Source organism: Syngnathus leptorhynchus, chromosome 14 (assembly GCF_054491065.1).
Source record: "Syngnathus leptorhynchus isolate UIUO chromosome 14, UIUO_Slep, whole genome shotgun sequence".
In the NCBI taxonomy this organism is placed as follows: domain Eukaryota; kingdom Metazoa; phylum Chordata; class Actinopteri; order Syngnathiformes; family Syngnathidae; genus Syngnathus; species Syngnathus leptorhynchus.
The window spans coordinates 10,497,040-10,637,486 of NC_141208.1; the positions used below are offsets into that span (position 1 = coordinate 10,497,040).

The following is a 140,447-nucleotide window of genomic DNA, read 5'->3' on the forward strand; positions in this document are numbered from 1 at the left end:
TATGTTGCTGTGATCGTGTGCGTCTTTGACACAAATTGAGTTGATACATTTCATTGTTACTACTGTCCACTGTTGTGCCGTTTGTCCGATCGCGGTTCGCTTCGTGTGTGCGCCGTTTGATTGACAGCTCTGGCACGCTCCTTTAAGTTTGCCTCGCATTTTACGAGTAGCCGTTACGCAGCGGTACGGCGGCTAACAGTCCCCAGCAAATGTATATTGTTGTCTCAATCGATGACTTATGTTTGGTGTGTTCCCGAGAGAATTATTTTTTTTTTGCTTTTTGCGAAAGCAATCAAAACTGAACCACGTCTTCCCTCCTGTGTTCTGACCGACACCCGGGGACGAAAAGACCGTAACCATCCGAGCCAACCCCCTATACAGTCCTCAGGCTCCCCAACAATAGCGGTAGCAGTTTGCATTATTTTATTGCAATGTTTTTCCTTATTCAGATTTGTTTCAAGACCACAGTTAGACTTCACTTTGATGGTTAATGCAGTTATTGCAATTGTTTTATCCGAGTAGAATGGTTTATTTACATCATAACATGCTTTTTCTCTCGAATATATTGTTATAATAATTTGTTTTAGATGTAATTATTTTCTGTATAAAAATTTAATTTAGTGTTCAAAAAGTCTTTTTTTCCAAACTTGAGTCTTGAAAAAGAGGGGGTCGTCTTATAATCGAGTGTGTCTTATATTCGGGCCAATACGGTAATTCACAAAGAAAGGGTTGGTTATTTGGGAGTCAAGTAGTTTTTAAAAACTCTTAAACAAAATATGGGTTTGTAAATGTCCCCACACAAATAAGTGTGTATGTATGTATGTATGTATGTGTATGTGGCTCTGTCGGAAGTTCATGGTAAGTGGAAAAATGTCCCTCGAACTTTGTCTCTCGTCACGTGTTATGGCAGAATATTTGCATATTTTAATTGAATAGCTTGAATTTAGAATGAATTACTCCCCAAGTTTATTGGGTAATTGCATGCCGGTTGTCCTTGACTTGGCAGCATCGCCCACCCATGAATATATTCATCATCGTCTTTTGATGGCAACAAAAGTTAGACTGACACTTGCAAACTTTGTCTCCTCCACTAAACCCTCAATTAGCCTCCTTTTCCTTCCGTTCTGACACCATAAATCACATCCTGTCACATTATCTGTCATCAGGTCTTCGTGACAAATTTATCACAGCGGCGCGCGGGAGGATTCAATGTGCATTGTCTGTGTACTGTGTACGTGTGTGTGTGTCTTGGGATTTCAAACTGGTCAGTGCTCGCACCAAAATCAACAGCCTGTTTGTCAAACCGGACATTAGCGACATCCAGTTTGTTTCCATGGTAGCATAATAGAAGTGAAGTAAATGTCTGCAATATCAGTTTCACAGTAGACAAATGATTATGTATCATCACAGAAATGCAGCAGAATAAATGCAGTTAAATAGCTGTATATTATGGGCATACAAAAATAATTGGCAGAATACATTTTCTGCAATATTAAATAAAATAAATAAATAAATAAATAATAATTAAATAAATAAATAGTACATGTAAAACCAAAGCAGGTGTTAATTATGACCTTGGAAGTACAACTGGTTGATCTGTATTCTGTGAGTATTCACTTAACACGTAAGATGAAGTCAAGGTAATTATTTGTGTATGATTTTCCCTGAACTTGTGTTTGACCTTGCAGGACACACGTTGTGCCTCCCCTTGCTGAGCTCTTTGTAATGCTAATCACTTCAGTGAATACAACCGAAAGGAACCATTAGCATGGAATTGGGTGAAGGAAGCGGACCTTCCCCTCTTGATAACGTTCTGCAACCATTTTCACAGTCGCATGAAGAGTGGGCACCCCAGAAGATACCAACCTGCTTCTTAGTAACCAAGATGGGGTAATTGGACCACTAATCATTCTGCAGCAATGGAAATTTTGACTGCACTAATGTCTGGATTGGAGGGAGATTAACCACCATGTAGGGGTGATGACTTTCCTCTTAGTTTTTTTTTGTCTGGGGATCTGCTTGCTGTACTTTATCGCTTTGCCTGTTTTTTTCAAGGCAGCTCGCAGCCATGATCAGCATCAGCATTATCTACACGAAAATCAAAGCCTTTGCAGAAGGAGAATCTGATTAGCGGTGGGGGTGGGCAACTCGCCCCTCCTAATTCACGCTAATATTCCATTGTTGCAATCAGTGGATGCAGAAAAGTGGATACACACTAAGGTGCCACAATTGTCATGGGTCTCTTTTCAACATTTCATCTGCAAGGCTTCCTTTTATCTCTGGGCCTTGAAAATGAGGATTAACTCTCGCCTCATAGGACCCAGCTGCTTGATTCCTCCCTCTACTGACACTGACCTCCTTTGTTTTATTTTTTGAGTTGATGCCTGCATTTACTTGTACGTGTGTTTGTGTGGCTGCAGGGGTGGCCGCTAAAGGCTTACGGAGGGAGGGGATTAGAACCAACACGGCAGCCCCCACTCGCCAGTAAACAAAAGTAAAAGGTAGTGTACTGTACGTGTGTGTAAATGAAATCATGCTGGTGACATTACACAAAAAGAGAAGACTGAGTCCATCTGCGAGCGCAGTGGGATTAAAGTTTTGCTCGAGCCAAGAGCTGCATGTCCATCATTAAGTGTTGGCACATGTACTTTACCGTATGTGTGTGTTTGTGTGTGTGTGTGTGTGTGTACATCTTTTGCTGTTCTGTGGGGGAAGGGAGGACCCCTAACAATGTTGTTTTCATTCGTAATCTGGTGAGAGGGAGAAAAAACAGCAATAAATCCGTCGCACTCAGTGGATGGAACACATGAAAAACCTAATAATATTTCTTTATTGCTCTTTCTTTCACAAAAGTGATTGAGAAATGACTGGAATTTTCATCTTCAATGTCCTAGAGCTTTTTGTTTTTTTTCCACGAATCTTCACTTTACCAGAACAATTTGAACAAATCTCAGTCCATGACTTGGGCTTGTTAAAGTCCCAATGAAAGTTAAAAAGTCCCAATGATCATCGTCACACACACATCTGGGTGTGGTGAAATTTGTCCTCTGCATTCAACCCATCCCCATTTGATTTTGATCCATCCCCTGCCCTGGGGGATCACACGTCAAAGTCAAATCACAAGTCAAAAGCGGATTTTTCTTTCAAAAAAGAAAAAAAATCTCCCATTGATTTTTTTTTGGGGGGGGAGAGGGGAGCAGTGAGCAGCAGCGGTGCCGCGCTTGGGAATCATTTAGTGATCTAACGCCCCAATTCCAACCTTTAATTCTGAGTGCCAAGCAGGGAGGCAATGGGTTCCATTTTATAGTCTTTGGTATGACCCGACCGGGGTTTGAACCCACAAATTTCCAGTCTCAGGGCGGACACTCTAATACTAGGCCACTGAGCTGCAATGCACAGGAACCAGCAGACATTTTAAACATGAAGTTATGTGACACTAATATATCATCCAAGTCTGGGGCCAAGCTTGATAAAGACATGAGTTTCGTGTGTAAGAACTTGACAGTCTTGACCTAAACCCCACCAATCGGATGCTCTAGGCTCTTTCATCCAACTTCAGATTTTCATACATTTCTGTACAAGCACTTCTACGATGGTGGGCTTCAGCATGGTGGGTGAGGATGAAGATGAACGTGGTGATGCTCACCAAGCTCTTGTATGCTTTGTTTTAGCATCTGAAACTGCCTTGCTCTCCTACACCTTTCACCCCGGCGGCTATAGGGGGGGAAACTGAAATCAATACTGCCTATGATGAGACGACTGGACTGCATGGGACAGCACGGAGGGGAGGGGGGGGGGGGGGGTGCTGAGGGGGAGTGTGGCGTGGTAACCTGACTTGATGGATGGCTGGTTTAAAAAAAGGGGGGTGATCAATTACCTTGATGGATTGCTTTTTGTAGATTTGAGAAATGAGATGTATGAACGTTAAAGACCGACCGAGGGAGAAATTGCGGATCAGAGGAGCAGCCCGCAGTTTGCATAACATGGAATCTTGTGACAAGTGGCAACTGGTACACCCCTCCCTCCCTCCCTTCCTCCCTCTCCAGTCCTTTTATTTTTCCAAAATGTTTAATCCCCCTCTCCCTATCCTAATGGAGACTCCTCTAGCGGTTCCCCTCTCTCTCTACATTATTCTCTATGCATTTTAATTTTTTTTCCCCACATTCCCCGCCCACTTGCACTCGTTTGAGCCTGAAACTAGAATAGTGAAGCCAAGAAATGGTTAATCTCTCCGGCTGCCGCTATGATTGGCCGCTGCACGCAGCGCCTCAGCCTCCCTGAATGAGAAACAGGGGTAACCAGGCAACTTCAGAGCTGCAAAGGGAGAGAGCGAGAGAGCGAGAGAGCCAGAGAGAAAAGAAGAAGGTAGAGCTTTACAGAAATTTAGATTTAGTTGTAGAACTTTGCGTTAATGTGATTCCACCTTGTGTGCCCGGCAAATGGAATTAACAAATGGATTCTCTTGCACACGCTCTCTGCATGCTCTTCTCTTGGCGCGCTCACATGAAGGGAACGCAGAAATGGATTAAAACGCATACATGGGACACTGGGCTGCATGGGAAAAGGTGAGTGACTTTCTACTTGCAAGAATTTTTCTTAAATGACTGTCATTGAGCTTGAGGATGCATGGCAGCTTCGCGCCGTGTCAAGATTTATGGACAGGACGTGCGTTGGTTTGCTGAATGAAAATGGGCTGCGAACCCGTCCTCCATTTAGAGTCAGAAATACTAAAACAAATTAAACAGAAACATAAATATATTATTTCTGATCGCCAACATTATTTCTTTTTTTCTTTAAAAGGCATATGGCCTATGCAGTTGTCCTGCATTCATTGCGTTACCCAGCTACTGTATGTCGTTTGATTTGGTCTGTAGCGTCACTGTGAAATAAATCCATCATGTTGATCAGACAAAAAGTTTAGATCATTTTTTAACCTCACGCTGTCCAAAAATGACACTGAATGGATGCGTCACAGTTTGTCGTGGGCATCATTTGCACGGTCAGTGGCTCTGACTGAATGTTGAAAAGTGGCAACTTGATACGTTTGGATAACTCGTGTGCGCACACGTAACATACGCACGTACGCACACAGATGAGAGGAGTTGTGTGGGTGGCTGCATGAATGGTTGGATACACGGAGCCCGTCGCCGTCGTGGTATGGTTTCTTCATCTTCAATGTCTGCACGGAACCGGGCAGCTGTCTTGGCTCCTGTTCTTCTCTGCATCGCATTCAGGGTCATGGGTCGTGAGCAGGATAGACACCCTAGTGTTGCGGAAGCGCGGTGGCGTGTAAATCAGGTCAGCGTGTCAGCTGGCGCTCATATTTGGACACACAACATTTATTTGTTCAAGATCGAGATTGATGTTCTGTTCGCTTCATGCGGTTTTAAGTTTGGCTGCTCGTGTGTGTGTGTGTGTGTGTGTGTGTGTGTGTGTGTGTGTGTGTGTGTGTGTGTGTGTGTGTGTGTGTGTGTGTGTGTGTATATATATATTACTTATACTCAGGAGCGACTTATATGTGATTTTTTTCCACAAATTTTCAAAATTCAAAAATCCGCGCTAAACGAACCGCGATGTAACAAGGGATTACTGTCATTTGAACTGCAAATGACGTCACTCATGCCGCGCAGCGGTTTTTTACATAAAGGGCAAAGGATTCGATCACAGGATGACAAAGTTGACGAAGGGCCCCATGTACTACCGGCATCATTAGCGGCTTTGTTTGTAAGTGATATGGAGGACGAAGAGTTTGAAGGATTTAATGATTTGGAGTGACACAGAAGGTTTGAAAAACTATTATGGCTTTTACGCACGCCCGGTCCTTCTCGACGGGAGCTCTCTTTCACCCCCGTGGACGGAAGTCGGGGGCCGGCGCTCGGCCAGGTGGCTGTCCGGGGACGGTGGATGGGGCTCGGACATGGCTTTTACGCACGCCCAGTCATACTCTACGGAGCTTTCTTTCACCTCCGTGGATTGAAGTCGGGGGCCGGCGCTCGGCCCGGTGGCTGTCCGGGGACGGTGGATGGGGCTCGGACATGGCTTTTACGCATGCACGGTCCTATTTAGGGAGCTCTCTTCCACCTCCGTGGCTGGAAGTTCAGTAGTTGTTGGCTCGTTGAACTCTTGTTTTGTTAAATAAAGAGCCGTTTACCAAACTGGTCTTTCCTGGTACTTTGTTAACACTACAATATAGTTATATACTAGATCTCTGCAGCGCACGCACGGCGTTGTTGACATAAAGAACGAGGAATTTGATCGATGGATTTAATGATTTGGAGTGACACAGATGGTTTGATAATATTGTTGTAATATGATAGTTATTTGAAATATACTTTATATATTGTTATATGGGTCTGTGGAATAATTAGAAATGCAACTTACAACGGGTCCGACGTCAGCATATGTTATGAATAACTCTGATTGTTACGTCAGGCCCGTTCTCAGCTCCTCGTTTGTGTATATGTCACGTTAGCATACCGTATCGTTTAGCCTGTTGTTGCTGGTTCATGTCTGTTTTTGGTGTTGGATTTTGACAAATAAATTTGCCCAAAAAGTGCGACTTATACTCCGGTGTGACTTATATATGTTTTTCTTTCACTTTGTTGTGCATTTTATGGCTGGTGCGACTTATAGTCCAAAATTTACGTTACATATATTTATATTTATATAGTCCAGCAAAAAGATCTGACGCATTTGTAGGTTTAAAAAGTGCAAATAAATTAAAGAAACAATTTTTTTTTTTTTTTATGGAAAGTACATATATATATAATGCCGTTTTGTTTTGCTCTATATTGTAGAGGATTGTTGATGGATGAAAGAGAATAACACTGACCTGACTGATGTTGGTGTAGTCATGGTTGTTAGTCTTTCATCCTCTTTAATTAACTTTGCCCCTGGGCTAAAATGCAATGAGTGACAGAATGACCAGTTGAAATGCATAATTCATAACTGGACCATGTGTCTATCAGAGAACTGTTTGTGCTTGAGAGCTCAGGGAAAGAGCAACATGGCCTTGGCATTTACTGTCGACACAGGAAGAAAATAGATAGCAAGCTGTAAAACAGATGACTGGAAATTTGTGGTCCACCATAGTATTGTTGCGGCTTGGTGCGATATAAAAGTAAGACAAGACAGGATTTGGTGCCAGAGTTCATTGGTGACCTCTGACAAACTACCCCAAGTAATCTCCTTAAAGAGGATGCTTTGCAACACATCTTAATCTGAACTCCCCAACTCGATTGTAAGACAATCGGGCGTTTGTACATCCCTCCCCACCCGTCGGCAAACAAACACACTCTCATATTTTACTGTTGTTGTCCAAGCTTGGTCTTTGCTGCATCGTGTAATTTGTGAAGCTTAAGACAGGTCCGAACAAAGCACCAGAGAACATCACTTTTCCAGTAAGAAGGACTTTGTCGGCTCTCCCAGTGGAAGCACGACTCTTAATTTAGCTGCTGACAGCAAAAGCTGTGAGTGGTTTAGGGAGCTACGTATATCTCAACCGATTAAGGCCATAATGCTTTTTCCACTTAGACGCAAGAATTAGAAACAGACTAGGCAAAGAGGTTTTGACATTTTCTTTTCATCACACACTTTTGGGCCACTTGGCCACTACACAAAAGGTGAACATGCAGGGAATATAAAGTACTATTGCAATCTTTCATGGAATATGTCAGAGTTTATCTGTCCATTAATTCACGAGAATAATTGGCAGGTCAAATGTTGCTGACAATTTGTAACTATAGTATTGACAGATGATGATGCACGATTTGTCTTCGGGGCCACATGAAATGATGTGGTGGGGCATATCTGTCCCCTGGGCCTTGACTTTAACACCTATGGTCTAAATCAACAAATAGTCCAGCATCTCGTTGATTTATTAATTGATGAAAAGGTGGCGCAATCTGCCATTATGTTAGGCCATGTTGTGCTGCTACTTTATTGTTTCCCCTCTGATCACAATTTTTGCATTCCCTCTACTTGAAGTGAGGTCCTCAAAGATAATGTGTCTGACTGATAAGGTTACACCGACGTGAGTGTTCATATTGGACACAGTTTCCTGAATCTTTTATAAAAGGGGCTTGAAGAACCTATTATTGTTGATATTGTGTCCGAGTTCTCATTCATTTATTTCTATCGATTTAATTCATGAATGAAGATATGGCCCCTGGCAGAGGCGGGGTCAGAGGTTATTGGGCTTTCCCCAGTTGAACAAAAAGGGGAGATTGCTCAGATAGCTGCGTATTGTGCGGCACTGAATGCTGCACATTCTGTAATGCACAGGACAGGTGCTTTGTCAGTTGTCAGGGTAGTAAAAGGCTCATTGAAAACCATCTGCTCAAGAAAACAAGCTACTTAACATGCAAGGTTGTATGTCGTGATGGAAATGACATTTTAATCGCGCTCAGGAGTGGCCTTGTAAAAAAAATGTAAAAAACATTCAAATACATTTTTCCTGTCTATGGCCTGACTCACTGATGAGTACGGCCATGAGCTATGAAAATCGAAAAAAAAAAATCATAAAAGCTGCCTTGCCTATTGCGGTAGTACAAAGCATACAGATGCAATTCTGGATGTAGCGTTACATAAGCGCGTGTGCCTCAGTTTGCTTCTTGCAACATTTGAATAACATGCATGCTCAGTTAATAAAGGAAGAAACTGGCCAAGGGTGTGTGTGAATGGTTGATTTGTCTACATTAGTCCTCTGATTGGCTGGCAAGGGATTAGCCCGCCTCTTGTGTAAAGCTACAGCTAACCTGTGAGCAGCATTCAAATGCCATGAAGTTTTTTTCACTGGTGACTGCGGCCAGCTCAAATTGAGTTGGCAATCCCAACTCTATGGCATTCTACATCAATCATACAAGAGCCAAATACCATCTCATCACACGATTACTTCCATTGTGTCGCGTGAGTGTCACTAATGGTCCTTGTCCCCTTTTCTGCAACGTCTGGTAGCTGAGTGAAGTATTTAGTTGGGAGGCCAACGGTGTCCGAACGTCAGGCATGTCAGGAGTTGCAACTCGATGCATCACCAGGGACAAGTAACATGCCAAACCAATGATTCATTAGGACTCAATTAGCTGGGAGGCATGAGTCACCTCGCCATATGCCTCGAGTGGCCCCCGTCGCTTTCCTCGTGCTGGCCTTGTTGTCTTTGTTCTATGAACACAAATCACTTTTGGACATTAAACCGTCCGTCTCCGGCCGCCTTGCCTCTGAGCCGGAAATGAGTCAAGATGACCTTCAGCTCAACTCACGTCGTGCCAGTTGGCACAACACACAAAGTAATCATCCATCGCTTGAAATATTAGGCTGGAGAGCTACAGATATTAAGGGGGTAAGAAAGACAGACCCCGCTCAGTATCGACTAAGCACAGCATGTGCTGTCAACAAAATCTAGCTAGCTGCCTTCAAATCTTCTTTGTCTTCTTATCTGTGCCAAGGTAAAAGGATCCTCTCACAGCATTCTCCCACCCTTCTTCAAGTCAGTCTTACACAAACTATTATAACTCCCAATTAGATCAGTGCTGAGGATAGATCAAGAAAAGCTAGCGTTTGCTTTCTTTGTTCTATCCTTTCCTTCTATCGTTCCTTGATCTCAGCTGACATCGAGGCATGCTGTACATGTTTTGTTTTTCTTTCGAAACGTGTATACATAAAGGTCAGCACCTTGACTACTACTTTTCAAATTGCTAACAACTAGTTGTAAATCAATGCTGACCCTACTAGCAGAGATGCTAACCTTGCACATTCAATCGTGCATTTTACTCTGAAATGGGTCCCACTCTGAACACAGCTAAAAATTCACACTTGGAAGACAGTAAAATATTTACGTTAAGCCATGCATGTTTGATTCATTCATGAAACAAAGAGCGTAAATATAACATAACATGCATAACACGGGACGGTCCCGCCGTGCGCTCACGCTATCCATTAACAAATGACCTAAATTCCGCTCTTTGTCGTAATCCGTGGTATTAACCCTTCTCATTACATTCTCAGGGTTAATATGAAGAGTGGCAGTTTACCTCCCAAAATGTGTCTTGATTGAATGTTTTGTGACTATACAATCAAAGAACTGGAGAATAATAATAAAAAAAAACCTTATTACACATGGAAGTCATGATCGCTATGGATTTAGTTGGACTTTTACACAGACACACAACAACACACTGTCATTTAATTTTGATAGGTTAGTGTTTTTGATCATCTTGAGAACAACACACAAGAGTTATGCCATTGTTTTGCTTCTCTGCAAAACATAAAAATAAGTAAATAGATAAATAGATAAATAGATAAACAAATAAATAAATAAATAAATAAATAAATAAATAATTGCTTCTCTGCAAAACATAAAAATAAGTAAATAGATAAATAGATAAATAGATAAATAGATGAATAAATGAATAAATGAATAAATGAATAAATAAATAAATAATACAGTAATCCCTCATTTATCGTGGATAATTGGTTTCAAAACCACCCCGGGATAAGTGAAATCCGCGAAGTTGGGTCACCCTCTCATCTGTACATTTTTCGTGTGTCGGTAAATGTATATGAAACCATTTAAGTGCATACGTTATTACTTGAACATTAAATAATAGTTTCAAACATGTAAATAACACATTAATAGTATGAATAACATACAAAAAATATTGTATAAATATTGAAAATATCAATATTATACGTGCGTGTGTGTGTGTGGGTGTGTGTAACACGTAGATGTGACGTTCTGTTGTTAACCTTTGTTAAACAGGGATCTCTAGTGGTCACAAGTTACCATAGCAGCGCCATGCGCATTTTAGCTAAAGTATACATTCTGTAAATATGATTTTAGGACTCTTTTATTATTATAACAAGGTACAATACTGTAAAATATGTTTTCAGAAGTCTTTTATGATAACTTCTTTTAAAACAAAGTACAACACTGCAAATATGTTTTTAGAACTCTTATTATTTTTTTTTTCCCCCCGCCTACTGCCCGATGACGGCTGGGATAGGCTCCAGCACGCCCGCGACCCCCGCGGGGACTAAGCGGTTCAGAAAATGGATGGATGGAACTCTTATTATATCAACTTGTTTTGGGCTGGAAAAAATCTACGATACAGTGAAGCCGCGATAAACAAACCGCGAAGTAGCGAGGGATCACTGTAATAATAATAATAATAATAATAATAATAATAATAATAATAATAGTGTGACAGCACCACTGGAATATGTTGGGAAAATTAGGGGGATTTTTTTTTTTTTTTATCCCAACTGAACCAGCTCATCTGACCAAGAGCCTCTTGCTTGCATGAACTGAAAAAGCACAGCCTTCCAAATCAAGTCGTGTAAGCGAAGCACTGCCCCAGTTGTCGACACAAGCAAGCAACCACCCAACTGCACTCCTTACCCCGAAACATGTGACCCAATTAATTCATCAGGCTCTCCTCCCCATTCATCTGCTCTCACAGATGCACTACACGAGCAGCACGGCATCCATCACCTTTGAGTGGTGAGGCTGTTGGCTTGCATCTGCTTGCCCCGTGCTCCAATCCCATTACCCACGGGCGGGACTGCAGTAGCAGCGGAAGCAGGCGCTCTGGCGGATGACACACTTTTTTGTTGTTGTGTGTTTTATGAAATATGTCATCAAATCCAAGCTCAACAGGAGTTTGTTTTCCGCTGACAGCCAATTTAAATATTAGCTCTGCGAGGCTGCTCTCACGGACAAGAAAATTTGATCACATTACCCCAATATTAGCCAATTTACATTGGCTCCCGGTCCATTTAAGATGTGACTTCAAAGTTCTTTTGTTAACCTATAAATCATTGCATGGCTTAGCGCCTTCATATCTCGTCGACTTAGTTGTTCCTTATGTTCCGTCTCGTAACCTTCGTTCGCAAAACGCTAGTTTTTTAGTGACACAGAGGGCCAAGAAAATGTCTGCAGGGGCTAGAGCATTTTCAATTCGGGCTCCAGAGCTCTGGAATGCCCTGCCAATGGATATTAGAACTGCTACCTCAGTAGAAACATTTAAGACACGTTTAAAGACGTATTTCTATGATGTGGCCTTTAACCTCTCCCCGACCCCACTCCCCCCACCCCTCCCCGGCTGGGGAGGTGGTTAGGTGACACCCATGCTGACGATGGCTATCTAGATTCTCGTGGACCAATTCACCATGAGGGAACTGCAGTGGAATACCCTCCTGGAGGACACTGCCAGGACAATCGAAGGCACCTCCGACAGCTCTTGGCTTTGGCCTGGGCATCCATTGGTTTCCATATGATGTATTTTAGGTGCCCTCTTTGCATCCATTGCAGCCTGGTGATCCTGAAAGGGGGATCCTTCCATCTGTGGTCCCTTCTCAAGGTTTCTCATTTTTCCCCTGGTCGGGGTTTTTTGAGTTTTTCCTTGCCCTTTTGGGAGCCTAAGATCAGGGGATGCTTTGAGAATTATTGTCAATTGATTGTCTGTGTGAAGCCCTTTGAGACTGCTTGTGATTTAGGGCTATACAAATAAACTTGACTTGACTTGTAGAGTCTTTTTCCTGCTATATTTTTCATCTTCACCCAGGAGGTAATTAATTGAGATGTTTATGCCTGGAAGAGTAATTCAACTCAATTCCTGTCATGTTTTCTTTTCCACTTTGAGCAAAGTATATCACTTCTCATTTGACTGTTTAAAGAGTTGATTCATTGAAAGCAAGGGAGATCATTTGTGTATATGTTGAAGGGAAAGTCTCTTTCAGTTTCAATTGACACAAAAACATCATTATGAACATGATCAGTATTGCAGAAATATGCAGTTTTTTTAATTCGACAGACCTTTGAATTTTTTAATTCAAGAGCCTTCCTGTATGGAGTTTGCATGTACTACCTGTGAGTTTCTGTCTGTGTGCCCTGTGAATGGCTGGCGACTATTTTGGGGTTTGTAAGTGACACAGAGGACGAAGAGTTTGAAGGATTTAATGATTTGGAGTGACACTAAAGGTTTGAAAAACTATTATGGCTTTTACGCACGCCCGATCCTTCTCGACGGGAGCTCTCTTTCACCTCCGTGGATGAAAGTCGGGCCCAGCGCTCGGCTGGTTGGGTGTCCGGGGACGGTGAATGGGGCTCGGACATGGCTTTTACGCACGCCCACTCCTATTCTACGGAGGTCTCTTCCACCTCCGTGGCTGGAAGTTCAGTAGTTGTTGGCTCGTTGAACTCTTGTTTTGTTAGATAAAGAGCCGTTTACCAAACCCACGTCTTTCCTGGTACTTTGTTAACTTTGTTTGTTATATACTAGATCTCTGCAGCGCATGCGCGACGTTGTTGACATAAAGAACGAGGAATTTGATCGATGGATTTAATGATTTGGAGTGACACAGGTGGTTTGATAATATTGTTGTAATATGATAGTTATTTGAAATATACTTTATATATCGTTATATGGGTCTGTGGAATAATTAGAAATGCAACTTACAACGGGTCCGACGTCAGCATATGCGGCGCATACGCGGCATTGTTTACATAAAGCAAGATCGATGGATTTAATGAATTGAAGTGACACAGATGCTTTGATAAACGTGTTATTTATGTAATACTTACTTGAATAGCTGAATGTTACGTCAGGCCCGTTCTCAGCTCCTCGTTTGTGTATACGTCACGTTAGCATACCGTATCGTTTAGCCTGTTGTTGCTGGTTCATGTCTGTTTTTGGTGTTGGGTTTTGACAAATAAATTTGCCCCAAAAGTGCGACTTAATACTCCGGTGCGACTTATATATGTTTTTTTTTTTTACACTTTATTTTGCATTTTATGGCTGGTGCGACTTATACTCCAGAGCAATTTATAGTCCGAAAATGACAGTAAATTGAGATGACATTTGTAGCGGCGCCTGTGGCGAACATGCTCTGCATTTCTCGCTGTGGCGTTGCAGCGAGCAGCTAGCATCGGCCATTGCTACAGCGGCCAGCATGACGTCACCTCACAATACCCTTTCGAGCATCACAGTTGGGGGAACCTCACTGACGTTTTGCTCTAATCAGCCATCAAGTGTCCTGACTTGGAGGTTTCACTCCAGCTCGTATCTGCTCTCTGTGACAAAATTGTTTCTACGACAAAATGACTGTGCGACGACTACCCCGATATATACCTTGCCGTTCTTTTGTAACTGTGAAATATTTCATTTATCATTAGCTGCATGATTAGCTGCCAATTATGCCGGGCATAATTGAATCCCCCCGGTATCGAGAGTGAGATAACATACGAGATGACAAGAGTTTCACAGCCAGTTTCACGCCTCCCATGGCTCTATACGTCGCTGCAGCCTGATTGCTCGAGTGAGATTCATGAGAGACGTTGAGGTGTGCTGGAAGACTCACAAATTATTTGCTGCGTTTTTTTAAATATTTGTTTTATTATACTAAATTATTATAAAGACAACTTGAAATATCAACGTGATATCTGCAAAAGCATATCCTTTTTATATTAATATTAATTATATAATTAGGTATATTGTTTTTTATTATATTATTAAATTTATTATAAAGACACAACTTGAAATATCGACCTGACATCTGCAAAAGCAGATCCCTTTTTATATTAACTATTTTATTTATTATTTATTATTATATTATTACATTTATTATAAAGACAGAACTTGAAATATCGATGTAACATCTGCAAATCCCGAGTTTGCTTTTTGCAAGACGATTATTGTGTTAAAAAACTGTTCTGCACCTTGAATGACCCTAATATATTTGGCTTTATATCGGAAACATACTTTTTAATGTAAGAACTTGTGAAAGGTCTTCTTAAACATACCAACTTTCCATCTTGTATGGTGTCAGTCACCCTTTTTTCTCTCGCAAGCTTTTTCTGCCAGAAGCCGCAATCTGGAAGTGAACCAAACTGAAGACGCTTATTAAATATGTTTCATAAAGGGAGGATTTGAAAGATCTATTTCTGTAGACATTTGATAAGTAAATGAGTCACAGCGAAGATAATCACTTTCACTTGCAGTCAAACATGTTTGGGACTTAAGGACTCTCAGAAATAATTGATGTCAGGAACGGTGCATGAAACCTTTTGATTCTTTTACAGTTCCATTAAAAATATCCAATGGAAACCAAATACTGTTTTCTCCTGATAATGCTCCAAAAGTCTTCCAATATTCTGTAAATATGGACTTCAAAAGTCAAGCCGAATTCCAGAGTTCGAGCTATGATTGGATGTAAAATACTGCATTGAGAAAATTGTGTTCATTTTATTTATTTATTTATTTATTTATTCAGACGTTTCTTTCCCATCAACATGACTTTTTACATCACAAATGACCCAAAAGCAGCAAACAGCACAACATGTATAAGCAATTATGTTCTGAAATTAATTGAGTTAATTTGACCCATGCAGGATTAAAGGGGACAATTTTAGACTGCTAAGCTCTATAGAAACGCTGACAGAATGAGAGAAAGAGAGAACATGGTGGAGGGGGGGGAACGTGCATTTCCCTCATTAATTGCTTTTAGTTAGGTTATGTAGCCACCACCTTTTGTAATTCATCAAAGAAAGAAAGAAAGATGCTCCACTTTGTTTTTCCACAAGCAGCCATTCTGTTGTTCTGTCTGCTGGAGAGCGAGAGAAAATGAGAGCAGAGGAGAACTGGATTGGGCAGGAGGCAAAAATATGAGGGGAGATAAAAAATGAAAGATGCTGGAGAGGAAAATAAAAAAAAAAAGATTCCAGTGATAATGAAACAGAGGGAAGCAAATGAGGGCTGGTGTGGTGTTTGTGCAGACCTTCTGGAGTCCATCCAGCTGTCCTCATCCCAGCAGGATAAATACACAGCAACAAACCTAATCAACACTGTACTAAAGATGGCTCAGGGAAGACACATCACATGAGGTGTTTTGGACAATTGGATAAAACATTTCATAGATGTGACAAGAGTCCAGTTGTTGTGTACTCATCGGCGCATTTCCAGACCTGCTGGAATCAAATTAGAAGCAGAAATAAATTTGAATGTTGTTTCCTTTTGCCATCTGCTTGTGAAACTTTGTTAGCCTCAATATGTATGATATAAAAGTTGTGTGCGGAATCTAAACACCTTTCAGTGGAACCTCTAGAGTCCAGCTAGACCAAAATTTTGGTTGGACGAGTTTTACAAGCCAAGTTAAAAAAAGAAGGAAAATACAGAATTTGCTTCAAATACGTATATGTCTTATACCTTATTGAATAGTAGAAATCGTAGTTTAGATTTCAGGACAGCTAGACTTTCCCCATTGTTTCCTATGGGAGGTGAGGGCTTGAGGTTAAATGTGAACTAATCAATCAGTGTCAATGGTCAGTGATTATGAACCAAAAATGTAAAAATGAAAAACATGTAAAAAAAAAAAAGTAAAAAAGTTATTCTTAATACAATTTTTAATGAATTGGATGATTAATCAAAGTTTTATCCTGCCTAATACTGAAATCAGTATCGGCAAAAAAAAAAAACAACGATCAGATTTTGTACCTTATAAAATAATCTGTCTCTCACTCCATCTAAATGGAAAATAATTTTGCAGTCCACGGGCAGCCAAGCCGGTTAACAGGATAATGGAGAAGTCAACACACAGGGCCGCAGTTGCTGGCCTTTCTGCTGCTGTGCCCTGATGGGCCCAACTCTGCACACAGCTTCAAGGCTCTCTGTGTGGCAACTGTGTGGCAATGTCTACTTAACTTTCCAGCTGTAGCTGCTCACCCTGAAGCAATGGGGCATCGTTCCTCAACACAAACTAAATGAACATCCAAACGTATATCTTTTTTTTTTTTTTTTTTGCCTTTGAGTTTTCCTCCTCGGCGCTTGACTGTAAGTAAGTAAGACGCCCACCTTCTTGTCAGAATTGAGTTGAGCTGTGGTTAAACACGGTGATGTTGGCAGTTCCTCCATCTTGGAAGGCAAGGAAAAGAAAGGACTGACGCGCCAGTATTTCTCTTTTGGGATGGATTTTAGTTTCTAGCTTCGTGCTATTGTTCCCTTCCCCATTTTTCTGCTTCCATTGTATTCAAATGTTCTGTTCTAACAAACAAACAAACAAACAAACAAACAAACAAACAGGCAGGGTTATTTTCTTTTCATTGCCATCCCTCCCTCAATTTTCATCCAATGTGCTCAGTCTAAACTGGAATATCGCAAAATTTGGACAGATTGCCATGAAATTTGGTACAACTAAGCAGACAATGTGCCTTCAGAATGAACACTAATCGCTTTGCTTGACTTCTCCCCCAGCGTAGCCATCTCATCAGATTGGTAATTAGTCCATGTTAATGAAGCAGAAAGATTTTTATGACATCTTTCTAAATTGTTGTTACACATGCTTCGAAGTTTTGCTTTATTTAAATTTTAAGTGCGCGCATGTCAAACTGTAATGATGTTACTAATTATGTGAGCGGCATACGTGGAAGGCATTTTAACGTTTTGCATGATTTGGACCCAAATACAAGGAAAACGGGAGTCTCAAAAAATATTTTTTAATAACATATTTTTCTACAATAGATTATGTAAACTGTAATAAGGCTCAATCTGTGTCCATCCATCCCACTTGTCCTCACGGGGGTTGCGGGAGCCTATCCCAGCAGTCATTGGGCAGTAGGCAGGGGACACCCTGGACTGGTTGCCAGCCGATCGCAGGGCACGCAGAGATGAACAACCACACTCGCACCAAGGGGCAATTTGGAGAGCTCAATCGGCATGTTTTTCTTGGGAGGAAACTGGAGTGCCTGGAGAAAACCCATGCGGCCACGGGGAAAACAAGCAAACTCCACACAGGGCGGGTCGGAGGTAGGATCGAACCGGCACCCTTCTAACTGTGAGGCGGATGAGCTAACCAGTGCTCTACCGAGCCGCCCTTCTGTAACCATTATAAACTTTTTTTTTTTATTATGCAAGTAATGTTCAAGTAACTGTTAGAAATGTAAGCTGACTTTTATCAACTCAAACTTGAAAAAAAAAATCACACACCTGTTGCTCATACTTAAGACTACAATCTAAAACAACCACTTCCCTTGCTTATCATATCGGAACATTTTGAGCCCAAGAGTCATTTGATTCCATTATTTATGTTTAAGTTGCCGTGACACACTTTTAAATTCACTTGGGAGCAAAAAAAACAAAAGATTTCTGTCATTTTAAAAAATGTAGTGTAATTCTCTTACCTTCTTTTAACATTGTCTCTGCTGTGATGCCATCTAAATATGTTTGCTTTAACCATTTGAATCACGCGTGACTAAATTCTCCTTTTCCACAAAAGTGGGTTTTCCACTACCTAAGTTAGGAATCTAATTAGTTCAACCCAGACAAATTAACCAAAATGTTCTCATAGCAGCTTGTAAGGCCACATGAGACTACCTGATTGTTAATTTTAAGGCTACGATAAGGACTAATTTGAAGGGGGGGAGGGGGAACGACGTCATAAGGCCTTGATATAACACTCGAGAACGGGCTTTTGACGTCACAAGGTCGCTCAGCGGGAAGAGCTGCTCGGCTCGGTTGTGACACATGTCCGCTCCATAAACTGGGAGGCATTTTTTAACAAAGATGGCCAGCGCAAGGTGCTAAACTCACGCTGTTGAACAAATGTTCCATTAGCCCTGGGCCACACTAAGCCTTAGCCTGAATGAAATAACGGCGTTCCGTACAAGTCGCACGCAAGCTACAGAGCACAGAAGGTGCCTCTCATTGTGGAGGCATAATTGACCCCAAGTTCATCTATTGCTTCTCCTTGAAGACAAGATCCACAGAGGCTTGTGTCTCAATATAACATCTTACTCTATAATGCAATCGTCTGTTCATTCTGAACCCCAGACAAATCAATGACATGCATGACTGATGACTGCCTAATTTAAGGATAAGGTTGGCCAGGTTTTCCTCACAGCATGCCCATTCCCGTTCAATAGTCAGGTTACGATGTATATAGGCAGGAAATAAACATCTCCAGAGGTGGTTTACAAAATGCGAGCAGACTGAGAAAGACAGCAGTGAGCAAATAATGAAATGCTGGCAGAAATCAACTTCCATCATTTTTTCCCCCCTCTTCACTAAAATGAGCAAAGATATAAATGAGATGGCTTTTGTCTGGGACTTTTGACATCCTGTAACAGTCGAGAGTAGCTGGAGGAACGAGCAATGCTCGTTAACTCTGACCCAAATCATACGAGGCAGTGGAAGATGTTAAAACACAGAGAACACGGTGGAGTGCGGGTGACCTAGATAGCATTGGTTTTGAAGGAAAGAACAAAAAAAAGCAGCTGTACATCACATTAAATCGGTTTCATCAAATACAATAAGGTATGTCTGCTCTCTCTCTCACTAGTAACGGCTTTCTGATAAGATTGTTTTTTGTGACAAGAAAAATACTTCCCTTATCATTCCACATCCTCGTCTGAGAACCATTTCTGCCTCGACCTGACAAACATTATCTATCTGAGCGTGCATGAAAGGAGGCACATGGTCGAGACGCATGAGAACTGGTGCTGATGAGGCAACGGCAACCAATGAGCTGTTGAAGGAAATAAGAGAAGAAAGGAAGGCAAGCAGGCTGCGCCGTGTCTCCATTTGTGCAGTCGTGTCCGCGAAGCTATGCGTATGTTGGCTGACGAATGGCTTGCACACTGTCACGGATCGGAATGGAGCAGGGCGACCAAATGCACCTTGGACCAGGGTTTATTGAGCAAAAGGGGAGTTGGAAGGGAAGATGAGGGGGAACAGACAAAGAGGAACTGGCAAACTAACATAACTTGACCGACCGACCGACCGACCGACTGGCTAACCGAAACATACTTAACAAAGACAGGAACCAAAAAGACATCAAGACGACAAGACAATGATCCCACGGGGCGTAAGGGGCAGACAGGACTTATATGCATGACAGGTAACAAGAGGCAGGTGAGAACAATCAAACTAATCATGGGCACACAGGACGGGAGGGGCGAGCACACAAACAGGAAACATGACAACAGACACAGTGGAACGGCTGGGGACAAGACGTGACACACTCCAGCGGCATGACATTTTCAAGAAATTCGAGAAGTGCGAGGTCTTAATGCATTCCTCTCATGATTGGCTGATCGAGTCACTGCCCTAGCGGTCTTGCATTTATACCTGCTTTGCCATCTATACTGATAGCAGTTGTAAACATATATTATGATGTTTACCTGGTACGGTTATGTGTTTAAATATGACAGTAAATATGAGTCCAGCAAGTGGTAAATTAGATTTTTTAAATGAATTTTATTTTTTTAACACACACTTACAATCATGGTCATGGTTTTGGGTGAAGCCACATTAGAGGCATTTATGTATTTTGTTGATTTTTTTATTTTTTTATTTTAAATCAGTGGAAGAACATGGAACCAGACAGCGCTATCGAAATGATGGGAATACTTGACAATGCGATACAGCAGTTCAGCACTTTTTTGGTCTGTTTAGGGTGAGGGTCTTCTCCAACAAAGACCTGTCACCATGCCAACACAAGTAGTGGCAGCTGCCATGCCAGTTTGGCTCTCCGCCATTGTTAACAGTAGATGATTCAAGGGCATTAAAGCACAACATGGGGGTTGCCCTGCCAGGATTTCCACTACAGTCTGTCGTTTGCCTGCCTTTCTCTTGTGCTGTAGGCCTGATCTTCTGGGGAAAAAAAGTCTTTTCCATGCAAAAAATCCCCACTTGTGCTTTAATGTGCACAATTTACTCACAGGCAGCACATAAAAATCTTCTCCTTCAAGGGTGGCCGCTGAGCAGCATGCACTTGCAGCTCTTTCATTAAGGTTTGATGATCCAGAAGAGCTAATAACATCGTTGTTGATTTGGTAAATCTGCGCCTGCCATGTGTCATGTTCAATTAATCCTGTAATCAACAATCTGGGGGTATATGTCAGTTGAATTTTTGAACCATCTCCATTCCAACATTAACAGTGTCTCCTCCTTCATCTCCTTCCAGGGTTGACTGAGGCTGTGTGATCACGTATTATGTTCTCTCTGGAGGAATGATAGCCACTCCTGACCTACTGTGAAGAACAATCTTTGATTTAATCAATGCCCCCGCCTCCCTCGGGAGGAATTATTCACCAGCAAAAGGTGAACATTCAGAAAAGAGCACCGGTCGACCATGTGATACTTGACCTTCAAGGAGGCTTACTCTAGAGGACGTCAATCCAGATCTGAAGCTTTTCTCAAGAGGATCAACAAGCTCATCAAGCTCTTCATGTGTTGTTTGCTAATACGCACAAATGGCAAAGTGAAGAGGGCTATTTATCAAGGCTGGATCTTCATTTGCAGAGAAGTATCAGGCATGAGTATGAGATTGATTATTCCGAATGCGACGAGCCCGTAAGTAAGGTGGAAATTTGGGAAATTGAGTCCGGGAGTTGAATGAACTAGTGTGGCCGTGAACCCCATGGTGGACTTGCTGTGAGACGGACAAAGGACTCAGCAGTGGAGGATGTCAGCAGAGGCCGAGCTCCAGCCGGGTGTCAAAAGCATCCAGAGAAAGGAGTCAAGGAGGATCAAAGGTAAGTGCTGTGGCAGTTCTACGCTTTGACCGAACCACAAATACATACACAGGCCGTTCGGGTAAAATAATTTCCAAAATGTATATCAGTGCTAAAATGTGTCACAACTAAACTTGCACTATGGACTTTTACACTGAGTACAAATCTCAAATCCACTAAGATGGATAAATGGATGAACAGTGATCTTGACAGTGTTAACTTTCTCCTCTTTGGAAATCTAAAAGCAATGTTTGAAGAGTGCTAAATAATTTTGGAGTACACGGCAAGCAGCGTCGCTCTGTCAAACTCACCAGGAGGCTCCCTGTCTCAGCCCAGCCATCCAGATGTAGTAACAGCTATTCCGTGTAGCCCCGGGCTTTGGGTAGCGCCATGATTTAGGTGTCACGGACAGGGTAATTCACATCCTGTCGCTTTGATGAACGGCAGACGTGATGTAATAGGACGAGGCATTCTCCCAACAGTTCACTCGGAGATTGAAATGAGAAAGAACTGACTGTGGGGGGGAGGGTGGAAATGGAAAAGAGTGTGATTCAAGGGGACGGCAAAGTGAGCAACAAGAGGAGTCTTTCTCATTTGCTTCCTTGACTTCAGCTGCTCTCATTTTGCTCATTTTTCCATCCATGAATAAAAGCCACTCAATGAGTTGAGAAAATCCAGCTTCTGCAGTCTGGCTGAAGCCAGGCCGCGGGGCCGATTCCTCCGTGGCTCTTTCACTAGCTCGCTTGGCCTGCTTAGTTAAATGGCCAGGGCTGGAGGAAGGCCCATCGATTTAAGCTAAGTGGGCGGCGGGGGGGTGGGGCGCACAGAAAGAGAGAGAGGCTATTAAGGACCCAGACGATGACACAAAAATCTATAGTAGGAGCCATGAGGGATTTTAGAGTCACATTTCGGTGGGGAACACAAAACAAGTGTCGTATAATAAAACATGCATTTGATGCTTGTGATGGAATGTAAAATGTCTGGGGACCTTGGTAAATATACAAAACCTTTTATGTCAACGTTCAGCCGTGTGTGAATGGCCATTCACTTTTATACATAGTATTCTGTGTGTGCGTGTGCGTGTGCGTGTGTGTGTGTGCGTGTGTGCGTGTGTGTGTGTGTGTGTGCGTGTGTGTGTGTGTGTGTGTGTGTGTGTCTAAAAGCTTCATGCATAAGGAGCATGTCCGCTCAGTTGAATGCATACAGTTTATTTATGTCTGCATTAGCAGAAGGGAATGAGAGAAATTAGGCTCATTGTTACTAGTCAGCCTTCCAACTCCAAAAGTGTCTCCCACTCAACATCTCTGTTTTGAGAAACGTTTATGCTTGCGTGGACACAAAATTACACAAAGAACTGTAGGCATGGCTATTACAGGATTTAAAAAAAAATTGAAATTCTGCTGATTCCCATTAAATTCATTCATTGACCATTGACCATTGGAAAAAGTCTCACGCAAAGTATCATACGCACCCTAACTGTATGATATTTATTTTGAATACATTAATGACCTTCCACCAAATAATATTGCAAAAAAAACCCATCTACTTTTAGATCACCAAAAAACCATCTACTTTTAGATCACCAAAAATGGTTCCTGAGCGCGGCGCCGCTGCTGCTCACTGCTCCCCTCTCCCCCAGGGGATGGATCAAAATCACATGGGGATGGGTTAAATGCAGAGGACAGAGCCCTTTGAGACTGCTTGTGATTTAGGGCTATATAAACTTGACTTGATTGATTGATTGATACTTTTATTTTACTTTCAGCTCACCTCATGACTTTCATTACTTTTATGATGTAATACTTGGACAAGCTTAGCGCCTTCATATCTCGTCGACCTAGTTGTTCCTTATATTCATTCATTCATTCATTCATTCATTCATTCATTCATTCATTTCCTGAACCGCTTTGTCCCCACGGGGGTCGCGGGCGTGCTGGAGCCTATCCCAGCCGTCATCGGGCAGTAGGCAGGGGACAGACTCCCTGAACCGGTTGCCAGCCAATCGCAGGGCACACAGAGACGAACAACCATCCGCACTCACACTCATACCTAGGGACAATTTAGAGTCTTCAATCGGCCTACCAAGCATGTTTTCGCGATGTGGGAGGAAACCGGAGTGCCCGGAGAAAACCCACGCGGGCTCGGGAGAACATGCAAACTCCACACACGGAGGTGGAACCGAACCCTCACCCTCCTAACTGTGAGGCGGACGTGCTACCCACTGCACCTGCCTGTTCCTTATATTCCGTCTCGTAACCTTCGTTCGCAAAACGCTAGTCTTTTAGTGACACCGAGGGCCAAGAAAATGTCTTCAGGGTCTAGAGCATTTTCTATTGGAATGCCCTACCAATGGATATTAGAACTGCTATCTCAGTAGAAACATTTAAGACACGTTTAAAGACATATTTCTATGATATGGCCTTTAATTAACCTGTAGTGGCCGATTCGGCTGGAGTTTGTTTATGCTCCCTCTCCCTGACCCCACTTCCCCCACCCCTCCCCGGCTGGGGAGGTGGTTAGCTGACACCCAAGCTGACAGCGGCTATCTAGATTCTCGTGGACCAAATTCAGAATGAGGGAACTGCAGCGGATTACCCTCCTCGAAGACACTGCCAGTACGATCGAGGGCTCCTCCGACAGCTCTTGGCTTTGGCCTGGACATCCACTTTTTGATTTCCATATGATATATTTTATGTGCCCTCTTTGCATCCATTGCAGCCTGGTGATCCTAAAAGGGGGATCCTTCCATCTGTGGTCCCTTCTCAAGGTTTCTCATTTTTCCCCTGGTAGGGTTTTTTTTTTTTTTAGTTTTTCCTTGCCCTTTTGGGAGCTCAAGATCAGGGGATGCTTTGAGAATAATTGTCAATTGTTTGTCTATGTGAAGCCCTTTGAGACTGCTTGTGATTTAGGGCTATACAAATAAACTTGACTTAACTTGACAAGTGGTGAGAGGGGGGCTCATGTCCTGCACCAAAAATCAAGTTTGACACACTAAAGAATGCATTGATAGTCTTGAATTTGACTGCACAGATTCAAGACAATCTGCCAGATAGGGCAAAGCAGCTCCAGAACATTGTGGAACTTCCTCCATGAATCACAGTAGTTTCTTTTCTTTGTAGAAGCACAACAGGAAAAAAAAATATTGCTATCCCTTCTGTAAAATAAAAAAAGCAACTCAAGTTGAATTGCTTGGTGAGATTCTTGTTAACAATCCTATAAAGCTCCTTTGAGGATGTCCTAGGGACAGATGACAAAGCTGGAGCTCTTTGTCAAGTCACATCAACTCAAAGTTTAACATGACTCATACAAAGCATAGATTGTGATAAATGAGAGGCTGCTTTTCATCCACGTCCGTCATGTTGTGTCTTCAATCTGTGGAAGGATATAGTGAAATCTCAACACCATCAATTCTGGAGTGAAAAAAATGAAATCCTATTGAATGTCTGTGAAAGGAGCTGTAACATGCAGTTTGGGAAGCAAACTATTCAAACCTCAGCGAGTTGGAGCAGTGCAAGAAGTTGGCTAAAATACCTGCCGACAGGTGTGCAAGGCTCATTGAGAGTTACAGTAAACAAAGTGTTTGACTGCAAGAAAAAATGATTAATAAATAAATAAATAAATAAATAAATAAATGCATTGTTTATTTATTTATTTATTTATAATTATATGTATTTATATTTACAGTTATTTATTATAAATTTATTATGTTTATTATAATAATTCTTATTATTGAATCTTTTGTCCACAGTGCCTTCAGAAGAAGTTGGCTAAAATACCTGCCCACAGCTGTGCAAGGCTCATTGAGAGTTACAGTACACAGTGTTTGACTGCAACGAAAATATTAAAAGATTTATTTATTTAGTTATTTATTACTCATATTTATTCATATTTATATTTATTTATTTATATTTATTTATTTATATTCATTTATATTTACAGTTATTTATTATGTTTATTATGATAATACTTGTAAAAAATTTTGTCCACTTCATTTTCATGATTTGTTGATCGCAAAATCAAAGTAAGGTCCAAGCAGGAGCGCTAGCAGGGAGGTGCTGCAATTTAAAAGAGAAGCTGATCCATCACATTGGAAAGATAACTGAGCTTAATTGCAACCACTTTTCACAATTACATCGACTTTATAATAACAGAGCCGAAAAGCTTTGTGGCAAACCATGATCATTTTGCTATCTTGATAAGGTAAACAATAGCCCTCATTAACGGTGTAAGTTTGTACAATCCATCATTTATCCCTTGGTTAATTCTGGCTATCATATTTGCTATTTCAATAAAGTAAACAATAGCCCTCATTAACAGTGTAAGTTTGTAGAATCCATAATTTATCCCTCGGTTAATTTTGGCTAAAGGAGTCTGCCGCCTGTAAAAATGTGTCTGTGTTTGCTGAGGCTTATGAAAGTTATTTTGTTTGCATGGAGGAAGGCAGATGGCAGGGACAGATTTGCTTTCCTCATACATTATCCATGAGACATCTTTACTAAATAATACGAGGTCAGAGAGGACACTTAATGGCTGTTGTCGTTGAAGTCCTCTGCAGAGATTAACCACAGAATTTAGCATTGACGTGGCAAGAAAGCGAAGCACAGGAGGCTTCACCGTGACAATTATGACTAGCCAGAGGGTGCGGTGTCATTTTAACGCGAGGAGACAAGCAGACACGGGTACATGCTCACAGGGGGTCAAAGGTTAATCTTCCCCATTGCCCGTTTCCCCAACAAAATGTTTGTGGTTGCCAAGATCTTATATCTGGAGGGACGCTTGTAACACTCCATCTGCTGCCATCTGTCCCTTGGCTGTCCCCATTCTCGAGCGGTGATGAGAGACAAGCCCTCAAACAGTTTGGAGGAGCATGGGTAACTGTAATTCTTCTCTCTGTGCTCCTCTTCCACAGCCAGTTTGGCGAGAGCGACATTTGTTGAGAGCTTTTATTGTCCAGCTGGCTTCCATTTTTTTTCCATTTTCTTTTTTTACATAGTCAAAGTCAAAGTCCGCTTTATTGTCAATTTCTTCACGTTAAGACACACAAAGAGATTGAAATGACGTTTCCCACCGTCCCACGGTGACCAGACACAGTACACAACACTTACAATCAAATAGCACAAAGAGTAAAAACGAACAGACAAGAGCAACGAATAAGTCATAAGCAAATAACCCAAATAAATAAACAATAAATAAATAGACAAATAAGAGCAGTAAAACGGAGCAAGCGTGCTAATAGCAGACAGCCAGATCACAGCGCAAAAGAACAGGACGTCATGCAGCTGAGGGCGGAGGGGGGAGGGAATTCAAGATCCTGACAGCTTGGAGTATGAAGCTGTTTCTGAGTCTGGTGGTGCGGGAGCGCAGGCATCTGTACCTCTTCCCAGAGGGCAGAAGTTCAAACAAAGAGTGAGCGGGGTGACTCACATCACACACAATCGCGGCCGCCTTGCAGGTGAGACGGGATGCCCCGATGATTTTACTCGATAGATATAAAAGTATATTTTTTGAACATTGTTAGAAAGGGCGGCCCTTGTGGCAAAGGTCTCTTTGAGTTCTTCTAACACATCCATGTCAAACACAAGGCCCGGGGGCCAGATACAGCCCATCACATCATTTTATGTGGCCCACAAATACAAATTGTACACCAATTTCATGTGTCAACACTAAATGTATGAAATTACACTTTGTAAAATGGAGATGACGCTAGCATTTTTTAATTACCCTTCGCCTTTTTATAATAGAACAGTTTTACTAATCGCTGATTTCAAAACTAATTATTTATCAGTTTGTAGTGTGGCCTTTAATGTATATAATATAAGGCATTGACAGTCATAATGGCCCTCCGAAGGAAACTATGACTACAATGCAGCCCGATACTAAAAATATTTTGACACTGTTTTAACCCCTTTCAGACCACCAGGACTTCACGGGGATGGGCGTGTTAAGATGCAGACCAACAGTAAACAATACTTTAGGCAAGCCTATGTCAGGCGCATTATGAGCATCATTATGAGGACCATTCAACCTTGGGTAACTGTAAATCCAAAAAAAGCCAGAGGAAAATGTGTCACCACACCTAAAATACACACACACACACACACACACACACACACACACACACACACACACACACACACACACACACACATGCACTCGCACAACTCTCTTCCGCACTGTGTGTGAAAGACAACATGAAACAGCATGCCTCACAGCCCTTTAGTCTTCAAATACAACACACTTTCTTGTCTTGATCTGAACCCAGAGCACGTTGCACATGAGTTATACCACTGTGTCAAGACTCTCATTCAGTATGCAAGGCCTTTTTGTTTTTGAAGAGGATCTCTGCATAAAGCTCTAAATCTCTGTTGTTATTACGGGGAAATGGCACACTGAATGTAAAGACACAAATGGCAAAGAAAGCTCAGTGGGGAGAGCTGGACTCAATCGGACTGATGGTGTTTAAAATGCAACTGGAGCAAGCATGCATTTTACAATACATTACAGTATGAGTCAGTAAAATTGGGCTAGCATGCTTAATACTGTATGAATAGACTGAGCCCTTGTAGCTACAAAGGATAGCGTGGAGTATTTGGTTTCATTTGGAGCTTTCCCAAAGAATCGCATTACAGCTAATACTGTAAATATATGATAAGCATTGAAGCGCTTTTCTACCTTTTTAATGTGTGTGTGACAAGCCGAATTCAGCACATTGTGGCTGTGTTTAAGACTCATCATGCTTTGGCAGAGAAAAAAGTCTGAATTAGGCCAAGATTTGACATTCACTCGCTTGGAGACTTTAATGACTTTAGCATCGTCAAGCCCTCCCCCAACGTTTAGAGGATTGTGCCCCCATGAATTAATAAGAGGGTGTGCAAAGCCACGACAACGCTTGCATTAGAACCAAGACTTTGCTTTTATTTCAATAACCTGGATAAGTTCCTTTTTTGCCAAATTTGGACAAATCTGTTCTGTGGTTAAGAATGAACGGCGCAAGAGAAAAGGTCTTGAAGCACTTATTTGGTGTTGGCATTTACCCTTCTAATGGTTTCTCAAGATGGCCCTTTCCCTCAGATGCTAGAATTGCTCGTGACCTAGAATTGAGTGAGTAAAAGACCTTGAAAACTATTCTCCAAGGTGCTTAAGACCTTGCGAAATCTCAAAGGGGGGTCACCTGTGCGATGACCCCAGCTCGGGGTATGGGAAAACATTTCTCACATCGGGCCAGAAAGCTCGAGGCAATGTGAGAGGCAACTCTCGGGAATCATCTCTGAATCCCGCCTACACTCAAGAAGGCTCCGGTCGGCGAACGTCACTTTCACTTCAAAAGGCACCTTTGGGCGATTAGGATGAAGACAGTAAACCAATTTTTTGCTTCATTATTTCCTCACTGGCTTCTAATTTATGATTCACTCTGCATTTCCTGTTCCATAAATATTTATGGCAGAGCAGCTGACTCATGTACCCTGTCCTCTCCTACCCTCTTTGTCTTCCTGCCGCAGGTCAGGACCGCACCGAGGCGGGGCTTATTAAGCGTTTCCACGGAGATGGCGTTCGCTACAAGGCCAAGCTGATTGGGATTGATGACGTGACGGCAGCACGTGGAGACAAGCTGTGCCAGAATTCCATGATGAAACTCAAGGTGTGTGTGTGTGTGTGTGTGTGTGTGTGTGTGTGTCTGTGCGTGCATGTGTGTGTGTGTGCATGTGTGTGTGTGTGCATGTATGTGTGTGTGCATGTGTGCGTGTGTGCGTGTGTGCATGTGTGTGCGTGTGTGCGTGTGTGTGTGTGTGTGTGTGTGTGTGTGCATGTGTGTATCTTCACATCTCACTCAGATTTGGAGAAGAGATGTGCGAATGAGTAAGGCACTGCACGATTTACGACTTTAGCACTCGAAAGAGCCGAACAGACAGAACAAATCAAAGCGGTCCTTATTAGGTGGTACAACGCAGCTACGGGCTATGTTTCATCTTCATCAAACTTGCTGCTTCACTTCAACTACATTGGTCCTTGAAAGAAAAAGCTTTTTTGTTTCTTAGCACTTTGTCTCTATTCCTGTTAACCTTGTGTGAATAAATTCTCATAAAACGAGATATTTGAAGCTACATATAATCATCTAAAATCCAACATTGTCTCATTTTTGTTTGATATTGAAAAAAATGTGAAGGACTGTTACGGGAAGTGGAAAAGAACTCTCGTAAAGTAGATACGTGCACTAAAAGAGCCTTTTGGCAACCGAACTGACATTCCAGCAATAACCTCTCTATGACACCAGCAGTGAGCAGCCCGAAGTAGTCAATACACAAGTGCTATTATCTGGACTGGGGATAAAGAAGGGGAAGGGTTCTCTATTGAGCTACCTTTCACTGCTGTGAGGCCTAATCCACCAAATAGAGAAGGCGATGGCTGATTGACAGCAGCTATCGACTCTCCCACTGGTCCGTTGTGTGCGCTGTTTGTTTGTTTTGTGTGCCTGGCTTCTCTGCTAATCTGTCCAAACAGAACAGACACGTTTTTGAGGCATTGCCAAATAGAATAATAATAATAATAATAATAATAATAATAATTGTTGTGTGCACTGGCGGAGCTAGTTTTTTTTTTGGGGGGGGGCATCATGGCATGGGGTGGCCAAGGTTATCTTAGGGGTGTCTGCTAAAAAACTTCTGTTTCACAAAATTTTACAGAAAATACTGATAAACATTCAGTATATGTATACCTATGGGGGATGAGGGAAAATTCATTTTTTAAAAATCCCAGAAAATCAGAAAATGCAGATAAAAGAAATTCAAATGACCTGCATGTCAAATTTGAGCTGTGATGTAAAGTTTTGAGGTGAAGGGAGGCCGATTACAAATGAAGTCAACTGCTTGTTTGCGCCACTGCGGTTTTGTCAGACATGAAGCATCAGGTCTTTCTTCTCTGGCAACCTTTGTTCAATAAAAGACACATCAAGCAAACTCTCTGCATCAAAAGGAACATAGTGGAAATGTTAACTGTTTTTTTTAATTAGAGTCGAGCAGTTATCCGGAATAAAACAGACTTCAAAGGCTTTCTCGATTGTTCAGTCAGCATTACGTGAGAGTTGCTGGAGCGAACGGGTCGCTGCATTTTGTCAGCAAATCTACTCTTTATTGTTGTCAGCCAGCACTCCTGTCTTTCACGCTAAAGTGCAAGTAGACCTACAAAAAGAAGATGAAGGGAAAATGATGGGCATTGGAGAAGAAAAAAACTGCAATTATATATATATATATGTGTATATATATATATATATATATATATATATATATATATATATATATATATATATATACACACACACACACACACACACACACACACACACACACACACACACACACACACAACTCTCTGCGAAAAGGTTTCAGGAAGAACAAGATGTCCTATCGCACTTTATGTAACTGCTGTCACCCCAATGTCCCCCTTCACTCAGCTGAGAGGGGGTAAGGAGACAAAAAACAAACTCGTGTGCTTTGGTCATCTCACGTCAATCCTTTTTATCTCCTGCAGGGCTTAGTGTCCACGGCTCGTTCCAAAGGGGAGCACAAGCAGAGAATCTTCTTGACTGTCTCTTTTGGAGGGATCAAGATTTACTGTGAACGATCAGGAGTGAGTATCAAGTCAGGGAAAGGAGGTGATGAGGTATTTACTCATCCCATCGGCACCCGGGAGCTCTCTGCCATCTGCTGTACTGTGTAGGACATCCAGAGGGCAGATGTTTGCACACTCCAATACACAATGTCTGCCAGGTCGGCCATCTTGTGAACTTGGCAAAAAAAAAAACATCCTGCAACACACGAGAGAGATCTTTCGCAAGGTTATTTTGATCATTTTTGTCAGCGCCTTCCTCAAATGGCAAAGGATATCTTCCAGCTCGTGAGTGATGGTGACAGGTCTTTGGCTAATCCAATAAAACTGCTTGAACTTATATCCATGGGCTGTTTCTACCACCATCTTGGCCACCATCTACCTACCACCAGGCCCGCTGTTCCATTATGGATGGGGTGATCGAGAGGCAACCACCCACATGCCTCCCCTCATCCTGCGGCAGAGCATCAGCTCGATAGGCCCACTCTGCTCATCAAAGCTAACTGATAATTAGCACGCTGTTCCACCCCTTAATGATCATTGCCTCTAATACTAATTACACTGCGGCTCCAACTCAGCTGCGCTAAACTTATAATTATGCAGCATTTGTCCCGTAGTGTTCAACCTCCATGCTGCAAAGCCCTACCTCGCCACCTCTACGCAAACATCTGTTTGTGCGTATATGACTGATGTGCTAATGGTGTGCCCACCAACCAGCTCAGCACGTTTGACAAGCCAATTTGTTGTTTGGGAAATGGTGTCCCCTAATGCTCGTTATTTAATTCTCTGATTACTGACCATAAATAACACTCCGCTCTCAATATCTCTCTTGAGTTATTATGGAGAAAATGGGGATCCCCTCCTGTGCTAAACGTTTTGATGGAAACACTTGATGTAAAGCTGACATGATTCTCTCCTGAATGGAATCGTGTTAGTTGAGTATGCGACGTTAATTCAGGCGTCACTTGCCGTGCTCCCCGCTGAATTTGTCGAATATAAAGCTTCCTCCTTGTGCCTGAATTTATCTCTGCTAATGCAAGAGATTGTGGAAGCAGGTAGGTGTGCATGCTGACACCCATGTACATCATGAAAACATGTTTTTATATATAAGAAAATATAATAATATAAAATATGATATATATTATAATAAAATAATATAATAATATATTATATAAAAAATATATAAATAATATATAAAAATGTATATACAGCAAAAATATAATACAATATAATACATAAAATATAATAATATATAAATAATATAATATGATACAAATATTTAAAATATATCTACGGATAGACCTAATGTGTGTTTCCAGCATTTTCCCCCAAAATATTTTCAATTCAATTAAATTCTTAGTATACAATAATTTTACATTTAAACCTATTTTTGTAGGCAGAGCGGTATGCTAGTGGTTTGCGTGTGTGATTTTGACACACATTCCAGGTTCCCACCACAATCCCAAAACATGCAATTTATCAACAACAATCTCTGCCACTGCCCTGGCAACCACAGATCTTAGTCTTTGCCAGCCTTGACATCGTGCCAATTATAGTCAGTATGTCCCAATGCATGATTTCTTTGCTCTGCCTCTGTTGTCCAGGTACTCCAGCATCAGCATTCAGTCCATGAAATTAGTTACATTGCAAAGGACACCAGGGACCACAGGGCCTTTGGCTATGTTTGTGGAAAGGAGGGCCACCACAGGTTTATCGCCATCAAGACTGCACAGTCGGTGAGTATTTCCATGAATGCAGAGACATAGATAAAGGTAGCTCAAATATTTGGACATATAAGACATTCAAAATATAAGTAACACCCTTTGACTTCAATCTACATCCACAATGATAAAACATATTGTGACAGCAACTTATTAATAAACAGCATTAAAATTTAGGACATATTTGCATATTTGCTTCTCTTCCATCTCCTAATCCTCCCTCCTGCCAGAGTGAACTGCATTACTCCGCATTTGTCATCCCATCTTCCTTCGATTTTCACTCCTCTGCACAGGCGGAGCCTCTTATCATTGACCTGCGTGACCTCTTTACACTCATCTATGACATTAAGCTGCGGGAGGAGATGGAGAAAAAGGCCCAGAAGGACAAACACTGTGAACAGGCCGTCTACCAGGTAGGACTGAAAAAAACAACAACGTTGCATTCAAATTTCACATTCAGAGGCACGATCATAATTCATTCGCACCAGATAAATATTCTTTTGATGTGTGCAAGTGATATTCTTTCTTTGCCTCCTTACTGTACACTCATACACTCATTATATTAGGAACACCTACATGCTAATACAAATAAGCAATCCTAAATACCTCACAGAGATTGTCATTAAAAATTAATGTATTATCAATATACACATATATATACTGTAATTTTCGGACTCTAAGTCGCGGTTTTTGTCATAGTTTGGGTGGGGGGGCGACTTATACTCAGGAGCGACTTATATGTGATTTTTTTCACAAATTTTCAAAATTCAAAAATCCGCGATGTAGTAAAACCGCGATAAACGAGCCGCAATGTAGCAAGGGATTACTGTCATTTGAATTGCAAGTGACGTCACCCGTGCCGCGCGGCATAAAGGGCAAAGGATTCGATCACGAGATGACGGCATCATTAGCGGCTTTGTTTGTAAGTGACACGGAGGATGAAGAGTTTGAAGGATTTAATGATTTGGAGTGACACAGAAGGTTTGAAAAACTATTGTGGCTTTTATGCACGCCCGGTCCTTCTCGACGGGAGCTCTCTTTCACCTCCGTGGATGGAAGTCGGGGGCCGGCGCTCGGCCGGGTGGCTGTCCGGGGATGGTGGATGGGGCTCGGACATGGCTTTTACGCACGCCCGATCCTATTTTATGGAGCTCTCTTCCACCTCCGTGGCTGGAAGTTCAGTAGTTGTTGGCTCGTTGAACTCTTGTTTTGTTAAATAAAGAGCTGTTTACCAAACCCACGTCTTTCCTGGTACTTTGTTAACGCTACAATATCGTGATATACTAGATCTCTGCAGCGCACGCGCGGCGTTGTTGACATAAAGAACGAGGATTTTGATCGATGGATTTAATGATTTGGAGTGACACAGATGGTTTGATAATATTGTTGTAATATGATAGTTATTTGAAATGTACATTTTATATATCGTTATATGGGTCTGTGGAATAATTAGAAATGCAACTTACAACGGGTCCGACATGAGCATATGCGGCACGTACACGGCATTGTTTACTTTAAGCACGATCGATGGATTTAATGAATTGGAGTGACACAGATGGTTTGATAAACGTGTTATTTATGTAATACTTACTTGAATAACTCTGAATGTTACGTCAGGCCCGTTCTCAGCTCTTCGTTTGTGTATATGTCACGTTAGCATACCGTATCGTTTAGCCTGTTGTTGTTGGTTCATGTCTGTTTTTGGTGTTGGAAAAAACATGCTTGGTAGGCCGATTGAAGACTCTAAATTGTCCCTAGGTATGAGTGCGAGTGCGGATGGTTGTTCGTCTCTGTGTGCCCTGCGATTGGCTGGCAACCGGTTCAGGGTGTCTCCCGCCTACTGCCCGATGACAGCTGGGATAGGCTCCAGCACGCCCGCGACCCCCGTAGGGACAAAGCGGTTCAGAAAATAAATGAATGGATGGATGTATATATATATATAGTTTATATGATCTTTTTATATATTTATTTATGATGTAATATTGTTTGCATATTATTTTGCTGTAAAATGTGTGGTGTGCCTTTTATTCGCTTGCATACAGACCATCTTGGAGGACGAAGCAGATGATCCAGTTTACCAGGTAGGCTTGCAAGAATCCTCATGGCTATCTTTCTTTCCCGTTACTTCATGAGAGTATTTGATTCCTCATTTTTATACTTTATCTGATCACTGATCTGCTCAAATGAAGTTTCACCAGGCAGCACCCCCCCACCCCCCTCCATGGACCATCTTTGCAGACAGTTTTGTTCAACCATTCAACTTCCATTTGCCAGTGCGAAGTTGTAATACCATCCTCTTTTTGTTGTTGTTGATTTTGTGTCAGTGTTCCAGTTTCTTCCAAAGATCCGCTCCCACCCTGAATTGCGATTGACCTCCCACTTTTTAGCTGCATTTGATTTTATGTTTGTGTGTTTGTGCTCACACTGAATACAGACAACACTAACTCTTACCCTGACCTCATATGTCCAAACACCTCCCGAATCATCTGTTTGTCGCTCTTGAATTTTTTGCAGTGTTATTTCAAACCTGGTTGACAAAACTCCAGTTACGGGGCTCAAGGAAATAGATTTGAATAGAATTGATACTGATGATGATGAGGAATTTTTAAATTATGCCTCTCATTGTATCAAATTTAGCCTTCTCTAAAACACAAATTGCAAAAAAAGAGCATATAATTGGATTAGATGATGGGACTTTATGACCTTTTACCAAATCGAATTCAAATGCTTTATCGTGCTGATTAGCCTTGAAGATTCTGATGGCTCCGTTTTTAAATACCCAACCAACCAACCCAAAAAAAAAAAAAAGTTTCCATAACTGTAAAATAAATTTAATGTCAACTGAGCGATCTATTTTTTCATCTCAGAAATGAATTTGTTTTGCAATTGTCCAAGACATTATATTATGTAAACACGCTCGATTCATGAATTTTCCGAGCTGGTTCAAGATGTTTATGTTGACCTCTGATGACAAGCGCCACATTGCTCTGAACTGCTACCTGACTTATTATACTTGTGCTCTTTTCCCTTCGAACCGTTTTTTCTTTCTCTCCTCATTTCCCCACTCCTCTCTCTCTCTTGTGTTCCACTTTGTTTTTTTCCACCCTCCCTGGTCTCCTTTCACTCCCACCTACCGACCGACCCACCCACACCCTTCTCCCCCGTGTGCTCGGGATTATTCTCATCATGTGGCACCCGATCATCACATCCCTGCATTTGAAATGCAAACCTGACGTATGTCTCCCCCCCTCTCTGCACTTGTAGTACATAGTGTTTGAGGCTGGACACGAACCCCTCCGTGGCCCCCAGTCAGAGGAGAGCGTTTATCAGGTACAAAGACAAAGCATCGCCCCTTTCTTCTCCCTTATTATGTATGCCCTGTGGTAGATGATAATAGTACTAACGGCTGCCGAGCTCATCGCTTTGAGACATTTCTGCAGATTCAGGTTTCAATGTGATGTCCAAGGGCCACTCTGTTTTTTAGCTGATAATGAAAAGCAGTGAAGGAAGTTTGTGTTTAAGATGTCAAGTGAAAAAAGCCTCACAGAGCATCTGAGAGCTGCAAGCACAGTCAAGGTCACTTTCATCCATGCGATTGAGGCCTTTGACTATCCCCCCCCCCCCCCTTCCAAGACGATTTGAAGGAGCAGCTCGGACTTCAAGGACCTGTTGTACGGTTTAATCCGACGCCCTCCAACCCGGCCGGGTCTCTCTGCTGGTCTCCTCCACCCCCTCGTTTTGCCTCTCTGTATCTTCCTCTGAAGCTGAAAGATGCAGAGAAAGAGAGCGAGAGAGATTAATCACTTGCCATGCCATTTGATCTGGCGGTGAAACTAGATCAATAGACTGAGAAAAAAAAACATAAGCAAAAGTTAACCAGCGTAGGGAGCCAAGAGTTACAGGCAAAGTGGTTTAAAGCCACAGCTCCTTCTCGTAACTGGGAGAGAAATATTAGGGAGGCAATTTCTTATTGTCAGATAAGTTTTACTGGTGCAGAATGCCAATAGGCTCTCTTAATACTCAGCCAACATCCTCAATCTTTGTTTGCAATCAATATTGATTGAACAAGAATTGATTCAGCAGCGCTACTGTAGCATTTGCATTATACTGTCACTACAAAAATGAAATAAATCGGCAGCTTTTTTGTACTTTAGTAGTTTTAGCTCCTGATATGAAATACCTGCTAAGTAATAAGGAAAAGAGTGTTGCCATGCTATTTACATTTCAATCGACCTCCAATCCAATGCAGGTCCCAACCAGTCAGCAGAAGGAAGGGATCTATGATGTCCCCAAACGCCATTTCATGACTGTAGGTGTTCTTTTATTTTTATTATGTCTTTCTATACTCCCCCACCTTCAAAACTCTCTTATTCGGGTCCCCTTGAAGAAAATCTGATTGGTCGAGCGTGGACGTGACATACCTGTAATTTCACATGACATTAGCGAGGCAGGTTTCAAAATGCAGCGCTATTTCCAAAAATCTGATGTTGGTTCTGGCCAGCCAGTTGGATCAGACAAAATCAGCATGTCATTTGTCTGGTGCAGTTAACTGGATGAATAAATACATGGGTCGGGAGTCCATCTTCCCTCAGAGGGTGAAAATTGGAGGTTTGTCGGTGGAGTGTTGATGGTTTAACTTGCATGCAGTGTAGCAATTTAGTCATCGTTTAGTCCACCATCAATCAAGCTGCCCCTGAGAAGCCTTTCATTTAGCAAAAAGGCACTTTCCCTCCCAACCATTCAAACAAATATAGAAAATTCATTTCATCCATCATACAGCGATATCATCCCTAATCGCTTAGGAAAGCTTTTTTTTGTCTTTCAAAACAGCTCTAGCACAGTGCTTCTCTCTCTCTCTCTCTCTCAACGGTGTTGTTGTGCTAGTTGCTCAGCATGATCAAAACAGATAACCTGCCTCGGCCCCTCACTATCTCACTCATACAGCCCCAAAGTAGCGGCGCCTCCATATCTCTAAGTGTTACTGCTTGTCTGTTCATTCAGTCAGAGCTTTTCCAGAGCCAAGAGCTCCTCTCATGTCTGTCAGTGCCTGCGGGAAGAGACCTCAGCGCACACTTGTTTACTTTCCCTCCAAACTCCGAGCCATTCCGCAAGTGCAAACTGTGAGGTCCCGTTATGTCAACGAGGACATAAAAGACCCGTTTGCAGACACACTGATTGCTGGGATGTCTCCCATGTCTTTCTTTCTGTTTTGGGATTGTTACGTTTCCACATGCAGCGCTTTATTTACAGCATGCATCTCCTTTTGTGGTGATTCATTGTCTGCTTATGCATGGCCCCAGATACATTTCATGCAACGTAGCTCTTCCATAGCTTTGGTAATAGCCATGCCCGCCCCCCCGCCACCACTCCCACGCGAGGGCCGTCATCTTTTCTCATGCTTTGTCTAAGTCAGGTGTTTCCACGAGCATCAGCATTCGAAAGCAGGTCAGCTTCTCATAGGATGCTTTTGATTGGCAGACACAAGAATATCTAATCAGAGTCTGTTTTATGGAATTGAATAGCCCTTTACCCGCTCAATTATAGTGAGCCATGAAAAGGCCCATTCAAGATCCATTTTCTGATAATGGAACAAAGGAATAGTAGTTTCTTTCCAGGCACAGCACAAATGCTCCTGTGAATAGCCGTCTACTCCCCCCCCCCCAGCACACACACACACACACACCACCACCACCAACACCACCACCACCGTAGTCTATGTGGTGATGAATTCAAAAATGTATGCCGACTATTGAATTTCAATTTCATGTTGTGTCATTGTACTTTTTTGTGCTATTTCTCCCATGGTTCGTTTCACAGAATATCAACCACTTTGATCTTTTTGGCGACATGTCGACTCCTCCTTCGGTTAGTACTGCCCGCACAAAAACAAACATCCTGTTCACAGCATCATTTTATTCTCTTATGTTATGTGCAGGAAAACAAATGAACGGATTAAAATACGGCCCTCCACACCTTTTTACGTGGCCCTCAGAGACAAAATTGTCCGCCGACTTTACGTGTCAATACTAAAATAACAAATTGTCTTCACTTAAGGAATACAGATATTGCTAGCAATTTTTATTACCATCCAACCTTTTGAAATATTTCAAGAGTTTTTATTCGTCTTTGATTTCAAAACTGCTTATTCACCAGTTTGTTGTGTAGCCGATACTGTAAATAACATAAGGCGTTGACATTCATACTGGGCCTCTGACGGAAACTATGACTACGATGCGGCCTGCGACAAAAATGAGTCTTTTGGCCAGAAAGACACAAACACAGTTGTAAATATCAAATGTCAAGAGTAGGAAAGAGAAACACTCTATGACAAGCCAGCGGATTCAAGACAAATTAGCTGACCTCCGAGTAACTTTGAAAAAGTTATTATCCGTGTCGTATACTCTCTCAGATGCCCCCTTCACCTGCCAACACACTTGACCCGAGCAGGAGCAGCCGCCAGCAGCAGCAGCCGCACAATCTGGCCGAGATGTACGCCCCCTTCAGCCCCACCTCTGTGCCATCCGGTGAGTTACCGAGACTGAAATGGGGAAAAATATCATGCTAGTGTAGGCGTGTTTTTTGATGATTTATTAAGGTTGGAATTGAATACTGGAGGCACATATTTACCTTGAACGAGATATTGGAGTTCTGAAGGCAGCAACATTAATCATTCTAAAGCGACATAATGTATGATTTAATTGATATGTTTTCAATATCAGGGTTTTTACAACTGATGATCAGGCTAATGGTCTTGTGGAAACAAATTGCAGGATAGCTGCACATACTCTATTGCAAAACAAATTTCTTTACAGAGGTAATTGTGACGTAAATGTTTCCCATTTCTCCAGCTGTAACGTGTGTGGTTTCCTTCCCTCACCAGGTTATATGACCATGGGCCCCGTGCAGGCTTCCCAGTGGGCCCAGCAGCCGTTTCCTGGCCAGGCTCAGACTCTAGCCTTCCCCGTGCAGGGGCCCCTGCAGATGACCCAAGTCCTGCCCGGTGGTCAGCCCCTCATCTGGAGCCAGGCCAACATTTTCCGAGCCACCCAGAAGCAATGGGCGGCCATGGCGGCGTACATGCCGGCCCAGACTGTGGGCGTGGGGGGCCATGCCATCCCAGCCGCCATGCTCCAAGGCTTGGTTCCTATTACAACCGTGTGCCCCCAAGCCTCCAACCTGTCCGCCCCCTCCTCGGCCATCACCAGCCCGCAGCACACTGCTGACCCAGTTATGCTTCAGAGGCAGCTAAGCCTGGGAAGAGACGGCGGCCTGGGAGTGGACTTGGACGCAGGGGAGGGCCCGTCCACATCAGGGGTGGGGCCCGGCGGGGTGTCCGTGAGTAGGTGTGCGACGCCGGGCCTCGTGGGCGTAACCGACGCCCTGGTTTGCACGCAGCTGCTGTCGTCCCCTGCTGCGGCCGCACTGGAAGATGAAGGCAGTGACCTTGATCTGTCTCGGATGATCTTGAGTCCCGGAACATCCACATCGCCATCTACTGAATCGCGTGAGTCTCTTTGATTATTACGCCTCCTTTCTACTAGTGTTGAAATGGTGCAGCTTTTTTTTTTTACACTCATATGCATTTTATTATGTAACGTATATGCTGAGTTGGTTTTTAATACCATCCAATCATCTAGTACACCACCTCAACATTTCACTTTATATTACTGTCAAACGTTAGTTGCATGTGGTAGTCGTAATTGTAAACTCACTATTTTGTCCTTTGACTAATTTTGTATTCATTTGATCTAATCTTACGTGGGCAAAAGAATCATGCAATTTGAACACAAATACAATTTTAATGTTATGCACTCGACATCAACTTTGAAAATCCTTCTTCCATTCAATATCTGGAAGGATATCTGGATACCCAATATCTGGAGACTGGAAGGTTGTGGGTTCAAACCCCGGCCAGCCGGGTCATACCAAAGACTATAAAAATGGAACCCATTGCCTCCCTGCTTGGCACTCAGCATTAAGGGTTGGAATTGGGGGGTTAGATCACTAAATGATTCCCGAGCGCGGCACCGCTGCTGCTCACTGCTCCCTCTCTCTCCCCCAGGGCAGGGGATGGATCAAAATCACATGGGGATGGGTTAAATGCAGAAATGCAGCAAATCACCCAGATGTGTGTGTGACGATGATCATTGGGACTTTAACTTGAACTTCTAATTATAGCACACATAAAAGGGAGCAGGTGTTTTCTTTTATGATCTATTTCTTCTTGAATCCAATTAGATGTCCCTGAAGGACTATTCCACGTATTCACGTGCATAAGTTAGAAAAAGCACAGACACTTGATTTGCTTATTTCTACAGTATTTCTATTGCCTTGAATTGCAATTTAGTTGACTTTATGCTTAACAATGGTGACAGTTTATGAAAGCATTCCATTTTCTTTCAATTAAAAACACTTTCATTTGACAGCATCCACTCCAGCTCCTCAACAGACATCAGAGTGCCCCCCTAGCCAAGTGAGCGACCACCCTCGTGTCGAGCCTGAGGGCGACCTTGACCGTGCCGAGAAGGAACAATTGGTAAATCCCAAAACCCTGTGGCACATTCATCTGTCAATAAAACACAGGGATTATATTTGAGCATTTAGTCTTATGTTCCAATCTATCATCCTCCTCACACATCATTTTGAATAACACCAAAGGGAATATTATGTTGATTAAATGGCCAAGTAGCATTGAGCTCACCTTATTTATTATTTCCATACAACATAAAACGCTGTTGTGATTTTCTAAATGTTGATAAATATGTAACCTTGTCTTTTCCTAGGACTCTGCTGTCACAAGGCCAACCTCTCCATTGCCCGAGGAAGCCAGTGATCCATCTGAGGATCAGGCCTATCCACAGGAAGACAGCTAGAGAATATTAGAGTGGGTATTTCATCATTCTTGATTTATCTCCCAAACACTTCCCTTTGCATCCTTTGTATCCTGCTCTTTTCATCTCCCTGTAATTAGTCTCTCGCTTACTTTGTTAGCCATAATTCAACAGTCTTCTTTTTTCTTTCTTTTGACTCTTTTGCTTTTCATTTGGACCTTACTAGTCCATAATATATCTTCTCGCTTTCATTTCACAAAGAAAGTCACAATGTCGCTCTCTAACGATCATATTTGTAATGACACCTAGTGTTAAGACTTCTCAAGGAAATGAGGCTGTGAAGGTCAAAAGACAAGCTTGAACGCGTAAAAATAATATGGGTGGCTATGAACAATTCAAATGGATTAAAAAAAACTTGACTTTTTTTTTTTTTAGCCTAGTTGTCATACTAGCTGGCCACATCGAGAACCTTTTGCGAGCGGACTGTGGCGATATCATCCAATCAACCTTTCAGCCAGCAAGTGACCTTTCATCTTGCCCCGAAAGTGCAGCGGGAGGCGACTGTGAGGACGACTTAAAGAGCTGTGATGATGTTGCTCACTAATAAATATTTTTTTTTTCAAGAGGAGCAGCGTCCTTAATGTTTGACCTTTAATCTGTGGACCGCCGTGCACCAGCAAAGACTGTGAGAAGATGGATGATGTTTTCATGGTGTCTCCATGTCAAGTCCATTTGCATGAGCAAACTTCATGTGGATTTAGCGGGCTCAGCTGTGGAAAAAAAACGGGGGTGTTTACAACTTTATTTTAGGTCTGAAACACATCTTTGTGTTATTTTATTAGTCAGACAGTTGTTAGATGGCATACAGCTCTTGACTGGTGACAACAAATCAGCAACAAAAAAAACCCATGAAGCATTAATCTACAAATCAATTTGCCAAACGTTTTATTATTTTTAAAAAAAATGGTCACAGCCTCTGTGCCATAAAATAGCGCTCTTGGATGCACCCCAGCCTTTGACATCTGGGTGTTTGTTTTTGCTTTTATGTTGCCATTTTTATTTTTTCTGGAAATGTCTTTGTTTATGTTTGCTTGGTGAAATATGAACTGTGAATCTGTGTTACATGCTCGATCAAACCGAGGCTTGCTTTACCTGTTTTGAAGGGTGTGGAAAATGGCACAAGTTTACAGGTCTCTTCTTTTAAATGTCACAGGCCCTTTTTTCTGGTAAACAGATGACTGATTCCTTCACACCTCTTTGTTGTTTTCATCTTCTGCTTTTTGGAAATATGTCCACCCCACTGGATGAAACCGCTGACAGATTTTTTTATTCATATCAATCAATAGAAATCACTACAAACTTCTAGAGTTACAATTTAAAACTGCACCCCTTGCTTGTGTAATCATTTAGAAAGAATGAAATAGTTCAAAAATATTTTGTAAATTTTATTTATGGATTTAAGAAATATGAAAAAGAGAGGGGATAAAAGAACTTTTGTACGTCTAATATCCCATACACTGTACCCGTGCCATTGTTAAGTCACAAATAAAATATAATGTGATTGCCAATTGCCTTTAGTGTACTTTTCTTTTCTCAGGTGGCTACATTGGTGTTTTTTTGTCTGAGTAAACAAAGAGTCATAGGATTGTGTCATTCAGTTAAGTGAGGCTAAACAAAGTTCAAAGGCCAATCGTGCAATCAATAATCAGTCACAGTATGTCCTATCTTACAAAGTAATGTTTTTTCCATCATTGCTTTTTTGAATCCACAGAGCATGATGTCTATTTGTGTCTGATTGATGAAATTGATAGATAGATAGAAAGTGTACAACGGAAATGTGGACCTACACACAAGGTGGGTTAAATTTTTCTATTTGGAAATGAGCCCATTATTCATGCAATGAAACATCTAACGTGACCACTCTGTGCTCGCAGGTGCTGAAAGTGTTGTGAACTGCTGCATTGTGCTCTAGCTCTGTATCTGTCTGGTGGCAAACACTGTGTTTACTTAGAGCTTGGCATTACCATCTCGCCGTCCCTTAACTGTCACAACATCCCATTATGTTTTCTTCATGTGGACTCTTTTTGCCCTGTTGTTTTCTCACATCCACGTTGAGCTTGTTGCTTTCAAGGTAAGATGCTTTCAAGTTGATGTGGCTGATGTGTGTATTTATTTCTTTGCTCACACTTGGGAAGCTACTCTATATAAAAATATATATTTTTTTGAAAGGCATATATCCATAAAGTCAAAGTCATTTTTATTGTCGATTTCTTCACGTTAAGACACACAAAGAGATCGAAATGACGTTTCCCACCGTCCCACGGTGACTAGACACATGACACAACACATACAAGCAAATAGCACAAAGAGTAAAAACGAATAGACAAGAGCGATGAATAAGTAATAAGCAAATAACCCAAATAAATGAACAATAAATAAATAAATAGATAAATAAGAGGAGCAAAATGGAGCAAGCGTGCATACAGCAGACAGCCAGAATATAGCGCAAAAGAACAGGACGTCATGCAGCCGAGGGTGGAGGGGCGAGAGAATTCAGGATCCTGACAGCTTGGAGTACGAAGCTGTCGGCGAGTCTGGTGGTGCGGGAGCGCAGGCATCTGTACCTCTTCCCAGAGGGCGGAAGATCAAACAAAGAGTGAGCGGGGTGACTCACATCACACACAATCGCCGGTGAGACGGGAGGTGTAAATGTCCTTCAGGGAGGGGAGCGGAGCCCCAATTATCTTACTGGCAGTGTTCACTATGCGCTGCAGAGCCTTCATGTTGTATTCAGTGCAGCCACCACCCCACACAGCGCTACAACTGGAGAGGACGCTCTCAATGGTGCCACGGTAGAATGTGGTCATGACGGCAGGAGGAGCACTTGCTCGCCTGAGTTTCCGCAGAAAGTACAAGTGGCGCTGAGCTTTCCTCGCCAGCGACGCAGCGTTGGTGGTCCAGGAGAGGTCCTCACTGATGTGCACCCAATCTGGTGCTGCTCACTCTCTCCACCACAGCACCGTCGATGGTCAGCGGCAGGTGTTGGGCATGACCCTTCCGGAAGTCAACAACAATCTCCTTGGTCTTGCTGACGTTCAGCAGGAGGTTGTTGTCCCTGCACCACGTGGCCAGAAGGTCGACCTCCGACCTGTATTGGGTCTCGTCGCCCCCGGTGATGAGACCCACCACGGTCGTGTCGTCGGCATATTTCAGCACGCAGTTTCACACAATGTACAAATATTTTTATGTCACAGTACAGTTGATGTCACGTCAGCCAGCAATGAGGATCCGAGAGGCCGCGACACTCGAGCAGTCTGTGACCAGGCACTGGTTCAACCTGTCAACTGTGTTCTGTCAGAATGGAGTCCATGGTCACGTTGTGACATTTGTCAGGGAAAAAGAGTAAGTACAAACATAACATGTCCAACTGCACTGCAACATACAGTCGACAATAAAGATAAAAGTGGTTTACATTGCCCACCGACACCAGATTTAGATCAATCCATCATTTAGATAATAGGTGTCAAATGCAAGGCCCGGGAGCCAGGTACGGCCCGACACATCACTCTATGCGGCCCGCGAAGATAAATTGTGCATCGACTTTATGCGTCAATACTAAATTAAAATTGTTGTTCACTTTTTAAAAAATAGGGATAATATTACTAGTAATTTTATTACCATTCATTTGTTTTAAATATTTTAACAGTTTGATTTTAGAACTAGTCATTCATCAGATTGTTGTGTCGTCATAATGGCCCGCCGAAGGTAACTACAATGACTACAATGCGGCCTGCGACAAAAATGTGTTTGACAGCCCTGATTTAGATCAACAAATATTGTTTTCTAGGGCTTCAACTCTGTCTCGCTACCTTTAGAGGAGGCCAGATTAAAAGCTTTGACATGACAAGATGAAAACAGCCCACTAATGCCATTTTGACTGTCATGAAACCCTGGAGCCCCCTTTAAGTGCTCTTCTGCCACCTCTGCTGAGGATTTTCCTGTCTAGCTGTTTCTCTCACTTCTCAGTACCGCTATGCCAAATTGAGCCAGCCATCACAGTTTGGAGGGGAGCCTTGCCATTTTCATGGCAGAGAGTGGGAATGCTGCGAAGTTCCAGCACGTTACACCTGTGACAACATTTCGCCGTGTGAAGGTTTCCTTTGCAGCCAAACAGGCAGGTCAATCTAAACATCTGCAAGTCGCTCTCTGAGCCACGTGATTTTTGTTTTGACCTCATTTTAGCTAGCAAACCATATTTGCTAGACACAACATACATCTATGAGTAGAACCATGTGAGTTCTCCCAGCCAATCAGCATTGAATAATAATGACATTAGTAGAAATAAATTTCTCTAGCACATAATATCGCATTAGGCTGGCTCGGTGGCGCACTGGTTAGCACGCCCGCCTCCCAGTTAGGAGGGTGCCGGTTTGATTCCACCTCCGACCCTCCTTGTGTGGAGTTTGCATGTTCTCCCCGTGCCTGCGTGGGTTTTCTCAGGGCACTCCGGTTTCCTACCACATCCCCAAAACATGTGTGGTAGGCCAATTGAGCACCTGAAATTTCCCCTAGGTGTGAGTATGCGTGCAAATGGTTGTTCGTCTCTGTGTGCCCTGCGATCGACTGGCAACCGGTTCAGGGTGTCCCCCGCCTACTGCCCGATGACTGCTGGGATAGGCTCCAGCACGGCCGCCACCCCTGTGGGGACAAGCGGTATAGAAATGGATGGATGGATGGATGGATGGATGGATGGATGGATGGATGGATGGATGGATGGATGGACAGACGGACGGACGGATAATATTGCATTATATGACAAACTACAAAATTAGAGTGATTAAGGTGTGGGTACTTTGAGAACTAAAATCACATTTTCACCACTAGTGGATATATAAAGTCAGCCTTACAGTTTGAGGTTTAAAAATATTGGATTAGGACCTCCTGGGTTTAGTTTGGACAGTGCTTATGTTGAATTTTGCACTTGAATAAAAATAAAATGAAAAAATAAACCTCTCCATTCGTGTGAATAGGCTAGGCCGCTAGGGTCAAGAATGGAGTGACTGCCAATGTCATAACATGCTCGCCCTGCAGGTCGCTGCATTCCAAGAACGCTGCAGTGCAACGGGGAGGATGACTGTGGTGACATGTCAGATGAAGTTGGATGTGCAGGGAGTCAGAAGCCCTGCAGATTTGATGCTGAGGAGTACTGGGGCATTGAAAACCTTGCCAAGGGGTCAGTACTCCTTCCAAGTATTGTATTTCTCAGGCAGATACTGTCAATCTTTTCTATATTTGTTTTATTTTGCCTTAGAATCAACATTTTGAACAGCAACCTGGAGGGAGTCGTTCTTGATAACAGATACTATGCTGGTAGTTGTTTGCCACACTATATCCAGGATGTTCGATTCAGGAAGCCTTACAACTTGCAGCAGTACACTCTGCAGGTAGGCCAAGCCAGCAATCGCTCACAATCAACTTTTTTTTGCCTATTGTTTTTGTACAACCATTATGTAGTTAGCTGCATTTTTTTGGTTGCATTTCAGTTTTTTATTTATAGCTATCCAATGCAGCACCCTAACGGAAACATTTCTTCACAGACAAAAGGCTCATACGATTTCACTCTGGATGCTTTTGACTCGTATTCTGACTACATGGATTATACCATTAAGGAGCGGATGACCCAAACGATTGTTTCCATTGGCTTTGGCATTCCAGGTATTTTTGAATTTGGCTACAATAACAACAAAGCCAAATACTCCAAGTTGGTCCAGAAGATTCGTCGAGCCTCCGGCAAAGTGAGACATCCTTATTGTAAAACCGCTTTAGTATTCTTGCAAGTAAATAATACAAATCCCAATCATCAGTCTTACAGCTTCATCAGGGCCAAAGCTGAGCTCGAGCTGGCCCAGTACACGCTCAAGTCAGACAACTTGATGCTGAGCACAGAGTTCCTGCAGCGTCTTCGCTCCCTGCCTCAGTCTTACGTTTATGGCGAATACAGGCAGATCTACAGAGACTACGGTACACACTACATCACAGAGGCTGCCCTCGGAGGGGATTACGAACACACCATCATCCTGGACAAAGAAAAGCTAGAGAAAACCGGTAATGGGGGCCAGTGTTCACCATAAATTATCATTTGCTCAAAAATATGGAGCAAAAAAAGTAAAACTCTCTCACAGTCTTTTTTTTTTTGCTCTAGATTATTCTTTGACAGACTACAAATCATGTACGCAGTCAGGACTTAAGGTTGGTGCCAACATATATGGCGTTTACGTGTCCGTGGGCTTTCAAGGTGGATCTTGTGATGGCCTCCTCAATGAAATGGGAGGTACGGTGGCATGCAAACACACACTGTACACTGTTTTTAGGAAGACTTTTAATTCAACTGTATTGTTCCAGAGGAGACCTCACATGGTAGCATGGTAGAGGACACGGTGGCGGTGGTAAGGGGCGGTAGCAGTGAATCCATCACCGCTTTGGTGTCCCAGAAGCTTCCCTCCCCACAACTCATGAGATTATGGGGCGAGGGAGTACGTTTCAATCCGGACTTCCTTCGCAGAACGGTAGAACACTCTTTTTATTTACGACTTATTTACAACTACTGGCGTGCATCTTCTCATGTTCATGAGCTACGATGTTAGCTTCCTTCTTCATCTCCGTTACAATTAGATGAAATAGATACTACGTGCTTTTACGCCCCTCCCAAAAATATCATGTCCAAGAAATTTGGAACTTTCTTCTGAAGTGAGTCAGCCTATATACTGTACATAAAATCTTGCATTTTCATTTCCACATTTGTTAATGGCAGTCCATATTTGTGCGTTGTAACTTTATTAACTTTACTCCGCTCGAGTTGTTAGCGGAATTGTCATGATCCCTGAAGGCAAAGCAGCTGTCCTGATCAGAGCCAAGTTTGGGAGTAAACAGCAAAAGACGCCAAATGGAAAGAGCTCCAAATGAAAACAGTCATGGTTCACTTGATGAAGCATTCCAGTTGTCCAATTCCAAGAGTCTGCATTTCCTAGACCCGACCTCTGTATGAGCTGATCACCTCAAGAGATTTCACCCATGACAGCATCTTGAAGAGAAATCTGAAACGGGCCTTGTTTGAGTACTTGGAAGAGGCCAGCTCATGTCGATGTGCTCCCTGCCGCAATAATGGAGTGGCTGTGCTCAGAGGTATCGTCTATTGAACTGCATGCAACTCAGTCCTATCCTATCAAGTCTAGACAATACATACAGTGGGTTTCACATCATCATTTTGGAGGTAATGCTAAAAATATATCATCTAATTCCCATTAGGGACCAGATGTGACTGTGTGTGTCCTGTTGGCTACAGTGGTCGCGGCTGTGAGGTCACACACAGACAAAAAGGTTCGCTCATACAATATTATTGTAGTATTGGTTCTCTTGAATGTGTTGACACATTCTGATGGATTTTGACAGATATTGCCATCGATGGCAGCTGGAGCTGCTGGGCTTCGTGGTCTTCCTGCAGCAGAAGAACAAAGACGAGGAGTCGCCAGTGTAACAACCCGGCGCCCAGCAAGGAAGGCCTGCCGTGCAGAGGCTTGCAGGAAGAATCCACTGAATGCTTTTAAAATTAAATCCGTTTCCCTCCTGTCTGTATGACCCTACAATTTAAATTTGAAATATAACAATTTCAAGATATTGATTTCTTTGACGTCTACAGTCGTCAATGGCATGAGTTGGAGAGGAAATAAAACAGAAGTCAAACTTTGCAATCGATTTGTAGAAGACTCACAATTACAAGTTACTTGAATCAACACAACTTTATTCACAATACATTTTGTACAGATTGTGCGATATGGAAATTATTCATTTTATTTGAGAATTTAACAGACTAGAGTCTAATATAGTGACTAGACTTACAATAACTCAATTGAACATGTTCAACAGCGCTCAGACTGAGAGGAGGAGCCTAGGCACATAGCTCCGCCTCCATCAGGTGCCGGCTTATTACAAACCCTAGTCCGCTGTTTCCTCCCTGATGTACAAGCAGACCAACCTCCCCAGCAGGACCACGACCCATCCATTCCAGTTCCTGTTTCTAAAATTCATTATTATTATTTAAAAAAAAAATACCAGAAGAACAACATTATAATAGGTTTTGAATAATTCTGAGTAAAATAATGCAAAATACTGCTTCTTATTGTTTTACCGGTTCGGTGAGTGTCCTCACAGGCCTCTCCTTGGTAGCCGGGTTTACAGATGCAGCTGCACGATGTATCAGTGAGCACAGGTATACCATTATGCCTGCAGGGGGCGCAACGACAAGAGCTGAACTGCTCCTCATACTCATCCAGTCCCCTCTGGAGGTTGCTCAGTCTGGCTCCAAATTGATTAGATGCTGTGCTGAGGCGCACAAGCTCATAGATTGGCATGATCTGGCACAATTGCAGAGAGAGATTAAGCAGACGATTCATTCAACCAAGTGAAGCTTTTTTTTATTATTTTTTTTATAAGATCCGCAAAAAATGTTTCTATACATACAGTGATGCAAATTAGCACAGCAGCAGTATGTTTCAAAACTTACATATTTAGGGGAAGTATTGCAAAAGCTCGGGCCCTTACCTCATGTTCAATGACGGTCGGGTTGTATTTCAGGCTTGCCCCCCACTTGCGATAGGTTTCCGAATCCCTGATGACCAACAAGCCACTGCTGGTGTCTGTGTATCCCCCCTTCACCAGCGCGAGGACGTCCTTAATTACAGCGGAACCCTTGTCTGTCACTTTAACCAAAAGTATAAATGGGAACAAAAAATAGTGCATTGATTTTTTTTTTTTTTTATGACAAAACTCAATATCTTTTTTTTTTACAATCATCAGGTGGTTCAGTTAAATGAGACAAAAATGTAGGTCATATGAATTGCAAGGTATCATAATCACACACTTTTATTTTTTATTACACATTGCCCCTTGTATTCTAAGTATGTTTTATTTATCGACAGTCCCGTTGCATTCAACCTCTGATGTTTGTCGAGGATTGGCTTTTCCAATCCCCAATGCTTCACTCACCATGTAAGAAGGGTCCACCTTTTTTACACAATTTTCCCCCCACACTGAGTTTTGCCTGTCCAGTATTTCCGACTGTCATGCTCAAGCCAAGCGAGGCACCAATGCATGAACCAGTCTGTTTCCATTCAAGTTCTGCAAAGGGATACATCATGATGAAAAAAGAGATATGGTGAAATAGTTTCCGGCAAAATGTGTAAACAAGAAGGCCCACCCTACTTGATTCAACCATGGCTGTTTTGTTGACCACCACCACATATTCCATGGTTCCTCCCATCACTCCCTCGGTGACATAGTGGGTGCCATATATGTTGAAGAAGCGCGAATACATGCCAAAGTCATATTGCTCGGGGAGTTCCATCAATGACAGGTAGAAATCCTCGTGGAGCATCAGCTCATTACTTCTCATCTTGAAGTGACCTGTTTCCACTTTGGACAAAAGCCTGATGAAGCCAAGGTCCTGGCAACAAAAATTAATCAATTAAAATTAATTAAAAATTACAATTCATTAAAAGTTAAAAATAATTTTAAAAAATTGATTAAAAATTATTTAATGTGTTATTTTATAAATTGATATTTGTGAATGTCGGTGAAATATAAAGCACTGGCTATTACGGTACCTGGCTTTTATACTGTGATATATTCCTCAGAAATTCATACTCCCTACTTCCACTCAGTCCCACTTCCACATAATAGATGCCGACCGAGACGCCCGCATTGAAGGATCTCATCGTTTTCCTTGCCTTTAACAGGCTCACCACGTTATTGTAATATTCCTGAGTGCCCTCTGATGTAGCCTCTGCCTACAAAAGATAAACTTGCATTACCAAATATCGGCCGAGTCCATCTGGCAAGCTGCACTTCAGAATAAATCACAGTACCACAAAGCGGTAGACGTGGTAGTTGTAAGGTTTTCTGTAGTTTTTCTCATCTTCATTGTAGTGTAGGTTCTCACAGAATGTGTCATAGGTGAATTTTCTCCACTCGCCGTTATACACATAATTGCATTCTCCTCCAAAATACTTGGGGTCCAGTACATGATTCACAAATTCTCCAGTCAAGGCGTTGTAGCTGAAACCATTTAAGATACAAACGTGGGTTCATTTTGGAAGATAGCATGTTATTATCATTTCTCTGTCATTACATACGGCCAAAATAAAAAGTTGACAGTATGATGAAGCAATATCTGTTTACAAGTCTTGAAACCTCCTCATCCAATTCGACCAGTGGAAAACAACGGATTTGAAATGACTGCCCAAAAAAATCATTATGCTGTGTACACTTCAGCGTTTTTCAAAAGATTAACATCTTCGTTTGAAATAACTTGGCTGTGGTCTGTAAACAAATTGTAGTAAACAGACTTAAAGACTGACGCAGATTTTATTTCTATTTTCCATTTTTTCAACAGTAAAAATGATGGTTTGATAAGCATCTTAATTGCCTTGTTTCATTTACTTTCTAGAAAGAATGTTTACCCTTGAGTGCCACGCTCAGCACCAGGAATGGTGAGGAGGGTGGAGCACTTGTCATTCCTCCGGTTGAACACTTGACAATCCTCTTCATCTGAAAAATCATCACAGTCTGCCTCTCCGTTACAGCGAAGGGATTGGCTGATACAGCGCCCTGCAGTGTACAATCAAAGATTAGGTTTCATTTGTCTCGCAATAAAATAAAGACTCTCATAATTATTAGACATTGCTTGTGTTTCTGTTGTCTGTTGCCATTGATAGAATTTACCAGTTGATAGAATTTACCAGTTTCTTTACAGGTGAAGCTCTCCCCACAGTAATCTGGTACCAAACACGGTGCAGTTGTTGTTGGACATGCTAGCGTGTCCCACAGCGTCTCCAAGCAAGGCACGCCACCAAATTGGGATGGCTTCTCCAGATATCGGAAACGGAACTTGGACAAATCAAGTTAAGGAGGAATTAAAGAGGTTGTTCGGATTGAGCGACGTAAAATCTTTTTTGTGTTCACTTTAAAGATGTCAACAAACAGGATATCAGTAAATCTGTCATTCCACATTTCAAAACTGTTCAGTTGATTACGAGAGCATGAGTCATTATTCCTTTTAGACTTCTTTGGCCTTTGTCCTAACTGACAAGAAACTGCAAGTAATTTTTAAGCAAACGGACAGAAAAGTTACAGAAAAGTTACAGAAAAGTCGAACAGCAGCACAGTAAAATATTATTTGTACCTTTTTGTCTGTGCAAGAGTTACACAATGTCCATGTTGACCAGGGCCCCAGTTTGCAGTTGACAGGTATTGGCCTGTTTAAAGCTCTTACCCGCCTAGCAGGTGGGGGTGAGGGAATCTCATTTCCATTAGCAATTAGCATGCGCAGACTTCAATAAAATTTCAAGAGAAAATTGCTGTACCTGTTCTGTGTTGACATCTGTCGCCTGCTGTAAGCGTTTGTATTAATGCTGAAACTGATTGAAAGATGCAGCGTGTAGAAATATAGGAGTAAATTAATAACACTGCCCATTCTGACAGCATTGGGTTAATGTTGAAGCTGAAAATGGAATATCACAGAACTGTTGTCCTAATGGGGGTCATCTTACCAATGCAATCCTGACCAAACACAGGTGAATCATTGATAAAGAGTAAACAAAAGCTCTTACAACAGTTGGGAAAGTTTAATAATCTCTTATCAACCACAAAACCCGTAATGATCTATCTTTTTTTTCAGAAACTCCGTTGTTTTTGTGACAAATCTGGAGTTATCTGGATATTTTAGTAAAGTTAAAAAACATTTTCCATTAAAAAAAAGTGCCTAAAAAGATTCATGTATAAAAACTTGTTTGTGGTTACATTTTGTATGTGAACTTGTCTAAAATTGTGCACTTATGGTTTCTTTCAGCATGAACGCGCACGTAAGAAGTGACGTAAGTTGCTTACGCACACCGCAGCAGCGGGACTTTCTAATTGTTTGCATGGGCGTCGTCGTTGATTGGCATTAATACGTCACCTGAAAGTCGTCCCCAGAAAAGCCATCAACGTTCACACAGATTTTCCATTGCGCAAACCCGAAGAGTGATTAACAAAACGAATTATAATGGAGGAGGTAAGGAAATGTGATTTGTTGCTTTATTTTCCAAATGCTGCGTAATTTTCATGAGCTAGTGAAGGCGAGGAGGCGATCTTCGAGCGAGCTTCGTTAATTTGCTGTTGCAGTGTAGTTTTTAATTGTTTTTCTTACTCTATCAACATGCTCCACCGACCAAGATCACCTTAGCATTACCATTATGCCAAATTATCTGTATGTTTTTTGTTTTCTGTAATTTAAACATTTTTTTTACCTACAACATTCTTGATTGAAAGTTATTATTTTGGTCTTGGCTATTGGAAACCATATTCCATTAACTGTATTCATGATAAATCAATTATTTTCTTTCAGGAGAGTCAAATCAGTTTCAAAGATTTGAGAGCCAAGTTTCAGGAGGAAGCACTTTTGGCTCAGTCCAAAACCACTCGACCTTCTGTAGCGGAAAAACCCAAAAAGCTTCCTCATGTTGGAGGCCACTGTAGTTCGGTGGTTAACAGTATCAATATTGCCACAGAAAACAAGACAACTGTGGTTCCCAGAGTTATCTTCAGAAACGAACTGCGAGCTTCAGGGGGAAAGTGGCCAATTCCTTCTCCGACGCGACCTACGCAGATCTCCCCCTCCTCTCTATCCACAAATGGAGACAGCACAAAATGGCAGTCCTTCAAAGAACGACACATGCCTCGGGTGCTTCCCGTTTTGTGTTCTAAAGATCAGAAGATTGATCATCTGACTAAAAATGAATTGCCACAAGACCAAGAGGTCGTGAAAGAAGTGCCACAAATAAAACCCAAGAAGAATAATTTGCTGCTTGCTTTGAAGTCTTCCAGAGTGTCAAAGGTTAGCACAGAAAGCGAAGAGGAACCCTCATATGCTGAGTTGACCACCAGACCTTCTAGCGCTCCGGGTGAGCTGCCCTCTGTGGAAAAACAGACTTCAGGTGATGGTATTTGGCTCCAAGGAGACCAAGTTACCGAAGTGCGCCACCTCTCCAATCCAGATGTCTCAATCATACCTTCGTTAGGAGAGACGAGTGTCGACTCTGACAATCGCATCGTTAGAACCTTGGAGAGGGCCAGGAGAAAGTTCTCCCGCCCAAACATATTGAGTTCCAGCAAACCCAGGAACGTGCGTTCTCCTGACTTTGCAACCAACGAGAGATCACTCCTTTCGCCGTCCATGGACAATGTGGAGCCTGATCTAGCTCCACTTCCACCTCTACCAGTTAGTCTCCCACACCTTGCTTGCATCTCTGCCCGACCCTTCTCCAAAGTCAACAACTCTGCTCGAAGTACGTATGTTGCAAACATTGTTCTCTAACACCATGCGTGAACTTGTTTAACGTTTTCTCTTCTCCCAAAGAACCTGCATTTATGAAGCCGTGTCGCCCAGATAAAGCTGAGCGTCCTTCTGTCATTGCCGACCTTCCCTCCCATTCGACTGTTCAAAAGAATCCACTGCCTGACTTGAGGTCACTGGGGCCAAAGCCATTAAAGCCTCCCAGACCGCCATTAGTCACCCTCAGAAATTACCAAAAACCTTCAGTTAATGGTGTGTTAAATTTATCATATTTTCCCTCCTTGTTTTTTGTTCTTTCATTTTTGTGGTAAGCGTCGGCATCTGCTTAAGTGTGAAAATCTTTTCTCCACAGAGATGTTAAAAGATCTCAGCCCGCAGCCAGCTAATGAAAAGCCAATCTCCAGTGCTGTGCTGGATGCTCTTGTTTTCCCAGACTATGAGATGGAGCCCACAGAGAGCGAAGCTGTAGATATTTCCGCATTAAACCTAGAGGTTCTAGATTTGGGAGGCCTCAGCTTCCCACTTCCTGACTATGGAGTTCCTGAATCCAAGGCTTCACAATGTGACACGTGTACCTCCGCAGGGGCCAATGAAAGCCCTGTCGTCGAACAGCTCAAACTTTGCGGTCTGAATGAAAGAGCTCCTCATGCAGCCAGCTTTCCTGAACCGTCAAATCAGTCCATCAGACATGAGCAAAGTAGCCCAAGTGAGAACGTGAAGGTTCCTCCTACTCCAACCTCTCATGCTGATGAGTCCCACTCTGCCCGAGATGAGACTGACCTCAGTCTCCAAGCAGCCACAGCTTCTGAAGCGAGCCACACGCATACAAGGTGAGCGTCACTGAGAATCTTTTTTTATATTTATGTCTATCTATCTCTATCTCGCGCTCTCTATCTCGCGCTCTCTATCTCGCGCTCTCTATCTCGCGCTCTCTATCTCGCGCTCTCTATCTCGCGCTCTCTATCTCGCGCTCTCGCTCTCTCTATCTCTCGCTCTCTCGCTCTCTCGCTCTCTCTATCTCTCGCTCTCGCTCTCTCTATCTCTCGCTCTCTCTATCTCTATCTCTCTCACGCTCTATCTCTATCTCTCTCACTCTCTATCTCTCTCGCTCTATCTCTATCTCTCTCGCTCTATCTCTATCGCTCTAGCGCTCTCGCGCTCTCTATCTCTCTCTCGCTCGCGCTCGCTCTCTATCTCGCGCTCTCTATCTCTCTCTCGCTCGCTCTCTATCTCGCTCTCTATCTCGCTCTCTATCTCGCTCTCTATCTCTCGCTCTCTATCTCTCGCTCTCTATCTCTCGCTCTCTATCTCTCGCTCTCTATCTCTCGCTCTCTATCTCTCGCTCTCTATCTCTCGCTCTCTATCTCTATCTCTATCTCTCTCTATCTCTATATATAAATAAATAAATAAGATTGTTTGTTTCAGTGACCAAAACTATGAGTGTGACAATGTATATGAAGATGTGGACAAGTTCTTCTTGTGTCAGAACTCGCGCAAGCAGAAAGGCAATCTGAGGAGTGAGATTACATCCTTATTTTTCCCCCCCACCTAAATAACCCTCGCAGAGCTAAACGTAACCTTTTCTCTTAGATCCATATGCTGACAACAACCTTCCTGCGGTGAGTCATTTTTTTTAAGCGTTTGTCATTTCATTCTTCACTTTTCCTTGCGCCGCCTGTGCTTGACGTATTGTTTACCTCAAGAAAGAGGAAGCGGCTCTTCACATTTGGCCACGGAATCCATGGTATGATCAGTGGTCTTTTAATTGACATGGATTGTATTTGCCAGATGGAAGCCCGCCTTTGATTTAGTTTCTCTCACTGTGCTGATCAAAACAGGGGCAGCACATCAGGAGAACATTCATCCCATAATCACGTCCACAGGTATGTTGTGCAATCCGCATTGCCAACTGGAAAAATGGAAAACAAGCCTTTGTTGCTGCCCACCAGTCCATTTTTTTTCCATCTTCAGTAAAGAACGTCAAAGCCCTAGCGTGGCTGACTATAAGGAACTGAAGAAGAGAGAGAAGCAGCGACTGGACAAGGAGAAAAAGGAGCAAAAAGAGAGAGAGAAGAAGGAGAATGAAATGAAAAAGAAGTTCAAAGTAGGTCTGGCCAATATTGGAGCAAAGGTCACTAATTATTTACTGCTGATGAAGAGAAAGCATAAACTGAAGGCTGAGGCGATTTTGGTGTGTTTCTCGAGGTGACGGGCGACGAAGTGCCCATGTACCACGCGAAGGTGATGGTGGCTAGTAAAGTCCGCAAGAATGACCTACCTGTTAAAAGCGGCGACACTGTCAGCATTATTCGTACCACCAACTGCCCAAAGGGAAAATGGTTGGCACGGGATGCAAACCACAAATGTGAGTTGAAATGAACATCACGTCTCAGTAGACTGTTTTAATTCATTCATTCATTCATTCATTCATTGACTGTGCACTGACTTGGCTTTCGCAGATGGCTACATCTCAGTGATGAATGTGGAGCTTAATATCAAAGAGATGTTGGAGCTGGGGAAAAAGGCCCAAGCAGCGGGACGTGCTTGTAACATGGATGGGGACACCATCAGCATTGGAAGCAGGTGCCAAAAAGCATCAGTGCACATCTCAAGCTAACATTTGTAACATTTGTTTTCCTTTTCAGATCCTCAAGCCACCTTGTAGTCACAAGCAGTTGTGAGTATCACAAAAATGTGCTAGATGCAAAAGAAATATAAACCCATGTATGTCGTTTATGGACAATGAAGGTCATTACTAAAATGAGGTTGCTAAAATAAAATAAATAAAAATTATGATTATTTTTAGTAATCCACTATTTAACAGCAAGCATCCAGTTCTTTTCCATCCAAGACGTTTATTTTTTTTCAAAGAAGGAAACAAAAATCCCTCAAAATGTGGTACTTGTGTTTTGTAAGTGAATATAGACTTAGTGACAAACCACAGTTGTTTCAAACTTGGGCAAAGATACCTTAAAAGTCCCAAATGACTTGACCTAAATACCATCATACTCCAGACAAGTCTGTTTTGTCTGTTTTTATGAAACGTTGGCTGGTGGGTCTTGGTTGGTTCTCTGTCAAACCTCAGCTGTCAACTGCTTAATCAAAAGCAATTGTTTTCGCTCAGTCACAGACGACAGCGAGGAATGGGCCTGTGAAGACGAGATGCTCTCAGCCTGCCAGTAAGTGGGATAATCTCGCCTTTCTCCCCGTTCGTTGAGGAACAAGTGACCAGCACGAACTACTTGCACTTCATCCTTGCAGCATTCCCTATCAGCCCACCTCCATTCCAGAAACGCGTAAGTTACATTCAATTCATGTTTTTTTTTTTTTAAGTTTAATGCAAGAACATCAAGTATTTCCCCTCAAGTCGTCTTTCAAACGGCAATATGAGCTTCACTAATAGTGATGTACAATATAGAGTAAATGCTTTTGATGTGAATGTTCTTGACTCCATTCGTCTTTTCTCTGTTCCTTGTTCGCATTTTTTTGTCCTCTCCCCTTCGGTGTTTCTGACAGCACATGACCTTGTGAAGAACCAGCACGGATTGAGTGATGCCAACTTTCACCACACTCAGTAAGTCAAATGTGCACATTGTTAATGCAGATGCTCTAGAAATTATTATTATTATTTTTTTTTTCAAAAAATGTCTGCAGTAATTTTCAATTAATGGCAAGACTTTAAGCCTTGCATCAATTTGAAACAATAAATTGTGAATCAAACCTCAAGCATCATTTCACAACTGATTGTTTTTGATACAGGAGCCACTACAGTCAGAATATAAATTACAATTCAGCGTAAATAAAAACAACTATTGTCAGGTCATGGAACATGTTAAGGTGCTTTGTAGCTCTAGGAAATATTTTCTTTTCTTTTTAAGGAGAAGACATGAAGCTCTGCAGAAGCTGGCCATCTTTTTTGAACATGGCCAAGATGAATTTAGTCATGTTCCTGATAGTGGAGCTCCAACCCCGACTAGGTATAATATTATATCTATTATTCTTTTGTGAAATTACAAACTTGTGTTTTATGTTGTTGGCAATGTGTATTCAGCAACATTTTTCTCCCCATTTTTCTTTCCATTGTGTCTGGATCTCAAGCTCTGATCCTCCAAGTAAGTGTTTTCATGGATCCACTGTTACCACAAGCAATCACTGTGAAGGACAATCTACAAGACTGTTTGAAGTCTTGCAATATCTGAAGACTGAATCTGTCTGACATCACTGTTTTCTTTTATCCAGACTTCTTGTGTGCCGTTGAAGAGCTTCCTTACCAGTTAGTATTGACCTTAAATCAGTAAAGCCAGTTTTTATGATTGCATATTCAAGGCTTGGTCATACATTCTTGCCACTGGTACATTAAATAAGACTATTCTACTTTGACAGTGAACAAGAAGTGGACTTCTCAGAAGTGGAACTTCTTCCTCCACCGCCGTTGTATGCTGACAACGACTGAGTAAAACATCTGCTAACATTTGAAACTGTACTTTTACCCAAGTATCTGGTGGGACTGCAAACTGAAAGAAAAGCTATCCCTGGCCAATTAAAATAAGCATCCGAATGAGGCTTATATTCTTTTTACACTTGCTAAGTGGTTGTGGGTGTTTCACTTTGTTTGATGATTCATACCACATCTGGTTCACATTGTTTCTTTGGTGTGTTATGTTACTGCACAATACAAAGCTCACATGCAGAAGATAAATCATGCCTTTTTTTTTTTTTTTTTTCCCACAAACAAATGTTTTTCCATTTTTTTGTTGTCGTTTTCTCTGCGTTAAATTGAATAGTGTAACACCCTCATATGTAGTTAGGATAGTAGTCACTGGCTGCTTTATTCCCTTGACTTTGCAATTTTACAACATCCAGCCAAAATATTACTGAATAATAAAAAAAAAAAATACAATCAATCAACATATCTTCTCCAAATATAATAATGTTAAGTTTTGATTGAATCTATCAGAGAGGTATTATTTCACGATGTGTATTATGGTTGCTTGTGGTGGTGTAGAATGGTACTCTGTTTAATTGAAAGCCGTTTCTAAAAATTTGGTTACATTTAACAAGAAACCTGCACTCCATTCACTGCATTTGGAGTATGTAAGAAATATTAAATGATCTCTGCTCGTGGTCAAATTGTATTTAATTTTTAAGATCATAAAGTTTCGAGTGTTTATAGCTTCAGTAACCAATCTGGACAAATACTATGATAATAAAAGTAATGATAACGTTCAACATTGTGCTATGCTGTATTTTTCTTATAAGTTCTAACTGAAGCGCCTTAACTTCTTCAAATTGCTACTTACATATTGTCCATTAAAACAACAGAAAATAAATTGTAAGCATAAAAACAACTCGAGGGTCACTGGAGGAATTAGAAATGCATGTAAAAAAAAAAAAAACTTTATAGAGACTTCAATAAAACAAGAACACCTGAAACTGAAAGCAAATACAAGATATACAAAAATAAATTAACATCTATCATACGGTCTGCTAAGAGACATTATTACCATAGATTGCTAAAGGATAACTGGAAAAACGTACATGGCGTGGAACATCCTCAATGTTATGTCATGTCCCTAATTGACCCTGTGACCCAGTGAGTGTGAGTGTGGCTACACACCTGTGTGCAATCAATAAATGGCAGCAGCTCACTCACAAAGGAGATCACGTGCAGGCTAAACCAAATTCATGTCTGTTATATTTGTCCTCTGTCTTTATCCGGCTGCACCACCTCTTACTGCGATGGCTGGGCCAACAGGTTATGGGCCCAGTACAGAATTTGGGAACCGACGGAACCGTTTATGTTTTGACGGAGATGAAAAGAATTATGAGCTGTGGGAAACCAAGTTTCTGGCACGCTTGCGTCTGCTTGACCTCAAAAACACCATAGTTCTGCAAGAGCGCCACGCACAAAGACGCGCACTGTCGGCGCAGAAAGCGGGACAAGGTGAAGCAAGCGGTGGATGAGGAGGACCATACGTTTGCATTCAAGGTCCAACTGGAGGACGCCCCGAACGGAGTCAAGGCGAAGGGTCTTCTGGTCGACTCAGAAGCGACAAAGCACATCATCACTGACATCGGGAGATTTGTGCAGTTTGACCCAACTTTCAAGGCTCATAGCCATATTCTGGAGTTGGCTGATGGAGAGCGTGCCACCGGGATTGCGCAGAGGAAAGTCACTGCCGAGTTGCGCTTGAGAGACGATAAAGGCCGCGTTCTGGATATGTTCATGATGAAGGCGCTCTATGTGCCATCATCTTCCCAGTACCTCTTTTCTGTTAAAGCGGCTACAGAGCAAGGAGCGACAGTCATCTTCAAGGAGGGACAGAAACGGCTCATCCATAAAAGTGGTACGAGTTTTGATGTTCATTTGAATGATACTGTTTTATTTGAGTACTGTTGAAAATGAGACTGATGAATGTATGTGTGTTATGACATTCAAACATGGCATGAAATCTTGGGACAATAATTGTGATGATGTGTTAAAGCTGGTAAACGTGACAGAAGGAATGAAAATTAAAACAAAAAAGCCTAATATGACATGTGAAGTGTGTATTCAAGGTAAATTTGCTCAGAGCAGAAACAGAGATTCAGATGAAAAAGCTAAGGACATTTTAGAGCTTGTGCACGCAATCTTGGCTGGACCGATAGATCCTGCTGGAAAAGATGGTTTCAAGTTTGCTATAGCTTTCACTGAAGATTATTCTGGATCTGTGTTCACTTATTTTCTTAAAGCTTAAAGTGACACTGTTGTAGCTACTGAGAAGTTCATTGCTGATGTAGCCCCTTATGACAAAATTAAATGTATAAGGTCATATAATGGAACTGAGTTTACCTCTAATGTGTTTCAGTCTTTGCTATGTAAAAATGCTATTAGACATGAAACTTCAGCTCCTTATTCATCCCATCAGAATGGGACAGCTGAAAGGGCCTGGAGGACTTTATTTGAAATGGCTAGGTGCATGTTAATTGAGAGTAACTTACCAAAGTATATGTGGACTTATGCAGTACAAACAGCTGGCATAATCAGAAATAGATACTATAATAGACGACTTGGACAAACCCCATATTTTGTGTTAACTGGGAAGAAGCCGGACTTGTCCAAAATGAGAGTGTTTGGGTCAGAGTGTTATGCATATAAATATAAGAAAAAGTTGGACACACGCTGTGAAAAAGGCATCTTTGTTGACTATGACAAAAACAGTCCAGCATCTTATTTTCTATCCAGAGACAGGGAAAGTAACCAAAAATAGACTGGTGAAGTTTATTACGAAAGGTTCTATTGAATGTGACAGACAGATGACCTGTATGAACATTTTGAGTCTAAAAAGAGGGTGGAGACCCCACAACCAAAACTGGGTGAGACGCAACCAATCCCACCTGAAGCAAAAATAGAGGTTTGTGATACAAACTTAAAATGTGATGGTGAGAGCAGCCAGAGTGGTCGTTATCCAAAGCGAGAGAGGAGCCCCTCAATACTATACAGATTCTGATTATGAGCTAAAATGTAATGAGGTATTAACAAGTATTGATTATTGTTATTGTGTGACTTGTGATGCCCCACAGACCCCAAAAGAAGCTTTGAGCTCTTCTAAATCAGAGCAGCGGGGCAAAGCTATGAAAGAGGAAATAGACTCTCTCATAGAGAACGATACTTTTACTTTGACGACTTTACCTGAGGGGAAAACATCCAGTGGGGGGTTAGATGGGTTTACGCTATTAAAGAAAATCAGTTGGAAACCATTTACAAAGCCAGATATGTAGCAAAAGGTTATAGTCAAGTGGCAGGATTAGACTATAATGAAACCTTCTCACCAAGTGCTGTTATGACTTCTGTTCGTATTTTGATGCAGCTCGCAGTACAGTACAATTTAGAGCTACATCAGATGGATGTTAAAGCAGCATATTTCCATGCTCCTATAGCAGAGGTCGGCAAATAGGGGCCCGCGGGCCAATTTTGGTCCGCCATCTATTCTGTCTGGCCCGCGAGATTACGTTAATATGATGTATTAAAAAAAAAAAAAGGTTTTTTTTTTTCAACCCCGTATTTTTTTTTCAAAGAAAAAAGGGTATACATTTGATGGGGTTGTTGTATACCATACAACAATCCCATCAAATTCGAAACATTTATTGAGGTATGATAGTCCTTAGTGACAACAACAGGTGGAACATCCTGTTTGCTATCCATGACGCACAGGTAGGAACGGTATTGACACCCGAGTGTGCTTAATCTTATGCAAAAAAAAAAAAAAAACCAGTGTCCTGTCTCCCTCCTCCAGTGGGCAAGGTAAAAAATAGTCTATATTTTGTTAAATTAACAACATAACAAGGTCTGTTCAAATGGAATTAAATGCATTTTAAAAGTAAGATGTTTATTTTAATATAATAATTAATAATTTAAATATAAGGACCCCCCCAAAAAAAGCAATGGCCCGCAATAATAATAATAATAATAATAATAATAATTATAAATTATATTTATAACGCACTTAACATTCGGAGGAATCTCAAAGTGCTACATGGCAAGTAAAAACAAGAATACAAAGCAAGGACAAGTATAAAACAACTGGACGACAACCAGGATATGAGAACAGGAATTACGGAAATGCTATAGTAAAGAGGTGAGTTTTAAGTCCGGTTTTGAAAGAGTCCGTGGATTGGGGTGCTCTTAGGTGGTCGGGGAAGGAGTTCCACAGTGTGGGGGCGGCATGGCAGAAGGCCCGGTCGCCCATGGTGCGCAGCTTGGTTTTCGGGACGTGGAGAAGGTGAGAATTGGATGAGCGGAGGCTTCGGGTGGCAGATTTGGGGGCAAGGAATTCTTTGAGGTATGGGAGAGCATGTCCGAGGATGCACTGGTGAGTGAGGAGGGCGATCTTATAAATAATTCAAAATTTGATGGGGAGCCAGTGCAGAGAACGGAGGATGGGTGTGATGTGGTCGCTTTTCCGCACCCTCATCAGGATCCTAGCAGCGCTGTTTTGGATGTACTGGAGCCTCTGGAGGCTCTTGCTAGGGATCCTGATGAGGAGTGCGTTACAGTAGTCTAGCCTGGAGGAGATAAAGGCGTGGACAAGTTTCTCAGCATCTGTCAGGGTAAGTGTGGGGCGGAGTTTAGAAATGTTCCTGAGGTGGAAGAAAGAGGTTTTGCAGATGTGTTTTATGTGTGACTCTAGGTTGAGTTGAGGGTCCAGTATCACACCCAGGTCAGTGACAGTGGCTGAGAGGGGGATTGTGTGACCGGCGAATGAGATGCTTGTTATTGGGCAGGTATGGATCTGATGGGGAGTGCCAAATAACATGGCTTGGGTTTTGTCCCTGTTGACTTGCAGGAAGCTGAGATTCATCCACGCCTTTATCTCCTCCAGACACAGTGAGAGGATGGATGAGGGAGATGGATGAGGCTGGGTTGCAGAGGGTGGGGCGTTGAGTTTGAGGTATAGCTGGGTGTCGTCCGCGTAACAATGATATGAGATGCCAAACTTCCTGATTATATTGCCGAGGGGTCGCATGTAGAAAATGAAGAGGGTAGGACCGAGTACAGATCCCTGGAGGACACCGGAGGTGACAGTGTGTGTGTCTGATTTTTTTCCCTCCCAGGGAAAAAAGATTCGAGAGGTAGGACTGAAGCCAGGTTAGAGCAGTGCCAGAGAATCCAATGGAGTGAAGTTGGTTAAAGAGGATATTGTGGTGGACAGTGTCAAATGCAGCGGACAGATCCAACAGAATGAGGAGTGACGAGGAGCCTGCATCGGCAGCCATGAGAAGGTCGTTGGTGACCCTAACAAGGGCTGTTTCGGTGCTGTGGCCAGAGCGAAAACCGGATTGAAATTTCTCAGCGATGTTATTGCGGGTGAGATGGGCGTGAAGTTGGGCAGCTACCACTTTTTCCAGAACCTTGGAGAGGAACGGGAGGTTTGATATTGTATGTACATTGTATGTAGTATGTAAACTCAATAAGTCACTGTATGGTTTGAAACAGTCAGGACGAAACTGGAATAGGATGTTACACGATTTCCTTATTGAAAATGGTTTTGTTCAAAATATTGCTGACTATTGTGTTTGCTGTAAAAATGTTGGAAACGACAGAATCCTACTGATTATTTGGGTTGACGATCTTCTTCTTGCAGCAAGTAATGTTGAAATGCTCAGTGAACTGAAGGAAATGTTAGGGTACAAATTCAAAATTAAAGATCTTGGGAAACTAAGACTTGGCATTGATTTTGCCCAGACAAACAAGGAAGTCAAAATGAATCAAAAGAGGTATATCACAAAAATTCTTGGCAGATTTGACATGCCTCACTGCAAGCCAAGATCAACACCATGTGAAATAAAATTTACATTTGACAATGATGATCTACCTGCTGATCCTAAAAAATATTGTGAAGTGGTTGGAAGTTTGATTTATGTAATGACATCTACTCGACCAGATCTAAGTTTTGTTGTTGGTAAATTAACCCAATACTTGTCTGAACCTAAAGAAGAACACTGGGTGGCAGGGAAACATGTTTTGAGATATTTGAAATGCACTGTGGACCAGGACTTGTGCTATAAAAAGCAAAATGTAAACTTGAAGCTTGTTTCCTATAGTGATGCAGACTGGGCAGCTGACCAGAATGACCAGTGCAGTGTTACTGGTCACTCCTTTAGTTTGTCTAAGGCTGGGGCTATTGTTTCCTGGAAATCTAAGAAACAGTTGCCTTATCTACATGTGAGGCCGAATACATGGCTCTATCTACAACAACTCAAGAAAGCTTATATCTTGTGAACCTATTCAAAGGGATGAACAATACTTTGAACTTTATACCTGTGACTGTTTTTGAGGACAATCAGGGTGCTATTGCTCTATCCAAAAACCCTGTGTGTCGACAGCGATGCAAACATATTGACATCAGATACCATTTTGTTCGCTCTGTTATTTCAGAAGGCAAAATTCTTCTTCTTTATTGCCCTACAGATGATATGATGGCCGACGTTTTTACTAAGCCTGTTGCTAAGGTCAGGATGGACAAATTTGTATGTTTTCTATTTGGTAAGTAAACTATGTACTTGGGAAATTGAAATGTGCACTGTATACTGTATGTTTGTGTGTTAGTTAAAGAACAAGTGGGGGTGTTTATGTCATGTCCCCAATTGACCCTGTGACCCAGTGAGTGTGGGCGTGGCTACACACCTGTGTGCAATCAATAAATGGCAGTGGCTCACTCAAAGGAGATCACGTGCAGGCCAAACTAAATTCATGTCTCTGTGTTGTATTTGTCTTCTGTCTTTATCCAGCTGCACCAGCTCTTAATGCGATGGCTGCGCCAACACTCAATTCTATAATTAAAAACCAAAATACTCCACAAAAAACCTACCCCTCTTACTTTACTGAGAATAAAGAAACACTTGACAACATGAATGAAATCGCTAACAAGTTTCACAAATACTTTGTGGACATTGGACAAAAATTTGCTGAAAAAATTACTGGTACTGTAAGTCCTGATTATTCCTGAATAGATAGGAAAAGCAACTCTTTCTTTCAGATGTATAAATGAGAAGGAAGTTATCAACATTGTTCCCAAATGTAAACCAAAACTGTCAACTGATTGTAATGAAATTGATATGAAAACTGTAAAATGGGTTATTGAGAGTATTGCCAAGCCTTTAACACACATATTTAATTTATCATTTATGTCTGGCGAATTCCCTTATGATATGAAAAAAGCAAAAGTAATTCCACCGTACAAAAACTCCAATTTGCACCAGGTTTTCTTTTCGGGCAGAGGAAGGTCATCTGAAGGAGGAAAAGGATGGATACACTTTCTTCTGGAAAGGAAAGGCCACATGAGCCTAGGATCCATGGGGTTGGCTTTGCCATCAAGAACCAACTGATCAGTCAGCTCTCTGAACTCCCTGTGGGAATCAGTGAGCGCCTTGAAGGAACATAAGAGTTTGATCTTAAAGTAGTTCATTAGACATCCTGTGTATGAGAGTATGAAACTGTAAAGTGCTGAGTGTGTGACGGTGGAGACAAAACAAGATATGTGGGCAAGGATGTGCACGAATGAAATGTTCCAGAACAAACAATAACGCAGGAGCAGCAAGGAGTACAAGATGACCCAGGGGCAGCTGGTGGATAACAACTGGTGACCCTGTATGGAAAACTACAACCAGGAGGAGCGAGCAAGTGATTCTGCAGAAGAAGAAAGACCAATACGAGCAAGCTAAAGTTAAATGCAGTATACACATAGCCAATAGAATAATGACAGAATGCCTTTGTTGATGTGCCATTTGCATATTGTGTAGTATAATTAATGGCTGGGCAACTCGGAAGTAGAGTACGTCTGCTGGTGGCAACAGAGGCGTACAGAGGTGTATTGAGAGGGACCCGAGACCCAGGTGATGTATTAGATTTGTGTGTTAGGAATAAATCCACTCTTGTGTGAAAATGCCGGCTTCCTGATACCTTTCTATTGCAGAACGAGCGCGCATATTGTTGGATGAGTGGCAGTTGGGTAAGGTCACAAATTGGAGTCAGATTAGTAACTCGAGTTCATGTTAAATTAGAAATATATTCCAACAGCCTGATGACCCTTCGTCTGGTGCTGGCAAACAACCAGACGGCAACAGTTCTTAGTGCTTATGGACCTACCCTTGTTTCCAATGAGGAAGGAAAAGAGGCCTTCTATGCCTGTCTGGATGAGGTATTGTCAAAAATCCCCAAGGAGGACAAGATGATTATATTGGGAGATTTCAATGCCAGAGTGGGCCGTGACCACCACCTCTGGAAGGGCACCATTGGAAAGGAAGGTATTAGAAACATCAACTCCAACGGGGTTTTGCTTCTTAGCAAATGTGCTCAATACCCCTTACCATCACCAATACCATCTTTCGCCAGAAGAACAAACTCAAGGGTTCATGGAGACACCCTCGCTCTAAACAAAGGCATCTTATTGACTATGTCATTGTCAGAGCCAGACTCAGACTCAGGAGGAAGAGGAGACTGCAAAAGAAGCTGAGCCGGCAGACTGCAAAAGAAGCTGAGCCGGCAGACTGCAAAAGAAGCTGAGCCGGCAGACTGCAAAAGAAGCTGAGCAGGCAGAGACTAAACCTTGAGACCCTGAACAAAACTGCCGCCCTGCAGCTGTTTCAGGCCTCTCTTGGAGAAAGCCTCAATCAGGAATACCGTGAGGACATTGAAGAACACTGGAGCCTGCTCAAGTCTTCCATCCTTGATACCTGCAGTGCCACTCTCGGGTACAAGTCCAGAAAGCATCAGGACTGGTTTGATGAGAATGACACAGAGATAGAACAGCTCACCTCCAAGAAAAGGGAAACCTTTCGTGTCTGGCAAAATGACATCAACTGCAAAGCAAAGAGACAGGCTCACTCCAGAGCCAAGGCTGACGTCCAGAGCCGGGTGAGACAGATTAAAAACTCCTGGTGGACTGAAAGGGCACTGGAAATCCAGAGTTTGGCAGACTCTGGTGACACCAGAAGCTTTTTCAGCGCTACTAAGGTAGTATACGGCCCAAGCCATCGCGGCCAAAACCCCCTATGCTCTAAAGACGGGTAGGAGCTGTTGAAGGACAATGAGTCCATAAACAACCGGTGGAGAGAGCACTTTCAGGAACTCCTCAACCTTGACAGCACAACCTGGTCAGATTTCCTCAGTCACATCCCTCAGACATGGGTGAACCTCCCACTTTAGCAGAGGTCCAAGATGCCATCAGGAGCCTGAAGAACATCAAGGCCTCTGGGCCAGATGGGATCCCAGCTGAGCTCCTAAAGGAAGGTGGACCAGAGCTCCAGCGCCACCTCCATTCCCTCTTTCTGAAGGTCTGGGAAAAAGAAGTGCTCCTCTCGGAGCACAGGGACGCTCTGATAGTGACCATTTCCAAGAAAGGGGACAAAGCGGATTGTGGGAACTATAGGGGCATCTCACTCCTTTCAACAGTTGGCAAAGTACTTGCTCGTGTTCTTGCCAATCGCTTACTGCCACTGTCTGAGGAAGTTCTCCCAGAATCGCAGTGCGGTTTTCGCCCATCTAGAGGCACTGCAGACATGATTTTTACAGCACGCCAACTCCAGGAGAAATGCCGTGAGCATAAACAGCCTTTGTTCATGGCTTTTATAGACCTGACAAAGGCCTTTGACACGGTGGATCGCCAGGCCCTCTGGAGCATCCTTCTGAGGTATGGTTGCCCAGATAAATACATCAGAATACTGCGATTAATACATGACGGAATGACAGCCACAGTGCTCAACAACATCTCCTTGACTGAGCCTGTCACTGTAAAGACAGGGGTCAAACAGGGATTCAAGATTCAAGAAGAATTTATTCGTCATGTTTGAGCGTGCCAAACAAGGAATTTGACTTCGTTACATCACAGTCTCTGTTCAACATTTAGGTGACTAACAACACCCAGGACATGTGAAAATGTCAAATGACAATATTCTCAGCCATCCCCTGATCTTAAACTCCCATGAGGGCAAGGAATAACTCAAATCTCCGACTAGGGAAGTGAGAAACCTTGAGAAGAGACCACAGATGGGAGGGTCCTGCTTCCAGGATGACCAGGCTGCAATGGATGCAGAGAAGACACATAGTGCAAACAGTGTAGACAATCCAAAAAGGTGTGGAGAGCAGGATGTTATAGCACAGCAATGACTCTGAGACTCTAAGAGTGGTGTGAGTTCATCAGAGCAACAGCCTGGGGAAAGAAGCTGTCTCTGTGTCTGCTGGTTTTGGCGTACAGAGCTCTGTATCGCCGTCCGGAGGGGAGTAGTTCAAACAGACTGTAACCTGGGTGAGAAGGGTCTGTAGAGATGTTGCTTGCGCGTTTCCTGGTCCTGGACAGGTACAAGTCTTGGATAGATGGGAGGTTGAAATCCACAAACAGGATCCTGGCGTACGTTCCTGGGGTGTCCAGGTGGTGCAGGATGTAGTGCAGTCCCATGTTGACCGCATCAATCACCGACCTGTTTGCCCGGTAGGCAAACTGGAGGGGGTCAAGCAGGGGACCCGTGACATGCTTCAATCATCATTGCACCCACCCTGTTCTCTATCTTCATTGCCGCCATACTCCATCTCATTGCCGAAGAACTACCACACGGAATCCCAATTTGGTACAGAACTGATGGCAGGCTCTTCAACTTTAACAGGTTCAAAGCCAAAACCAAGATCAGAACCACCACGGTCGTGGAGCTCCAGTATGCAGACGATAATGCCATTGCAGCACACTCTGCAGAAGACCTCCAGGGCATCCTAAACTACTTTGCTAAGGCATACAGAGCCCTGGGCCTGACTGTGAACATCAAGAAGACCCAGGTGCTACATCAACCCCCACCCAACCAGCCATCTACTCCGCACATCATAAATGTGGACAACACTGCATTTGAATATGTTCACCACTTCCCCTACCTCGGCAGCCTTCTCTCCTCCAAGGCGGACATTGACTCTGAGGTCAACCATCGCCTGAGCTATGCCAGTGGAGCGAATGCCAGACTCCGGAAAAGAGTCTTTGAAGATAGAGACCTCCGGGTTGACACCAAGCTCCTGGTTTACAAAGCTGTGGTTCTCCCCACCTTACTTTATGGGGCAGAATCATGGACAACCTACAGCAGGCACCTAAGAGCTCTTGAACAACACCACCAGAGAACCTTGAGGAAAATACTCAGGATCAAATGGGAGGACAGACACACAAACATCAGCGTTCTGGAGGAAGCCAGGATACCGAGCATCACCACCTTAATAATGCAGCACCAACTCAGATGGACAGGACATCTCATCCGCTTGGCTGACACCCGCCTCCTCAAACAGATGTTATACTCCCAGCTGGAGAGAGGTCCGCGAGCCCCGGGTGGGCAACAGAAACGTTTCAAGGACGACTTCAAGACCAATCAAGAAATTCCAAATAACATTTCACGACTGGGAACGCATCGCCTTGAACAGGAACTGCTGGAGGGCAGCGGTGCAAGAAGGTGCAGCACATCACGAAAAGGAACTCCGCCTGTGTGTGTGTGTGTGTGTGTGTGTGTGTGTGTGTGTGTGTGTGTGTGTGTGTGTGTGTGTGTGTGTGTGTGTGTGTGTGTGCGCGCGCGCGCGTGCGTGCGCGCGCGCGCGCGCAAGTGAATATATATACATATTTTGGTACTTTATTATTTGATTACTTATTTTTCGCTTTTCTTTTCTCCTTCTCTTCATTGTTATTCACGTGAAAGACAACAATAAGGAAAAGTAATGCTATTAGAGGTAACTGAAAATCTTATTTTTTGTCTTAAATTGATAGGGGTCGGGATTAAATACAATTTACTTCTTCCCATTCCTCCACCCACCCCCTTGGGAGGGACCCTCCTCATATGTAGAGGGGAGGGGGCTGAAGGAGGGGCTCCAGTTCATTCCCTCCGTGGGCAGTTAACCGCCAGACTCTCACTGCTTCTCTCGAAGAAACAAGTCAAGGATGTCACAGTGAACGACGGATCGCGATTCAAGATTGCTAGGACGTTAATACCAATTGTTACGAAGTAAACTTCTCGCGAGCAAGACTATTACTCCTTAGGAGAAGGATAATACGACAAAAAGCATTCCCAGTGATTTGCAATACGAAACAACTCTTTAAATGCAACGCTGTTTGATTTATGAGATAAGTATGGCAGCCGAGACGAAGAACGGCGGAACATCTCTGAGTAAAGACCACAGCAGGAGAAAATTAATTGTCGGAGTGGACCTCTTCTGTCTCTTTTTAGGTAAGACCTAAATGCACGTTTGAAAAATAAATGGCTTATTGAAGAAACGCTGTCTGTTGCATCATGTGTTCCGTAACGAAACGCTCAATTTGAATTAGAAAGTTGCAGATGGTTACAGCCACTACATTGGATGCCATTTTACAGCCTTTTATTTTCAGTGATATTTGACATTGGTTTTAAGCTTTAATTTGGTTGAGTTGCGGTCCCTTGTAACACGGTCAATTGCAGTTAAGTGCCGGCCGTACCTACACGAATCTGCCTTTCTAAATACATAGTTTGTCTCAGTGTATAATTCGTCAACTGCAATTCATAAAAAAATAAAATAATGATTTGTTATTGTTGAGATCGTGTTTTTAGAGTATTGATGTTTCTGAATCCATCACTGTGATATCACGTCTCCAAAATGAAACTACATTCATGAAGCAGTTTTGATTTGGTTTATTTCTGCAAGTACAACACACTTATTACAACTTGATTTCACTTTTTTTTACATGACTTGTCAAAAAGGGAAGCGGTTTGAAGTTAGTTAGGCTCTTTGGTCTAAATATGTTTAATCTTTTATCTCTTTCAAAATTGCGAGCACACGGTAAAACACTTATTAGTGTAGTTCGTTTTGTTTCTATTAATCTGCACACACACCCTGCTTTTACTCATGAGATTTTCCAGAATGTCTCGCATTCCACAAGGTAGGAATTCTCTTCATGTGCACATCTGGCATTATATGTTGGTGTGTATTGAGGACTAATTAAGGGAAATGGTGAAAGGGTCAGTCGTGCCCGTACGCTTGGGTGCGCGCGCACGCGTGCGCCTGCGTGTAGACTGGAATGTTTCTTAGCACTGGTTTTGATGTCAAACAGCTGCAAACACAGACTTAAGGTTGTCATTGTGGCTGAAACACTTATATTCCCTCGGCAAGCTTCTTAAAGGTGTGTTCCTCTTCACGCCTACATTTGATCTATTTTTACTCATTTAATTTCGGACCCCAGGTCACCACGTTTTGTGGACTGCTAGTCAAAATTAATGTTATAATGAGCTGATTTGTGCAATTTTGTGTTTGCTCAAATTGTGGTCAATGTAGTAATATAAGGGAAAAATCTAATATTGTGACTCATTTAGTTCATTTAATCCCTGTGTTTATTTTTCTTGAAAATTAGTTGCACTTGTTTTTGGTGTATTAGGGTAATTTGTAATTATTTTTGTCCCAGGTTGATGCCAATTGAGAACCACCGTACAGTTAGATTTGCCTTAGGGCAGGCCATATTTGACAGAAAGCTTAAATAAACTGTTGAAACAGCATGGGAAAACGACAGTACAACTTTTGTTCAAACAATATTGTGACAGATTTACAGTAGATACAATGTTGGTCTATCTCCAGGGAGGGTAAATCCACATGATTTGTGCTGTGAGCGTACCTCCCCACAGAGAAGCTTGTCAACAAACCAGCAGTGTATTTTCTGGCGAGACATGTGGTTTAAAGGGCCACAACCACAGGGAGGAAATGGTGGGCCAAAACTGGTAATCATCGCTCTTTCAATTCTCACACTTTGGTTGTAGTTTGAGGAGCACTGTACTCCATGAAGATCACCCACTTATGCACACTAGTCATCAGTGAATATGATTTTTCTTTTCTTTTTTTTCAATTGCATTGGAGTTTCCCTCTGCTTCATACAATTGGACCTTGACAACTTTGCAAATGCATCATTTTTAAACCACGGAAAGTGTTGCACTAAATCTTAAAAGTCACAAAGTTTTTGAATATCAAATTGATGTCATTTTTTTGTTAAAGGTACATGAGTAAAAACAAGTAATATCATTTTTTGTTTTGTTTTAAGGAGGCTGGAACGTATTAATAGCATTGCCATACATCTCAATGGGGAAAGGAGATTTGAGTTGGTCACGCACATTCACCAAAGCTATTTTTATATGATGGCATGATAAGATTGACTTTAAGCAAGGGTGTTAGGAATTAGAGGTAAAAAAATGTTACAGAAAGAAAATGTGCATCAAAATACATATTTTTGCAATTCAGTCAAGAAAGTCTCAGTGTGCATTGAATGCAAATAAATCAGGCTTTTCCTGTGGCACAGATTAGCTGTGAGCTTAGACAGACAGCGAGCAGAGCAGGTTGTATGGCGTAAAAACTACATGTGTGAGCGTGTGCGTGGGTATACCAGACATGTGCCTTAGACATGTACACATTTCTGTTCCAGTCAGTGAGGAATCACTCAGCATGAAAAATGCGTCTGTTTATTTGAATAGTCACATCTCCCGGTATTTTGGCAAAGCCTTTCAAATACAGCTACATGGCACAGGACAAACATGAAAGTGTGAGACATGAGAATTGGTGTACAGGTTTTTGATTAGGACATTGTACCTCATTTTGTTTATTTATATCAGAAAATAATTGAAATGGCACTTGATATTAAGCGTAGACCAGACAACGTTGGCTTATTTGGCTTGTCTGTGCTAATGCAAAAAACCGGTTCGCTGACTGTTGTTTTTGCTGGGAGGACGAGGACACAGCCCCCACCACCCCCTTCTGGTGAGAAAGTCAGGGGTGCCTGGCTTTTCGAAGGGGGTAAAGGGAAAATCCCAAGATGCTGCATTCACTGCCGATGTTGCACTGTTTAGATGGATGGAGAGTTTGCATAGTTGAGAAAAATCCCCACGAGTGTCTGGAAAACAGAAGCTGACACGGTCTTGGTGGGATTGGGTTTTTAGTTCTTGACCTCATTTAGGTCTTTCAAAAGCTTTCGACGACAACCGATGATGTCATCAATCTATTTGACAATACGTTCCCTGGGTGGCCTTGTGGTTTGTGTTTAGTGGTTTTTGCATCTTGAATCCAACCCCCGAGAGACACTCACAAAGATATTGAGATCAGATTGTGGGTTAATGTTTGGTTGAGCTCTGATTGAACATCTAAGGCTGAGTACACTTGTGTGTATTTGTACAGTTCCAGAAATTCAAAAGATGAAGCTGATTTGGTTGAGAATGGTTCAAGCTCCCTGTTGAATTTGTTTGAGAAATGTGAAGGAAAACAAAAATGTTCATCTCAATAAATCTTGCTGAATATGAAGGGAAGGCCAGCACTGTGCAGTTCCCATCAGCCACAACCGCAAGCCAAGTAGAACTTCAAAAGCCCACTCAGCTGTTAAGAGGCTCAGAAACTCAATTGTGTATTGGGTTTGGTTTAAAGAAATCGCATCCTCCCCACTCCACCTTCAGCCACAGGCATCACTGACCTCTCCACCAGAGTGCTTTAAACCTTCTCAGACGAGCTCGATTAATTATTCAAAGAGTGACTTGAAAGCATCAGTGTCAAGCTAAAGACCTCTTTGAAGAGATTTGAACGTGTTTTCCAAATTTTGTCTGCCTCTTTTGTTGGAAAAGTCCTCACTCAGGTTTCAAAAATACCCCCACTGCTGTCTTTCGGTAACTTGAAGGAGGGGGGGGGGGGGGAACCCGCTGCCCAATTCCCAAGTGCTCTGTTTGTTGTCACCAGATAAATTTCTTGGCTATTTCAACTTGTTAAAGACACTCAATGAAATAGACACTTCACAGCCATCTATAAAGTGGACATTTTCGAGTGTCTGCCAAAAGTGGAGGTGTTTTCCTCTGGTCATGGAGCAGCAAGTTTTTGTTTTTTTGGGGGGGGTTTTATCTTTGTGTCAACCTGAGCTGAGCTGCACAATGATAAAGGTTTCTTTCAACCTTAAGAGATTTTCATTGTCCTATATGATAAATTTTGAAAATAGCATCTCCTACCTTACATGTTTTTCTTCTCAGTGTTCTTTATTATGGTTCTCTGCACCATTCTGTGAGTATTTTGTTTTTAATGATGTACTGATGCAGTTCACTGTGTTGTTTGTCCAACTGCGCAGTGATACTTGTCGCTGTGTTTTTGCACAAATTACCCTTGCCGCCTTACCAGAGAGGATTCTTCTGCAATGACAACAGCATCAGTCTTCACTTTAAGAGCAGCACAGTGTCCAACACAGCGCTCACAGCAGTGGGGGTCACTGTGCCTGTGCTCTCAGTAAGTTGTGTTGAGGTGCAGCGGCAGAATGTGGAAGAACATGCATCGGGATGCTCTCAGTTCAAAACGTTGGCTCGTCTCAATAAGTCCTTACTCACATTGACATCATACTTTAGTAACGTCTAAAAATAGAGAACATGCCTGATATGATACATTGTATGCCTGGTATGATGCTTTAAAGTAAATCAGCACTCTAATTATTAGAACTATAATATCGTAACCAATCACTATATTAAAACTGTTTTTCTTTAGTGAGTTATCTATGTAATTTATATATTCTTGGAAGGAATTTAAAATAAAATGGTTAATTAAAAAAAAAAGTCCAGCTTAAAAGCAAAATTCCCCATTCGTTTTAACAAAGATATATAGATGAGCCACAAAATAGATTGAGTCAGTCCAGATGCTGTTCTTCGGTTGCCTCCCGCTCGTGCCTATTACCTCTATAATGTGCATATCATTAACCCAGCTCCTCCATCTCTCCCCCACACCTTCATCTCCCCACCCTCTGCTTTCTCCACGTGTTGCTCACTGCATCTTCACGATAGCCGGCCTGCCTTTCTTGGTCATTGAGACCAGCGCTGTTCAGCCTTACCGTAGAGGCTTTTACTGCACCGATGAGTCCATCAAGTACCCTGCCAAAAATGGAGACACCATTAGCGACGGTGTGCTTAGTGCTGCTGGCATTCTTATCACCATCCTTTCTGTAAGTCCCCCCCCCCCACACTCAGTAATGCCATTATCACCATCATCTCTCAGCCACCCTCACTGCTACTCGCAGCACCTACTGACATGTTATGTTTATTGCATTTTTGTCTTGGAAATTTTTTTTGTCATGATGTTCAAATGTTTTGATATGAAAAGCTGTTTTTGAGAAACTAGTTAAATCTTATACTTTTTGAGACAAGAGTCTCAAGAGAAAAGAGAACATTAATTAAATATATTATAATTAAATAATTAAATATATACATACATTTTGGACATCACATCAAATGAAATAATCAGAAGAGTCTCAAAAGACTTCAGAAGCACACAGTTCACAAAAACTCAATGACATCCCTTGGCTGACACATCCCACCCAGGCAAAGAAAACACATTCAGGTTGACGTCTGGAATTGTAGCAAACACAAACAGGAGCAGCCGATATCTTTCCTAACATATTGTAACTTTTTTATGTGATCTGACCTTCCTATGTGCTGGCCAAAGCAGGAAGCCACAATTTTTAAGTCACTTGTCGTATTCACTCCAGATGGCAAGAGGCCACATCCTTTATAAATATGTGCACGTCATTTTTTTACTAAGGGAAAAAAACAGGACCTTTTTAGATAAGCCTCAAATTACCATCTCGCCCCGGTGATTGTCTTTGTGGTTTCAGCGGCATATTCATTACTCGCTCAAGGACCGGGCTCTAAAGGCTTGGCTGGTATGAACTGTTGCGTCTGCCCCCCTCAGAAAAGTGTTTCCCAGAATGGGGCATATTTCTGCGCGCTCTTCAAAAATGTCTGATGAACCGTAGATCCTAACATGAAAACACCCCGACATGCCTCATGAAACCGGAGCTCTTCTCGAAAGATGGGAAAAACAATTGTGGCCCCTGATGTGCGCCTGCTGGAGTCTGCCCTCCAAAATCCGACCTAGCTCAGCATTTCTGATGATTAGAAGCAGCGGTGCCTCCCCCACTGCCTCCCATCTTTCCCTCCCACTCCACTGCTCAGTCCTCTTTAAACTTCCTTCCTTACTCCCTGTTGTTTGTATTATTTTTTTCCCTCCTCCTTTCACATTCTCCTGTATCCTTCCCTATCGCCCTTTAATCCCAAAACATCGCGCCAAGACTTTTACTTGTGTGACTGGAAGACAACATCCGCGTGGGCCTGAGAAAGAGTTCCTGAGCATGAACAGCTGTTGTGAGTTAACGCTACCCCACCCCCCACCCCAGTCCGACTCACATGTCTATCGTCAGTCCTAGACGTGGGTTTATTTACATTTGTTCAAAAGTTATAGGTTTGCGGAGGTATGCCCCCTGCGTTGTCGACGTGTTTTCTCAGGTTTAGAATTGCACCAATAAAAACACATTTAAACAGAAAGTTGCCCCTGTTAAGACGTATAAAAGTTAGAATTGTACGACAATCACAGTTGAACTCCAAAATCCAACACCAAAAACAGACATGAACGAACAACAACAGGCTAAATGATAGCGACATAAACACAAACAAAGAGCTGAGAACGGGCCTGACGTAACATTCAGAGTTATTCTGATAACTATTACGTAAATAACACATTTATGAAACCATTGGTGTCGCTCCAATTCATTAAATCCATCGATCGTGCTTTATGTAAACAATGCCGCGTATGCACCGCTGACGTCGGACTCGTAAATTGCATTTCTAATTATTCCACAGACCCATATAACGATATATAAAGTATATTTCAAATAACTATCATATTACAACAATATTATCAAACCGTCTGTCACTCCAAATCATTAAATCCATCGATCAAATTCCTCGTCCTTTGTCAACAACGCCGCGCGTGTGCCCTGACGTCAGCCTCGTCGTTATTCCATGTTTATGTCAACAACGGCGCGCATGCGCCGCAGAGATCTAGTATATGACTATATTGTAGCGTTAACAAAGTACAAGCAAAGACGTGGGTTTGGTAAACGGCTCTTTATTTAACAAAACAAGAGTTCAACGAGGCAACAACTACTGAAGTGTAACGATAAAAACAAATACAAGTTGCTACACAAAATAAAATATATCAAATAACGATAACATAAATAGTTCACCGCCACAGGGCCCCAAGCACCGGCGTCAATTTCCAGGTGTGCGGCGGCGTGGACTTCCATCCCCGGAGGTGGGATTTCCAGTCACGGAGGTGGAAGAGAGCTCCATAGAATCGGACCGGGCGTGCGTAAAAGCCATGTCCGAGCCCCATCCACCGTCCCCAGACAGCCACCCGGCCGAGCGCCGGCCCCCGACTTCCATCCACGGAGGTGAAAGAGAGCTCCGTAGAGTAAGACCGTGCGTGCGTAAAAGCCATGTCCGAGCCCCATCCACCTTCCCCGGACAGCCACTCGGCCGAGCGCCGGTCCCCGACTTCCATCCACGGAAGTCGAAGAGAGCTCCGTCGAGTAGGACCGGGCGTGCGTAAAAGCCATAATAGTTTTTCGAACCTTCTGTGTCACTCCAAATCATTAAATCCTTCAAACTCTTCGTCCTCCGTGTCACTTACAAACAAAGCCACTAATGATGCCGGTAGTACGTGGACCCCTTCGTCATCCCGTGATCGAATCTTTGTCCTTTATGTAAACAACCGCCGCGCCGCTGACGTCAGTTGAAATTCAAATTACAGCAATCCCTTGCTACATCGTGGTTCGTTTATCGCGGTTTCCCCCCCTTTTTTTTTTTTTTTTTTAAATTTGGAACATTTGTGAAAAAAAATTCACATAAGTCGCTCTTCAGTATAATTTGCCCCCCTCCACCCAAACTAAGAAAAATAAAACGTGATTTAGAGTCCAAAAATTACATTATAAACAAATGTGCATCATAAAACAAACAAGCACTCCTTATCTTCAATGACAATGTGAAGGATGTGTTCCACTCATCTGAAGTTGAAAGAAATATCATCATTGGCAACAACAAAACAATGAAACATTCAACCGTAACTATGACCTCACAACTGCCGCAACATCATCCCACAATATTCTGAGACAGTAGAAATAAAAAATTGTGAACCCACTGCAGCAATTCTTTTTTTAATTTATACAAAGGGGATCTGTCACTCAATTTTGCCATGTCCCATCAGATCATCATTGGGGAGAGCTACCGGATCTACTTCCTCAACGAGGGCTCCAAGTCATTTGTAGCGAATCCCTACATCTCTGCCCTGTACAAGCAGGTGGGCGTGTTTGTCTTTGGCTGCGCAATCAGTCAGTCTTTCACCGACATCGCCAAAGTGTCGGTGGGCCGCCTGCGCCCGCATTTTCTCGACGTGTGCAAACCCGACTTCACCACTATCAACTGCTCCCTGGGCTACATTACCGACTACCAGTGTCAGGGCCCCGAGAGTAGAGTACAAGAGGCCAGGTATCGTCATCATTACTAATAAGCAGTATTGACCAGAATGGTGAAATGACATTTTTATTGACTGAAACCAACTTCCTTGTTTTCTCCTCAGGAAGTCTTTCTTTTCTGGACACGCCTCCTTTTCCATGTACACCATGCTTTATCTGGTGGTGAGTTACTATTTTGTTGAGTTGTTTCTCAGTCGTCCTATTTGTGTATAGCAAGCTGTGGAAAAACATTCCAAATAAATAAGTGTTGAATTTGGTCATTTCTACAGTTTTACCTTCAGTCTCGTTTCTCCTGGCACGGAGCCCGGCTGCTGCGGCCACTGACCCAGTTCACCCTCATCATGATGTCCTTCTACACCGGCCTGTCCCGCGTCTCTGATCACAAGCATCACCCCACTGATGTTTTGGCTGGTTTTGTTCAGGGTGCGCTGGTGGCCTACTGCATTGTGAGTAACCCCTCAAAACAAACATACCGTAATGTTTGCGTCAGATCTTAGTGCTGGACTATATAAATATATGTACCGTAATTTTTGGACTATAAGTCGCTCCGGAGTCTAAGTCGCACCAGCCATAAAATGCACAATAAAGAGAAAAAAAACATATATAAGTCGCACCGGAGTATAAGTCACACTTTTGGGGCAAATTTATTTGTCAAAATCCAACACCAAAAACAGACATGAACCAGCAACAACAGGCTAAACGATACGGTATACTAACGTGACATATACACAAACGAGGAGCTGAGAACGGGCCTGACGTAACATTCAGAGTTATTCAAGTAAGTATTACATAAATAACACATTTATCAAACCATCTGTGTCACTCCAATTCATTAAATCCATCAATCGTGCTTTATGTAAACAATGCCGTGTATGCGCCGCATATGCTGACGTCGGACCCGTTGTAAGTTGCATTTCTAATTATTCCACAGACCCATATAACGATATAGAAAGTATATTTCAAATAACTATCATATGAAAACAATATTATTAAACCATCTGTGTCACTCCAAATCATTAAATCCATCGATCAAATTCCTCGTTCTTTATGTCAACGGCGCGCATGCGCTGCAGAGATCTAGTATATAACTATATTGTAGCGTTAACAAAGTACCAGGAAAGACGTGGGTTTGGTAAACGGCTCTTTATTTGACAATACAAGAGTTCAACGAGCCAACAACTACTGAACTTCCAGCCACGGAGGTGGAAGAGAGCTCCATAGAATAGGAGCGGGCGTGCGTAAAAGCCATGTCCGAGCCCCAGCCACCGTTCCCGGACAGCCCCCGACTTCCATCCACGGAGGTGAAAGAGAACACCCGTCGAGAAGGACCGGGCGTGCGTAAAAGCCATAATAGTTTTTCAAACCTTCTGTCACTCCAAATCATTAAATCCTTCAAACTCTTCGTCCTCCGTGTCACTTACAAACAAAGCCGCTAATGATGCCGGTAGCACGTGGGGCCCTTCGTCATCCCGTGATCGAATCCTTTGTCCTTTATGTAAACAACCGCCGCGCGGCACCGGTGACATCACTTGCAGTTCAAATGACAGCAATCCCTTGCTACATCGCGGTTCGTTTATCGCGGTTTCACTACATGGCAGATTTATGAATTTTGAAAATTTGTGGGGAAAAAAATCACATAAGTCGCTCCTGAGTATAAGTCGCCCCCCCCCCCAAACTATGACAAAAAACGCGACTTATAGTCCAAAAATTACGGTATGTATAAAATATGTATGCGTTTGTGCGAGTTCTTGTCATCCGATAAGTAGTTGAAATAGTAATCGGAAAAAAAATGAGACTCTTATTGAAAGATTATCGACATTCAGTTAGAGGTATAAAAACTGATTAATTGACAACAAATTGAATTAATCACCTACACAAAAATCACTGACTTCTTTTTTTTTTTTGCTCTCCAGGTGTTCTTTGTCTCAGATTTGTTCAAGGCCAAAGGGAGACGTTGCGCCTTATCTTTGACTCCTGTGAAGAAAGACCTCGTCCCTCCAACGGACATCAGAGAGAGGAGCAATCATCTCGTCATGGCATAGCAAGCCCTGCAAACTGTCCATTCAGAAATCACTACGGCAGACACTGACCCCGCTAACTGGGACTAAATGAACTCAAACAGTGTGTGGAAGAAGTAGAAGATTCCCTAAGATGAGAAAAGGCTGTAGGAAAAACACTAACGGAAACCTGCACGTGTTTGCTGGACGTTACTGCAGAATTCCATGTTGCAAGAGAGAGGACTGATCAGCCTCCTTCTTTGTGAAAGACATCATCTTTGAGTTGAAGGCCTCCCCCCACTGTCAAAGTTCTTCCATGCGCACGGGGTGAGGAATAGCAGCTGCATCCAGCATGCAAGCAATTATCTTGCCACTCACTCGCTGTGTGGCCCGTTCCAGTTTAAAAACAAATTCCTTGAGTTTAGGAAGGATGTTGCATTACTCTTATTTTAATCGTTAATATGCAAGTTGTAAAGGAATGTTTGATTTCTAGCACTATGTTAGCTAAACACATTAACAGCCGTTACCACTCGAATGACCTGAAGTGAAGCTTTTGAAAAGCTTTGTAAACGTTTAGTGTTGATGTTTGTGATTTGGTATCAAAAAATGCACTAGAGTGTGTGTGGTACACGTGTACATTAGATGTGGACCTCATTCTGCTGGCTAGGACGAGTCCCCCAACTGAGTCATTTAATGAAAATTACTGTCTCTTACATATACCAAACGTCAGAGAGAGTGTGTGCGTGCGAGAGACTATTTGTGAGTGTGTCTGGATGCTTCCCTGATGCATATGGCGTCTATATGTGTTCTCACGTTTACAGCCTGACTATGTGTCACTCTGTCCAGCCAGAGACGGAACACCTGTTCGTGGAGACGTAGCACTGTGGAAAACAAGGGTCACACGCCGCGCATGTACTAAAAGTGTTGCTAATCCGAGTGATGATTCACATCACTGACAAATCCTGTGACAAAGTAATGTGTTTTATTTTACACAGGCATTAATGTACTTATTGACAGACGGGGTACTGTTTAGAACAGGTACCAAAGCACAACTTCACAAAACGAATAACTTTATAAGGATGTGGCACATCGTAAAACTCATCGTGATGAGTTTCCACGTCCTATTGGATTATTTGTTACATTGGCTTTTTACACATTTAAGCAGGTTTTCATGCAATCTTTTGTTGTTGTAATAGAAAATAAGACTTTAAGCAGGTTTTCATGCAATCTTTTGTTGTTGTTGTAATATAAAATAAGACTTTTTTTGACAACTTTGAACCACTGATTGAAAGCTTCATTTTACCAGTTCCATTTGTGATTGTCTTGAAAATCTATACTGCGTCAGAATTTTATGTTCAGTATGTTACATTGTATCAAAAGTGTATGCAAGTGTGCCTGTTGTGGAAAACCATCACTAGGACTTTGTGTCTACACCTGTGTAAACGTTTGACATGCTGCTTGAAGAGGTGAGCGTCATTGTTAATAGATGGCTTAAAAAAATTCTGTACATTTCTGTTTAAAGTGCCTCACAGTATTTTTGTTTTAAAGTGCCTCATAGTATTTTTGTATTGCCAATGTTCATTTGTTGTATGACACTACACGATGTAAAAGTATCTTGAATAAAATACGCAAAAATCGAGCAGTTTTCACTATTTTTAACAAAATTTCACAGGTGGAAACATGAAATATTTGGTTTTCATGCAGTAATTCACTAGTGCACCAACTTTGCGTGTGATGGAGAGATCTGGGCGTGGGTCAATGGTCAACTTCCATGCTCAGCTTCCTGTGGGGAAATAGTGCACATTCCAGACTATAAACCCTCTCAATGGATCTCTGGAAGAATATAGATTTTGTATAGGTATGGCGGGGTGGTTGTGCACATTTACTTTGGAGAATAGTGGACATACTAACGTGTCTCACATGCGGGAGATCCCTTCAAGTTCTAACTACGGTAATTTTCGGACTATAAGTCGCGTTTTTTGTCATAGTTGTGGTGGGGGGGCGACTTATACTCAGGAGCGACTTATATGTGATTTTTTTTCACAAATTTTCAAAATTCAAAAATCTGTGATGTAGTGAAACCGCAATAAACGAACCGCAATGTAGCAAGGGATTACTGTCATTTGAACTGCAAGTGACGTCACCGGTGCCGCGCGGCGGTTGTTTACATAAAGGACAAAGGATTCGATCACGAGATGACGAAGATGACGAAGGGCCCCACGTACTACATCATTAGCGGCTTTGTTTGTAAGTGACATGGAGGACGAAGAGTGAAGGATTTAATGATTTGGAGTGACACAGAAGGTTTGAAAAACTATTATGGCTTTTACCCACGCCCGGTCCTTCTCAACGGGAGCTCTCTTTCACCTCCGTGGATGAAAGTCGGGGGCCGGCGCTCGGCCGGGTGGCTGTCCCGGGACGGTGGATGGGGTTCGGAAATGGCTTTTACGCACGCCCGCTCCTTTTCTATGGAGCTCTCTTCCACCTCCGTGGCTGGAAGTTCAGGAGTTGTTGACTCGGGGAACTCTTGTTAAATAGCCGTTTACCACACCCACGTCTTTCCTGGTACTTTGTTAACGCTACAATATAGTCATATACTAGATCTCTGCAGCGCATGCGCGCCGTTGACATAAAGAACGAGGAATTTGATCGATGGATTTAATGATTTGGAGTGACACAGATGGTTTGATAATATTGTTTTAATATGATAGTTATTTGAAATATCCTTTATATATCGTTATGTGGGTCTGTGGAATAATTAGAAATGCAACATACAACGGGTCCGACGTGAGCATATGCAGCGCATACGCGGCATTGTTTACATAAAGCACGATTGATGGATTTAATAAATTTGAGTGACACAGATGGTTTGATAAATGTGTTATGTAATACTTACTTGAATAACTCTGAATGTTACGTCAGGCCCGTTCTCAGCTCCTCGTTTGTGTATATGTCACGTTAGCATACCGTATCGTTCTCAGCTCTTCGTTTGTGTACATGTCACATTAGCATACCGTATCGTTTAGCCTGTTGTTGCTGGTTCATGTCTGTTTTTGGTGTTGGATTTTGACAAATAAATTTGCCCCAAAAGTGCGACTTATACTCCGGTGCGACATATATGGTTTTTTTCACTTTATTGTGCATTTTATGGCTGGTGCGACTTATACTCCGGAGCGACTTATAGTCCAAAAATTACGGTAGTTCAAATCGCAGAAATAGCATATTTCCTGTTCAAATACAAAGGTGAAATGCTTTGTTTTGCTGATGGGACAAAACCACAGTAAAAAGGCACAGATTGAACTTGAGGCAGATAGTACTCGGCCGCACTGAAGGGCAGCATATGTGAGCAATGGGTGATGAATGCTGCCCCATTTGTTGCTGTTGAGATAGATGAGACTACAGATGTCACAAACAAAGCACGGATCTGTTATTTTGCGGTACACACACTGGATTTGATAATAGACGACCCCCTGCTGTAATTATGTCTTGGGAGTGTTGGAGAAATATAGCTGTTGTGAAAAGTTGATAGCTCAAACATGATGGAGCTGCTGTGATAGCATCAAGCCAAACTGAAAGAAAAAGGTGCCTAAACTGAAGGAAAATAAAGAGGACTTTTACAACAAATTAACGGAGATTTTTGTGACGAAGAATAGGCGGATGGACTGCATCTCCAAATAAAGGTAAGACAACAAACTGTGTGCGCGCGTGCATGTAGTATTCTCTAGGAATGGCCACAGCCTGACATGTTTGTGAACCACCTCTGACCATTTAGCCATCCATCACTATCGCAAGATTTCCTCAAAGATACTCTCCAGACGCAAGTAACAGTAAACGCGACTGCATGCGCCAAGTATTTTAACCGGTTGATGATGCGTGCAATCTTCCGTTTTTGCATCTATTCAGCCTGCCCGATTTTCCTTTGGCAATGCAAAAAGGCTTTCTTGAACTTAAAAGCTTTAAACCCTAATAACAGGATGCTTTTCATGTGGTTGGAGGGGAAAACTGTTGTTGTGTTCCCACCAGTTTAAAAGCTATTAATTATCCAGTGAGATTTACACAGCCCTCTCATGAACTTTTTTACACTCACGCATATACACAAAAATGCGTTGTGAGCGTCACAAGTAATTCGATGACAAAACCTTTTGATTTTGTCACCAAACAAACTCATTGCACTTGATTTTTCCAGAACTGAAGGCTGACTTTTGACATTTTGAAAATGATCAAATTGTGTCTGGAACTCACTTTGGATTGATAAAATAACCTTTTTCTGAAAGTTTGGGTTATCTGCTCTTGGAGTCAACTTGAAGCCAGTCACAGGGTTTATGTCACGTGACATTGGCCGACGTCATGAGGCCATTTGTTTTTCTCCCTGACGGATGGATGATTGGCTGGGTAAGATGGATGCTGAGTGGAAGTGGGGCGCACCCACCTGATGCCCTTACTGATAAGTGACCTCATTACAGCTCCACTGGGCTTGTTTTGCTCCTTCACAGTACTGCATGATGGCTGACTCCCATTGAGAGCTTTACTCTTAAGCCGCGCCAAACTCTGCCACTTTCTCGAGGTTCTTTTTGATCCATCATGCTGGATTTGCAACTTGAGTGGAGCATTATATTGCACTGAGGGCTGTTTGTAGTATCTAATGAGTGTTTGCCAACCTGAATTGAACTAAGGCAAACATCTTAGAATAGGAAAATGGAAATCTCATGGCACACAATGTACAGAAATTGGCATGTATTGTACTGAATTTTTGATTTTATCTCAATTTACTCAGAAATTAGAGAAAAATCTGGGCCTGTTTAGTTCACTGGCCCTAAAACGCATATAACTAACAAAAAAAAACTGTCATGGAGGAATGAAGCTGGGCGACCAAATGCTGCTTGAACCCGGATTTATTGAAGGGCAGGGGGAAGGTGAACAAAGGAACCAGCGGAAAGAGGCTAACGGACAGCGAGCGGGAAACAGGATTCCCCTCGGACCAAGCGCAGACTAGGAAGAGGTTCTAACCGTGAGCCTTCACACGAGACCCAGCGAAGACACTACAGGAGCGACCACAAACGGGAAGAAACAGTAGACACCGATGGAGAGGAAACACATGGACAGGGTTTAAATACATGAGGAAGCAGGTGACAGTCATTACGGTAATGAAGTGATGTGGCTGAAGGAAGTTGCCGGCTTAGCGTCCTCTGGCACGGGCGTGGCAAAAACAAGCTAAGAAGAAATAAGGATTTCCAAAAATTATATTAAAACGGATTAAAACAACTACAAATCAAAAAACGCAAACAAGTAAAAGGAATTGCAAAAAAATAAAAATAAGTAAAAACTTTATCTTCTACAATTTAAATCAATTTTATTATAGTTTTCAATAATTTCAATTCATTTGAGTGACAACTTAGGTACATTCATAAACACGTTAACTGTGGATATGTTCTGATTAGGTGGATTGGTGGCGCACTGGCTAGCACGTCCGCCTCACAGTTAGGAGGATGCAGGTTCGATTCCACCTCTGGCGCTCCTGGTGTGGAGTTTGCATATTCTCCCCTTGTTCACGTGGGTTTTCTCCGGGCACTCCGGTTTCCTCCCACATCCCCAAAAACATGCTTGGTAGGCGGATTGAGCACTCCAAATTGCCCCTAGGTGTGAGTGCGAGTGCGGATGGTTGTTCATCTCTGTGTTCCCTGCAATTGGCTGGCAACCAGTTCAGGGTGTCCCCTGCCTACTGCCCTCTGACTGCTGGGATAGGCTTGAGCATGCCCACGACCCCCGTGGGGACAAAGCAGTACAGAAAATGGATGGATGTTCTGATTAAAAGTGCGTCGTGTATTTCGGTTCTGAACATACTTGTGTATTGGCTCTCATTAGATAAGAACAATTTTCTTGACTGGTAAATATACAAAAATGCATCTATAAAAGTTACAATTGCTTCATCACCCCAGAAACATTCATTCTCTCCATCTTCTCTATCTTTCCTCCTACTCATCCTCCTTTGTGTCAGTGGAATGTAAACATGATGTGGGAGGCCATCTCTCTTCCATCTCAAGCTTGCTCAAAGCAAATTTGGGCTCACAGTGTTTAGAGTTTAGATTGCTGTTAGGGTTTATAAACTATCTTGATCGTATGATTATGTTGGAATGTAGATTAGAATTATTAACTTTGTTTAAACCTTTTACCTTTCCTTGACTCTGAAAAGTTTAACCATTCAGTTGTTGAAACTTTCCAAATGGTGTGGAAACACTTTCTTGCTTAGTTAGTCATCTACAATGCTCCACTAGTTTCTGTTTCCACGGCCTTGTAAAACAATGAGCTGGGACCCTCTGCACTGATTAACCAGTTGCTGAGGTGACCACCAAACATGTCCAATGTCACCCCCACCCTACTTGTTCTCAATAAATATGCTCTTGTAAGAGACTAACGGCAGAGTTTGTTCGAACATACCTACAGTAACGAACAGGCTCTCCACTTGCAAGTGCTTAAAGGGCATACTGTCTCCTGTGTGGTTCTTGCAAAATAAGTTAGAGGGAGAACATCTCTAACAATTGCTATTGATGGTTTAACTCCGTTGTTTTGTCACCTTTCTGTTCTTAATTGCAAACATCGTGAGAATGTTGACCGCCTTTTGTATGCAAAATTGTTGGTTTTTAAAGCTCTTCAGTGTCTCTTTGTTTTTACATCAGTTCATCTTTAGACCTCAGAGGGTGAGAGACATCCAGAGAAGTCAGGACCTCAAATCTGAATCCAGTGAAGAAATGTGAGATATGCTCAAATCAAGGCCACATAAATATTAGAATCTAATTTTCACAGGGCTTTTTCTTAATTTAGTCAGCTCTTGCACACATGCACACAAGCTTTTTTTGGTTTTCCTGCGCTCAGAATGTGTCAAGACAAACGTTTACTTCAGATCCTTACTTATTGACTTGGGAATGCACAAAAAAAGGAAGAACTCTTTGTGCTTGTCATGTAACAACCTCTCACATTAATGACTCCAAAACCTTCAACATATTGTTGGATACATTTAAATTTACCTGTTTTCCTTTTGCTATTTTTTTGCTTTAATTTCATTATTAATAGTTACTATATTTATTCATATTTACTATTTTATCTATTTTATTTAATATTTTATTATTATTTATACCACATGGTGATTGTATTACATGATGCCACACAATCTGCTACAATACATTATACAATAACAACAATAAACAGAAAGTCGGAATACCTTTACATTTTTGGATGTTTACATTTTCTTTAATAGTCAATGTTACTGTTACACCTGCTCTCGTTACTGTTAAAAGGAATACTGCAGACCCAAAAACCCCTATCATCCCCCCCAAAAATGTAGCCCCCCCATCGCATCCACATGACTTCCAACCCACAAAGTTTTCCCCTTTTTATTTCTCTCTCTGTCTCTCTCTCTCTTTCTCCGCTAAGGAATTTTGAACAAATTACCTCCACATCTGCTTAAAGGAGCCCCATGGGAAGAGGGCCAAAAAGAATATACTGCTGACTGAACACAAACATTGACTTCCTCAAATATGGAGCTCTGATATTCTCCATATGCTCACCTGGCGTGGCGGGTCGCTCGCTGACTGCGGCGTGGCGACATCTTGTCAGTCTGCCTCGTTATCTTCCTGTGCCACATATTTTTGGATAAGTTTGGAGTGAGGGGGGGCTGTTTAGCACTTTGCTGTCACTGGTGTTATAGGCACTATAAGAACATGACAACTACAAGATATTAGTGAGGCACAATTGTGCGGTAGTTGACATGTGCTATTTTTTCCAGTGGTGGAGCTCAGAGGGGGAGATCTAGGGCACTGCCCTCCCTTGAAATTTAATTGGAACCCTAAGGTGCCAGACTAGACAGATTGTTCAATTAACCCGTGAGTCCCCCCCCCCACCACCACCACATTCCCCAGCAAAGAACATGGTTTATGAAACTCTATCTGTGTTAGAATAGAATTTTTTGGGTTGGTGAATTTTGAGATGTCAGTGGCCAACCCCAATGGCCCCCCTCAGGAAAAAAATCCCACCTCCGCCAGTGATTAGTTCTCCTAGTGATATTATATATTTTTTTATTCATCAGTGTGTATAATAGTGTGTTTCTTTAATATACTCTTCTTGATAAACGGGGATTCACTGATGCTGTGGCCATTGAGTGTGTATGTGGTGATGTTGTTGAGAAAGCCGCCCTCCAAAGGAATCGGTGCGTATTTGTCTCGTAACCAAAGAAAGAGCTGAGGAGAAATATGACAAACTGCAGAAAAATAGAAGAAAAGGCTGAAAAGTGAAAAGAGTGATTTTCGTCTAATCTCAGGTAGCCCCCCACCCCTCCCCGTCCCGTCTCGCTGGACCCCATGTTGCCTTTGGACCACCGCCAGATGCCTTTTGATTGTTGTTCACCTTCTTTCTTGTGTCACTCGACAGGCGCTTACTGTGACCTTTCCAGCAATGAATCAAGGTCGCTGAAAGATCACTTACTCAGGAGCTTTCACCAGCTCTGAGGAGAAAAATCACCTAATTAAGCGAAGCTTTATTTCACCTTATCATGAATATGTCTCCTCCGTCACAGTTGATCTCCACCATCATGGCATGTGTGCGTCACTAAGGGGTGGGATTGCTGATAGGCTCTGCTCTTATCTAGAAAACTCCAAGATGTGCTCCAAGCTCCAGTTTGGTTTGTGTCTTCTCAACATCTCTATCTCAAATGACATGACACACTCAGAGGAAGCGAGGGGGGAGAGAACCTCAAATATTTGGCAAAGTCTTAAACTGAAGAAGGGGGGGGGCGCTATTGTGTTGCATTCCATGTGGATGAATTAGTCAGCTGTTGGAAACGTTTCACATGTGTGCGTGGACACGTGAAGACAATGAGGAGGTTTCAAACTATTTTGCAATAAGAGCAACACTGACAATTGACTCGCATTATAATCACAAGGCTCTGAGTCACAAAAAAAAAGTTTCATGCAACGTTTGCACAAACGTGAAAAGTGAAAGTTTGATTATTGGGATCTTTCAACAAAACAATAAATGAACACATCCGTTTACTAAACTCTAAATAAGTGATGTTCAAATCCTATCAACATACTCCGAAATTTGTAAATGTAAAATATTGTGCCATAACTCCCATAAATATAATGCAATCAGAATGACGACATGTTTTTTATTTGTTCATGGAGTTGTCACAGCTATGACTGGTCATTCTCCCGAGCACTGGAAGAAAACTCCTGCTAAACGTCTCAACAATAATGCTCCCCGAGGTTATTTTATTCTGGAATGTTAATGGTCTTAAACCCCAGTGCCCCCCGTGACCTCTGGCTCACGCTCCTTTGGGCTTTTCCTATCATGTGTTCGATCAAGCGCTACACAAATGCTGTCATCTGTTTGAGCAACAAAGATTCATGCAGCAGGAAATTTTGGATTAGATGCTGTTGAACGCTGCCCAACACACTTTGATGGATTCTAATGTTTGTTGTCATTGAAGGATATTTGAGGACTTTACTTCTCAGACACTGAATACTTGCTCCTGGTTGGTCGCTTTATGTCAAGTAAACATTATAGAGAATGTTTGCTGTACACTACTGGACTTTGCTGTATTCATGTGAGAGCCATTAGTTTCTCTCTTTAGGGTCCTAAATAGAAACAGATGCACAGAGCGACATCATTCCTTCACTCGTGAGGAATCTTTTCTTGTTCTTTCCAATTGCAGATTACTTTTCTGTACTGCTCTCAAACATTCTGCCAGTGAAGCAAATGTGTCAATGTTTGACATCTGGGCATATGTGGAAGTTTATTCTTCTTTAGGGATTTGCATGAGATTGGGATTTTTTTTTTTTTGGGACGAGGTGGTGTACGTAATTATGTAGTAAAGATGGCAAGATTTTTCTCCCTTCCCTGGTGGACCTCTGCAGACCATGTCAAGCTAAAGGATTTCCTGGCCGACTGGCCTCATTGCCAAAGGCAGTTTTGCCCCACACTCTTAGGATTAAAGCATTCCAACAAAATAAAATAAAAATTAACACATCCTGTTAAATCTAGAATCAATCAAATTATACGTTGCCAAATATTGAGCCCACTCTTTATCAACTGTAAATCAATGTTAAGAATTTACAATTATTTTGTTTAGAATTTATGATCAGTTGACGTTACAACAAAGAATAGATTTTACTGGTAATTATCACCATGCCTTTTTGTGCCTGTATGGTTCTCTTCACAATTTGCACAAGTCAGGGGTTTTGCCACCTGGAATAGGGTGTAACAGCTGCCCAAATAAGCGCCAACCTTCTTTATGATTACCCCTAAATCACTTGTAACAGCACAGACAGACACAGTTAAATATTATATGCTCATAATGAAGGCCTTTTGACAACCTGCACTTTTTTTTTTAACCCATTTGAAATGTTTGCTCAGGTTTATGATTTTCCACAAACTGGAAGTTCGAGACACCGACTCATTAAAATCAGAATCCTCTCTGTGTGCCGCATTTTTTATGGTTACCCGCTTTCTCATGTGACCTCACAGTCATTGCCTTCCTCCCAGTTAATTTATGTCTCTACCCCCTCCTCTCGCTTCTCCATTCCAAGGAAATTACAGCACGCTGTCAGGTATAACAAATTTGCTTCCTGATTATTTTGTGGAAGCTCTTTATAGCAATCAGCTCTGGTGATCCAAAAAGATGTAGTTCTCCTGCAAAATGACATTACCTCTATAACGTGGAGACATTGAGTCATTGTGTTGACCGAGGCTCAGTTTTCAGGGTTGCTCAGAGTTGGACTGCCACAACAATGCAAGCTGATCTCTGTTGGACCTCACGAATCAAATCCCAGCGGTGAAAAATCAGGACTGATCGTTCAACCCGAGAGCATCCATCTAAAAGGCCAGCTCAGTGGCCTAGTAGTAGAGTGTCCGCCCTAAGACTGGAAGGTTGTGGGTTCAAACCCCGGCCGGGTCATACCAAAGACTATAAAAATGGAACCCATTGCCTCCCTGCTTGGCACTCAGCATTAAGGGTTGGAATTGGGGGGTTAGATCACCAAATGATTCCCGAGCGCGGCGCCGCTGCTGCTCACTGCTCCCCTCTCCCCCAGGGGATGGATCAAAATCACATGGGGATGGGTTAAATGCAGAGGACAGAGCCCTTTGAGACTGCTTGTGATTTAGGGCTATATAAAAACTTGACTTGACTTGACTTGACTTAAAACCCGTGTATATCGTAATTTTCGGACTATAGGTCGCTCCGGAGTATAACTTGCACCAGTCATAAAATGCACAATAAAGTGAAAAAAAAACATATATAAGTCGCACCGGAGTACAAGTCGCACTTTTGGGTCCAATTTATTTGTCTAAATCCAACACCAAGAACAGACATGAACCAGCAACAACAGGCTAAATGATACGGTCTGCGAATGTGACATATACACAAACGAGGAGCTGAGAACAGGCCTGGCGTAACATTCTGAGTTATTCAAGTAAGTATTACATAAATAACATGTTTATCAAACCATCTGTGTCACTCCAATTCATTAAATCCATCAATCGTGCTTTATGTGAACAATGGCGCGTATGCGCCGCATATGCTGACGTCGGACCCGTTGTAAGTTGCATTTCTAATTATTCCACAGACCCATATAACGATATATAAAGTATATTTCAAATAACTATCATATTACAACAATATTATCAAACCATCTGTGTCACTCCAAATCATTAAATCCATCGATCAAATTCCTCGTTCTTTATGTCAACAACGCCGCACGTGCGCTGCAGAGATCCAGTATATAACTATATTGTAGCGTTTACAAAGTACCAGGAAAAACGTGGGTTTATATAACAACAATATTATCAAACCATCTGTGTCACTCCAAATCATGAAATCCATCAATCAAATTCCTTGTTCTTTATGTCAACAACGCTGCGCGTGCGCTGCAGAGATCTAGTATATAACTATATTGTAGCGTTAACAAAGTATCAGGAAAGACGCGGGTTTGGTAAACGGCTCTTTATTTAACAAAACAAGAGTTCAATGAGCCAACAACTACTGAACTTCCAGCCACGAAGGTGAAAGAAATCTCCGTAGAGTATGACCGGGCGTGTGTAAAAGCCATGTCCGAGCCCCATCCACCGTCCCCGGACAGCCACCCGGCCGAGCGGCGGCCCCCGACTTCCATCCACTGAAAGAGAGTTCCGTTGAGTAGGACCGGGAGTGTGTAAAAGCCATAATAGTTTTTCAAAGAGTGACACAGACACTCCAAATCATTAAATCTTTCAAACTCTTCGTCCTCCGTGTCACTTACAAACAAAGCCGCTAATGATGCCGGTAGTACGTGGGGCCCTTCGTCATCTTTGTCATCCCGTGATCGAATTTATGGAAACAACCGCCGCGCGGCACCAGTGACGTCACTTGCAGTTCAAATGACAGTAATCCCTTGCTACATCGCGGTTCATTTATCACGGTTTCACTACATGGCGGATTTTTGAATTTTGAAAATTTGAGAAAAAAAATCACATACAAGTCGCTCCTGAGTATAGGTCTAAAACTATGAAAAAAAACTAGACTTATAGTCCGAAAATTATGGTACATACATATAGCAAATGTTTAATCACTGCTGCCCCTTACAGGTCTTTTATTTTCCCTCAGCTGTTTGGTAGGTCGCTTTTTTTAGATGGCACTCACGTCAGAGTTGTGAGTTACGACCAAAGGTCATCAAGTGCCAGGCTCCGCAGATGTCATTTTGTTGCAGACAGCTCATGTGAATGGAATATTAATTCATTATGAAGACATATGTCTCCCTCTACTGGCGTATTTAATCACAATATTTCTTGAGTCTTAACAAAATGTTTTACTATTGACCTCCATTTTACACTTGGTTACAGTTTATTTTTATGTATAATGATTGTATTTTATGTAATGTTTTAAAATATATATATTTCTATTTAGCCCCCACAAAACAATCATTTATGATCATGTCATACCTGTCTTATTCAAAATTAATATAATTATTTAACTCATTGTTTCACTAATTTAAAAAATAACAACAATATTTATCATACTATTTGCTCCAACTCTGATTATCTAACTGCTCAGTAAATCGAATTAAAGAACAGAACGGGTTGGACTGCAAGCCATACTTTGCCTATCCCTGTGCTAACATCTCAAATACACAAAAATACACTTCACTCTGTGTATTCAACATGCTCCACATAACTACGATGTGTCCTTTCTGTATGTCATGCTGTTGACAGTTGGAGCCGATTTGTGGTCACATGATCTTCTCCATAGATTAGTGGAATGGAGTCATGTAGCTTCTGAATGTGACCTGTGGAATGAAACTCCCACCATTGTTTGGCTAGTACACAAAGAACATTCCTTCTCCCGCCTCGCCCCCCCCCCCCTCCCCGACACACCAGCAACCTCTGCGGCGTCAATGCATGGTGATGTTGTCACTAGTTTTTCTTTCCCAGTCTTTTCATTATGCTGTTTCGATGACTTGTATGTGTGCACTTGTAGGATGTTGCTCAGGAGTTAACTGTCACACTGGTACTATTCGCAAATCCATCTTCTATTAATGCAGTAGTTAGAAGTAAATAGCAGCGCGACATGACAGACTTTCCAGATTTGAAGGAGCTGGAAAATAAAGTTGGCCAGAAAACACCAGAAAGTCTTCTACTTTGGATAAGTAATACTGCCGACTCAGAAGATGTGGGGATAGAGCATCTAAAATGCCTATTCAGTGATTCTTTTGCCAACAAATCGAGCGACCTTAGGCAAGAGATGGTAAGGGGGATTTTCTTTATGTTCATATGCCTACTTGAATAACAACAAATACCTTTTCATGGTCCTGGAACATTTCGGAAAAATACACTTCCAAAAGAGAAGACCCATTATGACGAGTAAAATATATGGACCTAGCTGGACACGGGTCACCAGGGCCCCCCTCTGGAGCCAGGCCTGGAGGTGGGGCTCGAAGGCGAGTGCCTGGTGGCCGGGCCTTCGCCCATGGGGCCCGGCCGGCCACAGGCCGAAAAGAAAACGTGGGTCCCCCTTACCATGGGCTCACCACCTGTAGGAGGGACCAAAGGGGTCGGGTGCAAAGTGAGCTGAGCGGTGGCCAAAGGCCTTGGCGGTCTGATCCCCGGCTGCAGACTCTGGCGCTTGGGACATGGAATGTCACCTCTCTGGCTGGAAAGGAGCCTGAGCTCGTGTGTGAGGCAGAAAATCATGCCATTTGGTGCATAAACTAGACATAGTCGGACTTGCCTCCACACATAGTTTGGGCTCTGGTACAAGCCCTCTCGAGAGGGGCTGGACTCTCTTCCACTCTGGAGTTGCCCACGGTGAGAGGCGTCGAGCAGGTGTGGGCATATTTATTGCCCCCCGGCTGGGCACCTGCACATTGGGGTTCACCTCGGTGAACGAGAGGGTAGCCTCCCTCCGCCTTTAGGTGGGGGGACGGGTCCTGACTATTGTTTGTGTCTATGCACCAAACAGTAGCTCAGAGTACCCACCCTTCTTGGAGTACCTGGAGGAGGTGCTGGAGAGCGCTCCTTCTGGGGACTCCATCGTTCTACTGGGTGACTTCAATGCTCACGTGGGCAATGACAGTGAGACCTGGATGGGCATGATTGGGAGGAACGGCCCCCCCGATCTGAATCCGAGCGGTGTTCTATTGTTGGACTTCTGTGCTCGACACGGATTTTCTATAATGAACACCATGTTCAAGCATAAGGGTGTCCATGTGTGCACTTGGCACCAGGACACCCTAGGCTGCGGTTCGATGATCGACTGTGGTCGTGTCATCGGATTTGCGGGCGCATGTTTTGGACACTCGGGTGAAGAGAGGGGCGGAGCTGTCAACTGATTACCACCTGGTGGTGGGTTGGCTCCGATGGTGGGGGAAGATGCCGGTCCGACTAGGCAGACCCAAACGCTCTGTGAGTGTCTGCTGGGAACGTCTGGCAGAATCCCCTGTCAGGAAGAGCTTCAACTCCCACCTCCGGCAGAGCTTTTCCCACGTCCCGGGGGAGGCGGGGACATTGAGTCCGAGTGGACCATGTTCCGCGCCTCCATTGTTGAGGCAGCCGACCGGAGCTGTGGCCGTCAGGTCGTTGGTGCTTGTCGTGGCGGCAATCCTTGAACCCGCTGGTGGACACCGGCGGTAAAGGATGCCGTCAAGCTGAAGAAGGCAGCTGACAGGTACCGGATGGCCGAGCAGAACACAGCTTCTGCGGTTGCTGAGGCAAAAACCCGGGCGTAGGAGGACTTTGGCGAGGCCATGGAGAATGACTTCCGAACGGCTTCGAGGAAATTCTGGTCCACCATCTGGCGTCTCAGGAGGGGGATGTAGTGCACAGTCAACATTATTTACAGTGGAGATGGCGTGCTGCTGACCTCAACTCGGGACGTCGTGAGTCGGTGGGGACAATACTTCGAAGACCTCCAACACGCCTTCCATTGTGGAAGCAGGGCCTGGAGACTCTGAGGCGGACTCTCCAATATCTGGGGTCGAAGTCACTGAGGTAGTTAAAAAACACCTCGGTGGCAAGGCCCCGGGGGTGGATGAGATCCACCCGGATTTCTTAAGGGCTCTGGATGTTGTGGGGCTGTCAATGCTGACACGCCTCTACAACATTGTGTGGACATCGAGGACAGTGCCTCTGGATTGGCAGACTGGGGTGGTGGTTACCCTCTATAAGAAGGGGGACCGGAGGGTGTGTTCCAATTTCAGGGGAATCACACTCCTCAGCCTCCCTGGTAAGGTCTATTCAGGGGTGCTGGAGAGGAGGGTCCGTCGGGAAGTCGAACCTCGGATTCAGGAGGAGCAGTGTGGCTTTCATCCTGGCCGTGGAACGGAGGACCAGCTCTACACCCTCGGCAGGATCCTTGAGGGTGCATGGGAGTTCGCCCAACCAGTCCACATGTGTTTTGTGGACTTGGAGAAGGCGTTTGACCGTGTCCCTTGGGAGGTTCTGTGGAGGGTGCTTCAGGAGTACAGGGTGCCAAGCCAACTGATAAGGGCGGTTCGGTCCCTGTATCACCGATGCCAGAGTTTGGTCCGCATTTACGGCAGTAATTCGGATTCGTTCCCAGTGAGGGTTGGACTCCGCCAAGGCTGCCCTTTGTCACCGATTCTGTTCATAATCTTTATGGACAGAATTTCTAGGCGCAGCTGAGGCGTTGAGGGGGGCCGGTTTGGGGACCTCAGCATCGCGTCTCTGCTTTTTGCAGATGACATGGTGCTGTTAGCTTCTTCAGACTGTCATCTGCAGCTCTCACTGGAGCGGCTTGCAGCCGAGTGTGAAGCGGTCAGGATGAGGGTCAGCACCTCCAAATCCGAGTCCATGGTCCTTGGTCGGAAAAGGGTGGAATGCCCTCTCCGGATCACGGATGAGATCCTGCCCTAAGTGGAGGAGGTCAAGTATCTTGGGGTCTTGTTCACGAGTGAGGGCAGGATGGAGCGCGAGATCGACAGGTGGATCGGTGCAGCGTAGGCAGTGATGTGGACTCTGTACCGGTCCGTCGTGGTGAAGAGAGAGCTGAGCCAAATGGCAAGGCTCTCGATTTTCCGGTCGATCGACGCTCCTACCCTCACCTATGGTCACGAGCTATGGGTCGTGACCGAAAGAACGAGATCCCGGATACAGGCGGCCAAAATGAGTTTCCTCCGCAGGATCTCCGGGCTCTCCCTTAGAGATGGGGTGAGAAGTTCGTTCATCTGGGAGAGACTCGGAGTAGAGCCGCTGCTACTCCACGTTGAGAGGATCCAGATGAGGTGGCTCGGGCATCTCATCAAGATGCCTCCTGGACGCCTCTCTGGGGAGGTGTTCCGGGCAAGTCCAACCGGTAAGAGACACCGGGGACGACCCAGGATGCGCTGGAGAGACTATGTCTCTCAGCTGGTCTGGTAACGCCTTGGGATCCCCCGGGATGAGCTGGATGAAGTGGCTGGGGAGAGGGAAGTCTGGGAGTCCCTCCTAAAGCTGCTGCCTCCGCGACCCGATCCCGGATAAGCGGAAGAAGATGGATGGATGGATGGATGGATGGATGGATGGATGGATGGATGGATGGATGGATGGATGGACACTTCCAAAAGTGTCAATAAATTTAAGTACACTTACTCAGTACAGTAATTCTACTCGTCTTTCCTGTCTATTCAGAAGTGGATGCGCTCTGCTGATGTGAGTATTCTATGCCAGCTGGTTGCCGTGCACGAGGGCATCGAGTCTATGCGTTGGCTCATGGAGTGGACTACCTTGGCAGGTCGTGACAGCAGCCTGACAGGAAGTCTAAGCAGCTTGGTGACAGTTGCGGAGGATGCACGCTCACTAACTCCATGCAGGTGCAGTGTTAGGGGGGAAACAATGGAGAAAATACATTTGACATACCCTGAGAATTTGCCTACCTTTAGTCAAGAATCATCAGGTCATTCACCACACAATGACAGTGACCATTCACATCAAAATAGCTATGTTGAAATGTCAAGCCAAGAGGCCAGCCCATCCACAAATTGTTTCGTTGAGAATGATTTCCAAGAGTCAGAACCCCAAGACTCAGAAGCTCACTCTCCGCAGGACCTAAAACTGGGTGCTGGTCCTAATAAAGAAGTGAAGGAAAGGTCGCAAGAGACAAAGAGACACAGCCACAACAGCATAGGAGAAGAGGATGAAAAGATGGCTGCAGTTTTGTTTGGGTATGATGCTCAGTGGTGCTGGATAGTCACAAGATGACGTGATGTTTTTGTGATGTGCAATTAGCGCAAAACAAAATACATGTCTATAACGTGAGACACTATTTTTCCTAAAAGTGCAATATGTATTGCAGTAAGTAAATTTAAATAGTAAATGCATTCAGGTTTTATTGCAGTAAGTTGTTTTATGATCTTCACAAACATTGCAAATTACAATATTTGATTGATTCTATCATGAAGTTTAAATTTGTAGAAAAATTAGGTACGTAGGCTGCCTATCCTCGCATTTCAATATGCTTTTGTATTTTGCTATACAGTATAATCTGAATGTACTACCTACAATATGCAGGTGCTGTTTTCATCTTGGGGTTGCTTTCTTAATGTTAAATAGACTATCAAAGATATTTGTCTTATTTCTTTTATGCCCCAAAGTCTCAGATTACTTAGAATTGTTTTTATTTGTTCAAAAGAGATAAGGCAGTTATTAACGTGTGACGTAATTAAAATAGTTTTTCCACACCGTATGACGTCACATATTGACATTCTGAACCAGGAAGTGGAGCACAGGAAAGAGCGTTTACCAATCGACGATGTAATGTATCAGACTGTCGCTCGGGAAACATGGCATTTTATTTTATCCTCTTCCTCGTTCTTGCAAAGACGACATTTGGAAATGGTAAGTACGAAATAAATAAATCAGGGGCAACGTCGACGCGCTAGCCGCTTGGCTAAGCTGCATAGGACAAGTGCACAACGATCATACAAGAGCGCTGAATGAGTTCACGTTGAAAAGCATCACAGTTCAAGGTTTGGGGTATTGAATATCTATTAATCTTAGTATTTTCCCAGTTTTAAAAAAGTTGAATCGCATGATCATTGCAATTGTACGGTAAGGTTATGGGCATGTTTACATTACGAATACAATAATTACCCCACTGTTACAAAATGTAACTATGCATTACCTACAATGTATTATATATAAATTGTTGTTTTTCCACATGTCGCAGATGAGGTGACATTCGTATCGGAGCTTTCGTCCAAACCAGCTCAGAAGTTGTCGATGTATGGCTCGTATGGCAGCGTAAGGTTGCAAAGGTTTCACATACCAGAGGACACCGCCATAGCCTGCTGGTTCCTAACAGTAACCAAGGGCCTTGGCTTTCACTGCAGAGAGAAGAATGTCACCATGTAAATATATATTCTGTATTCTTCTTTCCCGCTTTTCACACTGCCTGCTGCATTTACATTTCTCACTTTTTTTTTAGCTATATTCGGCAGGGTGCACCTCCAGTAATAAACCCTATTGGCACTGAGTTTCCAGACGTGACACTGTGGAACGCCTCTCGCTCCTTCATTGTCCCAGTGACTTCGCTTAGCTCAGCAAGCTTTAACCTCTCTGATCCTACACCCGGGTACTGGTTTATTGTCAGCCACTTGCCTGAAGATGATGGGCGCATTGAACAGAAGGTCTGCACATACTACTTTGTCTTTAGCCACATTGGTACTTTAGTAATAACATTTTTATATTGTGCAACGCTACATCATACTGATGGCTATTTGGAGTGTTTTGTTCAACACATTGAACTATGCAAGTGTGTGTGTGTGTGTGTGTGTGTGTGTGTGTGTGTGTGTGTGTGTGTGTGTGTGTGTGTGTGTGGGGGGGGGGTTGTTGTTTTTTTGTGTTTTTTTTAAGTCCAGCCTGTTCTACCAGAAGTACTAAGTTGATTGACTGGCTGGTCAGCGTTATGTCCATTCGCCACACTTGTCTGTCTTCTCTCAGTCCTAAAGTAAAGTAAGCTGGTATATATTGCATGGAGACCCACTTTCTTTCTGTTTTTCAGGGCTTGCCATCGTGTTCCTACTTTTTAGAGCCTCAGCTGTCCATCAGGAGGGCAGTTGACACACCCATTATACAGACGGGAAGTAAGCTCAGACAGACGGCTGCCCCTAATAAACCCGCACGCCTAAAGTAGGAAGTCACCGTGTGATGACGTTGCCTTTTATCTCACAATTCCTATTAATTTGTTGTATGTTTGTGTGGTTTAGGTTGTATGTCCCACAATTTTCTTCATCTGTTTCCATGATCGTGGACAATTGTTCCTCAGCAGAGGAAACTGTAAATTGCACTCTGGCCCTCAGCATCGGCTCAAACTCTCTACTATATGATGCAGCAAGAGTGAAATGCGCTGGGCGTAGGTGTTCGGTGTTTCTCAATAACCCACCTTGGGACACCTGGTTACGTGTTGTCGTGGAGAGTATTCAAGACAACCAAACAGTGACTTTCAACATTCAGTCAAGCTACCCAGGTAATGTAAACAAACACCAAATGCCATGTGGTAAAGTACAGTTTATTGTAAACTCACATTTGACTTCATGAGCTTCATGATTAGAAAAATCAATCATGATTATTTAGGTAAGGATTTTTATTTTCTTGCTGTGTTTCAGTGGAGTGCAAGCCAGAAAGCGTAGGTCTTGCAGCCGGTCTTCCAGGTCTCGATATCAACAGCAACTTCTCATCGGCGACCAACAGCTCCGTGGCTTTAGAGAGTCTTCTCTTCAGCGGTCAGATGGGATCGCTCCTTCTGTTGCCTCCTGCGTGTGTATGGAACATTCCGGTCCTCTATGAAGAGACGGATATTTTCTCACTCCGATTCTCTCCGGTGGTTGGACCCAACGTCAGCGTCAGAGCGACGCAGCCCACACTGCTTACATACCCTCTGCCTGCACATGCCACTGGCGGGACACTCAACCTGCAGCTCACACTCAACACTGTGAGTGCTAATGGATTGCAGGATACTGTTTGTCTATGAGTGGAGTCTTACTTTGCTTTGTTTGTTAAGACGAATGTAACACTGGGGAACAGCAGCACCGTGGTGGCCTGCTTCACTCCCGAATCACCAGTCCTTCAACTCAACAACTCGCTACGATGCCGCACCGGTACCACCCACGTTCTAGCATTCTTGCCATTTTGATTTTATATACAGTAATACTCTAATTTGTGTTTCTGAAGGATACGGCATGAATGTGAGCACCGGTTTTCCCAAATCTGTCATCCGGCTGCCTTTTCCTCTGTTAGCAACATGGTACCTCACTCTTCAACTCATGTGCGACAGGTAATCGGCACTTGTGTATTTTTTAAATGGGCCAGTAACGTGATTTGAAAATTTAATTCCTTCCTTCTTGCTGGTGTGGCTTAAGTTGTTGTTTTCCAAAACTGTGTTTAATCCTCCAATGTGAAGCATGAGAAGTCCTTTCACAAATGTCCATTGTTACAACTGTTCAGTCAGACATATGTTCCAGATCTTTCACAATACTTTTTTTTTTTTTTAATTAACATCTGGCTTGTGTGTCTGCAACAGTGACTGCGGCTATGTGTCTGTTGTGTCCGTGAACCCGGAGGTTTTTGTCACTGGCTGCGTGGAGGACTGTGGCACGTTTGGGGAATGTCGACTCTTCAGGTCTTCCAACTACTTGTACGCGGCCTGTGTGTGTAAGACTGGTACGTCATTTCAATGAGCATTCATTGCGTTCAGTTTGAAGGAAAAAATGCTATGTTGGTAACATTTCTATCAAAATTGTTCCGCCCTAATTTGTTTGTGTGTTTAGGTTGGAGGGGTTGGGGCTGCACCGACGACTCAGAAGCTCTGTCGTTGAGCCGCCAGGTGGCAGCCACTCTGCTGCTCACGCTCAGTAACCTCAGCTTCCTGCCAGCAATCGTGTTGGCCGTCAAACGCTTCTACATCACGGAGGCGTCTGTTTATCTCTTCACTATGTTCTTCTCTACGGTATGACAGTTGATCAAAGTTCTGGTGCAGTTCTAGGATTTTATTAACTTTGTGTGTGTTGCAGTTCTACCATGCCTGTGACCAGCCCGGTATAGCCACGTTGTGCATAATGAGCTACAACACCCTCCAGTACTGTGACTTCCTGGGCTCTGTTTGTTCCATATGGGTCACATTTTTGTGCATGGCTCGTTTCAGGAATACAGTCAAATATGTAAGACGACGCAACCTCTGCTGTCATACAGTCTTGGCCATTTTGACATGGTGTGCCCTCTCTTGATGTGTACGTAGACTCTGTTTCTTTTTGGGACTCTGCTGATCGCCATGTCACTGCAGCTGGACCGCAGAGGTCTATGGAACCTGCTGGGTCCCATCCTCACCGCCATACTCATCACGGCGGCCGTTTGGGTAAGGGACGCAACGCACGACAGGCAATCTCGGGTATCTAGAGTTGTGACTTGAGAAATGAATTGAAGTTATTCTTTGACCCCTTCAATAAATTGTATTTGATAACGTGAACATCTGTGTCGACAGGTGCACCGAGGAGTGAAGCGTGGCCAGTGTTACCCTCCATCCTGGCAGAGATGGGTCTTCTACTTTCTGCCCGGACTACTCTGTGCTCTCATTGGGATAAGTTTGTACGTTTTTGCAGAAACGGAGGACAACTACTTCTACACACATTCCATTTGGCACATCCTGGTGGCCTCTTGCGTTGTGTTCTTTCTACCTCCACGTGAAAGAAGTCCGACTGCCGTCAACTGGACCATGGGATGGCCCTCGGATTGGAATTGGACGTGGAGCTGGACTCCTCGCATTTGCGGTTACACATTGTGTAGCAAAGATGAGTGCCACACTGTCACATGACACTGACACACTGATTCTGTCAAACTGTTGTAACACTTACAAGACACACTTTGAAAATGTATCGTCTGCTTCTGTAATTCCTTTCTTCCTCCCACAAGCATCGACCTTACCGGCTGCTTTTTTGTAATCACATTCAAACACTGTCTTCATAAAAGTTCAAAAAAAGCAATTTGGCAGAACTCCTAAAAATGATACTCGTTTTATTACCTCCTGATCCATGGAACCAATGTAGCCTGACCAGTTTTATACCAATTGTTTGTGTAGCTCTTATTTGGTAGTTGATATACTGTAAGCTCCAAATATTTATGAATGATATTATTTTAAAAATGTCAATTCCTGCTCAGTGATATGTGTGCAAATGTGTATATACGTGTTGTCTTCCTTTAAGGAGTTGGATGGATCAGGCTCCGCGCAACCCTGAACACGATAAGTAGTATAGAAAATGGAGGTTGATGTTGACCTGGTTGATTATTTTTTCAATTCCTTCCATAATGGCCTATGGTTCACTACGTCAGTTGTATGACTCCTTGTCAGGTGTGTTTATGCCGTACTCATTCTGAAGCACTTTTAAGTTATGTTAGTTCCGTAGCCCTTATTCTCTAGTGAGACCTTGAATGTAAATGTATATATGTGCCTCCCTGTTTTTATTTCTTACCTCTGTTATTCCAGATTTTGTTTCATGGACCTTCTATAGATTTTTGGGTATTCAGCACACTCAATGTTCAAATCCACCCTGGCTTTTGTTGTACATCTTTATGGGAATGGCCTGAGGAGATCTGCGAACCTCTAACTCCCAGTTATTTGATTTACACACATAGGAAAAATGAATTTGTCGTCAACAGCATTTTGGGGATTGTTTTGTTCCCTCAAAAAAAAAAAAACCCCATTGGAAAGTAATTCATTCAAGTGTATTTCTCTTATTGTTTAACGGGAGAGTAGCAGATTATCATAATCCTCAGCAATGTAGAAACTGTTGAAACACACTCGGCCCATGTGTGTACGTGCATGCAGTAGCTTGAGTCCATTAGTGAAATTGATGTGCACTCATCAAGTCCTACATAGCTGAGTGCTAAATATCACTGATGGAACAATTCAATGTCCACAGTTCAGGGTGCTATATGCTCTTTTTTTTTTTTTTTTTTTGCTGGCATCAACACTGAAAGAGTCTTAAAAGTCTATCAGATTTAATGGTACGGAACAGAGACGTTATATTTGCCAACATACAATAAACAAGCAATTTAAATGTTTTTTTTTAAATATTGTAAAGAAAATGCATAGAAACGACAATAACGAAGGCTGCCTCGAAACCTGGGCGGAATTATCACACAAAGGAAGTGTCTGTTCGAGGCCGTACTGTATTTCTGGCGTAACTAATGTAATTAGAAATTTTTTGTGCATTTTAGTTTGACCAAAGGAGGTCACTAGGGGAAGCCAATTAGCGTGAGAGAATTACCAGTCCCATGTTTTTTTTATTTTTGTTTATTTTCGTCTTGTCAACAAGAGGCTTCGCAAGAAATGCATGCAAAGATGAGTAGCTGGCAAGATCAGTGACTCAATCGCTTTTAGTTTGTTGAGTAAAACACAAAATTGAACTCCTGAATGTTTTATTGGGGCATTAACATGCTAAAGCAAAGAAAGATTTACACAAACATACACGATACAAACTAATTAGCAACATAAGGTTTGATGTTGCTTAAAAATAGATGAAAACTGACGGTTAATATTAAGAACAAAATAAACTTTATGGCTGCAAGAGATGATTAACTCACTCTACTCTGCGGGAGTTATAATTTCAGCCACTACACATCAACAACTGTGCACTCATTCCCTTTTTGATAAGCTATTTTTGATGGAGGAAGATGGAGGACTCGCAGACAAAATGCTACCACAAGTGATAATGGAAATGAGTGGTCTAACCCCCCCCCCCCCCCAAAGGTAAGAGGAAATTGGAATCAGCAGTTCGAAATGAAAACAGAGAAAAAAAATGTTGACCATAGAGACACGAATGACAGGATGGTGGACCTGCTATGTTAGGTTTTTATGTTTTAGCCTGCCATCAAACAGCTGCATGCCCGGTCCCTTTGGTGAGCCCTTCCAGTCTGGCGGCCTTGGCAGGGGAGGGGCTTGAGTGTCGTTGTCGCCTCATAAAGGGGAACACACTGACAAAGTGGAGAATGGAAGTGAAGGTCAGACGACATATAAAGACATGAAGGGAATCAATGCAACAATACAGATACATGTGAGTTTTCACCTTTTCTTTGTCTCCTGTGGAATAATAGCCCTGGCCAGCATGTTCTTGTAAAGGTCAGATTTAAGATATCTGGGATAGGAGTCCTATACACTCACACACGCACGCACACAATAAAAAACGTTTTTCATTCAAGTTTTCAGAATTAATAGACTTCTAAGTAGACATGATTTAAGACCCTCAGGTTATAATTCTGGGACCACTGCTACTTAGTTATGTTGCATATAAGATAATACAATTAAAAGATGTACAAATACATTTTTTCTAATACTTTTTTGGAGTCTTTTATCACAAACAATTTTTCTTCTTCATCAGAAGGCGGATGTACATGCCAAAACATGTCAGGTAATAAATCCTAAAATTAAAAAAATGTTTGTGATAAAAGAACCCAAAAAAGTGATTGACAAGGGAAACAAAATGAACTTAGTACAACTAATTTTTCTAATAATATTACGCAGCCCAGACCTTCTTCATGAGGAAGTAGATGTGCAATTGCGCGTCATCCATGACAAAGCGATGAGGGCGTTGGATGCCCTCTAACGTCGTAGTCATGGTTTTACTGTCAATGTTCACCCAGCGCGCAGCTCCGGGTGCCAAGAAGTTTCTGTTTTACATTCAGGAGAGTAATTGACACTGACAGGGAGGGAAGCATCAAAGTGTCTTTTTGTGTGTCAGTGTGTGGTTCTTACTTGTATATTTCTTCCACCTTCTCCACGATCTTGGAACTTTCTCCATGTCTTATGTCTTCACAGGCCTCCCAGAAACACAAATTCTCCGCTGGTGAGAGAGAGAAAGAAAACAAATGTTGGGCGTGTATAGAGGCAACAAGCGATTAGAAAGTGGATGCAGTGATAGTTTGAAAACAAGTTGCACCTAATGGAGCCTTATTCTCTCACCACTAAATTCTTTCTCCAGGTAAGTCATGAATTCTCGTCTCCCCATGGTGTCAATAAGAAGTGCCATGAAGCTGAAGCTCCATCGTTCCACTCGGAGGCGTGTGGGGATGGACACTCTACTCGCAGAAACAGAACATTGATTCATATTGAAACGTACTCTGACTAATCAGCAACTCTGGTGACGATGATGTATTTCATTGAAATGATTTCGTATTGTTTAATCATACTATTAGATAAATATTGATTGTGAACTGCACCAAATAATATGTTCCAATAATAATAATAATATTCTAGATAATAATATTCCCTCACATATCTGAATTCATGGTCCAAAGTGCGATGTCATCAGAGATCCAGGGATTGCTGGGTAGACAACCCTGCATAATGGGATCGTGGTTCTGGTACTGCTCGCTGAATTTCAAAAAACTGCTCATACACAAAGACAGGGACACACTCAGAGTGTATTATTGTATTAGTGTTTCAGATCATAGGAGTTAATGGGCTTTAATTCCAACTTGCCTGAGGAAGCATCCATTAGTGAGAGCACTAAGCCTTCTTTATGTGGATGTGTAGTTGTGTATGTGTACGTGATGAAGGAGCAAATTTTGCATCCATTTGACAGTGTGTTTACTTGAACACGTGCCCCACCCCCATTGGTGCACTACAAACCTTTCCAGGCAAATGGATGACTTGACACGGTTTCTTCCCAGAGCTCTTTTACAAGTTGCAATCTGTAAAACCGACATGCAAAAATAATCCTTATTTAATATGCTTAATCAAGGCTAAAAATGATTGATCTTTACCTCTCTTTTGTAGAAATCATTATTCTAGATCTGTTCAAGACGAAAAAGAACGATTGTTTTCTATTGTTTCGAATTATGATTGGAAATTATTTGACACTTACTTTGAAACAACACCAGCACCAAAGAAAGCGGGAAAAACAAAACAGCATTCATAAAGATTGGCATTGACAAATATCAAACAGTAAGTAGGATCATGTTTTGTGATGCCTGCACTGACCAGTGCGACTCGTAAATTGGAGTTACTTGGCCTTTCCAGACCCATGTCGAGCACATTATGCACCCTGGGCTGAAAGGAGAAAACAACAAGCATCAGCGCATTAATGGTGTGTGTGTGTGCGTGTGCGTGTGTGTGTGTGTGTGTGTGTGTGTGTGTGTGTGTGTGTGTGTGTGTGTGTGTGTGTGTGTGTGAGAGAGAGTGCTTGTGTGTGTGTGTGCGAGTGTGAGTTTGGAACAAATGCGTGCGAGTGAGCACTTAACCCGATCTGGGATTTCCATGCCACTAGCTCAGACTTTTTATTCCTAAATTCCCTTTTCATTTTGCCCGTGCCCTCGTTCCTAATTTATAAAGGCGAGGCAAGATGGAGTCCCTACTCCAAAGATTTGTCCTCAGCTTCCCTTTACGAGAACCCTTTCCCCTCACAACCCTCTCCTAATGCTGCCTCACACTATTTCCATTTTTTTTCTCCTTTCAATTATCATATTAGGATCATATAAGGAGCAGAATATGACATCTGAAGAGTCATGATGTATTGGATAGCATCATACAACACCCCACCCCACCCCACCCCCCGCTCACACTTTGATTTTCCTGTGTGTTTCTCAGCTGTCAGCTGAGACTTTTACTAGACGAGTTGAATATTTCATGCAGGAGGCTGAATGCATTGAAGTTGAATTTGGCTTCAAAGATTTGACACCAATGTGTTTGGCTTTTTCCATTTTACTGTTTGTGAATGCAAACAAGAAAGGTCACATATATTTCTTCCACCTTCTCTAGCCTGTATTTAGGCTAGGATAAGATTCATTGACACAGTTAACCTACTGGTGGTCTGTTGATGAGCCAGTAAGCCTGCTCCTGACATGCCAGAACAATACGGTCAGCCTTCCGCCTTTGTTTGGAAGCTCTGCACAACAAACATAAGATGAGATTCTGGTGTTTGCAGCAACACAATGCACTCACTGTATGATCCCAACACAATGTTAGTGGTGTGCGTGTACCTGAGTTGCTCTCTGGCTTGCATGACCACAAAGTCCCAGGTGTGGTTAATCCTCTTGTGCAACAGACTGTAGCACTCCTAGGCAGGGGTAAATGCTAAATGTCATAAATGCTGATCCTTTAAATATACCCTGCAAACAAAGTTTGACGTCTTACCTTTTCGTATTCCATCAACTCTCCTTGTTTTCTTATGTTCTTTTTAGCCAAGTAGATTGCTGATGGGATAAACCGGATAATAACTTGTGATAAGTGTTCTTTGTTACATCATCATCACTAGAATATTCCAACATTTCGGAGTCATGAAAGATGTCAAATTGATAGCTGAGAAACAAATGTGGCTGAAACGTCATCGCGAGTTATCAAAAAATCTTTTGAGACGTCAACGCACTCATTTCTTTTTCATGTTTTTATGATACCCATCGGACCGAGAATTGATGATCTCTTCAGTTTAATATGATCAATATTGAAATTAATGTTACAACTGAATCATCCATTAGCTTGTGACTAGCATGAAAATGACCAGAAATGAGCTTTTTTTTAACTAAACTATTTTGAATTTCAGTCTTCACTTACCATAGTCCAGCTCAGTGGCAGGCCATCGAGTACTGGTCCAGAAATAAGGAGTCTAAAAAAAATGAACTTTTGCAAGTCAGTCCTGACTGACTCTTCCAAATGAATCAATATTGATGGAGGCCAAGTGAGATGAAAAATAAAATATACCTGGAAGCGGTATGGTGATTCATCGGGACGCAGCACAAGAGATTGGGGCTCCTTGAGAGGGTAAATATAGCCGAACCTCACGAGCATGCCTCCAAGGTGCAAAGCCTCTGGAAGGGTCACAAACCACCTGTCACTTTGTGCCAAAATCCCACGTGTGATTTTTCACACTACCCCTCCATTTGTGAAAGTAAACTTAAGAGTAAATTTAATGTATTTCTTTTCATCACAACTTTCTCTATTTTACAGTACAACTTGACCATGTCAGTTTTTATATAACACGTTGTGCTACAGTACAGACTAAATCAGGCTAACAGTTGTGCCTCCGTGGCGGCCATGTTTGTAGAGGCGACACAAGGCAAGCAAAGGACAGCAAGGCCATTAGCTAATCATCACCACTCAAAAGAGCCAATGCACCACTTTTTTTCCAAGCCTCTAATTGAGTTGCTCTACCATAAAGTCTCCCAGGGGTGCACCTTTCCCTATAGGATCTTAATTAAGTTAGGTCGCCAGGTGAGTTAATCAAACTTATATCCTCTGGAGTATCGATTCCTGCTTTCTGGAAACAGCAACCCCACGACACACAAATGTGACTTCCCAAACTCACCTGGAGAGTATGAGCACCATATCTAGGCAAAAAAAATACAACAAGACATAGACAATACAGTAGAGTGAACCTCCGCTTTTTGTAGGGGATAGGGTTAGGGTCCAACCACTGGCGGAGCTAGAGGGGTGGCCATGGGGGCACTGATCTCCCTAACAGTGAACATGCAGACAATCTGATAGATAGATAGATAGATAGATAGATAGATAGATAGATAGATAGATAGATAGATAGATAGATAGATAGATAGATAGATAGATAGATAGATAGATAGATAGATAGATAGATAGATAGATAGATAGATAGATAGATAGATAGATAGATAGATAGATAGATAGATAGATAGATAGATAGATAGATAGATAGATAGATAGATAGATAGATAGATAGATAGATAGATAGATAGATAGATAGATAGATAGATAGATAGATAGATAGATAGATAGATAGATAGATAGATAGATAGATAGATAGATAGATAGATAGATAGATAGATAGATAGATAGATAGATAGATAGATAGATAGATAGATAGATAGATAGATAGATAGATAGATAGATAGATAGATAGATAGACAGATCGATAGAGAGATGCTCCTCACCTTCCTCACATATGTTGTAGTTGTGGATGAGCCACTCGATGATGTCATGGCCTGAAAAGTCACAAGACAGAGGGTGTAAGAGGACAAACTTGCTCTTTGCAAAGCACACTATTTTCCAAAATTTATGCCTGCATTATGCATGAGCACTGGGACAAACATGCTGCAGCGGGTATTTCTAAGCACACACGCACACCTGTCATGGCGTGTGGGATGACTGTTATAAGGAGCCTCTGGTTTCTCATCTTCACGCCCATGTCCGGGTCCTGCATGGCCACAATCACTTTCTCCATCTGGAAGTTAAGGTGCATACACCATCAAGAATACATGCCGAAAGAGATTCATGTCGTTTGTCTTTATTATGCAGCTTGACAGGGTCCTGATGACGATGTTGTAAAATATGAAGTAAAGATGCACTGCTTTCCCATCTACTGCTATCAATCACGGTTGATGTCTGCGGCAAAATTACCGGCAGCACACATCACTGTAGGTTCTCCACAACAAACTAAAAAGGGGAATTCGTTCTGTTCGTCGAGTGATTCCCATCCATTAAGCATTACTTTATGCCATCTGGTGACCTCCTCAGACCTCATTGGGTTTAAATCATCAGATTCAAATCTGAGCAGAAGCTCAGTTTGTATCTTAACTTACTCATGTGAAGAACTTTTTATATTTGAATGATTAAATTCACTCGATACTTTTGTGGTATTTGAGTGTAAACACGATGTGCAGTGCGTATTTCATATTTATTTTATATTTTTGCTGCAAAACCTAATGGCTATCATTATCGATTAATATACCAAACGATTACCTCCAAGCGAATTGGCATTTTTTTTGTTGGTTTTACATGATGTAGGAATCAGATTTTATTGTACGGTTTTATATTAATCCATTAAATTCTGAAAATGTATTTGTGCTTTTAGAATAAAATCAAACATTTTTATCATTATATATGTAAAATCTAATGATTAAAATCACCTTACCGTATCACTTTAGAGTTCATTAAACATATTTCTATATTTCAGTAGGTAGCTTGAATTTAAATTTAATGTCAAATTTTAAATTATAACTAACAATTTAACTGATTTAACTCATCTCGTCATTCATTCTGTGTATTCCTTTAGTGCAATTTCTTGTCGTCCATCTGGATCACTGATTTTGCAGATGGCAAATGTTTAAGCTCACGCGAAGGTCAGAGAACTCTTCCTGCAAATGCTAAATATATCATATATAAACAAGGATCATTCGTACCTTTCGAAAACATGCCATTTGTTCCCGGTGCCAGCCTCCTCTCGCCAAGGTGTTGATTGTCATCTTGTGTGCTGCTTGGGATAGCTCCACTCAGTTGATGGGACGGCTTGAAGTACTAGAGAGAGTGAAGCGTTTGCGGCGGAAACGCGCATAACAGCGTGCACGGTTTCCATCACGCGCATCTCGTCGCGATAAAAGCTGATTAGAGGATGCCGCGGCAAAGTGATTTGTATGGATAAAATGTTCGAATCATCAAAAGAAAAGCAATAGTATGTGTTTTGATACAATATGTACAATGTTTTGATACGTAACAGTTAACACAATTCCCCAAAACATTTTCAATTGCTATGGGTTTAATATCGATTATTATTATTATTAATAATCATCATCATAATCATAATAATATTTATAGGGCGGCCCGGTGACGCACTGGTTAGCACGTCCGCCTCACAGTTAGGAGGGTGCCAGTTCGATTCCACCTCCGACCCTCCCTGTGTGGAGTTTGCATGTTCTCTCCGTCTCACATACCCCAAAACATGCTTGGTAGGCGGATTGAGCACCCTAAATTGCTCCTCAGTGTGAGTGCGAGTGCGGATGGTTGTTCGTCTCTGTGTGCCCTGCGATCGGCTGACAACCGGTTCATGGTGTCCCCTGCCTACTGCCCGATGACTGCTGGGATAGGCTCCAGCACGCCCGCGACCCCCCTGGGGACAAGCAGTATAGAAAATGGATGGATGAAAAAATAATAATACTGTTTTGTCCCACAAAGGATTCCGTAGTACCCGGAAGTAAGTCCGGCGACATTTAGCTGCCATTCACTCGGTTTATCATCATTCTGTAATTTAACCAATTTAGGGAGTTTCACTCTAGGTAAGATCGTATTTTAATTCGCTTGATACAGTGTTTATTGCTATGACAGTAATCAATGCACAAATTGTCTTCGCGTAATGGAAAACTTTATCGTTAGCTTGACTCGGTAACATTAGCTGAAGCAGGACGACCGACTGTCTCTGGGACTCAGAGTTGTTACCAAAGGTTAATGGTAACAACTTGACTTATTCGTTTGTCATATTTGGAAGTATACACCATCCACAGTTACATGATCAAAAACACTCTTCAGACTTGATAACAATGCTTTGGCTCAGTTTCCAAGAAAATATACCGTTATAATTTCAATGTAAATAAGTCATATAGTTGGTTCATTCTACTAGAATGTGGAGTTAATATTTGTAAATTTCAATTTGTGGCTCCACCAGTTAGAGATGGGGGACATACGTCAGTCCTTATTGCCTCGCGATGTGCTGAGTGCTGCCAAGGAGCTGCTGTACCACTTGGACATTTACATCAGTAACCTCGTGCAATCGGGTAGGCAGCCCCCCCAAGTAGACACAAAGACCTTGGAGCTGGTTGAGGAATTCATTCTGCATGCACCGAAGGACAGAAGCGCATTGACCAGGGTAAGGCAGAACACATCTGCAATATACACCATGTGGATTTCAGAACAGATGGCTAATAAACATATTATTTTTCTCAGAGAATGAGTGCACTTCAGGAGCTTCAGCTTCTGGAGATAATGTGCAGCTGTTTCCAGGAACAGAGCCGTGACACTGTTCGTCAGCTTATGTTCTCCGCCCTCTTCAGCCTCCAAGGAAACCAGGCAGATGACAGCCGCATGGGACTGCTAGGCAAGCTGGTTTCCATGGCAATTGCTGTAGGCAGAGTTCCCATCTTAGAATGTGCTGCCACCTGGCTGCAGGTGAGCATTTTAGACTGCTAAAATGGGTTATTCACCCGTTTAAGAAGGTAAAATACATTTTCAATGACTGTGTGTCTGTCTGCCAGAGGACCCACCGCGTGTACTGCGTGCGCCTGGCACAGGTGCTGGTGGACGATTACTGCAGCATGATGCCAGGTTCAGTGCCCACCTTACAGAATATCCACAGTGCCAGTCCACGCTTCTGCTGCCAGTTCATCACTGCTGTTACCACCCTCTATGACTTCACTTCAGGTTCTGGGCGTTGGAACATGCAGGGCAAAATATATATTTTTTACTGCCGTGTCTGTGGGTAGGATATCAAATTATTTATTTTTTTTGTCCTCCAGAGGAACTAATCCCTCCTTTAGAACTCCTCCAGATGATTGTGTCATGGATCCAAGATGACCCTCACCTCGTCCTGGTCACCTTCCTGAACACGCCTCTGTCTGGCAGCCAGCCACTAGGCTCACTTGATGTCACACCTCTGGGGGGCCTAGTGCGCTGGTGCGTCAAAGCTCCGCTGAGTTACCGGCGGGACAAGAAGCAGGCCTCCGTACACAGCAGCTCCGAGACTGAACAGGAGGTGACAGGCCTTTTTTCTGCCCTGCATTTGAGTGTCCTACAGGTCAGTCAATCTCTTTGGTATGGTACACACATGCATTCATGCAACGTAAAAGAACCCAGCTCCAACATGAATGTCATCAAGCATTCTTTTTTTTTTTTAGGTCTTTGTGCTCCTGCCAAACATACTCAACGAGAAAGGCATTTTTGGGCGTCTGGCCCTCCTCCAGATGGACTCCTTGGCCTCGCTGGTCTCCGACCTTTCTCGGCAATTGGACCAGGCCGACAAACACACGCACACATCAGCCGCTGATATACATGCGCTAACACAGCTGGCTCTGGACCGGCTGGCTCAGGCCCTGCAGGTTGCCATGGCCAATGGCGCCTTGCTCTGCTCGAGAGGTGCGTGTTTCTATCATGGGAAACAGTGGCAAAAGAAAGACTTATTGGTTAACCATGTGATATAAAGATACCCAGATAAGGTTTGGTTTCCTGCTGAAATTGCCTCACTGATTGTAGAAGACCCCTCATGATGAACAAGACAAATGGACCTAGTTTTCCCTCGCCCGGACGCCGGTCACCGGGGCCCCCCTCTGGAGCCAGGCCTGGAGGTGGGGCTCGAAGGCGAGCGCGTGGTGGCCGGGCCTTCGCCCATGGGGCCCGGCTGGGCATAGTCCGAATAGAAAACGTGGGTCCCCCCCTTCCCATGGGCTCACCACCTGTAGGGGGTCGGGTACACAGTGAGCTGATTGTTGTTTGTGTCTATGCACCAAATGGCAGCTCAGAGTACCCACCCTTCTTGGAGTCCCTGGAGGAGGTGCTGGAGAGCGCTCCTGCTGGGGACTCCATCGTTCTACTGGGTGACTTCAATGATCACGTGGGCAATGACAGTGAGACCTGGAAGGGCGTGATTGGGAGGAACGGCCCCCCCGATCTGAACCCCAGCGGTGTTCTATTGTTGGACTTCTGTGCTCGACACGGATTTTCTATAATGAACACCATGTTCAAGCATAAGGGTGTCCATGTGTGCACTTGGCACCAGGATACCCTAGGCCGCGGTTCGATGATTGACTTTGTAGTCGTGTCATCGGATTTGCGGCTGCATGTTTTGAACACTCGGGTGAAGAGAGGGGCGGAGCTGTCAACTGATCACCACTTGGTGGTGGGTTGGCTCCGATGGTGGGGGAAGATGCTGGCAGACCCAAAAGCTCTGTGAGGGTCTGCTGGGAACATCTGGCAGAATCCCCTGTCAGAAAGAGCTTCAACTCACACCTCCGGCAGAGCTTTTCCCACATCCCAGGGGAGGCGGGGGACATTGGCGGCAATCCCCGAACCCGCTGGTGGACACCGGCGGTAAGGGATGCCGTCAAGCTGAAGAAGGAGTCCTATCGGGCAGTTTTGGCCTGTGGGACTCCGGAGGCAGCTGACAGGTACCGGATGGCCAAGCGAAACGCGGCGTCGGCGGTTGCTGAGGCAAAAACCTGGGCGTGGAAGGAGTTTGGTGAGGCCTGGAGACTCTGAGGCGGACTCTCCAATCTCTGGGGTCGAACTCACTGAGGTAGTAAAAAAACTCCTTGGTGACAGGGCCCCGGGGGTGGATGAGATCCGCCCGGAGTTCTTAAAGGCTCTGGATGTTGTGGGGGTGTCATGGCTGACACGCCTCTACAACATTGCGTGGACATCGGGGATGGTGCCTCTGGATTGGCAGACTGGGATGGTGGTTCCCGTCTTTAAGAAGGGGGACCGGAGGGTGTGTTCCAATTACAGGGGAATCACACTCCTCAGCCTCCCTGGTAAGGTCTATTCAGGGGTGCTGGAGAGGAGGGTCCGTCGGGAGGTCGAACCTCGGATTCAGGAGGAGCAGTGTGGCTTTCGTCCTGGCCGTGGAACAGTGGACCAGCTCTACACCCTCGGCAGGATCCTCAACAGAGCATGGGAGTTCGCCCAACCAGTCCACATGTGTTTTGTGGACTTGGAGAAGGCGTTCAATCGTGTCCCTCTGGAGATTCTGTGGAGGGTGCTTCGGGAGTACGGGGTGCCAGCCAACTGATAAGGGCGGTTCGGTCCCTGTATGCCAGAGTTTGGTCCGCATTTCCGGCAGCAAGTCGCATTCGTTCCCAGTGAGGGTTGGACTCTGCCAAGGCTGACCTTTGTCACTGATTCTGTTCATAATTTTTATGGACAGAATTTCTAGGCGCAGCCGAGGCGTTGAGGGGATCTGGTTTGGGGACCTCAGCATTGCGTCTCTGCTTTTTGCGTATGACGTGGTGGTGTTGGCTTCTTCAGGCCGTGATCTTCGCAGCCGAGTGTGAAGCGGTCGGGATGAGGGTCAGCACCTCCAAATTTGAGTCCATGGTCCTCGATCAGAAAAGGGTGGAATGCCCTCTCCGGATCACGGATGAGATCCTGCCCTAAGTGGAGGAGTTCAAGTATCTTGGGGTCTTGTTCACGAATGAGGGCAGGATGGAGCGCGAGATTGACAGGCGGATCGGTGCAGCGTCGGCAGTAATGCGGACTCTGTACCGGTCCGTCGTGGTGAAGAGAGAGCTGAGCCAAAAGACAAAGCTCTCAATTTACCGGTCGATCTATGCTTCTACCCTCACCTATGGTCACGAGCTATGGGTCGTGACCGAAAGAACGAGATCCAGGATACAAGCGGCCTAAATTAGTTTCCTCCGCAGGGTGTCCGGGCTCTCCCTTAGAGATAGGGTGAGGCGCTCAGTCATGTGGGAGAGACTTGGAGTAAAGTCGCTACTCCTCCACGTGGAGAGGAGCCAGATGAGGTGGCTCAGGCATCTCATCAGGATGCCTCCTGGATGCCTCCCTGGGGAGGTGTTCCGGGCATGTCCCACCGGTAGGAGACCCCGGGGACGACCCAGGATGCGCTGGAGAGACTATGTCTCTCGGCTGGCCTGGGAACGCCTTGGGATCCCTCGGGATGAGCTGGATGAAGTGGCTGGGGAGAGGGAAGTCTGGGAGTCCCCCCTAAAGCTGCTGCCCCCGCGACCCGATCCCGGATAAGCGGAAGAAGATGGATGGATGGATGGATGGATGATTGTAGCTTTGTTCTTTGGAATCAAATGAACATTTACTTCATTGCGTAAAGGTTTTGTCGCCACGTTTCTCATGTGCTGTCGTCTTCTTCTCGCAGAAGACCTGAGAGCCATCTGTTCACGCCTGCCACACAACAAGTGAGAAACTGAATTTTCAAAACAGTTAATTTATATTTATTTTATATAAAATATAAAATGTTTTATATTTTATATAAAATGTCAATATAATTGACTTATGACTTATATTACAATGAGTCTCAATCTAAATGTTTTAAATTTTACCTTGTGTGTTTGCTTTATCAGTTTGCTCCAGCTGGTCTTGTCAGGCCCAGTGATGTACTACAACAATATCCACACACCTCCTCTGGCCTTCAGCCCTCACGCATCCCACTCTCCCATTGCCTCGCACCCCATCCACCCAGCACACGCTCCACACACACCGCTGGCCACCCTTCCCTCGCCGCACCCCAACTCCCATCCTCAGTACCCAGCGCAGCCTTTCATGACTGGGATGCCATTTCCCTTCCGACCGAGCCACTGAAGAAAACAAATCCTGTCTGTTGTGAGTTAAACTCATTCATGTTCGTATGTGTGTGCATGAAATGTTTGTTTGTGTGCGTGAGTAAGTGGCTGTACAACGTCTAATGTATTATAATGTGAATAGGATCATTGACCTTTGAACGTCTGTGTGGCTAACATCTTTCTCCAATAAATATTTTTCTACTTCTCCTTATACTCCATTTTGGCCGTTGTACTTTACTCCGGCCACTAGTGGTCAGTATTGTTTTGTCTCTTTAGTTGGAAAGATACATCTTGTTCGCCAGACATGGGAATTAGGTATGCTTGCACAGCATTATCATATCTAATTGAGGAGTTCTAAACAATGTTTTACATTTGCAATAATGTTCTCTTTTGAAAGGTATTCATTTTACCATATGCTCTAAAGCTGTGGTCCCCAATCTTTTTTAAAGTCCCAATGATCATCGTCACACACACATCTGGGTGTGGTGAAATTTGTCCTCTGCATTTTGCGCCACAGATCGGTTATGTGTCAGAAATATTTTCGTGGACAGACTTTTATATAAATAAATAATACATTTATATAAATAAATAATACATTTATAATAAATATATAAATACGATGAAATAAAGTGATATGACTGGCATAAAAACAAGTATAAACCACATAAAAATAAAACTTACCATTATGTTGAATTAGTCGGAGCACTGAGCTTGTTTCGCAGAAATGAGCCGGTCCCATCTAGGCGTAATCGGAGACAATGACAGCCGAAGAGGTTAAGGTTTGTCTTTTAATGCAGGATGCTTGGTCTCCATGCGCCGAAGCAGTTTTGAAGGCTTCATTGCCTCGTTAGCTAGCCTGTCGCGACATATTATGCAGAGTAGGCTTGGCGCGTCAGAGTCACCTGCGGCGATAAATCCATAATTTAAGTAGGACTCCAGAAATGTTCTTTCAATGCAGCTTTCCTTTTCTTAGAAGTCGTAGCCTCTTCTTCTTCCGTCTCCTCATTGGGCTTTTTTCCCTTTCCGAAGAAGCTTTACAAACATCTCTGTTTCTTACTCAGTTTTTCTACCTTTGCGGGCTCGACTGGGTAAAGTGTAACGTGACCGGGATGAGCGTCTTGACGTGGATTAATTGATCGTCGATAAAAAAAAATATTTATTCTTTTCTGTGCGGCTTGGCGGCCCGGTACCAAGTGACCCACAGACCGGTACCGGTCCGCGGCCCGGTGGTTGGGGACCACTGCAGTAAAGGTTACAATGGAATGTCCTAGCTTCAATTATGAATATGTGCAAAAGAAAATAGAATCTCTTCCTGTCACTTCAAAGGAAGCAGTATGAATTACTCGCCCTCTAACTCACAAGAAAGATAATGGAAGTGCATGTATTTATTAATCTATTTATTTGGAGCATGAAAAGGGCTAAAGTCCTTAGGGCAGAACATATGTAGTAGCAGACAGTTTAGCTGCTCCATCAATGGGAGTCATTACGTAACCAAAGAGTATCTTGTATCACTTGTATCTTGGAGCTATGCCATGTGCATATGCTTGGTCTCTGTTTTGAGATAGATAGCTAATCATTAGCCTTCGGCCCACCCCAAATAGACGACCAAACCCCCTGGACCCCAACCCGCCTCACCCAGGAATCGTTGCATCAGCCGCTGCAGTTCTTCCAAGGTGATAATGCCGTCTGCCACTGACTTATATGACAATATAAAAGGTCTCAAGATGAGTCTTACAACTTATTTGCCCCTCATTTGCAGTCCATTGCATAAACGCCAGCAACGATTCGTAGAGATGCACTTTATGTATATGTAGCACCAATTAAAATAGCATGGATTTTTTAAAAATCAACTTAACTCAGATTCACTCAGTAAATTTCCAAGTTTCATTATTAAAAATACTTGAAGTTTCTTGAGATGGTGAATTTCTGGTTTCATTAGCTGTAATCAGCAAACGCATATACCATAAGTCAAGACATGTAAACCTGTGTAAAGTGAATTATTCATTCATTCATTCATTCATTTTCTGAACCGCTTAGTCCCCACGGGGCCACGGGCGTGCTGGAGCCTATCCCAGCCGTCATCGGGCAGTAGGCGGGAGACACCCTGAACTGGTTGCCAACCAATCGCAGGGCACACAGAGACGAACAACCATTCGCACTCGCACTCACACCTAGGGACAATTTGGAGTGCTCAATCGGCCTATCAAGCATGTTTTTGGGATGTGGGAGGAAACCGGAGTGCCCGGAGAAAACCCACGCGGACACGGGGAGAACATGTAAACTCCACACAGGGAAGACCGGAGGTGGAATCGAACCCGCACCCTCCTAACTGTGAGGCGGATGTGCTACCCAGTGCCCCACCGAGCCGCCCTAAAGTGAATTAATGTAATTAATTTAACTTTTCCATGAGTAACTTCAAACAGTCACTTTTTGGATTTTGTCTCAACTGTCACCTTATGTACTGTTAGATTGTTCTGACTCAAGGGTGGGGAATTGATAATAGGATGTGTTCTGGGGGAGGTGACCCAAAAAGATACAATTCAAATGAAAAAGGCGGGAGAGTATTTGCTCCTTTTAGAAATGTGACAGTTAAGCTACCATTTGGCCATTTTCCTTGACAGACATTTAGATGAGTGAAAAATTATCTTTTTTTTTTTCTTGGAATCTGATATTTCCAAAGATGATATCAGCATGCATTAAACCACAACACATCTCTGTTGAGCTATCTGTGTCTACCTACACATAAAGGCTAAAAGCAGCCTTTTTCCTCTGTTTATTTCAGGTGAAATCTTAGTTGTGGTTGGTCCACTTCCTCCGAGTGACGATCAGGAGCTGTTTTTTTTTTCATTTATTTTTTTAATCAAAATTAAGTAATTATAATTGGACTAGGGCAAAATTATGCATTTTGTATATTTTATGATTGTGAATGTGAAGTTCTCAACATTTCACTGAGTTAACAATTCAACTTCACAACAGAAAATAAAAGCAGAAGCTGCACCTCAGCCTCTGCGTACTAAGTCTAGATTACACGCAAGACATTTAAATCTTCTCTGACAGCTCTATGATGGCTTCACATTCCGGGCCTTTGATGTATGAAACAATAACGACACTTAATAGAAGAATGCGGCTGAACTTTCCACATCCTAAATCAAGACAGTATCTTGAGGGTGAAACTGTGTGTTTCAAAAAGGGAACAGAAATACAACTCAATTTATTTAGTTGTTGTGGGGAAATTCTCTATATGTTATGGGACGTTAAATACGTCCATAAACGTATTTGGAAAAACAATGGGAGGATTTTGCCTTTCTGCGCCACCACGATGTATATAAATCAGGTCAAATAGAATATGGATGCTAAAGCTTTACTTTTCCCACTAAGAGTTTTGGTGAAACAATAAATTGTGGCGATTAGGGATGGACGAGTATCGATACCAAGTATCAGCATTGATACCAGCATTATTTCGTGCTATCGGTATGCATGACTCTGCCCTCTTTTGGCCATTTTACGATTTAATGCAATTTTAAGGAAAATTACCTTTTATAGGTCTATCAAAATCACCTGTCACTGTTTTTGGCAGACATTTTATGGATCTAAAGTACCAGTGGGATTGGTATCTGTGACTACTCACAAATTGAGAACATGTGCTGGTATCGGTCTGAAAAAAAGTGTTATCGAACACCCTGATAGGTGATGGCAAAAAGATACCGAGAGAATGTAACAAAAGTGTTCACAACAAAGATGAACTAATAATTTACTATTATTTCCAGTCTGCCAAACGCTACTCCCCATCAAACATGTGTGTACGTGTGGATGTATGTGTGTGTGTGTGTGTGTGTGTGTGTGTGTGTGTGTGTGTGTGTGTGTGTGTGTATGTGTACGTGTGTGTGTGTGTGTGTGTGTGTGTGTGTGTATGTGTACTTGTATGAGTGTGTGTGTGTGTGTGTGTGCGTGTGTGTGTGTGTGTGTGTGAGAGAGTGAGAGTGAGAGTGAGTGAGTGAGTGAGTGAGTGAGTGAGTGAGTGAGTGAGTGAGTGAGTGAGTGAGTGAGTGAGTGAGTGAGTGAGTGAGTGAGTGAGTGAGTGAGAGTGTGCCTGGGATTTTTTTCCCCACACGATCTTTCTACAAAACATTTTACTAGGTCACCGGAACAGAGGGTGATTATGTCCCAAACATTATTCTTAAAGTGACACGATAGACACAATTCATGAAGATTTTACTATCCATAGATGACTGGATAGATACTTTATTGATCCCAGGGGTAAATTCTGTTTCCAGCATTATTCATAACCCAGAGTGGATATATGAAAGAGAGGTTAAAAGACACAAGTCAACAAAGCATCAAACAACAGGCTGTAACAAAGGACACAAATGTAACCCCACTCCTGCTGGGTGAGAGGCCTGGACCTGAGGTCTGCCCTCCCCCTCGAACACCCAGAAGGACATAAAGAGACAAAAAAAAAAAACCCTTCCTTGTCTACACATCTGACTTAGTCAGCAACCCAAAGACCATATTAAATATATCTATACTTCCTCTTGTTCCTCCTAAAATATATTTTCACAGCTGCACCTAAACTCAACTATTCTGTGGATTCTGGCTTGCCCTGTATTATTTTGGTTCAAGTTTTGAGGTGAAACAGTCTTTTGCCAGTTTTGACCCATTTGAATGAATTCATTGCTTCCAATTCCAGAATGAAGTATCTGTAGAGTATATGCCAGACTGGTAGCCAGTCAATCAGAAAAAAGTTCAATTAAGTCAGCAATTTTAAGGCTTTGGGACATATCCTTGGCCAACATTTAGAAACAAGACTTTTTATTCATGGTATTGTACTTAGACAGGATTCCCATACATAAGAATTAGCTTTTTCGAGGTAATGTGTCACAATATGTTTTTTCCCCCTATTTTTGTGGCGTGAGTTCAAACAAGCTAATAACCCACCATGCACGTGGAACATTTTATTGAAAAGATTTTTGACTTGACTTCCACTTTAAATTTACAGATTACGGATTGCACTTGTGAATATATACATTACATATTGCATTCTGTCTTTCCAGCATGAAGCCAGAAGGGTCTCGTATTAGGTATAAGGTCTCTTTCTCTCTCCCCCCCCCCACTAGCCGCAGTGTAACCAGATATAAGCACGGGGCAGCAAACTGAAGGACACACGGCTAACAGAACCCCAGCTACTAAGCAGCGACAAGGGGAAACCTCGTGGTGTCAAAAAGTACCACTGAAGATTTGATCTGTTTTAAAGACAAGGTAGGACTTTTACGAATGAGTATATCAAGCAGAAATTGTTGTGCTGTAAGCAACGATGAGTCCAAGTGAGGGGTATTCGGTGTTTCTTTATTTTGTATTGCACTGGATGCGTGTTTGTATTTTTTAACATGTCAACATATTTCAATTACATCGCAGTAATGTCTTGTTTCTTCGATCAGCTATCCATGAGCGCACCTCTGTCGAAAGCGCTCCTTGTTTGGCAAATGAAAGCGTTGCAAATTTTAAAGATTGAAGAACGCTTCAACTTTGTTATAGAAACTTGAACAATATCAGTATCCACGCATTGCGTTGCCAAAGCAACAACAGTGCATTTTGGAGTAGCCCGGTTGTCATGTCCCCAATGAAATACAGGAGCTAACGTGCGTGTCCGTTAGCTACCCCTGTGCGGCATTCCAGCTCCGGGGTAACTGTGTCACTAGACATTACAAATCTCGTGGATGTCTCCTGACCTTGCTGTTAGATAAGATATTACTCCTTGCACACTTGTATCTACAGGTCACAAGCAAGAAGGTAAAGCAGGTGTTTCTTTTCTCAACTTGGCCATGTGAAGGAGGAGGTGGGGGTGGGGGCTGTATCTGAGGTCATGTTGTTTGGACAAGCAGCAGGTGAACTTGACACGTTTGTTATGGAAACATAAACTAGTAACAAGACTTAGTTACATTAAGAGCAGGCCAAAATACAGCTCACAAATACAGTAGAATTAGCAATTCTTTGTATTGACCCAACTGTGCTCCTTCCTCCAAGGTCACCGGTGTCTATCTGACACCCTTAAAGGGGCCCTTGAGGTCACCACCCAAGTCTTCTGTCCACTAAATTGGACTTCCCAAAGAATGGGATTTTCTTGTCTCGCTGTCCTACAGTGTGTTTTTTTTTGTTTTTTTTAACTTTCTCATGCTTTGCCCCAATGTGACTCTCACATGATTCAGCACTGCACAATAACTGGTGCTCCCCAAAATCCACTCCCACTTTTTCTCCCCTTCTCTAATCTTTGTCACTCCCACACTACTTTTTTCTAAAAGTTTATTTCAAATCACATTTCACAATTGACCCTGTTCACTTTTTAACCAGTCAAAATGAATAAAATGACCCTTAAGTTGTGTTACCAAGAAAATTAGACTTGACCATGAAAACAGAATGAACTTCTTCTAGTCTGATGAACCAACAAGCACCAAGGGCGTGACGCTCCATAGCTTACTATCTCTGAATGACACACGTGAGTTGAAAATTCACTAAACATAGATACAGAGCATGCCTCACTCCTCACTCCACTGTCACCTTATGGCTAGCTGGTCATTGCAAAAGATGATACTTAAGCACAGTATTGAAAGTAGTTTCTGAACATGAATTAAATTTCTGTCTGTTTATAAAGTTGATTGGCAACGGCAGGAGGCCTGTCAACTGAAAGTGAAAGAACAGCTAATCTGATTAAAGTATTAGCTTGGTTAAAGCACAGTATGTTTGGCACGTAAGATTAAAGACATTTCTCTACCCAACTAACTGACCAACTAGTTTGATAGAAGGTCTTTTTTCTTCCATGGCACCTTTTAAAGCATCTCACTGTGTACACCAACCATTGCTCTGGATAGGAAAGTGGAGTATTTGTTGAGTTGCCTGTGGCCTATTTGATGCCTTACAAAGAGACTACGGTGGCTATGTAATGATCTAAATTTAAATTTAGTACTGTAGGTAAATTTTTTTTGTGTAGCTTTGACTTGGTGTTATATTAGTGTTGGAGTTGGCAAGACAGTTCTTTGGTCCAGTAAATGAGGTCAGACTTGGCAGTTTCCACGGTCATTCGTGACCCCCGTGGCATTTGCCCACATAAGCTCTCCTCACGCAATGTCCAGCTTCCAGCAGAGCTCATAAATTGGCCCGTAAAAGTCATCATGTCTGTCTGCCATTTTAGTTGTGGAGCATACACACACCTCTTTAGGCCACATTGAATTCACAAACGACCTGTTTGAAGTGCTTTGTTTAGATCAAAGTTCATGTCCTACGATTATTACATACAATGATGATTGAGATATGTTGGGAAAAACCTTCCACTTTGGTCGATAAGTCCAAGGCTGCTGGCTAGTTTTTTTCGTCAAGGTCAGACCAGGGTGTTCATTGAAATGTCTATGCTGCTCGCTAAGTCAAGATCAAAGTTTAGTGGTTAGTTAACCACTGACTTTGGGGTAAGCAAATAGGTGAGAAACAAGCACATTTTTATTGAGGAACTGTTTGGAAATGCTTTGAAACAGTTAGGGAGCTAAACAATAATCTATTCACATGGCTGGGCTCGACACCAACCTTGCTAATCGTTTTATTTTCTAAGCAATCCTTTAACACCATTACTGGTTTTATTGTGGTTGGTTTCTATTTCCTTATTTTGTTTCAATGTTGTACAGGACTCGCAGCTGGTGTTGACAAACTTTCCGTGAACTTTGTTGTGAATCCAATATGGCCTTGAGGCCCGACTGTTTGGAACAAGCGGCACTAAATAAGATATTAGCTTCTCCCACTAGCCTCTTGCTAGCCAGCCACTGACTGATTAGCTGCCATATACGTACTTGCCACTTGTAATAAAAAGGTGACATGTTTTGCATGTATAGTGTTTGAAATTTATTTACCCTCCAATCATGATTTTCAATCTAAATTTGAGACTGGTTAATGTTAAAGATCGAGCTGTTTGCAATACAGTCCATCAGCAATGCAATGTTTATTACCAGCATTACAATTTGTTTTTAAAGAATTGTGAACATATAACATTTACTTTTATGACAAGCATATTTTTCAAATGACTTTGAATATTTTTGTACAGTTCACATAGAGATTTTGCAGCTGGGGACAGTGTATTTAATAGCTTGCTTGCGTGGTTTTTAGGTCTAAATTCCTCATTGCTTTCACATGACTTACCCCAAGAGAAGCACTTGACCTTAGTTAGGATCTACTCCTCTCAGGTATCACTTGCATGCTCTTGTTTTATTTGGCTTTTGAATTGGGAAATAAGTATAAATATACAGAAGAGTTGCATTTCAAGTCTCACAGTTTTGTTAAATTTGAGCCTTTCTTTGTGTCGCTTCAAGTGAGCGGGAGGCCAGTTATTGTATCATTCTGGCATTGGGTTCCCATGGAGCCTGTGGAGAATGAACAATGTTCTAAACCAGTTTTGTGTGCTGAAACGACTGGGTCTTTCGCATAAACTGCAGAGAAAACTGATTTATTTGTTTGGGGAGGTGAGATGCAAGTGGGATATTATAATTTTTTTTTTTAAGTATTTACCGTATTTCCCGGACCAAAAGGCGCACCGGATTATAAGGCGCACCTTCAATGAACAGCCCATTTTAAAACTTTGTCCATATATAAGGCGCACCGGATTATAAGGCGCACAAAATGGAAGCTATACTGCAACAAACTGCGGTTGACTAGGGTTGCGATATGCATCCACTAGCCAATAACCAATGGGCCCTCTGTAAACAATCGCGTTTCTCAAACTATCCTATAAAATGATCAAAACTGACTAAATTTCGATCTAACACCTTGGTACTGCTTACCTATGTTTCCCTTCCATATCGATCCGTAAATTTACTCGAAACATTAACAGAGCAGCCGATTTTGACATGAAATAGCCTCGTTCGTATAGCAGCTATCACTCTAGCATTAGCCACCCCCAAACTCCCATGAGCCTCAGCTCACAGACTCCCATGAGCCTCAGCAAAACAGAGCAGCCTATTTTGACATAAAACAGCTATTCAGTGACGCCCCCTGACCACGGTTGCCGTAATGCTGGTAAGCGATGCGACCTTGTAATTTACTAGTTGTATTAAAACGAACTGAAAATTTTGGCAGAGCACTGTGTACAACCAGTATGGACCAATAAATTCATAAATTGATCCATATATAAGGCGCACCACACCATAAGGCACACTGTCGGCTTTTGAGAAAATTTTAGGTTTTTAGGTGCGCCTTATAGTCCGGAAAATACGGTACATATTTACTTATGCTTATATGAACTTTGGTATTATTTTTGGTATAATACAACAATAACTAGGGCGGCTAGGTGGCGCACTGGGTAGCACGTCCGTCTCACAGTTAGGAGGGCGCGGGTTGGATTCCACCTCCGGCCCTCCCTGTGTGGAGTTTGCATGTTCTCCCCGTGTCCGCGTGGGTTTTCTTTGGGCTCTCCGGTTTCCTCCCACACCCTAAAAACATGCTTGGTATGCTGATTGAAGACTCTCAATTGTCCCTAAGTATGAGTGCGAGTGCGGATGGTTGTTCGTTTCTGTGTGCCCTGCGATTGGCTGGCAACCAGTTCAGGGTGTCCCCGCCTACTGCCCGATGACGGCTGGGATAGACTCCAGCACGCCCGTGACCCTCGTGGGGACAAAGTGGTTCGGAAAATGGATGGTTGGACAACAATAACTAACATTTTTCGTATGTTATTTTTTTGGGGTGTCTTAGCCAAGCTTACAGTGGGACATTAAATGTTTGTTTTCCTTTTTTTTTTTAGAGTTCCATCAAGCAACAATGGACCAGGCAAGGTCAACAATAACTAAAATTGTAAGTGTTTTTACATTCATTGTTACAGGTTTGTCTTGTTTACTGTTTACTGTACAGTATACTGTTTATCTGGTGTTTTGATCCATGACAAACTAAAATATCCCTCAAATGTGCTATTTAAAGCAAAAGACATGCACCGGTCACTTCAGACAAATACTGTATTCAGTTGAATGGGTGGGGGTTGGGGGGTCTTAACATCTATTTTTGAGTATGTTCTGTCTAAATTACGTTCTTTTTCTACTGTAGTTTAATGGAGAACCACATTCGTATACACGTTTCAACCTGACCCAGAACATGGAAGGTGACAATAGTCACGTGGAGTTGAAGCTTTCATCTGACATGGATGAAGAAGTCGTTGAAAACGGCATGGGGGCCCACCTCAATCATAACTCCAATCACAAGTCCTACATGACTTCAAAATTTGGACGCGCACCTAAAAACCTTTGCTTCATGCTAGCAACCATCCTGCTCATCTTTATCATCGGTAAGCCGCAATTTGTGACTTGATTTGTGACTTGGAAAATTGAATTCCAATGGAATTGGGATGTTGTGTAAAACATGAATGAAAAACTGAATATATTTATTTGCAAATCCTGAGATTAACTACTGCCTACTTTCAGGGTACTTGATTGGCTACATGGTCCATCGCAAAAAAGATTTGCCCGTCAGCTGCGAAGCCCGTGTGGAACTGTCTGAAGTGCCTGTCGTGCACGAGATGGGGGCCGCTCCCATCATGGCCTGGAGTGATGTCAAGAATGCATTTGCCCAGAAATTGAGTACATCCAACTTCCAGGTTGCCTTCAGGTGAATTTCAACCACATGAGACCGTTTCTATCATCAGAAAATTCCATATCAGAAATACACACAAATTCTTCTTTTTCCTAGTGAGGTGTCAAGTGACAACCATCGGGCTGGTTCCTCAGGTGATGAAGCTTTGGCTGACAAGGTTATCAAGAAGTTTCAAGAGTACGGCATGAAAACCTGGACCGACGAGCACTTTATTAAAGTTCAGGATCGCTCACGTTTTGACTCCAACAAAGTTATTTTCAAGAATGGCAAAGAAGAACGCCCTGAAGGTTTTCTGTCCTATAGTGCTAATGGAACTGTAAAGGTAACTACTCAGGATTTTTTTTTTAATCGTTTTTAATTGAAAGATAATGTCTGTAATTCAAAGCAACAATTGGACATGATTGTTGGAGAATTTTCTCTTTTTTTTTTTGTCTCACCCAGGGAACTGTCCTGTACGCCTACTATGGACAGGAAAGTGACTTTAGATTGCTTCGAGACACAAAACTCAACATGAGCGGCAGAGTTATGTTGGTCCGAGCTGGGAAGATCAGCTTTGCGGAAAAGGTGGGTTGGTCCCCTCTCCCAAAACTAAATTGTGTTTTATAATTGCCAATTAATTTGTTGTGTTTCCAGGTAGCCAATGCTGCCAAGATGAAGGCCTCTGCTGTACTGATCTATCGAGACCCTTCTGATTATCCTTCTGAAGCCACCACTCAGCTTTTTGGACATGTGAGATTTTCTTTGGACAGTTGAGATTATTATGTGCCTGTTTGTGCAATGCACTGCTGATCTGTCTCACCTTCTTCTCTAAGGTCCATTTGGGTTCAGGTGATCCCTATACCCCCGGCTTCCCTTCGTTTAACCACACCCAGTTTCCACCTGCTGCGTCGTCAGGTCTGCCAAGTATCTTGGCTCAAACCATCACAGCACATACAGCCAGCAGCATTCTTGAGTAAGGCTTAAAAAAACTTTATGCAACTTTTTGGAAAACAGTTAAATATTAGTAAAGTTACTACGCTTGGGTAATGATTACTGTCTGATAATCCAAACCTTTTCCTGTACAGAAAAATTGAAATGTAACAGCCACTTTTAAATTCTTTAACTTGAATTTATAAACGCTGAAACTAATCTGTCAAGCAATTGTATGTATTGTGTTTTAAATGTATTGTGTTCAAATCTATTTCATTTTCTCTCACAGACAGTTAGAGGGTCAGAATGGACCAGAGGAGTGGGGCGTTTCCCACAAACTTGGAGGCGAGAGCGATGTCATTACTGTGGAGGTGAACAACGTTCTTACTGAGAAAAAGATCAACAATGTCTTTGGTGTCATCGAAGGCTTTGTGGATGCAGGTGCTTATGACATTTTTCTTCACCAAGCGAGATACCTAATATAACTAATATGTTCCTATTGAATATCATAAATGACTTGCCCATGTTTTGATTATAGATCGCTATGTGGTTATCGGTGCCCAGAGGGACGCTTGGGGTCCAGGTTTTGCCGCATCAACGGTTGGCACTGGTGTTCTATTGGAAATGGCTCGTTCAATCTCAAAAATGCTAAAGAAGGGTAAGATTTTTGTGACTTTCACTGCTTATTGTTAGTAGTCTACTAGAGCCGAACCTTTTTTTTATGCTTTAAATAGATGGCTTCAAGCCAAGGAGGAGCATAGTGTTTGCTAGTTGGAGTGCTGGAGAATATGGAAGCGTTGGCGCCACCGAGTGGCTGGAAGTGAGAATTACACGCAAAATTTTGGTTGGGAATGATACTGGGTGATCTTCAATACCGTAATGTGTTTCTTGTTTGCAGGGCTATCTTTCTTCTCTTAGTACAAAAGCCTTCTCTTACATCAACCTTGATGGTATTGTAGCCGGTATGTACCGTTGTTTTTTTATTTTTTTATTTATCATTTCAAACCTAAAGACTATTTACTGCTTGTGCAGATTTGTACATTTTTCTGGATTATTAAATAAATAAACCCCTTTCCAGGCCGCAGTGGTTTTAAAGTATCAGCAAGTCCAATGATGCACAGCTTGATTGAACGCACGGTCAAAGAGGTAAATTTTTCATCACAGTATTTTTTGGGGGAGTTCCCAACATGAGATTAGAATTGTGCATTTTTTTTCCCCCCTCCTCAGGTGAGCTTCCAGAACAAGGCTGTGTCCCTCTTTTCTCAATTTGGAAACGGCAACTGGGAATCTAATATGTATGTTTACTGTTATGTACGCACAACTGTGTGCTACTTTAACAGTGTATAAACTCGCCGTCTTGATCTCCACATTTAGAAATCTTCATGTCGATTTAGGTTGGAACCTCTGAAGCTGGATGACGCTGCTTATCCTTTCATCGCCTTTACCGGCATTCCATCCCTGTCGTTTCGATTCACTTCTGGCAATTTAGTAAGTCAGTTCCTGGTGCAATATCTCAAGTCTAAAGTATTCTTGTGCAAATCTGTGTCCTTTGAGTGGCTGAATTTCGGTCGGGCTGCTCCTTCTCTAGGATTATCCGTATTTTGGCACATTGATGGATACCCAGGAGAGGTTGATCGCTGTCACGGCCAACCAGCATCTGCAGCTGGCTGAAGCAGCTACCAAGTTTGCTGGTCACATAGTGCTGAGGTTGGTCCACGACCACCTGCTGCAGATGGATCTGTTAAAGTATGACAAGATTATTCGTACTCATGTGGCTCAGATTAACAGGAAAGTCAACACCGTACGAAGGGTAGGTGTCTTTTTCTTAATAAACTCCTAACAGTCGTAAAAAAAAAAAAAACAAGCACTCAGAGGAAAAAGAAAAAAAGGAAAAATGTAGGCAAAACAGACCAAAAATATTCTCGTTTATTCATCTCATGTGTCCAGACGCAGCCAAATCTGGTCCCCACATCAGTGCAGTGGTTGATGTCGGCCTCTGGCTCTTACAGTCGAGCCTCTCGTAACCTCATGAAAGACATCCAAAACAGTGACTTGAGTAACATTGAGATGTGCCGCATCTACAATGACCGCATCATGTCGGTAAGTGAATGCACAAAGAAGACAAATGGTCACATTGACAAAGGTTGCTCATGCTTCATTCCGTCGCTATCCACAGGTGGAGAGGAACTTCCTGTCAGCGTATGTTTCGGCTAAAGAAAATCCTTTCCGTCACATCCTGCTCGGCTCTGGTCCACACACACTCAAAGGGCTGTCCAACCATCTCGACACCCTCAGAACAGAAGCGGATGTCGACCAGTTCCGCAACCAGTTTGCTTTGGCCACCTGGACAATTCAGGGTTGTGCCACTGCATTAACAGGGGACATGTGGTCACTTAATAATGAAATCTAAATTGTTTTCACCCTGTGGTATTCCCTTAATAACATTATCAATAATAATAATGAAAATCATAATAATAATCTATACCAGGTAGAGCTGCCTCATCTCTCTGAGGCTTTATTTTAAAAATCACACACTTCACATCAACACAATACATTTTCGCAGCAATTTTCTTTGAAACGTTCGTCCATTTAAAGAACATTTCAAATATGTGGCGTTCAATCGATCACATTTGATTGCTGCTTGGTGCTATTATCAGAAAGCTCAAAAATCCAGTATAAGTGCACAACACCTGTAGCTAGACTCAAATATGGAGACTAGAGATCAATAGCATAGTGTTGTGCATTTGTTTTAACGCGTATCACGCCATCGTTCAAATCGATCAGTAACTATTTTTACTGTGAAGAAACATTCTTTCACAATTGCATGCGGCAATTACCAGGTGGCACTGAAACAGAAATATCTTATTCAATCATCAGTGACAGGGTTCACAATGAATAGATATTTTTAATTGCCTTTAATCAAAAATGTATAATTATCGGGAGCAGTGTCTTTCATAATTATGACAGTTATACTGTCGAAATGACAAAAGCAGCATCTGCTAAATGAAGTGTACACACATCAACAGCCAGCACTGAGTCATACGCAAGAGTTCGTCTTTGGTGCCGGATTGAAGCTGCTCATCAAAATTCGAGCTCACGCGTGCGTATCTCATCCTGGCGGCCATTATCGGAAGCAGCGTCTTCCATAATGTGGAAATGAAAAAGGTAGTTTTTGCCTACCAATGTGTGTCTGTATCGGAGGCAGTGCCCTCCATATTTCACTGTAGGAGTGGATGTTTGTGTTATCGGGGGCAGTGTTTCCCATAATCTTTGTATATATGAAATCAATGACATCAGCTCAATTCATTATCTTGCTCAACTTATGATCTTCTCTATGTACTTTCCAGTGTGCCTGCCAATGTGTTTCTGCTCACAGTTTGTCGTTGTTTTGTATTAAGGTGAGTGATCTGCATGGCTAAATTTCACTCTGGGTTTCTTTTTGGCGGGATTTTTTCTCTCATTTCAAATCAAACAGTGATAGTATGTTGATTTCTCATTGATATGTGTATGTATAAGTGATGTGATTCCCTCGTTGAGAAAGACAAATGCTACAGATCTGTTTGCTGTAGTTCCACAGATGTTTGTCTTCCTTTGGAGTGGGTCACTTGTGCCTTTTGTTTCATGAATGCATCTTAGCTTCGGTTTTCCAAGGCTCTAGAACAGGGGTGTCAAACTCATTTTTTTCGCGGGCTGTATTGTAGTCATAGCTTCTTTTGGAGGGCCATTATGACTGTCGACCCAAATAAATGTATGAGCACCTCACATTATATACAGTAAAAGCCACAAAACCAAGTGACAACTCGTTTTTAAATCAGATGAGAAAAAACTAGTCAAATATAAAAAAAAATAAAAAAAAGATATTACAAGTGAAGACAATTTGCAATTCTAGTAATGACACAAATTTGATGCACAATTTGTCTTTGCGGGCCATATAAAATGATGTGGTGGGCCGTATCTGGCCCCCGGGCCTTGAGTTTGACACCTGTGCTGTAGAATCTTCATTTTAATGACTGTCTTTGACCTCCATTCAAAGACCTGTTCTGCTCAAATTGAAGTTATTGATGCAAAACGTCATCACATTTTTACAGTTGGTAATGCTGTTAGTAGTCTCAAAAGAGAAAAACTGAAATGATAATGATTTATGCACACAAAATGCAATTAAAGCAAAATTTACATTATTTTAGCTCACTAATCATAAGTTGACCGATAGCTAATGCGCCAATTAAACTGATAAAGTGATCATTTGTAAAACAAAAGAATGAGTTTTAAAAATACATTTGCCATATGTATGCAGTTTGCGTCTCATTTTCCATTTCTGTTCCGCAATAAATAAATAAAAACTTACAAATGTTCCCATTTGAACTTGGAATATGATTGAATCTAATTATGTGGCTAAATGTATGAATCTCAAACATGTTCTCCATTTTATCCATGAAATAACTTTTTATTTGGAGGCCTCATCATTTGTATTTAGTGCAAGCTGAGATGTCAACAATTGATATTACTTTTTGTAGTTGCAAGGTAGTGAAAGAAATTTCGTATTTCGCCAGATGATGGAGACAAAGTTAACGATATTGTTTCTGGAAAATTATTGACGCGCCACCTCGCAAGGATAATCGGCATTGAAAATGGATGGGAAAAATGTAGTGAAATCGATAAGTGAACTGGAGCCGGCCGGCCGGTCCTCCATGTTTTTGAACGTGGAAGGAAAGAAAGCCCAGTTTTAGCATTATTATCACTATTCACAGATATAGCAAAAGAAATATAAAAACTAGGCTTATTTTAGATTCTTGGACAGCCACTCATTTTTGTTGACAAATTCAGTCCAACTCCACTTTCACAACACGCACGTTTCTCATTAAATAAAAGCATAAGAATGAATGCAAATTAAATATCAAAGGTTGAGGTACGATCACTAAATGAACTGCATTCAGTACGACCCGAAAGGGAAACTGGCATGTTCCTTTAAGAGTAGGACCAAAACGTCAATACAGATCAGAAGTAAGGTACACAGATACTTGACATCTCACTTGGTCCTGGTTACAAACAACGCTAAAATAATATAAGATAAAACAACAACAATGTAGGTCTGATTTGCATTTGCTATGAAATATTGACATGATGCGTACGTTGAAAATGTTGAAATGTCATATTGGGCACTGAATTCAGGTTCATACATTTCCGACGGCGTGATATCTTATCGTTTAAGGACGATCTTTGAACGGTACAAAGACTCCACAGAAGAGACGTTCGCGGCTGCAACGCTGTCTTTTTGAAACACTCTCATTACGGACAGCAGAACAATTCTACATATTGAGCAGCGAATATATTCGAGCATTGTCTGACCGCTGAAAGCGTTCCGATGCGTCAGTCGTCGTCAGTTTGTATGCAGCAGGCGTACTGGGCTGTCAGGCACACCGGAACAGGGTCTGACAAGTGACACGAGCCGACATTGACAGGTACGTACACGCGTCCAAATAATCAACTGAAATTAAGCGTGTTTACAAAATTGGCAATTGATCGGTTCTGCAACGCGTTGCAGCTTCACTTTGTAAGAACCCCACCTAAAGTTTAGGGGACTTCAAGCCGCAAATCGCCAACGGGTGAGTGAGCGGTGCTGTCAGTATACTGTGTTGTGAAATACATCGACGAGAGCACTTTGGTACACTTTGGAAATCTGTCACATTTGTATATTGTAGTAACTTTTAAAATGAGTTTTCAGAAAGCAATTAGGAGTTGCAAGAGCGGGATCAACCGGAGCAAATCTACTTTGGGTGATGTGCATGCTGAAACAAATGACTCTTATTCAGGCGAGGTGCACGCATGTATGTTTTAACACGTAAACTAGAGATGCAACAAATAATACTAACTGACGGATTGATGTTTAACAATGAATTCGTTGTTGAAACACTTTTCATTAGAATTTCACCAATTTCATAGAAAGACAAAACAATCTCATGTTATAGACCAAACCAGTAACTGAGTCATAATTAATTTGCTTTTTGACACTGCTAATTTGAGTGTTGTTTTTAATTAATGGTGTAAAAATTAAAACGTGTATTTAAATATGATTAACAATCAATAAAATAATAGCTAGATTAATGTAATATTCAAATACTCCGTTGCAAAGTTAATGCAACTTCTTGAGTTTCAGAAATCCCACTAAAAAAATCAGCGTTCCAAGTAAAAAAACTCCAAGTAGGCTTTGTGACAAGAGGGATCTTGAACAATTAAGCAAGGATCTCGTCTGGTGTTCAAATATGGTATATATTTATTATATCATGTTGCTCTTATTATGTCTGAAAATACAAAAATAAACAGTTTCATTCTGTTACACCACTTTCTACCTAGAAAGAGGACATGCAGTTTGGCCTTTGGGATATTTTCTTGTTCCTGCTTGTTGTAACTAAATCCATTAACTATGACTTCCTGATGTGACCTTATCAAATACAATGCCTGAGGGCAATAGAACAAAGCTCTCTACTTCCTTCCTCCCTCCCTCACCTCAGCTCAGCCTTGCTATTGTAAATCACACACATAATTTTCACGTCTTCAAGCTTACAACAAAGTTGACGTAATTCCCTCGTTATCAAAGTAATAACGATGCTTTTATCATTGTTTCCTTGCATTCTATAATCCATTTGCACGTAATAGTCATTTTTATTGGTATGGTTAAACTGTAAAATCCAATTGCCTCACTGTCTCCTGACAGGGCAAATTCCAGTTTATTCTCATATCTTTATATGTTGCTATATCCGTTTGATAAACCCCAATGTTGTGGAATAGATTTTTTTGCTCAGTTTTGAGGTAATCGTAGCAAAATGGTGCAAAACTATTTTGCAGTCTCCACCATTCCAATTTTTGTCATTTATAGGACATTCCCTTAGTTACTGAAATGAGACAGCCAAGAATGGCCATCATGGGACATAAAGGTAGTTAAACACAATCACTGGCACCAAGTCAGTCATTTTTCTCAATTTCCTCACTGAGGCTTGATTTAATTAGAGATGGACAGCGTCAGCATTCATTTGCTTGTCATGGGATGGCTTCAGTAAATTCACCTGTGCCTTGTTTCAAATTCTGAAGCGTATGAAGACGTCTTGTCGCTGGTTGAGAGCCATCGTCATACAATCCAAAATACACTATTTTTGTTATATTAAAAAAAATATATATATGTGTGTATATATATATATATATATATATATATATATATATATATATATATATATATATATATATAAACCAGCTACTAGGCGACACTCTGATCAAGAGGTCCTTTCCACAAGTCCAGCAGACACAGACAGCACTTAATGTTGATTCCAAAATGTCTACTCACAAACACAGGAGACTAGCTTATTTTTTAAATAATAATTATTAATTTTTAATAATAATTTTAAAATAATTATATAATATAATAATATTTTTTTAAATATATATATATATATATATATATATATATATATATATATATATATTTTAAGAAACATTTTCAATAGTTCATATGAGCCAAGTGTTAGGAAACACTAATCTGCTTATCATCCTGTCTCTTATCAGCAACCATCTACTAAATAACCATCAGTCACAAAAGTCCCGGTTTGTAATTTGATGTTACGTAAGTCAAACAATTTTATTAGCAAAAATTCAACAGCAGCAACCTACAGTCTATTTTCACAGACTTTTCCGATTGGAAAGGATAAAATATTGTTTCATATTTTGTTCCTACTGTATTTTTCGGACCAAAGGTCGCTCCGGAATATAGGTCGCATTAGCCATAAAATGCACAATAACGTAAAAAAAAACATATATACAAGTCGCTCTGGAGTATAGGTCGCATTTTGGGGAAATGTATTCGACAATATCCAACACCAAGAACAGACATGAACGAGCAACAAGTGGCTAAACGATAGGTATGCTAACGTGACATAAACACAAACGAAGAGCTGAGAACGGGCCTGACGTAACATTCAGTTATTCTAATAACTATTACATAAATAACACGTTTATAAAACCATCTGTGTCACTCCAATTCATTAAATGCATCGATCATCCTTTATGTAAACAATGCCGCATATGCGCCGCGCTGCTGACGTCTGACTCTTAAGTTACATTTCATATAACATTATCAAACCATCTGTGTCACTCCAAATCATTAAATTCATCGATCAAATTCCTCGTCCTTTGTCAACAACGCTGCGCGTGCGCCCTGACGTCAGCCTCGTCGTTATTCCACAGATCTAGTATATAACTATATTGTGGCGTTAACAAAGTCCAAGCAAAGACGTGGGTTTGGTAAACGGCTCTTTATTTAACAAAACAAGAGTTCAACAAGGCAACAACTACTGAACTATAACAATAAAAACATATACAAGTTGCTACACGAAATAAAATATATCAAATAACCATAACATAAATAGTTCACCGCCACGTGGTGTGGACTTCCATCCCCAGAGGTGGCATTTCCAGCCACGGAGGTGGAAGAAAACTCCATAGAATAGGACCGGGCGTGCGTAAAAGCCATGTCCGAGCCCCATCCACCGTCCCCGGACAGCCACCCGGCCGAGCGCCGGCCCCCGACTTCCATCCACGAAGGTGAAAGAGAGCTCCGTAGAGTAGGACCGGGCGTGCGTAAAAGCCATGTCCGAGCCCCATCCACCGTCCCGAGACAGCCACCCGGCCGAGCGGCGGCCCCCGACTTCCATCCACGGAGGTGAAAGAGAGCTCCGTCGAGTAGGACCGGGCGTGCGTAAAAGCCATAATAGTTTTTCAAACCTTCTGTGTCACTCCAAATCATTAAGTCCTTCAAACTCTTCGTCCTCCGTGTCACTTAGAAACAAAGCCGCAAATGATGCCAGTAGTACATGGGGCCCTTCGTCATCTTCGTCATCCCGTGATCGAATCTTTGTCCTTTATGTAAACAACCGCCGCGCCGCTGACGTCACTTGAAATTCAAATTACAGCAATCCCTTGCTACATTGCGGTTTGTTTATCGCGGCTTCCCTGTTTTTTTTTTATTCTATTTTATTTTTTTTTATTTTGAGAATTTGTGAAAAAATTCACATACAAGTCGCTCCTCAGTATAAGCCCCCCCCCAAACTAAGAAAAAACCTGCGACTTATAGTCCGAAAATTACGGTAATCAGCTGTGTAGTCGGTTCAATTCATGCAACTTCTTAATTGAGGTAAAAAAAAAAAAGTTTAAGACCGCAGAGTTGAACTTCCTTCCTCCATGAAGCAAACATTTTATTGTATTTCAAACTGACTTGAAAACATTCCTGTGGTGAAACTTAATAACAATAAAACATGCCTGACATACCACCGACGTGACTCGGAAATGCTAAGATGAAAATGCTATATTCGGTCAAAAAGAATGCGACAATGAACATTAATTCCAAAAATGCTCTGCCGTATTACTTTTCATAGTCATTTTTATGGCATTCTGAAAAAGATGATCATGAGGATATTAAATTGTCATCCGTTATAGTGCTTCTGCTATATGATAACAGGCTTGCCTCGGCGGTGTAAATAACAGTAATAGAGACGACAGGACTCCCTGCAGTCAAGACTTTCAGAAAGCGGATAATGTTCACGTCTCCCACAGTGTATCATCCTTTTTTTTTTTATCCCCACTTTTTTATATGAACTGAGCTATCAATGCCAGCATTTCTTTGCTCTTGAGAATAAACAGTTTGTAGTAGGCTGAGCTGTCAATCAGTTTTTTTTTTTTTTCTTATAAGAGCCTTTGTGCTGAGAGGCGTTGTGGTTATTTTGAAAAATTGGAGCAGTGACTGCAATGAAAGAATAAAAGAGAACATGAGAGGTAGGCACATTATTCTTGAGCTCATTTAAATCCACTTTCAAAGGCAAATTGTTTGCCTGTATCACATTTTCCTATTGTTGGTGTTGCGTGTTGTACGGGATGTCCGTTGTTGAGCCAGGAAAGCAAGGATGTGGCCTATGGAGTTGGTTCTTTATTGGCAAGATCTTGGGTTGTTTAATGGCGGCCAATACACAAGACACGGCAGCAGGTGAAACAACTTCTGTCTCCTGGTCAGCTTGTTTTATACTGTCCAGAAAGGCGCGAACTTGTCACATGACCATTTCGTACCTGAGGCGGGAACTTGTCACATGACCATTTCGTGCCTGAGTGTGGGGGGAGGCACCCCCCAGTGTGTGCGCTTGTGTGTTTGCCTATGTGTGTGTGTTCATACAGTTATGTGTGTTGTATTTGTGTTCTGATTGAGCAGTTATGTTTGCATAAAATAATAAAATAATAAAATAATTGTACATATGAGCATCATATTGTACAGAGATTGTCCACCCTAATAGAACATGTCCACATTGCTGTTGCTCCCTCTTCATTGGCAAGTGAGTTGTTTTAATTTTTAAGGTTTGGATTGCAAACCTTATACAGTGTTATTTTTGGTGTAAAATGTCTTAACTGGTATATACCGTAATTTTCGGACTATAAGTCATGGTTTTTGTCATAGTTTGGGTGGGGGGGCGACTTATAC

The 140,447-nt window shown here is 42.5% G+C and overlaps 10 protein-coding genes and 1 pseudogene across 36 annotated transcripts in view; 9 read left to right on the plus strand and 2 right to left on the minus strand.

Annotated features, from left to right (window-relative positions):
• The first annotated feature begins 3,817 nt into the window (after positions 1–3,817).
• On the plus strand, positions 3,818–43,195 carry dab1b (DAB adaptor protein 1b). 8 transcript variants are annotated; one of them, XM_085929495.1, is made up of 17 exons: positions 3,818–4,365; positions 4,510–4,565; positions 12,115–20,821; positions 20,953–21,523; positions 29,002–29,141; positions 31,028–31,126; positions 32,710–32,841; positions 33,120–33,239; positions 34,869–34,907; positions 36,091–36,156; positions 37,076–37,135; positions 38,644–38,691; positions 39,236–39,350; positions 39,707–40,330; positions 41,253–41,362; positions 41,610–41,710; positions 42,093–43,195. In XM_085929495.1, exons 4-16 carry the CDS (start codon positions 21,454–21,456, stop codon positions 41,697–41,699), a joined length of 1,713 nt encoding a protein of 570 aa, XP_085785621.1. In that variant the 5' UTR covers positions 3,818–4,365; positions 4,510–4,565; positions 12,115–20,821; positions 20,953–21,453; the 3' UTR covers positions 41,700–41,710; positions 42,093–43,195. The 8 variants fall into 8 exon arrangements, with proteins under 8 accessions (XP_085785621.1, XP_085785624.1, XP_085785626.1 ...); XM_085929498.1 differs by having other exon boundaries at positions 3,818–20,821; positions 39,707–40,161; positions 40,222–40,330; XM_085929500.1 differs by having other exon boundaries at positions 3,818–20,821; positions 39,707–40,140; positions 40,222–40,330.
• Positions 43,196–43,369: 174 nt separating this feature from the next.
• c8b (complement component 8, beta polypeptide) lies at positions 43,370–49,409 on the plus strand. Of its 3 annotated transcripts, none has more exons than XM_085929489.1 (13): positions 43,370–43,511; positions 43,592–43,788; positions 44,675–45,059; positions 45,684–45,831; positions 46,749–46,890; positions 46,969–47,101; positions 47,255–47,452; positions 47,522–47,762; positions 47,860–47,988; positions 48,060–48,223; positions 48,686–48,839; positions 48,963–49,034; positions 49,107–49,409. In XM_085929489.1, exons 2-13 carry the CDS (start codon positions 43,718–43,720, stop codon positions 49,259–49,261), a joined length of 1,992 nt encoding a protein of 663 aa, XP_085785615.1. In that variant the 5' UTR covers positions 43,370–43,511; positions 43,592–43,717; the 3' UTR covers positions 49,262–49,409. The 3 variants fall into 3 exon arrangements, with proteins under 3 accessions (XP_085785615.1, XP_085785617.1, XP_085785616.1); XM_085929491.1 differs by having other exon boundaries at positions 44,912–45,059; XM_085929490.1 differs by lacking the exon at positions 43,370–43,511 and having other exon boundaries at positions 43,659–45,059.
• Positions 49,410–49,438: 29 nt separating this feature from the next.
• Positions 49,439–53,273, minus strand: c8a (complement component 8, alpha polypeptide). Its single transcript, XM_085929492.1, has 11 exons — positions 53,075–53,273; positions 52,894–52,987; positions 52,451–52,598; positions 52,172–52,319; positions 51,578–51,767; positions 51,317–51,499; positions 50,916–51,156; positions 50,700–50,831; positions 50,256–50,413; positions 49,843–50,068; positions 49,439–49,731 (listed from the first exon to the last, which is right to left on the minus strand). Exons 1-11 carry the CDS (start codon positions 53,182–53,184, stop codon positions 49,574–49,576), a joined length of 1,788 nt encoding a protein of 595 aa, XP_085785618.1. The 5' UTR covers positions 53,185–53,273; the 3' UTR covers positions 49,439–49,573.
• A 306-nt stretch (positions 53,274–53,579) lies between these two features.
• On the plus strand, positions 53,580–59,956 carry LOC147046632 (uncharacterized). Of its 3 annotated transcripts, none has more exons than XM_085929484.1 (19): positions 53,580–53,763; positions 54,097–55,036; positions 55,108–55,296; positions 55,397–55,874; positions 56,470–56,561; positions 56,635–56,663; positions 56,748–56,788; positions 56,883–56,927; positions 57,016–57,148; positions 57,250–57,409; positions 57,504–57,627; positions 57,690–57,721; positions 58,175–58,223; positions 58,306–58,340; positions 58,561–58,618; positions 58,923–59,021; positions 59,143–59,156; positions 59,284–59,317; positions 59,428–59,956. In XM_085929484.1, exons 1-19 carry the CDS (start codon positions 53,755–53,757, stop codon positions 59,495–59,497), a joined length of 2,631 nt encoding a protein of 876 aa, XP_085785610.1. In that variant the 5' UTR covers positions 53,580–53,754; the 3' UTR covers positions 59,498–59,956. The 3 variants fall into 3 exon arrangements, with proteins under 3 accessions (XP_085785610.1, XP_085785609.1, XP_085785611.1); XM_085929483.1 differs by having other exon boundaries at positions 53,581–53,763; positions 58,169–58,223; XM_085929485.1 differs by lacking the exons at positions 56,470–56,561; positions 56,635–56,663; positions 56,748–56,788 and having other exon boundaries at positions 53,581–53,763; positions 58,169–58,223.
• Positions 59,957–60,648: 692 nt separating this feature from the next.
• Positions 60,649–83,507, plus strand: LOC147046633 (phospholipid phosphatase 3-like). Of its 4 annotated transcripts, XM_085929941.1 has the most exons (7): positions 60,649–61,391; positions 65,996–66,070; positions 76,354–76,511; positions 79,610–79,890; positions 79,982–80,039; positions 80,147–80,323; positions 81,791–83,507. In XM_085929941.1, exons 1-7 carry the CDS (start codon positions 61,265–61,267, stop codon positions 81,917–81,919), a joined length of 1,005 nt encoding a protein of 334 aa, XP_085786067.1. In that variant the 5' UTR covers positions 60,649–61,264; the 3' UTR covers positions 81,920–83,507. The 4 variants fall into 4 exon arrangements, with proteins under 4 accessions (XP_085786067.1, XP_085786069.1, XP_085786070.1 ...); XM_085929943.1 differs by lacking the exon at positions 65,996–66,070 and having other exon boundaries at positions 60,650–61,391; XM_085929944.1 differs by lacking the exons at positions 60,649–61,391; positions 65,996–66,070; positions 76,354–76,511 and adding exons at positions 71,383–71,769; positions 75,654–75,808.
• An 11,958-nt stretch (positions 83,508–95,465) lies between these two features.
• LOC147046634 (leucine rich adaptor protein 1-like) lies at positions 95,466–99,608 on the plus strand (annotated as a pseudogene).
• Positions 99,609–100,102: 494 nt separating this feature from the next.
• Positions 100,103–105,935, plus strand: pgap6 (post-glycosylphosphatidylinositol attachment to proteins 6). 2 transcript variants are annotated; one of them, XM_085930579.1, is made up of 13 exons: positions 100,103–100,228; positions 100,560–100,740; positions 100,818–101,019; positions 101,394–101,521; positions 101,599–101,858; positions 101,998–102,323; positions 102,393–102,489; positions 102,563–102,665; positions 102,912–103,051; positions 103,159–103,337; positions 103,402–103,548; positions 103,626–103,742; positions 103,869–105,935. In XM_085930579.1, exons 1-13 carry the CDS (start codon positions 100,174–100,176, stop codon positions 104,196–104,198), a joined length of 2,265 nt encoding a protein of 754 aa, XP_085786705.1. In that variant the 5' UTR covers positions 100,103–100,173; the 3' UTR covers positions 104,199–105,935. The 2 variants fall into 2 exon arrangements, with proteins under 2 accessions (XP_085786705.1, XP_085786706.1); XM_085930580.1 differs by having other exon boundaries at positions 100,110–100,359; positions 103,869–105,934.
• Positions 105,936–106,143: 208 nt separating this feature from the next.
• On the minus strand, positions 106,144–112,682 carry rgs11 (regulator of G protein signaling 11). The gene is made up of 17 exons (XM_085930581.1): positions 112,529–112,682; positions 111,474–111,570; positions 111,281–111,331; positions 110,079–110,185; positions 109,932–109,983; positions 109,515–109,573; positions 109,361–109,437; positions 109,185–109,266; positions 108,363–108,431; positions 108,146–108,169; positions 108,012–108,073; positions 107,655–107,768; positions 107,343–107,458; positions 107,136–107,223; positions 106,912–107,050; positions 106,450–106,532; positions 106,144–106,357 (listed from the first exon to the last, which is right to left on the minus strand). Exons 1-17 carry the CDS (start codon positions 112,589–112,591, stop codon positions 106,255–106,257), a joined length of 1,386 nt encoding a protein of 461 aa, XP_085786707.1. The 5' UTR covers positions 112,592–112,682; the 3' UTR covers positions 106,144–106,254.
• Positions 112,683–113,049: 367 nt separating this feature from the next.
• Positions 113,050–118,626, plus strand: ints15 (integrator complex subunit 15). Of its 2 annotated transcripts, none has more exons than XM_085930150.1 (8): positions 113,050–113,398; positions 113,785–113,985; positions 114,063–114,284; positions 114,371–114,536; positions 114,632–114,909; positions 115,010–115,247; positions 118,000–118,036; positions 118,202–118,626. In XM_085930150.1, exons 2-8 carry the CDS (start codon positions 113,791–113,793, stop codon positions 118,437–118,439), a joined length of 1,374 nt encoding a protein of 457 aa, XP_085786276.1. In that variant the 5' UTR covers positions 113,050–113,398; positions 113,785–113,790; the 3' UTR covers positions 118,440–118,626. The 2 variants fall into 2 exon arrangements, with proteins under 2 accessions (XP_085786276.1, XP_085786275.1); XM_085930149.1 differs by having other exon boundaries at positions 113,062–113,398; positions 117,997–118,036.
• Positions 118,627–123,515: 4,889 nt separating this feature from the next.
• tfr1a (transferrin receptor 1a) lies at positions 123,516–134,299 on the plus strand. The gene is made up of 18 exons (XM_085929248.1): positions 123,516–123,676; positions 128,190–128,239; positions 128,486–128,723; positions 128,860–129,043; positions 129,125–129,350; positions 129,470–129,592; positions 129,662–129,757; positions 129,841–129,980; positions 130,227–130,378; positions 130,476–130,595; positions 130,672–130,757; positions 130,836–130,899; positions 131,016–131,083; positions 131,165–131,232; positions 131,332–131,425; positions 131,526–131,747; positions 131,885–132,037; positions 132,114–134,299. The coding sequence occupies exons 2-18, from the start codon at positions 128,207–128,209 to the stop codon at positions 132,345–132,347; spliced, it is 2,301 nt and encodes a 766-aa protein (XP_085785374.1). The 5' UTR covers positions 123,516–123,676; positions 128,190–128,206; the 3' UTR covers positions 132,348–134,299.
• A 163-nt stretch (positions 134,300–134,462) lies between these two features.
• The window catches only part of tnk2b (tyrosine kinase, non-receptor, 2b), a 48,489-nt gene continuing 42,504 nt past the window's right edge, over positions 134,463–140,447 (plus strand). For 9 of the 11 annotated variants that reach the window (XM_085929235.1, XM_085929239.1, XM_085929240.1 and 6 more), the window contains exon 1: positions 134,463–135,396. The gene's annotated coding sequence lies outside the window, so the exon portion shown is untranslated. Of the gene's footprint in view, positions 135,397–135,479; positions 135,541–140,447 lie in introns of those variants that run through there. The other 2 variants (XM_085929236.1, XM_085929237.1) reach the window with 2 other exon arrangements.

Coding starts and splice junctions, on each gene's coding strand:
- dab1b (XM_085929493.1), top strand. CDS start 21,454: ATGTCAGCAGAGGCCGAGCTCCAGCCGGGTGTCAAAAGCATCCAGAGA. Junction 21,524..29,001: donor GGAGTCAAGGAGGATCAAAG/GTAAGTGCTGTG, acceptor TTCCTGCCGCAG/GTCAGGACCGCACCGAGGCG. Junction 34,908..36,090: donor CAGATGATCCAGTTTACCAG/GTAGGCTTGCAA, acceptor CTGCACTTGTAG/TACATAGTGTTTGAGGCTGG.
- c8b (XM_085929489.1), top strand. CDS start 43,718: ATGTTTTCTTCATGTGGACTCTTTTTGCCCTGTTGTTTTCTCACATCC. Junction 45,060..45,683: donor ACATTTGTCAGGGAAAAAGA/GTAAGTACAAAC, acceptor CTCACTTCTCAG/TACCGCTATGCCAAATTGAG. Junction 47,763..47,859: donor AGAAAAGCTAGAGAAAACCG/GTAATGGGGGCC, acceptor TTTTTGCTCTAG/ATTATTCTTTGACAGACTAC.
- c8a (XM_085929492.1), bottom strand. CDS start 53,184: ATGGGCAGTGTTATTAATTTACTCCTATATTTCTACACGCTGCATCTT. Junction 52,320..52,450: donor CTTCACCTGTAAAGAAACTG/GTAAATTCTATC, acceptor TGTACACTGCAG/GGCGCTGTATCAGCCAATCC. Junction 50,069..50,255: donor CGACCGTCATTGAACATGAG/GTAAGGGCCCGA, acceptor CAATTGTGCCAG/ATCATGCCAATCTATGAGCT.
- LOC147046632 (XM_085929483.1), top strand. Junction 57,149..57,249: donor AAATGAAAAAGAAGTTCAAA/GTAGGTCTGGCC, acceptor GTGTTTCTCGAG/GTGACGGGCGACGAAGTGCC. Junction 57,722..58,168: donor CCTTGTAGTCACAAGCAGTT/GTGAGTATCACA, acceptor GTTTTCGCTCAG/TCACAGACGACAGCGAGGAA.
- LOC147046633 (XM_085929941.1), top strand. CDS start 61,265: ATGTTCATGATGAAGGCGCTCTATGTGCCATCATCTTCCCAGTACCTC. Junction 76,512..79,609: donor TTCTTATCACCATCCTTTCT/GTAAGTCCCCCC, acceptor ATGTCCCATCAG/ATCATCATTGGGGAGAGCTA. Junction 80,040..80,146: donor ACACCATGCTTTATCTGGTG/GTGAGTTACTAT, acceptor TCATTTCTACAG/TTTTACCTTCAGTCTCGTTT.
- pgap6 (XM_085930579.1), top strand. CDS start 100,174: ATGGCATTTTATTTTATCCTCTTCCTCGTTCTTGCAAAGACGACATTT. Junction 102,490..102,562: donor CTCGCTACGATGCCGCACCG/GTACCACCCACG, acceptor GTGTTTCTGAAG/GATACGGCATGAATGTGAGC. Junction 102,666..102,911: donor CTTCAACTCATGTGCGACAG/GTAATCGGCACT, acceptor TGTCTGCAACAG/TGACTGCGGCTATGTGTCTG.
- rgs11 (XM_085930581.1), bottom strand. CDS start 112,591: ATGACAATCAACACCTTGGCGAGAGGAGGCTGGCACCGGGAACAAATG. Junction 108,170..108,362: donor CCAATTTACGAGTCGCACTG/GTCAGTGCAGGC, acceptor GAACAGATCTAG/AATAATGATTTCTACAAAAG. Junction 107,224..107,342: donor CCTGGAGAAAGAATTTAGTG/GTGAGAGAATAA, acceptor CTCTCTCACCAG/CGGAGAATTTGTGTTTCTGG.
- ints15 (XM_085930149.1), top strand. CDS start 113,791: ATGGGGGACATACGTCAGTCCTTATTGCCTCGCGATGTGCTGAGTGCT. Junction 113,986..114,062: donor ACAGAAGCGCATTGACCAGG/GTAAGGCAGAAC, acceptor TATTTTTCTCAG/AGAATGAGTGCACTTCAGGA. Junction 114,537..114,631: donor CCTCTATGACTTCACTTCAG/GTTCTGGGCGTT, acceptor TTTGTCCTCCAG/AGGAACTAATCCCTCCTTTA.
- tfr1a (XM_085929248.1), top strand. CDS start 128,207: ATGGACCAGGCAAGGTCAACAATAACTAAAATT. Junction 130,758..130,835: donor GCGCCACCGAGTGGCTGGAA/GTGAGAATTACA, acceptor TCTTGTTTGCAG/GGCTATCTTTCTTCTCTTAG. Junction 131,233..131,331: donor GGCAACTGGGAATCTAATAT/GTATGTTTACTG, acceptor ATGTCGATTTAG/GTTGGAACCTCTGAAGCTGG.